The 140,564-nt window shown below is 50.2% G+C and overlaps 2 protein-coding genes and 1 long non-coding RNA gene across 10 annotated transcripts; 2 read left to right on the plus strand and 1 right to left on the minus strand.

The window, feature by feature from the left end:
• Nucleotides 1-894: 894 nt before the first annotated feature.
• Nucleotides 895-1,988, minus strand: LOC124980728 (uncharacterized). Its single transcript, XR_007107862.1, has 2 exons — nucleotides 1,759-1,988; nucleotides 895-1,619 (listed from the first exon to the last, which is right to left on the minus strand). It is a non-coding gene; the product is annotated as an uncharacterized LOC124980728 (long non-coding RNA).
• A 242-nt stretch (nucleotides 1,989-2,230) lies between these two features.
• On the plus strand, nucleotides 2,231-66,557 carry Traf3ip1 (TRAF3 interacting protein 1). 7 transcript variants are annotated; one of them, XM_047545183.1, is made up of 18 exons: nucleotides 2,231-2,459; nucleotides 5,810-5,878; nucleotides 6,289-6,450; nucleotides 8,070-8,213; nucleotides 8,306-8,716; nucleotides 11,689-11,760; nucleotides 12,903-12,978; nucleotides 16,920-17,021; nucleotides 18,360-18,455; nucleotides 22,910-22,972; nucleotides 25,390-25,410; nucleotides 26,804-26,885; nucleotides 27,243-27,326; nucleotides 28,495-28,618; nucleotides 28,826-28,862; nucleotides 38,043-38,119; nucleotides 61,912-62,135; nucleotides 64,408-66,557. In XM_047545183.1, the coding sequence occupies exons 1-18, from the start codon at nucleotides 2,337-2,339 to the stop codon at nucleotides 64,571-64,573; spliced, it is 2,133 nt and encodes a 710-aa protein (XP_047401139.1). In that variant the 5' UTR covers nucleotides 2,231-2,336; the 3' UTR covers nucleotides 64,574-66,557. The 7 variants fall into 7 exon arrangements, with proteins under 7 accessions (XP_047401139.1, XP_047401140.1, XP_047401142.1 ...); XM_047545184.1 differs by lacking the exon at nucleotides 11,689-11,760; XM_047545185.1 differs by lacking the exon at nucleotides 16,920-17,021 and having other exon boundaries at nucleotides 2,232-2,459.
• A 21,317-nt stretch (nucleotides 66,558-87,874) lies between these two features.
• On the plus strand, nucleotides 87,875-107,710 carry Asb1 (ankyrin repeat and SOCS box containing 1). 2 transcript variants are annotated; one of them, XM_047546420.1, is made up of 5 exons: nucleotides 87,878-88,035; nucleotides 91,034-91,175; nucleotides 92,969-93,271; nucleotides 100,731-101,116; nucleotides 102,274-107,710. In XM_047546420.1, the coding sequence occupies exons 1-5, from the start codon at nucleotides 87,987-87,989 to the stop codon at nucleotides 102,399-102,401; spliced, it is 1,008 nt and encodes a 335-aa protein (XP_047402376.1). In that variant the 5' UTR covers nucleotides 87,878-87,986; the 3' UTR covers nucleotides 102,402-107,710. The 2 variants fall into 2 exon arrangements, with proteins under 2 accessions (XP_047402377.1, XP_047402376.1); XM_047546421.1 differs by lacking the exon at nucleotides 92,969-93,271 and having other exon boundaries at nucleotides 87,875-88,035.
• Nucleotides 107,711-140,564: the final 32,854 nt, after the last annotated feature.

The raw sequence follows: 140,564 nt of genomic DNA on the forward strand, positions 1-140,564 counted from the left end.
GTATGGAGCAAGTGGAGATTTCATGTATTGCTGGAGGGAATGAATATAAGCAGGAAGGCTGAATCTTGTAAAGTCAAACACGTTCTTATCATACAACCCAGAAATCCCAGTCTAAGGGAAATTAAAACTTATGTTCATACAAAGATTTGTGTGTGAATGGTCACAACAGCATTGCTCGAAAATAATAAAAAACTGAAAGCAGTCCAAATGGACACTGGGCAATGGATACACAAAGGGCACCACAGGGTGCTGCTCAGTCACAAAAAGGAATGGCATCTTAAAATATGTGACAGGAAGGAATCCCAGAAACACTACGGCAAAAAGAATAAATACAGAAGACTGTACTGTGTGTCCATTTATATGAAATTCTAGAAAAGGCACAATTATAATGACAGAAACCAGATCAGTGTTGGCCTAGGGTGGGGGTGGGGAAGATGACTGCAAATGGGAGAAACGTGTGAGAGCAAGGACCTCTTCTGCAGCTGCACTGCATGGTGGTGACACGACCGTGTGTGCACAATGACGAAACGCATCAGCCTGCACACTTACAGTGTGTCAATTTCATTGTATGTAAACAATTAACAAAGACACATTTAAGGTAAAAAATGCACATACATCAGGTGCAGAGGTATGTGATCCTAGGTGATCAGTGCCCAGGCAATACGGCAAGACTCTGTCTCAAAAAAAAAAAAAAGCAAAATATAACTGTACATCTACATGTCATTGGCAAACTTCTGACAAACCAATAAAAAAAAATCTTGAAGACAGGCAGAACTGTAATGGAACAAAGCAGAACAAATGAGAATTACAGGAGACTACTTTTCAGAAACTATGTAAACTAGATGTCAATGGGGTAACATTCTCAAAGTACCAAAAGAAAAATCATCTCAATTCTACACTTGTACATTTAATAAATAATTGGGGGTAAATTTATTGGAAGTGGTTGTAGGGGGACCTGAAAGCAAACTACAAGAATGCAGTTTAGTCCAGGGTGTGGTATCGAATGCCTGTAATTCCAGGAACTTCACAATGGAGGCTCAGGGAGGAGGATCGCATATTGGAGGCCAGTCTCAGCAATTTAGTGGGACTCTTTTTCAAAATTAAAAAAAAAAAATTGTGTACAATGATTCGAAATGCAGTCTGTAAAAATAAAAAATAAAAAAGGTTGGGGATATAGCTGAGTGGTAGAGCACCCTGGGTTCAAGGCCAGTACTGAAGAAAAAAGTATGCAGTTTAGTATTCGTTGATAGGTCATCCAGCCTGACTTGAGGCTGGTTGTCTGTATAACTTTTCCCACTTGAGGATGGTGAATTGGTTCACATGTGAAGATGAAATAAAGGCTTGGGTAAAGAAAAGATGAAGCCTTAGTCGCCAGCTCCACCGTGCAACGAGAACGCTGAAGGAGTTCTCAGGACGGGGGCGCAGTCGCCAGCTCCACCGTGCAGACGTGAACACTGAAGGAGTTCTCAGGACGGGGGCGCAGTCGCCAGCTCCACCGTGCAGACGTGAACACTGAAGGAGTTCTCAGGACGGGGGCGCAGTCGCCAGCTCCACCGTGCAGACGTGAACACTGAAGCAGTTCTCAGGACGGGGGCGCAACAGCAGCCGGAAACCTGGATCTACACAAAGCAGGACGGTGGAGAACGAAGGTGACTCGAAGGCCTAGACGCCCTCACGGAGGACAAACGCGGACAGCGCTAGCGCACGGCTGGGAGCGCCGTGCGGATGGAGAGAGGCGGGACAGAGCCGCATCCTCACCTCCCGACGACGCCTCCATGTCCGTTCAGGAACGGAAACGAAGTGCCAGAGAGGACAAGCCCCTGTCCAGGGACCACATCGAGTACCAGAGGGGCTGGGCACCGCCTCCTCGTGTCTCTGGGGTGACTCCGTGCAGCCCGGCCCCCTGACCTCAGCTACCGTTCCCCTTGAACTTTGCCAGTCAGGCAGCGCAGGTCCTGGGAGCTGTGCACGCCCGACCGCCAGGAGGACGACAAAGCGGCGCCGCGGAGGGGCGGGGCGGGGCGGACGCTGCGGGCGGGGCTTCCGGCGGGCTGAGGTCGGGGCGGGGCTTGTGGGGCGGGACTTGTGGGGCGGGGCTTCCGGCGGGCTGAGGTCGGGGCGGGGCTTGTGGGGCGGGGCTTCGGGCTGGCGGGCTGGCTGACGGGCGCCTCGCGCGTCCGTTGCTAAGGCCGCGCAGCCCTGGCGACCGGGGGCGGGCCGCGCAGGCGCCCTGCGCGCTGCGGTGCACTGTGGGATGGGAGCCCGGCTCATCGCCGCGGCCGCGGGGACCCGGCGGGCGGAGGGGTGCGGGCGGGCAGCCGCGCGGCGGCGCCGCCATGAACGCGGCGGTGGTGCGGCGGACGCAGGAGGCGCTGGGCAAGGTGATCCGCAGGCCGCCGCTGACGGAGAAGCTGCTGAGCAAGCCCCCGTTCCGCTACCTGCACGACATCGTCACGGAGGTGCGCGCCGGGCGGCGGGGTGGCGTGGGGCCGGGCCGGGCGGCGTCGGCGTGGGCCCAGCCGGCGGGCGCGGGGAGATCCGGGCTGGGAGAGTCCCACCCGGGAGCGGCAGGCCGGGCCCGGCGCCCTCCGCCTCCCGCAGCTCCTGCAGGGGCTCCCGCCTCGGGGGCACCGGGTTTGGACCCGGGGCGCTGTACCACTGCGCCGCGTCCCGAGCCCGAGCCACGTCCCAGCCCTGTAGACGTTTAGTTTTGAGACAGGGCTTCGCCTAGTCGCCGAGGCTGGCCTCGAACTTGCGATCCTCCTGCCGCAGCCTCCCAGGTGACTGGGATCCCTGGTGGCCATCGCGCCCGGCTCAGGGAGCATTCCTGTTTCCTTCCCACCCATAGGCGTGTCTCTTTAGAGCCCTTCTTGGTTGGGCCTGGCAGAACTGACTCTGACTCCCCTCGCTAATCCTGTCATTCCTCCTGGCTACCCTGCAGCGTTCTCAAGTGGAAGGTGCTCCGCAAGTCCTGGGAGAGCGTTTAATTCTTTAGGTTCCCTTCCCCTCAAAGTTTCTCTCCCAACTGCTTAGTGCAGTCATCAGATTGGATGCTTAACAGATACATGTAGGAGAATAAATATGTTGGTTGTAGGGGAACCTGAAAGGAAAGTTATAAAAGTGCGGTTTGGTATTTGTTGATAAGCTGCGCAGCCTCCTTTAACTAAACTGAGGTTATTGTCACCGTGAGTTTCTCACTTAAGGTTGGTGAATTCCTCAGTGACAAGACAGTACTTATTTGTTAGTGTATCTCCAGTGAGTTGCACTGGGTACATAGAAATTGCACAACAAACATTCACTGTTGAATAGAGTCTGTCCAGGTGCTTGGTAACTCAGGAGTGTTGCCCCAGTGGGTGGCAGCACCCATTTCAGGGTGCACCAGAGGGCCCAGGGGCCTGGTGCTCTCTGGGACTTAGGAGTCAGGTTGCGGGCTTCCAGGGCTTATAGTTTCACAAGTGGGCGCTCTCAAACTTTATTTCTCACTCATTTCAACCAGTTGGTCACCAATTCGCTCACAAACTTGCTTTGTTCATTTGGGCCGTCCTACCAGCTTGTAACATGTATTACCTGGAATGCATGCCTCAGTTCAGAACCTGGCCATGCTGGAAAGCCCTCAGATCCACCCCTCATCCCTGTCTCGGCTTGTGCAGCCCTTGCAACCTGCCCTGGATGGTGTGTGGGAAAGGGACTCAGCTGTGTGGAGAGTCCCGCGGGAGCCAGGCAGTGTGCTATGTCACCACCGCTCTGTGAAGTACCAGGTGCCAGCCTCTGACCCTGAGGGAGCAAGGAAGAACTGGCCCACTTGGAGCCTGGCCTGTTAGAGCCGAGGCTGCCAAAGCTATACTTCATTTCCTGTGCTGGTCCTGGCAGCTCTTGAAATGCAGGGCCACAGGAGGGAGTCATGGGGAGTGTGCTTATCCTGTGGGTGCTTGTGGGTCGTGCTTAGTGACCATGTCGTGGTTGGCCAGTGGGTGTCTTTGTGGGATTGAGGAGGAACATTCAAGCAGGAATCAACTTTGTGGCCAGGTAGGCAGGTGTGGAATGAGGTACACGCTCCATCAGGAGCAGGCCTTCTTTTCTTCTAGATGTTTTCCAATGCTGAAATCAATTTCTTTTCTGGCGTCAAGATAAATACACTGTCACCTCCTTGATAAAATGTTGAATGGTTGATGTGCTGGATAGCATTTTCAGGTGGTGGGTGGAGAGTGTCCTGTGAAGGTCCTACTGTCCCGGAATGTCTTGTTCAAGTCAATGTCTTACTATTTAGCTGGAGCCAACTAAGGGCTTCTTTAATTAAGCATCGTTCTGTGACATTGTCTCTTGTCGCTTTCAATTATTGCTCACAACTTAAACTGCCTGCACTCTGGAAAAACCTCAACCTGGGAGAAGTGAGCAGTTGTCAGGAATATTAAGTGCAGGATGCTTTTTTTTTTTTCTTGCGGTACCGGGGATCGAACTCAGGGCCTTGTGCCTGCGAGGCAAGCACTCTACCAGCTGAGCTATCTCCCCAGACTCTGCAGGATGCTTTTAAGAGCCCACATTCGGGCCATCTTCTGAGAACAAAGCAGAACCAACCAACGAAGTAATAGACTGATGTCTACAGGCTTGTCTTTGGCCACTGTTTTTTTTTTTTTTTTTAAATATTTGTTTAGTTTCAATGGGCCTTTATTTTACTTATTTATTTATTTATTTATTTTTTGGGTGCTGGGGATCGAACCCAGGGCCTTGTGCTTACAAGGCAAGCACTCTACTGACTGAGCTATCTCCCCAGCCCCTATTTTACTTATTTATATGTGGTGCTGAGGATTGAACCCAGTGTCTCAAACATGCTAGGCAAGTGCTCTATCTCTGAGCCACAATTCCAGCCCAGCCACTGGTTTTTAAAACCTGACTTACATTGATATAGCTCACAGCTGACCTAGGACACACCTACAGGCCTCCGGAGCATACACCTGATATTTTCTGTTCTGTTTCATTTTTTAGAAAATTCGTTATATTGAGTTTTCAGTAACCCCCCACATTTTGAATAACTCTGACCTTAGGATACCCAGGATGCTGGGTGGGGTGGCAGGGAGGGACAGAGAAAGCTGCAGCTCTTTCAGGATAATCTGGGGACAGGTTACCTGAGGGGAGAGGCAGATAGGGAGAGAATGGAGGTGAGATAGGTGCATAGTACCCCACTGTCCTAAGAGGTGAGGAGAAAGACCCTTCCGGAGTTCCTGGTTTGGATACCCAGGCTGAGCTCTTCCTTGTCTTTCTGGCTCCATTTTCATCACTGTACTTAAGGGACTCCAGTGAAGCTCAGTGTGGCCAGGTGTTTCCCTGTGCTGGAACCACTTGTCTCCTTCGGCATAGTTCGTGATCCTGTGGTTGCGAAGGGCCTCTGGGTCAGGCCCTGGGGGACTCTGGAGGCCTTAGACTCCTGTTGTCCCATACTTCTCTGGATCCCTTGAATTGGACCCTCTTGGCCCTGGACTTTGTGGAGTCAATTTCTCTGGTTTGTCGCCTGCTTCCTAAATGCCCTCTTCCCTAGCTCTTCTGTTAGCTTCTGGGTCCAGTGTAGGTCTGGCCTCCCCTGGGAAGCTGTCCCTGGCACCTGAGGCCCCTCCCTTCCTGAGGGCTGCCTTGGCAGTGCCTTGGTGTTGGCACTCTGTGCCCACAGCCAGGCTTTTCTGTGAGGCCTCACAACACCCTGCGCTCGTGACATCAAACATTTGTGGAGGGAGCGGACAGCGAGAATCCTGGGTGTGGGTGGGGGTTCAGCGGACATCTCGGGAGGTGTGTGCGATGGCCCCTCTGTCTTTTGAAGGTGATCAGGACGACGGGTTTCATGAAGGGCCTCTACACTGACATGGAGATGAAGTCAGACAATGTCAAGGTAGGTGGGGCGCCCCTCTCCCTGGCCTCCCCCCATGAGCCCTGTCTTAGGCTGTCTGCCCCGCATCGGGAACATGCCGCGGTGTGGTGGGCAGACGGGGCTGTTTCCCTGCGAGGTGGCACGGACCCCTTCTCATTTCATTTTCTTGTGGCAACTACACGTTGTGCTAAATTTACCAGCTGAAAAGCAGAATTAGTATTTCAGAGATTCCTGTTAGTCCATCAGCTAACTTAAAAGCCTTCGCTAATTGTTTTTGTCGTGTCATAAGAGGTCAGTATTTCTAAATGTGTCATATTTCTAGAAGTCGCTTTCTTCAAAAGAGGAAGTACCCATGCCTGTGGAACACACTGAGGACAGTGTGAGCTCTTTGAAGTGTTTTAATATTTCTGTTTTAAATGGAAACATTTCAGGATAAAGATGCAAAAATCGGCTTCCTACAGAAGGCCATAGATGTGGTCACGATGGTTTCTGGAGAGCCCTTGTTGGCAAAACCCGCCCGGATCGTGGCCGGGCACGAACCTGAGAGAACAAACGAGCTGCTTCAGATAATCGCCAAGTGCTGCATCAACAAGGTAACACTGCTTAGGTGGTGGGAAGGGAGCCGCCGCATATCTGGGCTGTGGCCCTGGCATGTTGACCCTAGGTGCTGAGTGGCATGCAGTGGCGGGAGGTGTTTGAGGGGTGCCAGTGGTGCCCATCGACTCCTTCACTCTGAATCGGGTCCAGGTACTCTGGAGCCCGGGAGGTGCAGGAGGAGCTCCTGTGATTGTAAGCAGGGCACAGCACAGGCTGGCAGGCCTTACCTTCTAGTGGGCCTCTCTAGTGCTGGAGGCTGGTTCCTGCTTCTGGGCCTCCTCTGAGGACAGGGTTGTACCCACCCAGAGCAGGGGATGCTGTAGGAGCTGCTCTTCTTCTTCCTTGGGGCTTATGGGGACCCCTGCTCTCGTCTTGTTGTCCCAGCCTCTGGTGTCTGCTCCCCTCCTTCTGTCCCCCGTTGTTATTTGAAGAGCTCTTCCGCCTTCAGAGGAGCCCTGTTGCACTTTGCTTCCTGCACTCCTCGCTGTGGACTGGGAACTTGGGTGTCTGGGCTCACCTCTCTGGTTAGGTCCAGCATGGCTGTTTCCTGATGGGGAGTCACTCCAGGACTCTCCTTCTTTGTGAAAGCCATGTAGCTCCTGTGGAGGAGTTGAGGGGGCCCCTCGTCAAGAGCATAGTAATGCAGCCCTTTAGGTACCTGTGGCTGGCTGAGGCTAGCTGAGCTGTTGCCAGATGGAACCTGTGGAGTAGCTCACCTGGGAGCAATGCAGGCTGGGTGTGCGGTGGCAGCAGGCCAGGTCCAGGAGCCTCACGACACCTTGCCCTGTTCCAGGTCCAGCTCAGGCTGAGATTCTGCCTCCACCCCACGTCCTCTATGTTGCTCTTTTTCGTTGGTGGTACTTGGATTGAACCCTGGGGTGTTCGGCCATTGAGCTACATTCCCAGCCCTCTTTATAGTTCATTTTGAGACAGAATCTTACTAAGTTGCCCAGTTTGGCTTTGAACTTGTGATCCCCCTGCCTCAGCCTCCCGAGTTGCTGGGATTACAGGTGTGCTCCTGGCACCTGGCCATGTTGCTCCTTTATTTATAAGTTGGTATGACCCTCATTTTCCTGCTCTCTCTTTCGCTGTTTAGATTGCCTTGGGGCACAGTTAGCTCACAACCTAGCTGTGCCCGGAGACCTGCCAATGCTCCCTCCCCTTCCGCTTCCTTTCTCGCCTCCCACGCCTGCCCCACTCCAGGCCTGCACTGGGCTTTCTCCACTCTTAGCGACCTTGCCTCAGTGTGTGCTAGTTCTCAGGGCATGAAGTGGTTGGGTCACATCTGATGGCCCTTTCCGCTGGGACCCTGATCCCAGGGGAGGTAGAAGGGGTTTGTGAATTGTGAAGGTCACCTTTATTGTTCCTGAACCACACACACGTCTACCCTGGTCAGTGTGGGTAGGACTGGACCAGGATTTAATGATGAGTTGTTAGTCTTGGTTATCAAGAGACAGAGGGCTTTGTCTGTGATAATAACATTTTCTTATAATATTTTATTAAGATTTTACTCAGACAGAATCTGTCTAATGAACTGTCTTTGCTGACATTTATGTCGTTGCATGTGCCAATCACGTTTTTGCCTTCTATTTCACTTCTGGCCTGTGGAAAAAAGCTCTCCAGTGAGGACGCAGTGAAGAGGGTTCTAGCTGGAGAGAAGGTGGATGCGAGAGGAAGGTCCTCCCGGACCTCGAGGTCTCATGAGTCGGACAATAAGAATGTGAAGGAAGAAGATTCCAGAGCTCACAAAGATAGAGAGGTGAATTGCCAGTTGCACATCCTTGAGAACGAAATGATCTTGTTGTCACTTAGGGAAAAGCATTTATAATTTATCTCTACATATATTTTTAGGATAGAAGAGATTCTGAAGTAAGAGAGAGAAGTACAAGTCAAGATCAAAAACAGAAGGAAGAAGTGAAAGAGGAAAGCAAATCAAGAGACAAGGAGCGGGACAAGGAAAAGATGAAGGAGAATGACCGAGACCGGCACAAGGAGGCTGAGAGGGACAAGTACCGGGAGGGCGAGAAGGAGAGGAGCAGGAACAGGGCCCGGCCAGAACGGGAGAGGGACCGCGACCGAGGCAACAAGGACCGAGAGGCGGAGCGGGAGCGGGAGAGGAGGGGCGAGGCGGGGCGAGAGAAGGAGCGGCCCAAAGACCGTGACAAGGGCAAGGACAGGGAGCGGCGGAGAGCGCGAAATGGGGAGCACTCCAGGGACCCCGACAGGGAGAAGAGCAGAGAGCCAGACAAGCTGGAGAGGAAGGTGAGGCGCTGGGCAGCCGAGTCTGAGAGTGGCTGTCCCAAGGTTTCTTACCGCGGGCTGAGGAAGCCGCTCTCCCTTGCCAGTTTAAAATCGTGGCCGACTCGGGTGCCCCGCCGTGATGTGACCATGTTTCCCGTCAGGCCCTCCTCTGTCTTGTTTGCCGGGCATCACCAGCAGCTAGTGCTCGACGTCTGTCAGGCAGCTCCGAAAGCTCCAGCCCATCCCTCCTTCACGTCCGAGGAGTGGAGCTGGGTTTGTGACTGGTGTGGTCGCCGGGGAGCTGCTGGCCGGCCGTGGTGTCTGGCCCACAGGAGGTCTACAAGAGCTGTTTGGTGAAGGAACAAGTGGGCAGTCTGGCAAGGGCTGGTGGACTTTTCAGACCATAGAACACAGGAGGGCAGGTCAGTTGCGAGTGGTTCACGGACCTCTGTACGGAGTGCCACTCTAGGAGGAGCGGAAGATGGCCTGGAGGAGGGAGCCAGGAGAGTGCCACCAAGCGCTTGCTCTCCTCGGAGGTTTCCGAGGCCGAGCTCATTTGCCCCAGGTGCCCTTGTCACCTTGCGGGATGTGCTAAGATGTGTCGCTCTGCCCTCTGTGGCATGGTGTGTGCTCGTGTGTGGCAGCGCTTGTCCCTGGCATCAGTGGAAGTGGTGTTTACAGGTGGGGTCAGGGGCCATGTGGCCCTCAGCTCAGGCTCTGCTGAGTGTGAGGGACTGGAGACACTGAGTCTCTTGGGCATGGTGTACCAGTACGACAAGACCATCTCAGTCCACTGTGGTTCTTGTTCAATGGACTTTTCAGGTGATTTTAGGACAGGCCAGAAAGCCCTTGGTTTCAGGCTTCATTTCTTCTAAATGTGCAAGTCACTTCTGGACTTGTCCCACGTGTCAGGGTTGTCTTTTCAGACGCCCTTCCTGTGGGACATTGTCCTGCAAAATGTCCTGGGAAGACAGGGCTGTTGTCTGTCTGTGGCTGCTGGCAGGGGAGGCGGAGGTCTGACCTGGCTGCAGCTCTGCCCAGGTGATGCCGCCAGGCAGTGAGGGGCACGGTCTGTGCTGGCGTCTAGCTCCTGCCCCCACGATGGCCATCTTGTTCAGTAGCTTAGCCGCTGGGGTGTCACTTTCCCTGCATGTGGGCGCCACAGGACCAACCTTGCTGGCGTCTGTCGACTGGCTTTTCTGTGCCAGTCGGCGTAAGCCCTTGAGATCTGCCTGCTTCAGTGGGTGAGGGGCTCCTGTCCAAAAAGACGTGGTTCTGTTAGTAGTTGAAGTTGGTGTTCTACTGGGGCCTGTGGGGCTGTACTCTTCAAAGCATTGTTTTCCCTCCATGCACGTCCTGGAGTAACTAACACACCCCGAGTGGTGTCATGAAAACCTGGGAGCCCTGGAGAGTGAGCTATAGAAACCACTGGGGCAGCCTCCATCTTTACCACTTTTTAGCAGTCCGGGAAAAGGTATTTTCACTGGCCTGATGTTTGTAGGTGTTGTCATATTCTGGTGTATTCTGTGTATGAGACAACCCCTGAGTGGACAGCCTTCCTCAGCAATCAGGGTCTTCAGATTGAGCGTCCCACTTCAAGTTCACTGAAATTGCCAGTGTTGCAACTAGTCATTTAAATAGAGAGAAAGACTGTTCTAAAGAGAAATCTTTGCAGGCTGACATTTGGGATGTGAGAACGAAGTGGGAAAGATGGTTTTGTTGAGAAGGGTTGGACACTATGGCCAGGTGAAGTCAGATTTGCTTAGGTCTTTCAGGTGATTCTGTTTGCCCACCTCTTGTGAATCTGGGGTGTCTTTGTTGAACTGTGTGAATCTGGGCAAGGTCTCCTGGTCACAAGCTCCATGCAGGTACAAGCTGCTGCGAGGTACCTCCCAAAGAACCTGGTTCCAGGGACTTGTAAAATGGGCTCTGAGGTGCCAGTCCTTAGCAGAGGCAGGAAATGCAAGCGCTTGCTCTGCTCAGCCATATCACTGCCCCCTCTGGCCAAAACCTGACTGTCTGGAAGAGAGGATGACCAAGCTTGCATGCTGTTTTTCTTTTTTTGGCAGTACTAGGGGTCAGCGAGGGTCTTGCACGTGCGGGCAAGCCCCCGCCACTGAGCCATACCCAAAGCCCATCTTTATTTTTCTTTGGAGATGGAGTGTCACTAAGTTGCTGAGACTGATCTCAAACTTGCCACCCTCCTGCCTCAGCTGCCTCTGAGATGCTAGGATTATAGGTGTGCACCTGGCTCGCCCCTGAGCTTTTGTGGAGAAAGGGGAATAGAGACATGGAGGCACCCTGAGAAGTCAGGAGTGGTATGGCAGTATGGTGTGGTGGCTGGAGCCCAGGTGCCAGGCCCCAGATGTCTCGTGACATGGTAAGCTTGTGAGTGTGGCACCTGCTGGGCCCACCTACTGTCTGGTGATTACCACCAGTACCATCTGGTACGTCTGTCCGAAGAACATGTTTCATTGTTGAAACACTGAACAGGTGTCCTTTGGCGTCCTGTTGATGGTGGTCTACCCTCCTGGTGTCCAGAGGTGTAGAATGGTGTTCACAGGAGTCATGCGGCTTACCAGGGTGCCTTCCTGACTTTCTGTCTGCAGCCTTTGCTTATGAAGAATCTTTCCATTCTAGTTACTCTGTATCAGAAGATGCTCAAATATCAGAAGATGGGGCAAATTTTCTGTGGGTGCTGGAGTTAAATTCACCCCTTTCCATCTCTGCATTTCCTGGGTTTGTTATGGTGGAGGGGTGCATCTGCGGAGTTCTTTGGGAGGCAGGAGTGTTTGGTGTCCCAGCACCCCATACTGCTTGCTAGGAGGACTGAGGTTCCAGCAGCAGCGACCAGAAGGGCTGCTCAGGTCTGTGCAAAGGGTTGTCTTGTTTGCTCGTCAGTATCATGAACCAGAACTTGATTTGTTTTTAGATGTTACAGATTTGAATAATTTCAGTTCGGAGAAAAATAATTTTTTTTTTTTTTTATATAGTCAGCAAGCTCAGGGGAGATGTCTAAAAAGTTGTCAGATGGATCCTTTAAAGACTCCAAGGCGGAAACAGAGGTAAAGTTTAAAAGCAGTTTTAAGAGCTGTAAACGGGTAGTTGAGTCGCACAGTGGCCACGTGTCCTCTCCTGATCCACGGGGCTGGGAGGAGAGCGGGTTGGGGCTTATGTGCAACAGCACCGTCTCAGTGATGGTGGGAGTGGCTCACCTCCTGGCACATGTGTTGGGGTGGCTCTCTGGGCATTTCTGGTGAGTGTGATGTGTGGTGTTGAGGGGGCAGGTGGTGACAGGGGCACTCAGCATGAGTCTGGGAGGGGATTAAGTCATGGGCTGCTGGGAAGGGAGGGCCAGCTGAGGTGCTCTCTCAGCTCTGCTTGGCACCCCTTGGCCCAGGGTGCTGCCTGTGGCTGAGGTGTGGTCGTGGCCTGTCGTTCCTGTGTAGGCCATGCTGTGGAGGTCAGTAGAAGGCCATCGAGGGCTTAAGCTGACTTTCATCTCCATCTGCACGGTTGACAGTAGGGAGGTGGAGCCAGCTGCACCAGGGGCTGGGATGCCACCTGGCTGCTCCTGGGACAGGTGGTGGGAGTGGAATTGTGCCTCGGGAGGGCGGACTGCGCTGCCTCCCCAGCTTGTGTTCTCCTGAAACACGAGGTGAAGGTTTTATTTTCCGAGTTGTGCATGAATGCATCTGAGTAGTTGAATGTAGTCATGTGTCACACAGCAGCGTCTCAGTGGTGGAGTGCACGTACGGTGGTGGTCCCATAAGGTGTGCTGCCTGGCGACACCGGGCCCTCTCAGTTTGTGTAGGTGTCCTCCAGGGCACTGGACTGTGCAGCCCTCTGATGCCTGTGACCGGTGTTAAGCAGCAGGGCCTGGCTGCAGCACGGGGCCAGTCCTCAGAAGCACGTGTGCCAGGCAGTGTTTCTCCGGGGCCCTCAGCAGGTTGCCGTCTAGGGCTGTGCGGAAAGACCCACATTTATGCTGGAAGAGGCTGGGACGCCTCCTGGTTCCCGCTCCCTGGTCTTGAGTGCTCAGCTGTGTTGCGTGCTACGTGCTGCGTCCTGCGTCCCCCGTCCCCTAAAGCCCGTGGATGCTGCTGCTGTGTCATACTTGGTTTCCCTCAAGCAGAGCTTGAAAAATAACTGATGGTATTGCTGTGTGATGCATCAATTAATTTTTTTTCATTTTCTTCTCTTTAAGGCTGAGATTTCCACGGCAGCGTCCAGGTCCTTGACATCGAAAACATCAAAACGACGATCCAAAAATTCAGTGGAAGGTACTGCAAAGCTGATGCTGGCTGCGGACGTGGGTCTCGGCTCTTCTGCCCTGATCATGCGTCTGGCAGCAGACTTTTTTATTTTTTTTTTTTAGTATTTTATTTTTTAGCTGTAGAGGACATAATATCTAAAACTTATTTTCCTGTGGTGCTGAGGGTGGAACCCAGGGCCTCACACATGCCAGGTGAGCGCTACCCCTGAGCCACAGCCCAGCCCCTGGCAGCGGACCCTCTTGGCTGCAACACAGGTCTGCCGTGTCTGGGAACTGGGAAGGATGCACGAGTGCACACTCATGTGAACTCACACTACCCAGGCAGAGCCGCCACTTTTGCTGCAGATCTGTTGTTGGAACCTGAAAGGTGTGATTGAATTTTCATTTTCTGGAAGTGTCTGTCAGTCATGCAGTTTGCAGTGGCTCTTGTTTTTCACCTCGGGCATAAAGAGCATACAGGCAGACGATGTGTGTGTCAAAATAGCAGAAATCACCACTGGAATCATGCAGAAAGCTAAGCTCACAGGTCTGGCCTGGAGGCTGGCTGAGACTGGAACTTGACTGTGACACACCAGCAGCAGGACCTGAGCAGCAGGGCAGGGCTGGCCAGAGTCGCTCGTGCTGGAGGCTCCCCTCCCATCAAAGTGCGAAGCTGCTTTGAACGAGCAGTAGTTTCTGAGATGGCACTCTTCCTAAGTCCTGTGAGTCAGTGTGGCAGCAGTGCAGTAGTTGAAATTTCCAGAAGTGAACTCACATGAGTGCCCTCCCTTCCCAACGGTCAGCAATGCTCTCGGGATGTCCTCTCCCCTCTGTACTGCCCTGGCACAGGCCACGGAGCAGAGAGCACTGGCACGGGGCTCCAGGTTGGGTGCCCTCCACCCACCTGCCTCTAGTGTTTTAAAGGCTTTCTGATCTCGATTGACAAAAACTGGGAAGTTTGATTCCTAGTGAGATTGCATTTTTTCATGTGTGTCTGGAGTTTTGATTGGTGTCTCTGATTTGTCTTCTTTTTCCTGATTCCTCATGGTCTGTCTGGAGTTCTGAGGGTTCTTGTTAATCTGTGTGTACTCCCGTATGTTAAGGACATCTGCCATTTTTTAAGTAAGCGGCTTTTTGTATTTTTGCACTTCATTTCTATCAATTATGTTTGGTTTGGTTTTGGATTTGCCTGAGTGTTTAATTTTTAGGTACTTAACCTTTTGGTAATTTGTCTAAAGATTGGTGACTTGAAGATTTGTGTTGTAGGGTACATTTTAATTTGAGTCTTCTTATTCATCTCTCAGTGTAATTCCTGTGTACGACCCTGAGGCTCTGACTGACTTTTTCAGAATAATTTGCCCACCGTGCCAGGTCACCTGCTAATGGGGCCTTCTGCCCGTCTTCCTTACACCTGTGGAGGTCTGGGATCTGTTTCCTGTACACTTTCACGGTCTGTATTTTACCGCTGTTTCCTGTCAGTGTTCTCTTCAGAAAAGTTTCGAGCCGTTTTATTTGCGTATTTGTCCAGAAGAATTTTAAAATTGCCACGACTCAGGAGCCGCTCCTGTCCCATGGGCAGGCGGCTTCTCAGAGGCCGGCTGCCTCCAGCTTCGAGTTGGCAGGGTCCGTTTCTCCAAGGGGTGGCTCGATTGCTTGTTTGTTTCCGGTTTTTTGTCCAGTGATGCTTGGTTTTTCTGTTTTCTAACAGAATCAGAGCTCTCGAGCCTGGCTGCTCAGTCTGATCCGGGGTATCTTCACTGATATCTGCTGGGTTTCCCGAGCAGACAGCTGAGCCCGCTCCTTCTGCGGCCACTCAGGGGGTTTTGTCTGTGTGTACTGGCCGCCTTCTGCTGTGGGGTTCTTTCTGTGCGACCTTCGAGAGAGGTTTTACTGGAGACTGCCCACTTGATGGCAGTGAGCCTCTCAAGCTGCCAGCAGTTCGGGGACTCCGCTTTGCTGCTGGTTGGCCAGGCACTGACCTGGCACAGGTCTGCCCAGCAGAGCTGGCACTCTGCCCAAACTTTTGGCCTTGCTTCGGTGGTTGGTATCTGGGCAAATGCCCTGATATGGGGGTGCTCAGGGCATGGGACTCTGTGCCCTGTTCGGGGTGAGCCTTGCGCCTACCAGAGTGGCGCACCATGGTTACACAATGACTATAGCTCTTAAAGCCGTACTAGCCCTAAAGAACCCAGACCAACATAAGGGTACAGAACCCAGACCACTCACATAAGGATACAGAACCCAGACCACTCACATAAGGATACAGAACCCAGACCACTCACCTAAGGATACAGAACCCAGACCACTCACATAAAGATATAGAACCCAGACCACTCACCTAAGGATACAGAACCCAGACCAACATAAGGATACAGAACCCAGACCACTCACATAAGGATACAGAACCCAGACCACTCACATAAAGATACAGAACCCAGACCACTCACCTAAGGATACAGAACCCAGACCACTCACATAAAGATACAGAATCCAGACCACTCACCTAAGGATACAGAACCCAGACCACTCACATAAAGATACAGAACCCAGACCACTCACCTAAGGATACAGAACCCAGACCAACATAAGGATACAGAACCCAGACCACTCACATAAGGATACAGAACCCAGACCAACATAAGGATACAGAACCCAGACCACTCACCTAAGGATACAGAACCCAGACCACTCACATAAAGATACAGAACCCAGACCACTCACCTAAGGATACAGAACCCAGACCACTCACATAAAGATACAGAACCCAGACCACTCACCTAAGGATACAGAACCCAGACCAACATAAGGATACAGAACCCAGACCACTCACATAAGGATACAGAACCCAGACCAACATAAGGATACAGAACCCAGACCACTCACCTAAGGATACAGAACCCAGACCACTCACATAAGGATACAGAACCCAGACCACTCACATAAGGATACAGAACCCAGACCACTCACATAAGGATACAGAACCCAGACCACTCACATAAAGATACAGAATCCAGACCAACATAAGGATACAGAACCCAGACCAACATAAGGATACAGAACCCAGGCCAACATAAGGATACAGAACCCAGACCACTCACATAAGGATACAGAACCCAGACCACTCACATAAAGATACAGAATCCAGACCAACATAAGGATACAGAACCCAGACCAACATAAGGATACAGAACCCAGACCACTCACATAAGGATACAGAACCCAGACCACTCACATAAGGATACAGAACCCAGACCACTCACATAAGGATACAGAACCCAGACCAACATAAGGATACAGAACCCAGACCAACATAAGGATACAGAACCCAGACCACTCACATAAGGATACAGAACCCAGACCACTCACATAAGGATACAGAACCCAGACCACTCACATAAGGATACAGAACCCAGACCAACATAAGGATACAGAACCCAGACCACTCACATAAGGATACAGAACCCAGACCACTCACATAAGGATACAGAACCCAGACCAACATAAGGATACAGAACCCAGACCACTCACATAAGGATACAGAACCCAGACCACTCACATAAGGATACAGAACCCAGACCAACATAAGGATACAGAACCCAGACCAACATAAGGATACAGAACCCAGACCACTCACATAAGGATACAGAACCCAGACCAACATAAGGGTACAGAACCCAGACCACTCACATAAGGATACAGAACCCAGACCAACATAAGGATACAGAACCCAGACCAACATAAGGATACAGAACCCAGGCCAACATAAGGATACAGAACCCAGACCACTCACATAAGGATACAGAACCCAGACCAACATAAGGATATGAGAGTGTTTGCTCATTCATAAGGAGTACACTATAAAGGAACTCATAACTTGGAGTTAGTATATTTTGATTTCATTCATTCGATAACTATCCAGCATTGCAAATTAAGTGTAATACCTATTTTCATTGTGCAATTTCATGTCAGGAAGAAGGGACTCTAGAACCAGTGAACACAGTCTTTCCCCTGAGAAAGAACCTAACTCTTCCTACAATAAAGCTAAGAAGGAGCATGCTGGGAAACAGCTTGGTAAGACTAAGCCTTGGCGAGACTGTGAGCGAATGTTTGCCAGTTGAAATTGTTCGTTGCCTGATCTTCTGCTTCAGTGCCATCGCTGAGCAGGGGCAGCTTCACAGAGGTTCACCTGGGCCCGAGTTTGTAGTGTTGTCCTGGCCGGAGTGGAGAGGGCAGCAGGTCAGCTGGACCTGGGGCAGAGCATGTCCTACCCTAAGTCTGCCCGGGACCAAAGTTGTCCAGTTGAACCTTCCTTCCTTTATTCTGCAGACTTTTGTCATCTTGAGGAGACTATGAGGGTGCCTAATTCATGTTAGTTTGTAATGAGTCTTTTGGAAAAAAAGGAAGCCGAGAGAAGCAGGGACAAAGGCAGGGAGGGCCTCTGGGGACATCTGGACATGACTGGTTGAGGAACAGGACCTGCAGGTGTCTGGGGACCCTGAGCAGAGGCCTGAACTGGCGTGGGCTTGTGAAGTTGCAGTGGAAGCGGGGCGGTGTCAGGAGGGGCTGCCCCAGCAGGGGTCCCAGGGTGGCCTCTGCCTTAAGTCTATAGGAGGGTATCTACGACTGCTGGATGGAAGACCTGGAGGGCTTTGAGCAGGACAGACAAGTTTGGAGGACCTCCTTATAAGATTGGAGGGCAGGAGTGGAGGCCTGGGGCAGCGAGGAGCTTGTGGCCACTGGAGGAGGAGTGTGGTGGCTTGGACCAAGTGTCTGTGGTGAGGCAGCCGAGGTTCAGGGCGTGTGCGGCAGGGGAGAGGATGGTTGTGCTGTGGGCTGGATAACACTGTTTCAGTAGAGGAGTCAAAGAGAAGACCCCTTGGGGGGTTCTGGGCACTAGGCAGTGCCACTTGCTGAAACGGAAGGAGACCGGCTGTTGGGGTGGGCGGCAGGACCAGAACCCAGGTCTGACTATGAAGGTGGGGGTGTGTGTAGACTGCGCATGTGTGACCTGTGGTCAGGGAGAGTCGCAGAGGTTGAGGGAGACATCCTGAGTGTTCTGGCTGTGATGGTTTTTATAGTGGTAGCTTTGTGTCTCACCCCAAGGTGCTGCCAGTGGGTGGAGCAGGGGCGCTGACCTCTGTAGGGACTCCAGGTTGGGAGGGGTGGGGGGCGGGACAAAGGAAAGGGCAGGGGGGTGGGAGAGGCGTGTCCTGGCTGTGGGGAGGGCTGTGGGGGAGAGGAGGGGCTTCTCTCCAGTCTAGGGGGAGTGGTGTGGAGGCTGAGTTGACCACTGAGAGGACAGGGCGGTGTGTTGGTGGCCTTGGCCTAGACCCCATTAAATCCCAACTAAAGCAAGCAGACACCGAAACCCTGTACTATCTTAATCTGTTGTTAACTATTTTATGTCAGGAAGGAAGGAGGATAATATTTCAGGTAAAAGTTTAGACCCCATAACGTCTGGATTAAATGATGAACCAGATCAGGAAACGACAGCTTCAGAAATAGGTAAGAAAAGATATTCTTTAGTTTAAGTTCCTCAACACTTCGATGTAAAATACTGACATCTTGGTGTAGTTATAAGTTGTTTTTTAGTATTCTTACCACTTCATTGTTTGTCAGATTATTTTACAATGTGCTGAAGATCAAAAATGACTTGATGTTTTGTTTTCTTTAATTTTGCTCCATTGTGACATTGTGACTCAGCTTTAAGTTAATCTTCACATGTATTTTTATGTATAACTTATTTTTTCTTTTAAGTCAAAGTGCATCCTTAATCTTGCTATTGGAATTTTTTTACTCTTTAGTCTACTGTGCTGTTAGAGTAACTCATAAAGATTTTTAAAAGCATGTTTGGGACTCGATGCACTTGCCAGTTCATATCCAACCCTGACAGGGTGCCGCCGTGCGCGGACAGGCAGCCTTCAATGGAATATCAGTCAGGCCAGTCTTCTGTGACTTGAGACCAGATTCTTCAGAAATACTAGAAGTTTTGAGTTGCATTCAAAGAAAAAAACATAGTGTAAGTTTCTTCTAGGAGGAGATGAAGGTTTTTGTGTCCATTTGAATCTTGATGAGAACGAGGCTGGAATGCTGATGGCCCTTTTCTGGGCCTTGTTCTCCCTGAGGACTTCCCTTGCCTGGAGGGGTGCTGTGAGCACCTGCCACCTTGGAGTGGTGGGCATGGTGCAGCAGAGGCCTTGCTGTGAGGGAGGGTGGGTAAGGGTTGCTGGCTCTTCCTCCACTGTGGCACCTGTGTTATTACAGTTCAGCCCCATCTTGTACTGGATCTTATTATTATTATTATTTTTTTTGGTGCTGGGGATCGAACCCAGGGCCTTGTGCTTACAAGGCAAGCACTCTACCGACTGAGCTATCTCCCCAGCCCCTGGATCTTATTTTTTAGGAAACTTTTTTTTTAATCTCCGGGCTCCTGTGGGAGAACCGGCCATGTGTCCTATGATCCTGTGCTGCAGGAGAGGGTGTGAGCAGTGGCGAAAGCTTGGAGGGAGGCTACCATTTGTGGGCCGCTGGGGGACCTCTGTCAGTGTAGCTGGGGACCCCTGAGTTCACACCTGTCCCACTCACCCACCTCCTGGCCTGGAGCACATGCGTGGATGGGCTCTCTGGAGCACAGTTTGATCATTGCAAATGTGTGTAAAAATGCCTGCCTTGAGGGTGAGCGGGTGATGTCTGTCCAGCAGTGAATGACAGGCATATTGTGTGCCAGATCACTGCCACTGAACTGAAGCCCCAAGTCAGACTGAGTCAGAGCTCATGGGTTGTCCCCCATCCCGTGTTGAGCACTTTAGGAGTCTTATCTGTAAGTGTGAAAGTAGGGTAAGCAGGGCCATGGAGAGGTGCTACCTTAAACCTCGTTTCCCAGTGGGGTGTTCGGTGGGTGAGAATGAAGCCCTGTGGTCCAGCGGGCGAGCAGGGCCTGCTCCCACGTGCTCCCTGCGGCTGCTTGCTGTGGGGCAGCGGAGAGACCCTGGGCCTGCCTTCTCCCCAGCCCCTCCCTTCGGTGGTGCCTTCACATTCACCCTGCAGTTCTGCGTGTCATTGAGAACTGGAGTTCAGAAGCTGCCAGCAGTTGTTTCTGGCACTGAGCATGGTTTCCAGGTTCACTGCTCTGGGTCTGGGGAGTGAACCTTTCTTCTCCATTACTGCTCATTCCTAAGTACTTCAGAGGAACACCTGTGTTTTCAAAGAGCGTGGTTGTGCTGGCCACACCTGTAATCACAGCGACCTGGGAGGCTGAGTTAGAAGGATTGCAAGTTCAAGGCTATCCTGAGCAACTTAGAGACATCTTTCCTCAAAAACAAAACAAAACAAAACAAAACAAAACAAAAAAACGGCTGGAGAAGTAGCTCAGTGGTAGAACCCCTCTGGGTTCAATCCCCAGGACCAAAAAAAAAGTGCAAGCAGCTGTAGGTCCCGATGCAGATCAGACCCCAGGAGCTTTGTGCCCACGGCCGGGGCCTGCCAGGGCCAGCTGACCCTTCTGTCTGATTGTCAGAAGAAGGTGTGTGGGTCTTATTAGCTTTTTGCATTTTGGGCGAAGAGTTCAGAAAGGCATTTATCCATTTCTTTCTAAAGTGTGAATGTTTCTTCTTGCTCTCCATGTTGTGTTTAGAGCTGGAGGCTGTGCCTTTCCTTTGCAGTTATTTGACAGTTTCCAGTTCTTTGCTTAGTTTCTCTCATTTCCTTTTTGTTTTGTTGCTTATGCTTCTTCATCATGAAAAGCGCAGGAAGGCAGGACAGGTAGTGCAGCTTATCTCCCACTCGGCACTCTCTCCAGGCCGAAGGTGCCGACGTTAGCTTGATGTTAACTTTTTGTTCTTATGAACGATTTCAAGGCATATTGCGACATCCTCATAATTTATATCTAAATACTTCAGCATGCAGCTCAAAAGTACGAGAAACATTCTACAAAGTCACAAAATTTTTGTCTTGCTGGACAGAATTAAAAATTTCCAATAGTAGCTATTTTTGTTCCAAAATGTTTTTCATGTTTAAAAACCCCTGGTTATGTGAGGACAGCACGGCTGCAGTCTGCATCGGCCATTCCAGAATGTCATACAGCCTGCAGTGGCTCTTTCGGCAGTCCACCCAGCAACTGGCTTCAGTCATAGTAACCAAGGCGGAACACCCGCCACCAGGCGGTTCTGCTGCCCATACCTGCTTGTGGGTGCCAGCCCCGCAAGGTGGGACGGACTGCAGCTTGGGATGGGCTGGGGACCTGCTCCAGGACTGTGTTGAGTGGCATCCCAGGGTCTGAACTTGGGAAGTCTGGGGATGAGATGATGTCCTTCCCTGTGGGATCCTTGCTTACCAGATAGTTGCACACAGCAGGTTGTGCTGAGGCGGGACTGTCTCACCATGCACAGGAACTTTAATTTCTTAGTAAGTGCATTATTTTAGTTTTTCAAGAGTATTATTCAATAAACGGGTTGATCTGCCCTTTGTGAGTAAAAATTGATTTTAGTGCTTTTAGTGAGTATATAGCCTGTTTGTATATCCTTGGTGTTTGTGGGAACTTAGGGTAAAACTTATTTAAGAATTCACTAGAACTTGGGAAAGATAAAATTGTTCCAAGTATCATTGATCTCCTTGAACTCCAGACAGAAGATAGTGCATTTGCATCTACCTATTGTATGCTGGGTTTTATAGAATATGGAAAGTCTTTGCTGAACCCAGTGGTGCACACCTGTAATCACAGCAACTCGAGAAGCCGAGGCTGAAGGATCACATGTTTAAGGCCAACCTTAGCCACTTAGTGAGGGCCTATCTCAATATAAAAAAATAAAGCGTTAATGATATGAATCAGGGGTAGAGCACCCCGGGGTTGAATCCTCAGTACTGCAAATAAATAAGTAAATAAATAGAACCTCTTTTCAAATAAAATATGACAAGTTAAATTTATTAGAGTGCTGTATTCTAAAATTGATGATCTATAATTGCCAAATTTTATTTATTTTTCGATTTTAATATTTCATGTTCTTTCTTTTGCTACCCTTTAGGAAATTTCATAAATAATTAGCTGTTAGACTAAGTCGGCATCAATTTTATAGACAGAAATTTCCTTACAAAGCTGTGCTATCTATTTAATGAAATTCTATCATAAATAAAGCAGTTATTCAATAGTTAGGCAGATTCTAAGGCGAGCTTTTTCTTTGGATAGTTCTAAGACAGCAAGATCAGGTGTTGGGGATGTTTTTCCAGCTTCATCTTCTTTTAGGGAGTGGTGTGTTCCTTGCTGTGGCTGGTTTTTCAACTCTGGGAATTCTAAAATTGATGATCTGTAACTGCCAGGTTTTATTTATTTTTTGATTTCATTATCTGCTGTGATTCAAAACCTGTACCTCCAGCACCTCCCCTGCCCTTTTTGTTTTTAATAGGGAAATATTTTATTTCTCAGGTATTTGATTTTTTTTTTTTTTTACTATTTTCAAAACTTCAGAATTTCGTGATCAGTTGACACTTGTTTGGTAATTTTCAGTACATCTAGGACAGTGCACTGTGTCAAAAATGCCTTTCTCTTCCTCCTGCTTTCCTGGAGCAGTTGGCTCCCGGCTGACTGGTGGGAGCCAGCAGAGCCTGGTCAGGTCCGAGCGGTTCTGAAAGTGGCAGTGGAGGCCAGGCTGCTTTGCACAGGGAGGCCTGGGCGTCCCTCCTGGTCAGTGGACTGGGAGGGGCCTGCTCACCGTCTGCGCCCAGCCCAGAGCCATGGTGCAGGAGGAATGTGCTCCATGTATGTTTTCAGAAGCGGCCCTGTCAGGCCTTGGTCAGCCTGAGTGTGGGGAAAGGTGGGCAAGTAAGTGAGCCCTGGTTAGCCCTCACCCAGAGGGCTCAGGATGCCACTGCCCACCAGCCCTTCAGGGTACAGTCTGAGTGACCAGTTTTAAACTGTTTTATGTCAGGAACCAAAAAAACCAATACTAACTCAACTAGTATTTCAGATGATAACTCCACTAGTCTGTGGCGTGAGAACATTGAGCCAGACCCAGCAGTAAAGCAGAAAGGTAAGACGGCCCCACCCGCGCCTTGCTGGTGGGAGGAGATTGCCCCAGAGCAAGCCACTCCCTGGCATGGCACGTGTCCCCGGGGTGCAGCTGGCCCTGAGCTCAGAATACCCCCTGTGTGAGGGCAGGTGACAGCATTCAGGACTCTGGGGCTGCCACAGGTGGCCCCGACGGTTCAGGGCCCCTGCTTGGAGAGCACCGCAGGCCGGTTCATGTCCAGGGAGGACTCTGGAGCAGCCCTCTGGTTGCTGCTGATTTCCTGTCCGTCATGTTCTTCCAGCATCTCAGGTTGTAGCTCCACTCTCAGCCTGCTTTTTTGCAGTTAAAAAGAATCGTGGTAAAGTACACACTAGCCTGACTTCCTGTGGCCTGGGGCTCCTGATGAGCCTGTCCAGTGCCACGTCCATAGCTCAGCTCCTGCAGGCGGCAGCTGTGACGGGCATGGCCAGGCAAGGGCTCTTTCAGACAAGGGAGTACCTGTGGAGGGTCAGAGGCAGAGTGCCTCAGCCACCAGTTAGGCTGTCGCCCTGTCCGCACAGGGCTGAATGAGGCTGCAGAGCTGAAGTGGAGGAGCCATGGACCAGTGATGCTGGAGGAAGCTGGGGTCAGGGACTGGGTGACCTGGGCAGTGTGGGTTGCTGGGTGAGCTGTGGGCAGGAGGAAGTGCATGGTGGGAGGTGTTCAGGAGACCAGTCTGCTCCACATGGTAGGGGCTGAGAAACCTGTCAGGTCCTGCCAGCCCCAGGAGTGCCAGGGAGGCCACCAAGGTCTTTAGGGGCAGTGCACAGTCCTGCTGGGATTTGAGAAGTGCCTTGTTCATTTGGGAGGCTGAGAGTAGTCCAGAGAGGAGGAGAGAATGGTGCGGGCTGTGGCAAGGGGGACAGGTTGGGGTGCCCCAGGAGCAGGGAGAGCAGGCCTGCAGTTGGAGAGGGTGGTGTGGATGAGGGAACCAGGAGCTGCCACACCTATGTGATGGCGGAGCCCAGATTCGTGCGCTTGCCTGGGACCAGGGCCTGGCTTGAGGGCAGCACAAACCCAGAGAGTCGGCCAGTGTGGTAGGGGCAAGGGCGAGTCGGGAAGGAGGGAGTCCTCTGCGTGGAGGGTGCCTCAGGGTCCCAGGGGACTGGGATGGGCTGTGTCCATTGGGTTAGGGACTGATCTGTGTCCTCATGGTAGAATTACCCCTCACAGAAACCTTGCCGAGCTCCGGGGAGTCCAGGCCCTGTCCTCAACGCACCCACAGACTGAGTTTTAAAGAAGAGACTTGGGGGTTCCAGCTTGGAGCTGGTCCCCACTGGTGCGAGGACTCTGTGCTGGTCTCCGGTCCTGCGAAGTGCGTTGAGCTGCCCTGCCTGTCTTCCGCAGCCCTGCCCCGGTTGAGCTGAGTCCACCCGACCCTGTTGTGCACACCACCCTTCTGGGCCTGCACCTCTGCTTGCTGTCACACTGTCCCTCTGCCTGGAGTCCTGCACTCCGGCCTTCTAACTGCCGCCTCCTCGGCTGTGTCATTTTGGTGTGCGACCTCTGGAGCCTCGGCCCAATACAGATGGGGTCCCAGAGGCCTCCGACTGGCTGCTCGCTGAGCTTGTGCCCTGCCCCAGAGCTTCCCTCTAGGCTCTGGGGCTGTGGTGTGCTCGGGAATCCCTGCGGGGTGGGGACAGACCTGATGTGTCCAGGAGACGTTCACTCTGCGAGCAGGTCTGATTTCCGTGTGCCTGGGTGGGGCTGTCCCGGGCCAGAGGTTGGCTGCGGACGATTGCTGGTTGCTCTCCCTACCTGAAGTCCTTGGCTTACTCGGAAACGCCCTGGTGTTGGCCCTTCTGTAAACGAGCTCACGTATTTCAAAAGCGTGATGGAAAAGTCATTCCTTTCAGTTTAGCATCCACCCCTACCCTGCCCTGCGGCACTGCTACTCGCTCGTCTGTGACTGTGGGCCATGTGTCCCCCCAGGTGCAGCACTCGAGGAGGGACCCTGGGAGAGGGACCGCGTGGGCGGGGAGCTGTCTTGGTGAGCTGGTGGGAGGCTGCTGCTCCCTCCTTGGGTGGCTGAGCTCATTTGGTTCTGTCAGAGTCTCGGCAATTGCCTGGGAGGCCTGGAGGCCGGTTACCCTGCACAGAGCTGCCGTCCTCCCCTGGCACTTCGGTGACTTCCCTGGCGTTCTGGTGTTGTGTGTGGTTCTGTCTCATTTCTCTCTGATACACCTCTTCATATCCTTGCTACTGGTTTTCATGGGTCGCATTTTATGACAGTTGACAATAGCACAAGACGGCAGCAGGGCACTAGACAGGGGCTGTGGGGAAATGCCCTTTCCCAGTAGACACCAGAGTCATTCATGATTCTCTTTAGGTCACTTGGTACATAGAGGTCGACTCACAAAAAAAGTTAATTTTTTCTTGTGCTTTTTTTTTTTTTTTAGGTGACTCCATCAGTGATGCAGGTGAGAATGGCTTTGTGTATACTTGGTGGCATATTTGTGTACATATGTAGGTAAAAACATGCACTCTCAAATTGTTTTACAAACTGCACTAGTGAAAATAGTTTATTTTGAGGAAATGTATCTTAACTATTATCAATTGTGTTCATCACCTTTCTGTTACTGTAACAAATACTTGAGGTGATATCTTACCGAGAAAAAAAGGTTTATTTTGGATCATGGTGTCAGAGATTTCAGTCCATGATCAATTTGCCTTGTTGCTTTGGGCCTGTGGCAAGGAAGCATATCATGGCAGAAGCTTGTGGGGGACAAAGCTGTTCACCTTGTGACTGAGAATCAAAGAGAGAGGAGACCAGGGTCCTCTTGGAGGACCTGTCCCAGTGACTGGAAGTCCTCAAAGTGCCCATCAGCTCACGTGGTGCTCAGCAGGGAACACCTCTTTAGCACTTCATGGGCCTGTTGGGGACCTTCCATATCCAAACTGTAGCATCCACTTCAGATCTAATTGGTGTGTTTTAAGTTTTAATTCACGTATGTGGTCACACATGTGCTTATATGTTTTATTCTTGGAAAGATTACATTTCAGGATTTTTTCCCCCAGACCATAAAGTACATTCCCAATTTTCAAATTTTGATGTTTTTACTACTTTTTACAGTGTAAATTTCTTTTACTGTAAATAGTAGAATAAATTTGCCTTAGTAGTTTTGGCTTGTAACTTGCTGATTAAATCTTTTTTAACCAATGTGAAGAAAACTTATTCAGATTATAAAAATGCTATCTATAATATATAACCAAATGTAGAAAATTTTAAAAATGAAAAATATGAAGGTGAAAATAAAAAGCACTGGTGATTCCTCTGCTTGTAACTTGATATCTTTCTGGGACCCCGTGAGTGTATATATAATCACTAGATATATTGTTGTGCTGTTATTAATCTTATGTTAACATGAAAACGTCACTGTGCACAGAGGGCCTAGCATGTGATGGTAACTTCATTTACTTAGTCACTGAGTAATCCCATTTTCAGTGATGAGCAGTGTACATCTGGACAGATGCACATTTACACCTGTCCATTGCTTTTCCTAGTTTGTATTTCAGGTTAAATTGCTGAGTAGATCTACCGACCTTTTGAATTTTATTTCTTGAGTAGCTGAGCCAGTTTGCATTTCCAGAGTTTCAATGTACCCATTTCCCCAAGTCTTCACTAAATTTAGATCTTGTACATCTTTTTTATCTTCACCAAAATGATGGATGAGAAAATAACTCATTTGTACTTGTAATTGTTTGCTGCCTTTTCAAATATTTGTTTGAATTAATCGATTTTTATATTTGAATTAATTTTGAATGAAATTCTGTTTCTTTCTCTGAATTGCTGGTGGGATTGTACCTGTTTAGAAGGAGAAGCTGGACCTACTCAAGATAAATCTGAGGTGTCTGAGAATCCCGAAGCCCCCGGCGAGCTGCCCTCCAGCGCCAGGTGTGTGCTTTCGGCCACCAGGGTGGAACCGCGGTGCTCTTTGCGGCTCTTCAGTGCCCGAGCCGAGACAGGAGGAGCCCTGCACACAGAGGACGCCCGCACCTCCTGCACCTTCCCTGTTCCCGAGCTGTAGAACTGCCCACGGAACTCGTACTGGGTGGGGAAGTCCTGCCCGTACTCCATACTGACAAGTGCTAGCGTGTCGGGTGACGCCAGCGCTCTCACCCTCTGCAGAGCAGTCCTGACGAGCGTGTTGATGACGGCATGGGAATTAGCCTTGACCTTGGTCTGGGTTTTCTCTTGTCTGGTGTGACGTGTTCATTATCTTGTCTCCTTTTGACTGTTGTTTGGGTTTAGAAGAATACCTCGGCCCGGCAGTGCAAGACCTGCGCCTCCCCGGGTCAAACGGCAAGAGAGCGCCGAGACCCTGATGGCAGATAGGTAAGGTCTGGCTGGCGGGGTGGCCCAGTTGCACAGGCTGCCCATCACTCCACTGATGGGGGCTGCGGACCGGATGGGCCTGGGCTAGGAATGTGCTGCCCGGGAAGAGAAGTGAGACCGGCCCTGGCCTCAGGCCACAGAACAAGGGACGTGCATGTACACAGACGGTCAGTTCTGAAGATCCAGGGGACAGCACCTCTGCCCTCTAGATGGAAGACTTTATGTGGGAAAACAGGACAAAGTAGGGTCAAAGGGTCCAAGGCTTAGCTGCCAAGGGCACATGTGCCCAGAAGTTGCAAGTGCGGCAGAGACTACAGGCATGCTCCGTGGGGCGCCTGCAGGGACACGGGCGGGACTTGGAGGCAGCACGTGTAGACCTGTTTTCCAGGAGTTCCCAGTGAAGAGCAGCAGAGGAATGGTGTGTATGCATGAATCCACGTGCACACCTGCTAAAGTGGGCAAGTCAAGGACACTGTTAAAGCATGACTGTGGCAGGTCACCTAGGGAGGGCTGAGGTCAGGGGCACTGACAGACCACAGAGCGTGTGGGTGTGGGGCTTGTGGTCCAGGCCCAGGTACGTGCCATCCAGGCCTCTGCTGAGGGACGCTGATGGTGGACCCATTGGGAACACTGGTGAGAGAGCAGGTGGTCACCTGGAGGTCAAGGTGCTATGGGTGCTAACTGGCCCATAACAGTGGTAGGACTTGGGTTGAGAGGAGGTAGGTAAGGGGTGCCGGGCAGGAATACAGGCCATGGTGGGGATGTGGCCCTAGCAGGGACTGGGTGCCATGAGGGGCCTCAAGGCTGTGTGCAGGGGAGTCCTGGGGCAGCTGCGGCCTGTTGGGCTGCCCATGCCACCCTGTCCTGAGATTTGTGCCTTTGAGGTGGCGGGCAGAGGATGAAGGCCTGGGTAGGGCACACAGAGGCCAAGGGTGGTTGTGGGGCAGAGGGAGGCTGGCTGTGGCCAGGCGCTCTGGGCAGTGTGGAGAGGGGCAAGGTGGGAGGGTGGGCTCACGCGGCCCGGCCTCGAGTCCTCTCCAGGCCCTGCAGCTGGGGTGGTGGTGGGGAACTTCCTCTCGATAGGCTCGGAGAGTTGTGGATGCACAGGGTTGGTGGAAACCTGGACTGACGGGACACTTCTGATATGGCCTTGTTTCTTCTTCTTTAGGACAGGGAGTGGTAAAACCGTCTCAAATGTGATTATAGATTCACAGAATTCAGACAACGAAGAGGATGACCAGTTTGTGGTGGAGGCTGCCCCTCAGATCTCTGAAATGTCAGAAATTGAAATGGTTAGTTCACCAAAGGGGGGCGTTTTTAGTAATTATTCACAAGCCTTAGAGTAGTGCCCCAGCTTTTAGATGTACATAGAATTTTCCTATGTTTTGGTTTGTTTCCTACCTTCTTTATTACTCCTTTTTTTGAGCTCCACAAGAGTGTTACTTCTGAGAGTTCTGCGTACCTGAATCCTCTTTTTCCTTTCCTCCTTTCCTGCGTAGGTGCCAGCGATGGAGCTGGAGAACAGTGAGAAGCATGGTGAGTCCTGACACTGGTCTCGTGTGTGTTGGTGCGCCTGCATGTAGGTGTTGCTGATGTATGTGCCTCTGCCCATTGTGTTGGCATGCACCTAGATTGTCCCTCAGCTGGTCAGTGTTCCTGGGCATTTGTGTGCCTACTAAGTGTGTTGTCCTGTTCATGTGTATGTGGTATGCTCGTGTGTGGGCATTTTCATGTGTTGTAGGTGTGTTGGCATGTTTGGGTGTGCATGCATGTTCTCTGTGTGTTGGTTTTTCATGTTTAGGCCCCTCTGGTGACATGTTCATGTGCATGGGTGTGCCCAGTGTGCTGGCGTGTTACCACCTGTGTGTGTCCACCCTGATAGGATCCTGTGCATGTTCATGCACCCTGTTGTGTGTTGGTGTGTTTACTTGTTTCACATGTGCAACCCTGTGTGCTGGAATGTTTGAGTGTGTGTGCCTGTGCCCCGTATGTGTTGGTGATTGTGTGCACAGGATGGCGCTCCCTGGGTGGGCTGGCGTATGTGTGTAACCTATGTGTTGGCATGTTTATGCGTACTTGTGAGCTCACGTGTTCGACATGTTTGTGCATGTGTGCGTGTGCCCTTTTTCTGGTGTGCTCACATGCGCCTGTCCAACAGTTGAGTTGGTGCATATGTATGTGCCCTCTGTGTCCTTGTTTGTGTGCACGCCCTGTGTGTCACGTGTCGTGTGTGTGGACGCCCTGTCATGTGTCCTTGTGTGTGTGCACGCCCTGTGTGTCACGTGTCCTCATGGGTGTGTGTGCACGCCCTGTGTCATGTGTCCTCGTGTGTGCGCACATGCCCTGTTGGTCACGTGTCCTCACATGTATGTGTGCTCTGTGTGTCATGTGTCCTCATGTGTGTGTGTGCACGCCTTGTGTGCTCTGTCCTCATGCGTGCATGTGCCTTTGCTTTGGCATGTGTGTGTGCATGCCCCTTTTGTTGTGTTTTCTGGCATATGTGAGCCCCCTCTTTTGTATGCTTGTGTGTATTTATTCTCTCCGTGTGCCATGCTCATATTTACTTACTCCCTATGTGTTGGTGTGTTTGCATGTATGTTCTTGTGCCCCTGTGTATTGTGTTCCCATGTACACGTATGCTTCTGATCTGTGTGTTGGTGCATTTGCCTGCACGTGCGTGTACCCCATCTTGTTGTGTTCCTGTGTACATGCATATACCCTATCTCTGTTGGTGATGTGCGTCTGTATATGTGTGTTTCCTATTTGTTCGTGTGTTTATGTGTATCTGTTCCTCATGTGTTGGCATGTTCACGTTTGGTATGTTTGTGTGTGCATGTATGCACCCCTCTGTGTTGTGTTGGTGTACACATGTGAGCAACCTCTCTGTGTGTGCTTTGGAAGGGTCAGCCATGAGTGGCCGTTGTGTGTGGGGCTCTGGTTGGGGGTCTGCTCAGCTATTTTAGGGCACAGTTGACTGAGGGGTCCAGCCCAAGAGCTGTTGCTGGAGGAGCTGTGTGCTCCTGTGCCACTGACCTTCCCGTCCGTTCCCTCAGCTGTGGGGTTGGAGCCTCAGGTCCTTCCATGCCTGATTTGTGCTCCTCCTAAACACTTTCCTCTCATTTCAAACACACGCAGAAGTAGGAGGAACAGTTATGAAGCAGGCTCATATGTTAAGTAGTTATGAAGCAGCAGCCTCTGACTCAGCCTCTCATAGCCAACTCCAGCTGTCTGCAGATCCAGAGAACATGTTTCCTCCGTAAATGTGTTGTGCATGTATCTTGAGAAATTAAGCACGCCGCTTAACAAACAATTCCCATTATTGTATGTAAAAGAGCTTACCAACAGTCTCTGAACATCGCCAAATACCCAGCCTCCTGTATGGTGTTCTGGTTTGTTGGTTGGAATCAGGGAACCAGTCACTCCCTGCGCTGCAGTTGCCTGCTCTAACGCCACGTCTGGTGGCCTGCAGCCCTTCCTGGACACGGGTGTGGTGGTGCAGCTGGCCTGGTTGTCCTCTCGAGTTTGGCACCATTTGGTGTAGCTGGTTGGGCCACTGTGGTGTGTTTTGCTATGTTCTTCCTCTAAATGCCCTGAGACCTATCCTAGGAGACCTGCGTGGATTCAGGTTGTTTGGTAAGAGTGTGTCGTGGGTGGTCTGCCTGGTGCTCTGCTGGTCATGGCAGCCAGGTCTGTTTCCATTAAGGGTTGCAGGTAGTGTTGATGGCATTTCATCCTCTTGTCCCTGTCCTGGCTTTGCCTACCCAGAGAGACAGCCCACAGAAGAGGCGGGCCAGCCCGGAGGAGCTCCCTCCTGGGGACCTTTCTGTGTACCCCCGTGGGTTTTGCAGCTTCTTTGGCTGTGACGAGAGCTTCAGGCTTTCTGTGTGTTTCCTGCCCTCATCTGTCCCTTCTCTCTAAGGGTCTGGCTGGCTGCTTGTGGCTTCTGGCGTCATCTGTTTCTAGGTGTTGTTACTGCGCAAAGAAGCGACATACAATTTCGTATAAGAAAATACATCCCGTGTTCCTGCTGAGGCTTCCAGTTGGACTTTAGGACTAAGGGTTCTCCTTGCGATCTTGGCCTTTGTTCAGGCTCCTCTTCCGTTTCCTGCCCAAATCGTGGCTGCCGGCTGCACCAACCACGCATGTCTCCACAGTGTGTGCACAGCACGTTCAGGGTTGCTGTCCTTTTGTTCTTAGGGTATATAGGAGAAACAGATCTGTAACTCTTTTTTAAAGTGAGGGAATAGTTCATTAGCATATACTTCCTAATTTGACATTCTTATTTTCCTTTCATGTTTTTGCATTGATATTTATAATTTTGTTTTTCTGTTCACATAGAATGTTCACATAGCTTTGAGGCCAAGTGACGAAGACCAGGTGTATATATTTAAAGGTATAGGGCATGGACCCCTGTCTCTTTCACCCTATACTCTCCCTCCCTGTCTCTTTCACCCTATACTCTCCCTCCCCGTGTAGGGCACAGTAAAGTATATGACTAATCCTCTATTTTCTTTTCTTCTATTTAACCTTTTATTTGGAATCATTTTAGATTAACAGAAAAGTTGCAAAGATTATTACAGAAAATTCCTGTATGCTACTCACTTAGTTCCCTTGATATCATCGACTTTCATGATTAGCATTATTTCTTCAGTGTATATTAATTATACAGAATGGCGGATTTAGTTGTGTATATGTGAAAATGTATGTTGATCCATTTCGCTCCCCAATGCTCCCCCCACCTTCTGCCTCCCTCCTACTGATCCCCTTCCTCTCCCCCTACTGGTCTCCCTTCTAATTTCTGGGAATCCACCTTTTTTTCTTTTTTTGTGTTTTAGTTCTCACTTCTATATATAAGAGAAAACAAAATACAATAGTTTTTTCTCTGAGTGTGATTTTTTTTTTCTCAAAATTATGTTCTCTAGTTTTATCTATATTCCTGCAAATGACATAATTTCATTCTTCTTTATGGCTGAATAAAATCTCATTGTGTGTATATGTATATGCACATTGTGTGTATACATATATATATATATATACACATGCATACACATTTTCTTTGTTCATTGATCTGTTGACAGGCAACTAGGCTGATTCCGTAACTTGGTTATTGTGAATTATGCTGCGATAAACACAGGTATGCATGTATCTCGAAAACAGGCTGACTTTAATTCTGTTGGATAAACACCAGGGAGTGGAGTGTTAGAGCTGGATCATATAATAGATCTGTTTGTAACTTTTTGATTTCCTCCATGTTGATTTCTTTTTTTTTTATTTATTCTTTTTATTCATATTGATTTCCATAGTGACTGTACTAATCTGCTTCCCACCAACAGGGTATAAGAATCCCTTTTCCCCTCATTCTCATCGGCACTTATTGTTATTTGTATTATTATTTTTTTTTTTTGGTGGGGTGGTACTGGGGATTGAACTCAGGGGCACTTGACCACTGAGCCATATCCCCAGCCCTATTTTGTATTTTAGTTAGAGGCAGGGTCTCACTGAGTTGCTTAGTGCTTCACTTTTGCTGAGGCTGGCTTTGAACCTGTGGTCCTCCCGAGCCGCTCAGATCACAGGTGTGCACTGCTGCGCCTGCCTGGCTGTTATTTGTATTCTTTTACTTGCCATTCTAATTGGAGTGAGAAGGAGTCTCAGTGAAGTTTCATTTCATTTTTCTGATGGCTATAGATGTTGAACATTTTTAAAAGTTTTTTTTTTTAGTTGTCAGTGGATCTTTTTATTTTATTTATTTATTTATTTATATGCGGCACTGAGGATTGAATCCAGGGCCTCACACATGCCACTGAGCCACAACTCCAGCCCCTGAACATTTTTTATATAATTGTTGTTGGTCATTCGTACTTCTTTTGCGTAGTGTCTGTTCAGTTAATTTGCCCATTTATTGATATTCCATTTTATTTTTTCCTGTGTTTAGTCTTTGAGTTCTTTATGTATTTTGACTCTTCACCCTCTGTTGGAGGAATAACTGGCAAGAATTTTCTCCCATTCTCTAGGTTCTTTCTTCACTGTGTTAGTTGTTTCCTTTACTCAGAAACTTTTTAATTTGATGCTATCCAGTTTATTGATTCTTTCTCTTTATTTCCTGAACCATAGTTGTCTTATTCAGGAAGTCTTTGCCTGTGCTTATAATTGAAATGTTTCTTCTATTTTTTTCTCTTAATATTTGAAAAGTTTCTGATCTTATACTTAGATCTTTGACCCATTTTGAGTTTACTTTGGTACAGGGCAAGGGATGGATATCCAGCCTTCCCAGCATCATTTGTTAAAGAGGCTGTCTCCACTAAAGTATGTTTTTGGGACCTTTATCAGCATGAGATGCCTGCAGTTATGTGGGTTATTTTCTGTTCTGTCCACTGGTCTGCAGGCCTGTTTTTATGCCAGTTCTGTGCTGTTTTGGTCACTCTAACTGTAGCAGATTTCAAAATTGGGTGCTGTGGTGCTTCTAGCATTGATCTTTCTGCTCAGGATTGCTGTGACTTTTCTGGTCTTTTGATCTTCCATATGAATTTCAGGGTTGTGTTTTCGAGTTCTAGTGAGGATGTCATTGGTGGGTTTTTTTGTTTGTTCGTTTGTTTTTTAAAAAATATTTTTAGTTGTAGATGGACACGATACCTTTATTTATTTATTTATTTTTTATGTGGTGCTGGGGTTGGAACCCAGTGCCTCTAGCATGCTAGGCAAGCGCTCCTCCATTGAGCTACAACCCCAGCCCATCATTGGTGTTTGATGGGAGTGCATTGAATCTGTAGATCACTTTTGGTAATGTCTGTTTTAATAGTGTTAATCCTGCCTATCCATGAACGTGGGAGGGCCTTCCATCTTCGTGAGTCTTCTTCAATTGTTTTTTAGAGTTCTGTAACTTTCATGATAGAGATCTTTCACCTCCTGGATTAGGTTTATTTTCAAGTATTTCATTTTTTGAAAGTATTATGAATGGGAATGTTTTCCTGATTACTTTCTCAGTGGATTCATTATTTGTGTATAGAATATTGGTTTTTTGTATGTTCATTTTGTATCCTGTTACTTTACTGAGTTTTTCAGCTCTAGAAATCTTTTGGTAGAACTTTTAGGATCTTCATATAGGATCATATCATTTGCAAATAGAGAAAATTTGACTTTTTTCCTTTCCTATCTATTTCTTTTATTTCTTTCTCTTGCTCAGTTTCTCTGGCTAAAATTTCAAGTACTGTGTTGAAGGAAGTGGCGAGAGTGAACATCTTGTCTTATTCCTGACTTCAGTGGAAACCTTTGCTGTCTTCCCCATTTAGTATGATGTTATGTTTGGACTTGAGACAGAGAGATCCTGTTGATACTGAGGTAAATTCCTTCTGTCCCTATTATCTTCAGGCTTTTTATCATGAAGAGTGTTGATTTTTGCCTAAGGCCTTTTCTGCATCTTTTGGGATGACCATGTGATTTTTGTCTTCTTTCGTTTTTGTGGTTTAATACATTTATTGATTTGTGTGTGTTGAACTACCCTCGTATCCCTGGAATGAAACCAGCTTGAACATGGTAAATAACCTTTTTAGTGTGCAATTGAATTTGATTTGCTGCTAATATTTTATTGAGGATTTTTCATCTATGTTCATCAATGATACTGGTCTATAGTTTTCTTTTCTTCAAGTATCTTTATCCGTTTTTCCTATCAGGGTGGTATAGGCTTCTTGAATGAGTTTGGAAGCATTCCCTTCCTTTGAACTTTATGGAATCTTTTTTTTTTGTTTTGTTTTGATTTTTATTTTTCCCCACCTGAGGGGCCAGGGATTAGAACCTCGGCCCTTGGGCATGCTAGGCGAGGGCTCTCCAGAATGAACTATTTCTTTAGCTCTTTATGGAATCATTTGAGTAGTATTGGCATTAATTCTTTAGTGATCTGATAAAGTTCAACTGTGAATCTGTCAGGTCCTGAACTTTTCATTGTTGGGAGGCTTTTTTTTTTACTGTTCTTTTTTTTTTTTTTTTTTTTTTTTTGGGTGCTGGGGATCGAACCCAGGGCCTTGTGCTTACAAGGAAAGCACTCTACCAACTGAGCTATCTCCCCAGCCCCTTTTTTTACTGTTCTAATCTCAGTTCTTATAGTTGATATGCTTAGGTTTTCTCTCTCTTAGTTCAGTTTTGGTAGGGGCATATGTGTCTATAAATTTGTCCATTTCTTCTAGGTTTTCCAGTTTATTGGAATGTATGTTTTCAAAATATTTCCTAATGATCCTCTGAATTTCAGTTGTGTCTGTTGTAATTTTTCCATTTTCATCTAATTTGATTATTTTGTTTTCTCTCTTTTGGTTAGTTTATTAATCTTATTTATTATTTCAAAGAATCACCTCTTTATTTTATTGATCCTTTGTATTCTTTTAGTTTCTGTTTTGTTGATTTCAACTCTAATCCTTACTTCTTTCCAACAACTAGGATTGGTTTGTTTGTGTTTTTCTAAGAGCTTGGAATCCATCAGTAGGCTGTTTGGGAGTTCCCTGTTTCTTAAATGTAGGCAGTTATGGCTGTAGAATTCTCTTAGCATTACCTTTGTGCATTCCAGAGATTCTGGTCTGTTGTGTTCCTATCTTTCTTTGATCTAAATATTTAAAAATTTCCCCTCTTAATTTCTTCAATGACTCACTCACCATTCAAAAGTGTTTTGTTCAAAGTATGTACATTCTCTGAAGTTTTTCTTGTTGATTTCTAATTTCATTCCATTGTTTTTTGAAAAAATAAAAGATATTCTTTTCTTCTTTTTTTATATTTGCTAAGACTTGCTTTATTGTCTGATGTATGATCAATTTTGGAGCAACTAAAAATCAAGCATATTTAGTTGTCATTGGATAACATATTATGTAGATGTCTATTAAAGTTCAGCTTATCTGTAATAAGATTTAAATCTGATGTGTTCTTATTGATTTTCGGTGTGGATGACCTATTAGTTAGAGAGGCATTTCAAAATTCCCACTATTACTATATTGGGAACTATTAGTCCTTTTATATTTAGCATTGTTGTTTTGTGAAATTTTGTGTCCCAGCATTCAGAACATAATATTTACAATTATTATATCTTTTTGTTACATTGTTCCCTTTATGAGTATGTAAAAACCCTCTTTGTCTCTTCTAATTTTGGCTTGAGATCTGCTTTGTCTGACATGATAGTGGCTCCACCTTGCTTTCAGATTCCATTTACATGGAATATCACTTTCCATCCTTTCACTTAGAGTCTGTTAATGTCTTTGCTTGTGAGGTGTGTTTCTTGGAGATAGTGTACAGTTGGGGCAATGATCTCTACCACTTTATTAACCAGAGAGAGGACTGGGGAGTGGGGATATGCTAAAAAGTTGGGTAATAGAGAAAGTAAAATTAATAGTAAACTATATAAAAAAATAGAAGGAAAAGGACAAGAGAGAAAAAAATGAAAAAAGTGTTGGGGAATGAAGAGGAACAGAAGAGAAAGCAAAAAATAAAATACAAAGGAGAGAAGAAAAGAGGAAAAATTAAATATTAAAATTATTTTAAAATATGAAATAAAAAGCATAGCAGGAAACCAAACAAACTGACATGGAAGACAATACAGGGAAATTAGACACACATGAAAAAGACTGCAGTTCTGCCGAGGTGCTTGCAGTTGTTGAGGTCACTAACTGTCAGGCATGGCCTGTGTCCTCCCTGGCTCTGGACCTGCAGGCAGCATCCCAGTTGCTTGGTTCACCCTTGGGGTGGGGTTCTGCATTTGTTTTTTCACATGTCTTGCTATAAAAAAAACTGACGCTCAGCCACTGTAGCCTGTAATCTGGGTCCTTTCATTTTCCTTTTCTTTTTCTCTCTCTTTTTTTTTTTTGGTACCGGGTATTGAATCCAGGGGCTCTCAACCATTGAGCCACATACCCAGCCCTTTTAAATATTTTATTTTATTTAGAAACAGGGTCTTGCTGAATTGCTTGAGGCCTAATTGCTGATGCTGGCTTTGAATTCATAATCCTTCTGCTTAGCTTCCTAAGCCACTGGGATTACAAGCATGAGCCACCGTGCCTGGCGGAATCCTTGCATTTTCAAAAAAGAAAAAGTGTGTGTGTGTGTGTGTGTGTGTGTGTGTGTGTGTGTGTTTGTGTTAGTACCTGTCCTCATCTCCATTCAGTGTGATCTGAATCTATGCTGGCATTCATTCTATTGCACTATGAGGAAATAGTCCTCAGCCCCCTTTGGAGCTTCATGGTCCTTATCATATCAATGTGTGTAAGGTATTCAGTCAGTGCCATATTGATGTGGGGTTGGGTAGAACAATATTTTCAAGAAAATGATTTTCATATGATATTTACCACATCTGTAATTCTAAAAGAAATGTAGTACTCTTGCCCCAATATAAAAAAACAAAAGTATTAGTACTTAGAAATAATTTGAAATTACTATGTTTGAAATAGGTGGTCATGTTTTGGGGTGTTAATCTATACTTCTAAACTTTTGACAATAGAAAAGAAAATCTATTTTATTTCTAAAGCTTTTCCCCTTTCTAGGAGCTGATTCCCTGGAAACACTTTGAAGTTTTATAGTTGATTTCCACTACCAGCTATTGTACCTTTTGGTTATAATCTATCTTCATCAAATAGATTATTTGAAACTTTTCAGTATAGAATTTAGTATTTTTCTTACCCTCCCACCCATTTGGAATAACTCCTTGGGACAGAGAATAATCTTTAACCTAAAACCACTGATTTTCAACAGGTGGACTTGTGAAAAAAATTTTGGAGACTAAGAAAGATTATGAGAAGTTGCAGCAGTCACCCAAACCTGGAGAGAAGGTAATGGAACGCCGTCGGCAGGCGCTGGCACCTTAGCAGTCTGTCTCACGTGGTTCCTTTCAAATCAGAGGCGCTTTCAAACGTGGTGATGGTCAGTAATGCCGGTCCACGTATCAAGTACCGTTCCTCCTGTTCCCAGTTGCCACGGTGGAAGTGTGGGTTCTGAGTGGGGTGCTTTCCTGTCCTGGCATCCCGCTGGCCTTGGAGCCAGGGCCGAGGGCCTGTTCTGCTTCCAGCTGCGCCCCTCCTTCTCCAGGCCCTCCCTGTGGAGTGGGGAGGCTGACCACTTGCTCCAGCTGGTGACAGGGTGGGGCTGGGTGCCACGCTGCATTAGAGCGTCGTTCTGTTTGTCCTTGGCTTCTAGGGTCATCCTTGTAGATATGCGATAGGGTTTTGTCAGGACCTATTGTCTCTGCTGCGCCAGTGCTGTTTCCTTAGGCATGTGACCCTCAGGGTGAGCACCTGCTGCTCAGGTGGCGTCCCTCAGTGTCACAGCTGGGTTTCTCGTTCAGTCGCTATGAATAGTAAGAATAAATTTTTTTATTTTTATAAACAGAAGTTTTTTGGATAATCAACCAAAGATTCCAAAAAGTTTTATATACAGGACTGTGTACACAGACATGCGTGCAGACGCACGAGACTGAGTGCACACACGTGTTTTTCCCCACCTGAGTTAATGGTTATTTGTTTTAGAAAATTCTGCTTAAAATGTCCTGTTGTGAAGCTATGGCCTGAAATAGCCAGTGAGGACTGCGTTGTGGGACTAGCCTCAGAGGCATCCTCTGGCCACAGCCAAGGGAGAGGCTGTGCAGCCACTTGTTGCTGTCGAGTCTACACACCACTGTCCCTGGGTCATCCAAGTATGCCTGGTGATGAAACCCACTTAAGACCCTTGAGCTCGTCCCTCCAGGCTGTTCATGTAGGTGATCTTTCAGGGGCCCCTTGGTCTAGATTTCGTAGCCGCAGTTTTTGTGCAGAGCATCCTGGGAGTTTGTTTCAGAGCCTCCTCTGAAGGGTAAATTTGAAATCGGTACATCGTTTGATTCAGAAGCTAAAAGGAAAAAGTGTCTTTGTTCCATGAATACTTGTTGGTTTGAAAAAGTTCACTTAGTTTGTTACAGCTGGGTGAGAAGAATCAGCAAGTCTCTCTGGTTTTTTTAGGATATTGATAAACATCAGACTTAAGTTTAACTTGACCTTAAAACATTTTGGTTAGTTTTGTTTTAAATAAAGGAAAGTTGAAGTGCCTCCTGCTAGTCCCATTCTCTTGAGGCGCCCGCAGCCGACCTTGGCGTGCCCCCTTCTTCCCTGTGAGGTGCGTTCTGTGTGAGCGCTCGCTCTTGCTGGTACGTTGTGCAGGTGGATTTCCTCGGTAGCGTGTGCCTGTGGATCCTTGTGTTCACTAACTGAAGACTGTGCTCCTTGATTTGTGTACTGATTCCTTCTCAGTGCACATGTAGGTTTCTCAGCCATTGCTGTTCTAAACAATGTGTCCATGTCTCTGGCAGCTGCTGCACAGCCCGAGGGGTGTGAAAGCAGCCACCGTGGAGGTGAACGTTGGTGGCTGTGTTCCGTAGGACCATTGGAAAGACAGGGCTCGGCCTTGGGCAGTGGTTTGCTGACTGACACTGGCTTTAGGGGCTGAGCCCATGTGCAGACCTGCCAGGTGTCACTGCTGGGCTCTTCCAAGGGCTGCTGCAGGTTACTCTCCCAGGGGCGCCGAGTTCAGAGGAGGCGGGTGGGAATGTCCCACCTCCCACCTCACTCCTAGCCCCCTGCTTTTTGTTGCTATGCTGGTTTGCCTGTCCTTGGACTGTGTGTAAAGAGAATCATATAATGTGTTCTCTGGGGGTTCCGGCTTCTCTTAATCAGCATGACTACCCTCCCGCTTACCCCCGTCTCAGCATGGATCCACAGTTAGTTCCTGTTATTGCTGGGCAGTCAGGACTCCTCTGTAGGGGGTGCCAGCGTCTTGGTCTGTGTGTGGGTTGGTGACAATGGGCTGCTTCTAGTGTGGACACACAGAGCTGCTGTGGGCATTTCTGGGGATCAGTGCCTCTGTTCTCCCGTGTCGATGCCTTGGGGTGAGACTGTGGTGTCTAGGGTGCATGCAGGTGTGCTTTTTAAGAAACTGCCCACCTATCTTCCCAGGTGACGACCCCACTTTAGATTCCTCTGGACGTGTGTGAGTTCCAGTTTGTAAGGAATCCCACGAAAACCACGCCGGGCACAGGAAATCACATAAGGGAGTTTATTAAGCAAACAGGAATTTTGATGGCTTTAAGCCGGGGTAAGGCGAAGGGTTCCCAGGGGTGAATCTGCCAGATTGGAGGACCCAGGTCCCATGGTGGAGACTGATACAGCTGAGTCTGTGACCAGGGCGTACGTGGCCTTTTTGGATTGATTATCTAAAGTGTACTGTGGCCAAATATAAGCCGGGAGTCAGGCGAGGGGTTGAATCTGCCGGAATGGAGGACCTAGATCCCATGGTGGAGGCTGATACAGCCGAGTCTGTACCCTGGCTTCCCGAGGCCACAGAGTAGTCGACTGGAGACGAGAAGGCAGCACATCGATTGTGTCGTCACACAAACATCAATGTGGGGCCAGGCAAAAGCCGAGAAGAGTTGAGGACCTGATATCAGGGTTTTCGAGTACGAGTGTGAGATGAGCCTCAACCCTGAGAGAAAATCTCCACCACAAAATCAGGAATCCACCCAGCAGATAAGACACCCCCACCCCTCAGCCGCCTCCAGGGTCCCTAGGGGAACCGGCCTAGAGGACTCGCCAATTTGAATACCGGTGATGAATGCAGATCCGGGCAGAATGGAAGGTGGGGCTGTGTCCGGAGGCACTGGGGCTCAGATGGGGTTCCACTTGCTTAAGAGACAGTGGAAGGACCCATCCCGAGTCTCGGCACCAGTGTAAGGAATCCCACGGAAACCACGCCGGACACGGGAAATCACCTAAGGGAGTTTATTAAGCAAGCAGAGTGTCTCCCTGCAGGGTAAGAGAGAAAATGAGAGGAAAAGAAAGGGAACGAGAAAGGGCGCACGCTAGAGAGAGTGTGAAAGCCAGGAGGATAGAGAAAGTGAGCAGGAGAGAGAGAAGGATGAGGAAAGATGGCGGGGTAGCTACAATAAAGCCATTGAATCCTGCCAGGCTAACAGGGGACCAATATCGGAGAAGGACGCTTGCAAGCTGACTGATGAACCAGCAGCAGCTAGCTAGGATGTTCACAGACTGACAAGTGGTTGGGAGGCGGGGAAAAGGCTGCGTCGGAAAGGGCGGGGGAGCAGCTTCGTACCTTACACAGTTCCTCTGTGTCTTCACTTGTATGGTCAGTCTTGAATTTTTCATGGTTATAATTTGCATTTCCTTAGTGGCTTATGATGCTGCAGTCTTTTCATGTGCTTATTGCTGACTTGAATCTTCCTTGGTAAAGTGTCCAAGTTTTTCACACAGTATTAATTAGGGTGTTTGTTTCTTATTGAGCTCTGAAAGTTCTAAATTTATGTATTCTGGATATAAGTTCTTTATCAGATAAATTTTCTTCCAGTTTGTGACTTGACTTCTCCTTGACAGTGTTTTTAGAAAATGTTTTTATTAGTACATTTGCAAGTGTATGACATCACCCGCTGTCTCAACCCCTAGCACCTCCCCTTTCCTCCTCCTCCCCCTCCTCTGCCTCTCTGCTCTCTTGGCTTCCTTCTTCTTCCTGGTCGTTTCTTAGTTGGTGTTTGCAGTCACATACAGAGTGGAACTCATGGTGACGCAGTCATCCGGGCCGTGGAAAGTGAGCACCTTCCCCTGAAGTTCCTGCCCTTTCCTGTCTCTGCCCCCTCACCCTCAGTCCCCTTCTTTCCTCCATTGTTCTCACTTCTGTTTTCATGAGAGCCTCCTTTTTAAAATTCCTTATTTCTCTCACATATGAGAGAAAACATTCAACCCTGTCTTTCTGGCTCATTTTACGTTGCATGATGTTCTCCAGTTCCATCCATTTACCGCAGGTGCCGTAATTCCATTCTTCTCTGTGACTGAGCAGAACTCCCCTGTGAATGTGTACCACATTTTCTTCTTCCCGTTTTCTGTTGATGGGCAGGTTCAACGACTTGGCTGTTGTGGATCTGCTGCTGTAAACGTGCTATCCATGTATCACTATAGTATGTGTTAGGGGCAGTTGTGGCTCGTTGATAGCTCCTAGAAAAACGCTCCGCAGACATGAGATCTCACACAAGGAACTTTATTTTATGCGGACGATTCAAGTCCGCTTGGGGGAAAAGAAGGGAAGAAAAGAGAAAGATGGCTCGTGGCCTTTCCCAGATATTGGAATCTCGTGGGCTCGGAGGAACCAATAGCATGTTAGGAGGTAACGTGGGAGGCAGGAAGATGGAGACAGTGTAAGCCGGAAATTCCTGTAACGTAAGAGGCGGGCAGAATGCAGACTGACAGGTGATGGGGAAGCCGGAAATTCCTGTAACGGGAGAGGCGGGCGGAGTGCAGATTGACAGGTGGTGGCTGGATTCCTTACAGTATGCTGATCTCAGTTCTTTACCAAGGAGTGCGATATCTGGTCCTGTGGTGAGATGGGTAACTGATCATCAAAGAAAGGGAAATGGGCAGACTGCACTTCCCAAGCCTGCCGACCTGCAGCCTCTGGGGAGGGAGGATGGCACCCCCGGGAGGCTCTCGCCCTGCCTTTTGCTCGGTGGGCATGAGAAGAAAGGAAACCTGAACTCTCTAAGGGGCAAGACACCCCACTGCCTCGGGCACCAGCTCTGGACCCCTCCTCTCCAGGCACTGTCTCTTCTCTCTCTCTGTTCTGCCTCTCGAAAAAATGTCTTGTTTCCTCAGTGTTTCTCGGGTGTTCAGTCTCTGACACCAGAGGAATGAGGACAGCACCCTGATCTTCAAGACTGGCTTCAGTGCTTCCTAGTGGCTCCATTCCTAGTCTTCTGAGGGGTCGCCATACTGCTCTCTAGAGTGCTTGTACTAATTTGCAGTCCCGCCAATAATGCTCAGGGAACCTTTTCCCCACATCCTTGCCGACATTTATTATTATTTGTATTCTTGATGATTGCCATTCTGACTGGAGCAAGATGAAATCTCAGTGTAGTTTTAGTTTGCATTTCTCTGATTGCTAAGGATATTGAATATCTTTTCATGTATTCGTATTGCTTCTTTTGAGAAATGTCTCTTTTTAGTTCATTTGCCTATTTATTGGTTGGGTTGTTTTTTGGTACAAAGTTTTTAAAGTTCTTTATACATGAAGACCAATGGAACAGAAGAGACAGAGACAAACCCATGTAGATGCAGTCATCTGATCCTTGACACATTGGCCAAAAATACATGTTGGAGACAAGATAGCCTTTTTAACAAGTGGTGCTGGGGCAACTGCGTATCCAGAGATAGAATGAAACTGCTTGCCTCCTACACAAAAATCAACTCAAAGTGGACCCAAGACTAGAAGTAGACCAGAAACATTGCAGCTGCTGGAAGAAGATGCAGGGTCCACACCCCAGGACATTGGTGCAGGCTCTCGCTTCTTTCTCCAGCCAAGTTCGAGAAAGTAAATTAAAAAATCCATAAGTGGGACTGTTTCAAAGTGTGTTTCTTAAGGAGCAGCACTGTTACACTTGGATGCTGCCAGATATGTCCATTTGTCTCTTGTGTGTTTGTCTTTTGGGGTCTGACCCTCAGTCATGGGAGTTTGTCTTAACATTTTCTTCTAGAAGTTTTGTATTTTTTAAAAACATTTTAAAGTTTTATTCGTTCTAATTAGTTGTACATGGCAGTAGGATGCATTTATACATTTTGATAGATCATGCAGAAGTGGAGTGTCATCTCATTTTTCTGATGGTACATATTGCAGGATCACTTATTGCAGTCATACGAGCACAGGAGGTATTAATGTCTGTTTCACTCTACTGTCATTCCTTCCCCATACCCCTGTTTGTGTCTTTTTGTATGGAGTGTAGGGTGTGGTTCAAAGTTCATTCATTTATTGTTGTATAATATCCAAATGTTCCAGCATTGTTTGTTGGATTTTTTCACTTAATTTTTTTTTTTTGTTTTGTGCCGATTGAGGGTTGGGAGAGCAAGTCTTTGTTTCTTAGTGACACTCACGTGTTCTCTGCTGAGTTCCTGTGTCTGTTCCCTCTGTTCTGACAGTCACCCCGACATGGTCTAGAGATGATGCTTCATGCAGGGCCCCTGACTCCCAGGTGGAGCGTAGAGGTGTCACATCCTGTGGGCACCTTTTGCCGCAGCCTCAGTGAAGTCAGGGTGGCCAGGTGTGCCTGCTTCTCCTGCAGTGAGTAACTGGACGAAGTGCCGAAGTGTGTTTTGGTGCTTCACCTCTGCAAAGAGAAAACTCCCTTGGAGCCCCCGGGCTGTGGCCTGGCCCTGCGGGTGGTGTCAGAGCTCACCTGTTTGCCTTTCTTTCTGTGTTTGTCTTTTGTTCCTGGCTGTTGTGTTCTGGATGTGGGGTGGTCCAAAGCTCACCCTGAGATGGAGCACTTGAGCACTCCTGCACAAGGGCAAACCTGTCAGGTCATGAGTGCTCATCCCAGAGGGCCTAAGGGCAGGTGGGTGTGGCGGAGGAGGTGGGGACTGGGGGCTGCCTTGGGGGTTTACATCTGCTCCCTGGTGAGCGGGGCTCTCTGCTTCCTGCTGCCATGTCCTGAGCACTTCCCTCCTCCACACCCTTATGCCTTTCCCACAGGGCCCAGAGCTGTGGAGTTGGCTCACCATGGGCTGAACTTCTGAGGCCGAGAGCCAACTTGAGCTTTCCCTGTGCATTGTTCTGGTTGGTTCTCACAGTCACGTCCATGAGAAAGCTGACTGACACCAGTGTGGATGTGTTTTCTAATATCCAAGGTGTCCTCTCTGCACAAGGCCTGTGTCACGGTTATACGTATAATACATGTCATGGAATCAAATCTCTGTCTCAGGTGTCACCAGTGCCCTCCCAGGATGTCCCTGGGCTAGCGTCCCTTGGCTTCTTGTTTAAACACGTTTCTGCTTTAGTGTGGAAACCAGTCTTCCTGCCCTCCTACCCTCTCTCCTTTCCTTCCTGTCCTCTCACTCTGCTCTCCAGGCTGGCTTTGAACTTGTGATCCTCCCATTTCAGCCCCCCAGGGGGCTGAAACTGGCTGTGCCCAGCCCCGTTTTAAACACCATGCAGGTCTGCATCTGGCCTTCGGCATCTCTTGTTCTGGCTACAAAGGTAGTTTGAATGCTTTCCTTCCAGTGTTGTGTTTTGTTTTTGAATTGCTGTTTCATGCTGCAGGTAGACCTGGTCCCCAGGCTGCCTGTGACCCAGGGCTCTTCCCTGTGTCTCTGCTCTGCACTGCCTTGGTATTGGTGCTGAGGTTTTAATTCTGGAAAAGGCTCTAGCCGCCCCCCACTTCTCTCCCACCCTCCTGTCCTCGGTGTGAATGAGGAACGGCCTGGGGGGCTCAGGTGGGGACTGTGGGAACCTTCAGCTCCAGTGCTGCTGCCGCCCTTGCTCAGAGTTTCCCCGTGTGCCGCCCTTCCCCTGGCGAGGTCTCGCCTCTGCTCCTCTGTCCCCCGCCTTCCCAGGTCAGCAGACCTGCTCGGGGCTGCATCCGGTGTCCTCCTCATTCCTCATCTAACTAGGTTGTCAGAAGCTCTCGATGCCACTGGTCGCTGTCCTGACGTGCCCCCTCCGCGTGGACAGCGGCCTCCTCTGGTGCTTCTCTCTGCTGGCCCCTCCTTCCGCGTCCCTTGCTAGCCTCTCGCTTCTCATCTTTTCCTAGTACTGGAGTAGCTTTTCTGTTCTCTCGAGCTGTTCTGGTCTGTTTTTACCACATCAACTTCTTAGTGGTTATATTCCGTTTTCCTTTCTTCTCGAGTTCATTTTGGTAAGTAATATTTGACTCATTCAAGATTAGATCTACCTCAAGCGAAAGAAAGCTCTGAAACAAGGATGTCTTCAAGGACGTGGAAGGAGTGCTGTCTGGCGGGTCAGGTTCTGGGGCCATGATCCAGGTGGCAGGGCCTGGCTGCCTTCGGCCTCCCTCACATGCACAGCCTCCATCCTGTAGGGCGCCTCAGGGACAAGACGACCGGCCAGTCCAGCTGCAGCTGTCCGATGGTGTTCCAGCCAGCAGGAAAGGAAGAGGGAGGTACTGGAGCCCCTCTTCAGGATGTTTATTGAAAGTTGTGTAAACCATTTCCACTGAGACTGTTCTGCTCAGAACTTTGTCGCAGAGGAAACCCTGAGGGAGAGCTCCCTGGTTCAGGAATCCGCCGACTTTGCTAGCAATCAGGAACTCCATCGCCAGCACTAGAACGGTTGGATTTTCTTAATGTGCCACGTGCTCAGACCTGGTATTTGTGAGGCGCTCGGGTCAGTGGCCTCCTGTCTGGCCACGCCAGGGTTTCTGCAGCCCGCACATCTCTCCCGCACGGGCTGCAACCTGGCAAGAGGCTCTCAGAGAGCAGACTTGTCCACCAGCCGCGCCTTCCGAAGTGTGTCTCTGGGAACCTTTATTTCACCTGTATTTCACAGTTGTGTCATGGGACAGTGGAAGTACAACCTTCTGATCCTACCTGAAGTGGTTCTTTCCCTTTTCTTCCAAAAATATTCAGTCTTTTTATTTCTCAATGAGATTTTGAAGGGAAAATAAACGTTATCCAGCGAAGAGCGGACCTTGGTTTTGTGGATATTTGCTTTTGTTTTCATCCATTAACTTCTCTGTTTTCCTTTTCATTCTTTTGGCTGTTTACTTTTTCTAGCTGCTTGAGTCAAACAGTCGGCTCATTGAGTTTTAGTCTTTGTCCCCCTGATGTAAGTACTTTAAGACTGTGCCTCTCCTAGTGTGCTCTACCCTTGCTTTTTAAATTCCGTGAGTATTAAATTGGTGTTGAATGTCAACAATTTTGAATTTTAGTGTTGCGTACCTTGGTATCATGCCTCTGTTAGCATGTGTGTGGCTAGGAGGTCCGTTTCTGGCTTTCCAGTGTCAGCTTTTAAAACGTCTGTTGATGGTATCGATCACGTGGCATTGATAAGGCTTCTTTGTGGCCTAGTTCTTGATCAGTTTTTATAAATGTGTTGGAGCACCTTGTGACACATTTCTCTTTCTGGGCACATTTTGAGCCCTGGACTCGGCGCCGTTGATTTCACAGGCAGGCCTGTCGTGTCTATGAGGACGTGTCCTGGGGGGGCATGGCTGCATCGCACCCCTGGGGTCCAGACATGCGTCCCTCCCCGACCCTCCCCCCGTTAGTTGCTTCTGCCCCTGTGGCAGCTCAGGTCGTGGGTGGATGTGAGTCAGGGGTGCCCTTTTTCCCATGACTTTTTATTTTTTGGCGGCAACTTTTTCTAACCCTAAGGAAATACATATTTGTAATCTGGTCATGTCTCCAGCCTGTCTTTGAAGTTACTTAGGAAGAAACGCCATTTTTTATTGTGCTCATGGACTTGAGTAAAACGTAGGATGAACAGGGGGGGGGAGGCTGGGAGCGTCTTCTCCATTGTCTTGGCTTTTGTGCTCTCTTTTCAAGAGGAAGAAGTGTGAACTTTATTAATAGTGAGATATTGGGGTTCTGACAGCATTTCCCCCTGTTCAGTTTTATGAAGAAGTTTTTGAAAAACAACCAAGAGCAGTTATACTGTGGTGTTTCTTATGCTGTAAAAGTTCTTGTTCTGAAGTTTTGCAAAAAGGTGCCTGGAGTTGTGGCTGGTGTCACAGAGGCTGGCAGTGTGCTGTCCCTGGAGTGGTGGCTGGTGTCACAGAGGCTGGCAGTGTGCTGTCTCTGGAGTGGTGGCTGGTGTGGTCACAGAGGCTGGCAGCGTGCTGTCCCTGGAGTGGTGGCTGGTGATGTCACAGAGGCTGGCAGCGTGCTGTCCCTGGAGTGCTGGCTGGTGTGGTCACAGAGGCTGGCAGTGTGCTGTCCCTGGAGTGGTGGCTGGTGATGTCACAGAGGCTGGCAGTGTGCTGTCCCTGGAGTGGTGGCTGGTGTGGTCACAGAGGCTGGCAGCGTGCTGTCCCTGGAGTGGTGGCTGGTGTGGTCACAGAAGCTGGCAGCGTGCTGTCCCTGGAGTGGTGGCTGGTGATGTCACAGAGGCTGGCAGCGTGCTGTCCCTGGAGTGGTGGCTGGTGATGTCACAGAGGCTGGCAGCGTGCTGTCCCTGGAGTGGTGGCTGGTGTGGTCACAGAGGCTGGCAGCGTGCTTTGACGTCTCAGGGCTCCTCACTCCGGGTTCCTCAGCCTCCTGACTTGGGTTTCTCGCTCCGTTCAGTCTGTTCCTGTGGAAGGTGAATGCCAGGTGCTCTTCCTTCCCCTTTGGAGGCTTCGTTTTGAAGCCTCCCTTGGGCTGCTTCTCTCCCAGGCCCCCTCCTGTCGCGGGTGTAGCTCCTGGACTGCACTCTCCTCTGCCTTCCTCTCCTCTGCCCACCGGGCTGTGTGAGCCGCGCCCTGTTCTGGGCGTGCTGGAGGTCACACAGGCCACTTCCCAGTGAAAAGGGCGCAAGGCTTTGGAGCTGTGCGGATGCGTCTCGCTGCCCTTCTGAAGGACAGTCCCCGCAAGGTGTGCTGGAATACAGGGTGCGGCAGATGCTGGTGGAGGGTTGAGGAGCTGTCATGAAGCAGCACTGGGTGAAGGCCTCTGGTGGCTAAAGTGACCCCGCAGATGGTTGGGTCGTTTGAAGACCCCATGGCAGAGGCCTGAGCCGGTGCCTCCATGGGATTCTACTCTGGCTACTTGGTCATCTATTTTAGATGGTCAGGTATTTCTTACTCTGGCCGCTAGGTGGTGGGATTTCACCGTAGAAGTGGTAGCCCCCTGGCCAGAAGCCCTTCAGGATCTCCCCTCCACCAGAGCCCTGCACCTCACAAGGGGGTTCCCGTTGGGCTTGGTTTATGTGTGGTCTTCGTATTACTGGAATTTTTTGTCGGCAAGGAATGTTGTTTCCACTGAAATTTCTGCGAAGGAAATAAAAGGGGCCTTATGCTGTGGTCCTTCTCCACTGGGAAGAGGCTCACCGCGGCTGGGGAACGAGGACATGGGTTTTAATTGTGATGGCGTAGGGAAGGTCTGTTAGTTTTTTGGGGAATAAGGTGATAGTTTTATGTTCCCAGGTCAGATCTCTGGGGATTTTCAATTTGGCTCTAAAATTAAATTGCCACCAGAACCTTGTCTTGTAGAAATTAGACCCCAGAACTATCACTAAAAGAATTCTAGGCACGTCCATGGGCACACTGTAGACAAGAAGGGGCCTCTGGAGGCTCAGTGCCTCACCTGGAGAGACAGCACCGGGGAGCGACCCCTGGCCAGATGTCTCTTGCCTGGACACGCGGAGCGCTGTGGCTCATCAGTGTCCTCTGTTTATGACGGCTGCTCAGTGAGTGCTCTCGTGATGCACAGATTGTTTTACTCAAAGCCAGTGTGAAATTCCCATCTGGATTTAGGCCTTTGTGGCCAGAGGTCATTCCTGGCCTTAAGTCCCTCAGTACCCTGCTCTGTTCTGCACGGAACCTTGGGTCCGATGGCTGTGGCAGCCGTTGAAGCGCCATGTGGTGTGGACTTCTGCTGAAAGGGCATGGGGGCCATGCTGGCCCCAGGGAGGAACGCAGCTGGCATGGGTCAGAACTCACCCGAGTTAGGCAAACGGGTCCTGGACAGCAGGCGAAGCCAGTGCGGGATGTGGGAGGGTTCTGGAGGGCAGCCAGGAAGCCGAGGCCCTGGGCTCAGGGGTGGTCCCCAGGAAGGATGGGGTGGGGCCGCCCTGGCTGAGATCTTTGGTCTGCAGAGTAGGAAGACTGCAGAAGGCACCCAGTGAGGATCATGCTGTTGCTAAAACATTAGAAAGGAGAGTATAGAAGGCGGCTCAGAGATGCAGACACCCCGAGGGTGCGTCTCCCTTGCTCAGACTTGGCACCTCTTGTGACTTTGATGGTGACTGTGGCCACACGCTTTGATGATATAGTACAGTGGGATTCTCTGTGAGGCGTGGGACCTGCAGGTATTAGCATTCTGTCACCTCACTCCCCAGGGCCCCCCCTGCCTGCCCTCCCCCGCACCCTTCCTCAGCTCTGCGGGCCTCCCTTCTAGTTTCTTGAGGTCTCTTTAAAAAGGTATGTTTCTTTAGAGGTGATTTGGCACTTGTCATGAAGAGTGAGTCTGCCCTTGAAAGGGACTTTCACGCTCCAGGTGGAAAGGGAGCGCACAGTATAGGCCATGTTGTTGTTTTAAAAACAAACAGAACAGTAGTCCTATGACTGTCCCACATGGCAGAGGACCCCCAAAGCCAGGCTTCTTCAAAATCACCCAGGCAGACTTGCCTGGAGTGCGACCCAGGATTCTCATCCTCGCAGCTGGTGACCTCCTGTCCACATGGTGGAGGGCACAACCAGGTCCTGAGAGGTCTCTAAACACTGTGGTCTTGGATGCTTATTAGGAAAGTTCCTTGGAAGACATAGTGCATCTCTAGCTCGGAGAGCCAAAAGGATCAAAGAGGAGCCCCAGATCTTGCCTCGGGAGAGACACACAGCAGACCTGTCCCCTCACGGCTGTCAGCCATGGCACGGGACCCTCAAGTGACTGGTCCACATGATGGGTACCGGAGTGTGAGTACCCAGCACACTCAAGAGACCTGGGAAAAGAAGAGTACAAAAGGGCTCGCCAGGCATTTTATCTTGATTATACATTAAAACAATATTTTGGATAAACTGGAATAAACAAAGTTACTATTTTAGGGAAATTATGTTAAAGTATATAAATATATAAATCAAATAAATGTGGTATCTCATTCATTTCTTTTGGGCAGCATTGGTACAGATGAAGTGAATTAAAATTGAGCATTAAGACTGATTAAACATAGAATTGAATTCTTGAAAAGTTGCTTACGTGGTTATCTAGGTTATCGTGGTTATCTACGTCTACTAGGGATGGTAGGAAGGAAAGCCACGTGAGAGCTTTTGTTTCAAAGATTTTTCTTCACTCTGGAATCTTTTGATGGCTGAGTTCTTAAAGTTAATCAGTCAAACTTCCCAGTCTCTGCTGGCTGATGTGCTTTGCACCTTAGTCAAGAAATCTTCCTGCAGACCCTCTGTTCCCAGGTCAGGAGGACGTGCGTTCTCTGAAAATGGGAGGCCTGGTGTGGTGCTGCGCGCTCCTGCCCTGGAGCCGCCGGTCCTGCTGTAGGTGAGGTCAGGTGCGGCTGCGGCTGCAGCCCGTCTGTGCTTCTCTCCGCGCCGAGGGGCAGTGTGGCCTCCGCCATGTAAGGAAGCTCCAGAGGCACGGGGTCTTCCTGCTTCTGCACCAGAGGCTGTCACTCTTCTTTGACGGGTCGGGCAGTGACTTTCCGTGGCGAGAGCGCTCGCTCGCTGTCTGCCGCCCCTACACAGCTGCCTTGTGGCATGTTGACAGGGTCACAGGTGGGTACAGCAGAAGGAAAGAGGTTTGCTTGGTCCTGAGCCTCACCCAAGGCTGAGGCGCTGCATCTGTGCTGGCTGCTCGCTGGCAGGGCGGTGAGGAGGTGCAGGGCAGCACTTGGCCAGAGCTCTCCCTCCCTCCTTCCAGAGCCCCTGGGAGTCTGTCCCTGGGGCTCTGCTCCAGGGGCCTGTCCAGCCCTCATCACTCCTGAGCTCTGTGGTGGGGCGGAGTTTCCTGCCTTCTGATAGCGCACAGTGGGAACTACGTGTCAACACACGCAGCCTCGGGGGACGCTCCAGCCCTGTCCACGCTGTGGCATCGGGCAGAGCAGCTAGATGTAAATGAGTGTGTGCTGGCTGCCAGTAAAGCACTGTTGACTTATGGACACGGAAACAGGGATTTTATATGCTTTTCTGTGTCACAAAGTATCACTCTAAAGTACTCTTTGGACTGTTTGTAAGCATGAAAGCCACTCTTCACTCATGGGTTCTACGAACAGCAGCGGGCCCCGCCTGCAGACCAGTGCCCACTGCCCAGGGACTCCTGGCACAGCCTGCTTTCAGTGCTGTGGCTCCGAGCGGGGCCTGGCACCTGGCAGCGTGCCCGTTTCTTGCTCCTTGTGGCGTCCTACGGCATGTTCGGGGGAATGCTGTGACCGCTTGCGCAGTGCCCTGAGGGCCTTCTGGGATTTTTGGTGGCTTGTTCCTGATCATGATGCCTTCCAGTAGACGCTGAACAGTCTTTTCTAGAGCTTGGTTATGTCTTGGGTCAGGTGTACGTCTGGGGACTCAATTGTTTTTGTGCTGTTGTTGATACTGCATGTTTTAAAATTGCTTTCTAAGGGTTTGTCGCTGGGGGTTGAAATGCTGTTTGTACCCAGCTGAGTCCTTGGTAAGCGGATTGAAGTGAGTGGGTTCTTTGGTGCTTTCTGAGCTGTGAGAGCAGCAAGGCACTTGGAGTGCTGCGTGCCAGGCTCTGCTCTGCTCTGCGAGCCCCCGGGCAGCAGTGCAGGCAATAGTGAGTCTGGGAGCCGAACTTAGCCAGTTTCAAAATTGGGGCCTTAGAGGTAGGGACCTTGCCTGAGGCGCCAGGAGTGGTGAGTGGCATGGCCAGGTTTGGAACCCAGGCTGTTGGGCCTCCAGAGTCCCCCTGACCTGCGCCCTTTCCAGGCTCAGACCTGTGGTCCATCGCTTGTTGTCTCACTGCTGACAGCAGGCAGGTGACAGCGACGGTTCTTAACGAGAACGCTTCTGGAATTCACCCTTCTGGTATTTTTGTTGTAGCCTTGGGGAACTGGACAGAGTGAGGAAGTTCTCTGTTCCCCGTTGTGGGCTGTGTTGTGAATGGGTGTGGAACACTTTTCCTGCCTGGGTTGAGGCCAGCCTGCTGCATTTCTTCTTGACTCACTGAGTGGTATTCATGGCTTTCGTGACTCTGACTGCCCCTGCATCCTTGGTGTGGACCAGCTGCGCTGTCTTTTGACCCACTGTGAGACACTTGTTGCAGGTGGGTCCTTTCGCAAGGTGAGCCCGCGGCTTCCTCTTCTTGGAGGACCTCGCTTCCTCTTCCTTGGAGGACCTTGGTAAAGGAGTGGCAGCCTCCCTCTGCCTGGGGCGCTCAGAGCGCTGCCCTTCTGCTCCTGTGGACTCACCTGCCCGCGCTCGGCCCTGGCTGTTGCCTGCTGCGTGCTCAACACAGCTCCCCACGGACGTCTGCTCAGCACCACCCGCACGGGGGTTGGTCTGCCCCATCAGTAGCAGCATTGCCCCCTCTGCTTTCTCAGATCTCTTTTTCCAGGAGTTTGTTACTCTGTCTTTCTGGGCTGACTTCCGGCTTTGCGCAGCTCTGTTTTCTTGTCGCTGAGGTCCCCGCTGTTTCACGTGTCAGCTCCTCTTGCTGAGTTGCTCTCCCAGCCCTAGTGCGTCTTTGCTTTGTCGCCTGTTGTTATGCCATTGAACGTGTGTTTTATCTGCTAACTTAGAATTCTGATTCCATCATTTATAATTGTACATATGTATGAGGCACAGTGATGTTGTGATTCATGAACGTGATGTGGAATGATTATACCCCTCACTTCACATACTTACGTTTTGCTGTGAGAACATTTGAAGTTTACTTTTGGCAATTTTGAGATTATTAACACAATTATGAACCGCCGTTTGCTCCCCTTGCCGGCCTCTCCCCACGGCCCGGCCTCTGTAGCCTCACCGGCTCTCTGCCTCTGAGTCTCGCTGCTCAGTCCCACAGTGGGAAGGCTGCTGCTTGTCTCTGGTGGCCTGGTCCTTTCACTCAGCTTCATGTCGTCCAGTTGTATCCATAGTGGTAAAACTTGCTCACACAGACTTTAAACTAGAGCATGGTATCTGCATTCAGTGGAATTGACCTAGAGTTTTCAGGCTGTTTTGTGTGTGTGTTAAGAGATCTTAGAATCAAGGTGATATTTGTAAATTCATTTGGGACCCTTCATTTTTTCCTGAGCAAGAGCTGTTGAAGTCTGAGAAGCGACCTGGTGCTGCAAGGTTTGGTGGCACCTGAGGCTGGGTACACTGGCCTCCCTTGGCCACTGCCTCAGGTGCTTCTCAGTTACAGCTTGCAGGCCTGACCCTGGGAGCTCAGCGTGTGTGGGCACCAGTGCCGACTCGTACTTGCCCTTAGGGCTTGGTCTGGAGTAGAGTGCGCTGCCCTGTCTCAGGGCTCTTGCTGGGCGTGAGACTCCTTTCCCCAGTGTCCCCCGTGGTGTCACGTGATCGATCCCGCGGGATGCAGGTGAGCAGAGTGCTGATCAGGACTAGGAGAGAAGCACACAGAGCTTTCACACGCCGGGGTGCCCCATAGGGACAGGAGGACTGCAGGAAGCAGGTACGCTGACACCCACACCTGGCCACACAGGTGGAGGCCGAGCCTGGGCACAGGAGGAAGATTGCTGCTGTTGGAACCGGGTTGGCCCACACAGACCCCTTGGCCTGGACACTTGCCTTTCCGGTGACAAGATTGCTTCTTCCTTCTGGAACAGGGAGGGCCTTCTGTGTGGGGGTTTATCTCCCTCCTGGAAAGAAATGGGGTGGTCAGCGTGCCTGGCCTGCACCTGTGCCTTTTGTTTTGGGGTTGGGCGTTGAACCCAGGTGTGCTTTGTCACTGAGCACACCCCAGCCCTTGTTTTTCTATTTCGAGGCAGAGCCTTGCTAAGTTGCTGAGCACCTGCTGCATTGCCCAGGCTGGCCTTGAACTCCTGGTCCTCCTGCTTCAGCCTCGTTACAGGAGTGTGCCCCCTCTTTGCCCGTACCTGCTGTTAGGTGCCTTTGGCTCGGGGTAATCCTGCCGAAGTGCTACATTTCAGACTAGCCTATTCTGCCACCCTTCATCTAGAAGATGATTCTTAAAAGTATCTCAGTTTCACAGGCCCATCAGAAGGGCTGATCTGAAGCTGTCTTGTGCTCTGACCTTGTGCTTGCTCACTGCTCTTCTCACACAGTTACAAGAGGTCACTCGCTCACTTCTGAAGGATGACATGTTTGTAGAGGTAGCTCATGTTTAACCCTTTACTCTGTGTGCGTTGTTCTTCTGGGGAGGTTTACTGTTGGTTCTTTACAGCTGTAGAGGACATAATGGATGACAGTAATACTGACAACTGCAGAGTGCTTAGCAACCAAGGAATAGCACACATCACTCCATTTAATGCTTACGGTAATCCCTAAGCGAGTCAGGAAGTGAGGCCCAAAGTCATCTTGTCCATGTTGTATGGACGTAAGTTCTAGAGATAGGGTGGGATGCTGCTCCGCCTGGGTTCGGCCCCAGTCTGGCAGTACACTCATTCTGTCCGTCTTCTGCAACGTCCATATTAACAGCATGTTCTGGACACCAAATGGCAGTGTCCTGCCGACTGCCCTTGAAATAGTTCAGTGGTTGCGACCCATAGTTGTCAGGTTGCAGAGGTGATGTAGGATGGAGGCCGAGGCTCCTTAATACATGCAGAAGCGAGGTGTTGGCTCAGTGATGCTGGAGGTGGATTCCAAAGCCATCTTGGAGAGTCGTGTGGCACTGTCGCGAGCAGCGCCTGCCTTTGACCGGCAGTGCTGCTTCCCCTTGCGACCAGAGCGAGTCGTGTGCTCGTGTTGGGACTCACGCAAGATCATTCAGAGGCGTGTTTGTTTAATAACCCTAGATGAAAAGTAACCCAGATGTCCATCAGCAGGAGACTGGGTGAATAACTCATGGCATTTCATTCCCATAATGGAGGACTGTTCTGCAGTACAATGAACAAAATCCGCCAAGCATGGTTGATTCAGAAACAAAATGTTGAAGAAAAGAGGTGGAGGCAGGAGCTCTGCTCATGACTCCACGTGCAGCAGGTGCAGGGTCTGTACCAGGGCCCCTGAGCAGACCCTGTGCTCATGCTGTGGGATGGGGCAGGGGTCCACGTGGGGTTTCAGGAAGAGCTCGTGGTGTGCGTCCTTAGCTCAGGGGAAGGCTGCAGCCACCACTTCATTGTTGTGTTAAACTGAACGTATGTGTTTGATGTGCTTTTCTGTATGTGCTTTGAAAGGTGGAAGTGTTTGTTTAGGGACCATTTTGTTCCTGTGTTGGAGGGTCCCTCGTGACCTGTGTCAGAGGTAAATGTCTGGTTTACAAAGGCATTTGATGGCGGGGCACTTTTGGATGAACAGGACACAGGATGATTGTTCTGTTGGCCCCAACTTTTCTTTTGTAACTTGAATGAAGGTTTTCCTGTTTATGAAGTGTGTGAACTCTTGACAGGCTGCGTATAAATCAGTTCCTGGGGTCAAGGGTGAGTGTGCTGTTTAAAGCCAGTGCTCTCTGATTTATTACCCTCTGCCCCCAGTTAATCGTGCTTTTGTTTACTGGCTTTGCGTAATGTAAGGTAGAGCTCTGGTTGCCTACTGGTCAAATGCAGTGGAGGAGTGGGGGCAGTGCAGAGGCCCGGCCTCCTTTGTGACCACCTCCTGCTTGTGAGAAAGACTTCCGGCAATACTAAGGGCCAGCTCATAAGACATCGTTCTTAAGTTAGTACTTTTCTTCTCTTGAAGCACTGCAGTTGAAACAGATCTCTTAAGTTGGATCATTTTTCTTTGTAAGACTTATACATGATTGTAAATTTAAAATTCTTAAAACAATGGTCCACATTTCTGGGGACAAGTGTGGGTGTGAAAAATGGAAATAGTATTAAGTTTTATAAGTACATAATTGATCACCAGAAGAAAATCTTGAAATCATTTTCTAAAGATAATTCATGGATGTGCGTGCAGTGTGTGCATGGTGGTGTGTGCAGTGTGTGTGCATGTTGGTGTGTGCAGTGTATGTGCGCGCTGGTGTGTGCGTGATGGTATGTGCACGTGTGTGCATGGTGTCGCGTGCAGTGGCCAGCACGGTGGTGCGTGCAGTATGTGCATGGTGGTACGTGCAGTGTATGTGCGTGCCGGTGTGTGCATGGTGATGTGTGCAGGGTGTGGCGTGCAGTGGCCAGCATGGTGGTGTGTGCAGTGTGTGCATGGTGATGTATGCAGTGCTCAGCTGATTGCTTGGTACCCTTGCTAGAGTCCTTCCTGCCAGAGGTGGCTGAGAAAGTAGCCTCCAGTCTGCACAAAAAGGATGCAGGAGCCAGGAGGGTGGGTCCGTGTCCCTGTGAAACATACATGGATTGTGGGTGGTTCTGAATGGTTCATGGCAGATTTTCTCAGAGCTCAGGATCACAAACCTTTCGGTAAGGAAAAGGGTTTAGGTGTTCATAGCTGGGTTATGTATTGTTTTAAAATGGAGAAAGGGAAGGGAATATGTCACTAAGAAAGGTCAATTATTTTTTGTAATAGTAGGGATTAAATGCAGGGGTTTTACACTGGACTCCATCCCCACCCCTACCTCCCACCCACTTCATTACAGGTTTTTTTTTTTTTTTTTTTTTTTTTTTTTTTTTTTTTTTAATTTATTTTGAAACAGAGCTTCACTAAGTTGCTGAGGCTGTCCTCAAACTTGGGATCCTCCTGCCTCAGCCTCCTGAGTGGGTGACTGGGTGAGTTGCCTACTTGCCCAGTGAAAAATTGTGTTTTAATGAAAGAACTTGTCCACCTGGACCTGGACATACAGCTTGTTGGTTGAGGTTGGTGGTATATCTAATTTTTTTTTTCAACATGTACCGTATTACTCCGGACATGCCTGATGAGGCCTGTGTAGCTGGCGGGCTTGTGAGAGTTGAGAAAGCTGCCCAGACTTCCACTGCGGCCTGCAGCTTCCTCCTGGGGATAAGCTGATGGTAATAGTAACGTCTGTGGATGGTTTTCTGTGTGTGAGACACTGAATTGTTGTTGTAGTTGTTTTTTTCTGTGTTGCTGGGGATCGAACCCAGGGTCTTATGCTTGCTAGGCAAGCACTCTACCAACTAAGCCATCTCCCCAGCCCATGATCTGCTTATTTTATATCACCCCACTTAACCTTACTTGTGGGATATCATTTCCATTTTATCAAGAGGCAGTTGAAGCATGGAGATTGAGTCAGGCTCCCAAGACCATAAAGTTGGGAGGTGTTGTGGCTGGGTTGGCCCCAGGCCCCAGACTGCAGGACCTGACTTCTCATCCTGTGCCCACAAACCTGCTGCGTTCCAGGTTGGTGTAGGTTGTATTTTGTGTAATGATAGATTTTCAGTATTTTTGCTGTTTCCAAAAATTAATATTTCCTATGACTTAATTACTGTGTGGTGAGTATGGTTGTAGATTCTCAAATTTTACTGTACATATTAAAAATCCTTTAAAACAGGTCAGTTTATGTAGAAAGTTGCTGATAGACCTATGTGAGCTACACAAGAACCAGTCTGTCCTTGGGGGGCTGTGTGTGTGTGAACGCAAGTAGTCACTGCTTAATTTGTCCCCCTCCATCCTACCACGCTCATCCATATGAAAGCTTAGAAGTTTCCAGAATTTTAACGTTCTGTAGCAATGCAATCCAGTGCCTTTAGGATAATAAAAAAAGTCTCACCACCTGTCATAATCCCAACCCACGTATATCTTGTTTTAAAATTCTTACATCTTAAAATAAAGATTATTAACTTCAATGTCCCTGAATTGTGCTTGGTTCTGTGACACAGAAATGTGAAGGCTTTGACAGGGTGACCAGTAGTTGGGGGAGCTTGCCCAGATCAGCTGTCTTTCTGTGTCGTAGGGTGTGGCTCTGCAAGACGGTCATGCAGGTCCCGAGGGCGGCCCTGAGGGCCTGCAGGTGTGCCGACAGTGTCCAAGGCATCGTCATGGCGAGCGGTCTTAATAGACTTTTTAGTTTGTCCGTGGAGTCCGGGAGTGCGCCTCCTCAGGAGGTGTGTGTCATGGTAGTGAAGGCCTTGATGCCAGCTGGCATTTTAACTGAAAGGTGCCTGTATGACTGGCCTCTGTTTTAAAGTGAGCATTTTGTTTTGAGGGTGCAACAGAGTCCTCCGCAGCTGGAAGGCGAAGAGGGCGGCGCCCTGTGGTAACACACAGCAAGACTGCAGAGTCCCTCGCAGCCAGGAGAGAGCCTGCCACCTCCCCCTGCCCTCAGCCCGGGCCCTGCCAGGCTGTTGAGAGTCTGTGGTCTGGTCCGTGCAGCTGCTCGCTCGCGTGAGCCTTCAAGGGTCCCGCTGACAGTTGTCTGCATTCCTTCCTCTTGTGGTCGTCCATGGTGTGAGTGCCCCACACTTCACTTGACCCCCTGTGGGGCCTGCGCTGAGTGGAGGGCCTGTAAGCGTCGTGTGCAGAAGGTCTCGCGGTGCTGGGAGACACCTGGAGGACGGCTGCTGGAGCGCTCGGCAGCTGCATCCCTCTGCTCTCCAGAGGGGGTGTGTTGTTTCACATTCCCAGCAGCACGTGTGAGTGTCCGGCTCTCCCGACCAGCATCTGGTGGTGTCCCTTCTTGACCTTAGCCATTGAGGAGGTGGTGTGGTCTCACTTGCCTGAACTTGCATTTGCTCAGCGGCTGGTGATTCTGAAGGTGCTCAGGGTGTTGGCGCTGTCTGCACGTGCTCTTCAGTGGAACACCTGGCATTGCCCATCTGCTAGCTGGTTTGTTTGCCTTCTTGCTGTTGAGTTTTGAGAGTTCTTTGCGTATTCCAGGTATCAGACACATCCTTTTAGGACTGTGATTTGCAATTATTTTGCAACATTTTTTTAGAGATAATATTTTAAATTGACAAAGTATTTTTTATCTATTTTCCCTAAACAGGTCATACTTATGGTATTGAATTTTAGGAACTTTCTGCCCTCTATCCCCAAGGCATTCTCTTAGGTTTTTTCTTAAAAGTTGGTTTAGTGTTTTAAGTGCATGATCTGTTTTGAGGTAAGTTTTGTTAAGGTTTGGGATGGGGTTGATTTGGTTTGTCTGGTGTTGCCTGTGGATGTCTGATTGCTTCTGCACCATGTGGAGAGAACCTACCTTTCTTCCATGCAATCACGTGGCACCTTTGTTAAAGATCTCTTGGGCATATTTGTGTGGATCTATCTACTTTTGGATTTTCTGTTCCATTGAATACATTCTATCCCTCTGTCAATTAGAGTAGCTATCTAAAAAGTCTTAAAAGTGAATATACTGATTCTCTATCTTCATTCTTTTTCAGAATGTTTTAGCTATTTTAGTTCTGTTGCCTTTTGTGTAAATTTTTGGGTGATCTTGTCTATTAAAAGTCTTTGGCTGAAGTTTTGATAGGATTTGCATTAACCTTGTGTCCATTTGGGAAGAATTGACGTTTTACTGTATTGACTCTTAGAATCCATGCACATGGTCTCTGCACTTATTCGAATCTCCTTTGGTTCCTTGTATCTGCATTGTTTAGTTTTAGGTATTCAAGTTCCATATGTGACTTGCTAGACTTACACCCAAACATTTCTCTTATTGAGCAACTGTAAATGGCATATTTTAAATTTCACTGGCCATGTGTTCATTGCCAGTAGAGAGAAAAGTCGTTGATGTTTGTGTGTTTATCTTGTATCTTGCAACCTTGCAGAACTTGCAGCTTAGTTCCACGAGTTCTACCTGTTGTTTTATTTAGCGTTTTCTGTGTGTCAGGAGTATGTTCAGGCTGGGTGCGGTAGCACACACCTGCAATCCCAGCAACTCGGGAGGCTAAGGCAGAAGGCTAGGGAGTTCAAAGCCAGCCTCAGCAAAAGCGAGGTGCTAAGCAACTCAGTGAGACCCTGTCTCAAAATCAAATACAAAATAGGGCTGGGGATGTGGTCAGTGGTCAAGGGCCCCTGAGTTCAATCCTTGGTACTCCCCCACCTCCGCAAAATAAAAAGAGTCTGCTGGGGCCTTCCTTGCACTCGCCACGCCTGTGGGTGGAGGGCTGGGTCCCGATCGGCAGATCCTTTGCTCACCTCATGTGCTGAGGGCATGAACTCTGAAAAGGTCAGGTAGCATTGGCTCACTGAGTACAAGTCAGTGATGAGGCTTCCCAGAGAAACAGCGTGCGTTTTCCAGGAGAGACTCCTGAGCCAAAGTGGTTATCAGTCTTACATCTTATCAATGTACCTCAGGCCAGAATGTTGCTCTACGGCAAAGCACTTGCCTCTCATTCACAAAGCCCTGGGTTTGATCCCTAGTTCCAAAAAAGACAATAAAAAGGACCCCCTCCCCCCCAATAAGAGAAAAAGAAACAACAATCCTTATCAACATGGATCAGTTGATATCTGTAATAAAAACTGTATGAGGAGAATCTAAACATTGCTTGTCAAAGTCTTAAGAAGCCCTGGCATTGATTGAATGAAGTTCTCCGCTCATCGCTGTGTACCCACCTTCTTTGCCTGCTGCTGTCCAAGCCCTGCCCTTGCCCAGCAGCACCCACCAGGGCCCCGGGACTGTGACTCAGAGCAGCCAGCCATCAGCCTGAATAAGACTGACCCTCTGCCTGCACGGTGCTGCTGACCATGCGCTCCCTGACCCTCCATCTTTGCTACTGTGTCACCTGTTTCTCTTTCTTCTTCCTCTTGGAGAGCTGGATTTTGGAGTCATTTGGGATGGTTCGTGGGGTATTGCAAAGTTGCATCTCCTCTCTGTCAGTCCTTTGGGGAAATCATCCTTGTCACTAAGCTCTTGCAACAGTACCTTCAGTAATGTTCTAGTCACTTAGGAACTAAAGTCAGTGGTGTAGAAATGTGTCCCTCACACAGATTGACAGGTGCAGACAGACCCGTGTTCCTTTGAGAAGGGAAGGTGTGGGTGCTCCCATGGAGCCTGATGCCTCACATCTACCCTGTCAGGCTCTGTTGCTCCCCATGTTCTAGGAGTGCCACCATGTCCCCAGCCAGTGTGGTCGCCACGCTGTGCCTTTCTGTCCAGCCCTGTGGTGTTGTGCCTAGCAGACCCTCCTTTCTATGACTTAGGATGCTTCTTTCTCTTCCTGGCTTCCCTACCTGTAGGAGAAATCCTTTGTCTTTGAGTCATCATGGAAGAAGGAGAAGGATATTGTTTCCAAGGAGATTGAGAAGCTCCGAGTGTCCATTCAGACCTTGTGTAAGAGTGCACTTCCTCTGGGGAAGATTATGGACTACATCCAGGAAGATGTGGACGCCATGCAGAATGAGCTGCAGCTGTGGCACATGGAGAACAAGCAGCATGCAGAGGCCTTGCAGAAGGAGCAGAGGTGGGGCGGGGTCTGCAGAAGAGCAGAGGAGAGGCGGGGCCTGCAGAAGGAGCAGAGGTGGGGCGGGGTCTGCAGAAGAGCAGAGGAGAGGCGGGGCCTGCAGAAGGAGCAGAGGTGGGGTGGGGTCTGCAGAAGAGCAGAGGAGAGGTGGGGCCTGCAGAAGGAGCAGAGGAGGGGCGGGGCCTGCAGAAGGAGCAGAGGTGGGGGGACCTGCAGAAGGAGCAGGGGTGGGGCAGGGCCTGCAGAAGAGCAGAGGTGGGGAGACCTGCAGAAGGAGCAGGGGTGGAGAAGAGCCTGCAGAAGGAGCAGAGGAGGGGAGGGGCCTGCAGAAGGAGCAGAGGTGGGGCGGGGTCTGTAGAAGAGCAGAGGAGAGGCGGGGCCTGCAGAAAAGCAGAGGAGGGGCTGGACCTGCAGAAGAGCAGAGGAGGGGTGGGACCTGCAGAAGGAACAGAGGTGGGAGGGACCTGCAGAAGGAGCAGAGGAGGGGAGGGGCCTGCAGAAGGAACAGAGGTGGGAAGCAGTATGGAAAAGGAGCAGAGGCCTGATGACAAAGGGGTAGAGTGGGCATTGATGAGGGACTGTAGTGTGCGCAGGCCCTGGAGAAATTTCCCCAAACCACTGCCTCTCAATTATCTTTTTAAACCCTCTACCCCAAGGGAAAACTGGTATTTCTTATTCATTCACCACAGCACACATTTCTTTTAACAATTAGAAAAGACAGGGAGTTCATGATCACACACGAGATAGATTCGCACGTTAAAAACTATAAGGAACTTGGCAGTTGGATCCCTTTTGCCTCATGTGTCTTATCAAAGTAGTGTAACTGCTTACAGTGTCAAAGTATTTTAATGCTTTACTCTAAAAGAAATGCTGAAGAGCCCATGTAAAGTAGTGACTTTAAAAGAAGTATAATAGCCAGGTGCACGCCTGTAATCCCAGCAGCTCTGGAGGCTGAGACAGGAGGATTGAGAGTTCAAAGCCAGCCTCAGCAAAAGTGAGGTGCTAAGCAACTCAGTGAGACCCTGTCTCTAAATAAAATGCAAAATAGGCTGGGGATGTGGCTCAGTGGTTGAGTGCCCCTGAGTTCAGTCCCCCTGAGGTTCAGTACCTGCCCACCCCCCAAAAAAGAAACCCATTTTAGGGAAGTGTTTGATGTCCTATGTTCATGTCCTTGCATGAACATCTTGGTACCTGTTCCAGCATGGCTGCTGGTCAGCACTTACATTTTGATTTAAGGGATTGAAAATACCAGTCTTGACAGTTCTTCCTTACAAAACCTGATTTTGCTTTATGGTGAAAAAAAAAACAAAAAACAAAAAAACAACGACTATCGCTCTTCTTTGTTGTATATTTTAGTTTGTAATTTATGTTTTAAAAACCTAAGGGGCTGGGTGTGTTGGTGCACACCTATAAACCCAGCAGCTCAGGAGGCTGAGGCAGGAGTGATGCAAGTTCAAAGCTAGGCCAAGCAACTTAGTGGAGACCCTGTCTCAAAAAAATAAAAAAATAAAAAATAAAACGCGCTGGGGATGTGGCTCATTGGTAAGGGGCCCTGGGTTCAATCCCGGGTACAGGGAGGGGAAAAAAAAAAAAAAAACAGGGGCTAAGGCTGTAGCTCAGTGGTAGCGCACTTGCCTTGGTCTGGATTCAATCCTCAGCACCACATAAAAATAAAATAAAGATATCCTGTCCATTTACAATTTAAAAATATTTTTAAAAAACCCAAAAAACCCCAACAACAGGCTATAAAGGGAAGGTTAGTTTTGACTTCAACTTTCCCAAGTATATTTTGGATCCCATACACCATTATTTAGCCCAGCAGCTGAGAGGTCTCCTGTCACTGTGTCAGGAAAGTTGCAAAGACTCCCACTGGTGCCAGGAGGCCCTGCTGGCCTGTGGCAAGACCTCCTGTCCTCTGGCAGAAGGGGCTGGTCTAGGTGGTGGTCCTTAATGTCCACGGGGACATTGCTGTGCACCTCTTGGCTGACCCTGGGACCCTGTCGTATATATAATTTGAGGATTTCAATCCCTCTTGAAAGATTGGCCTCCTAATAATCTCCTGTTTGCCTTCACTTTCGGTGTGCAGGGGTTGTGGGAATGAGAAATAGCTTTGCCCAGACTTGAGTGGCTCGCCTTCCTGTCATCAGTGTCTGAGATCTAGGTTTCGCCCTTCCTCTTTGGATGTGGTAGACTCGTGCCGTCTCTGGCGGTTTAATTATGAAGCAGATTTAAAACGAGGGGGGCCTGATGTGCACTGGTCGTGTTCCCTCAGTGTCACCGACTGTGCTGTGGAGCCCCTGAAGGTCGAGCTGGCCGAGCTGGAGCAGATGATTAAGGACCAGCAAGACAAGATCTGTGCCGTGAAGGCCAACATCCTAAAGAATGAAGAGAAAATCCAGAAGATGGTGTACAGTATCAACTTGACATCGCGAAGGTGAACGCGGAGAATTTCAGTGACGAAAAGTCACCTTTGGTGTGAAAATGGAAAGAAAGCTAGGAAATCCTTGCCCCCGAGTTGCAGCTGGCTGAGAAGGTGGACTGTGCGCAGCATCGTCTTCAGCCCGCGCATCTGAGCCCTGAAAGGCCAGCATGTTGAGGGTGGGCGGCCATGTGTCCCTCCTCCCGGCTGGACCCCTTGTTGGTTATAAATGCTCTTCAGAACACCTTTGTGAGAGGTTTTTTTGCAAACCTGATCTCTCTTTCTCTGTAGCTGTCTAGTCCTGTACCAGAATTCTCATGCAGGTAAGTGATGTCGGCACCCAGGAAATGTCCTTTATTTTCGTTTTTGAGTCAGGACTTACTGCATCGGCCCCAAATGAAGGGTCACCTTGAACTTTCTGATGGGCACTTTATACATAGACTGAGGTCTGAAAATCATCAAATTATATTTTAAATTTCCAGCTGAAAAGGGTGGATCAGAGCCTGTATCCTTAGGTACGTGTCGACGACTGGGTTATTTTTCTTCCTCTTCGTGATTGCATAGACTTCTTTATGAGGTGATTTTATTGGCCTTGTTAACTTCTGCTTGTGTTTCTGGCCCTTGAAGTTTACAAACGGACACGGGAGATTTCAGTGTGGCCGTTGAGGTCCTCGTCTGATGTGGATTGCCACAGGGACACTTTGCTTTCCTCACGCTTCACCCTGTGCTTGCCCTGTGGTCAGCACGAGCAGACCCCACCCCATAGGAAGAGGCCTTCTGTGGGAGGCAGTGGCGTCCTCCTTTTCCTGCGCATAGGCCTGTGCACCGTGTACCAGAAGCAGGGGCCTCGGGAGAAGCCACATCCAGGAGACTTAGAGGATATGCCAATACCAAACGTTTTTTGATGTTATCACTTTTTTTGGAAATTGTTTTTTAAACGAAAGTTACGAATTTTTTTAAACCTGGTTTGTGTTTTGTTGTCCACTTAATGCAATGTTGCGTGTGCTTCCCGAGTCTTCAGTTACTGCGCAGAGGGTCGTGTGTGGAGTTGTACTGGGCGGTCCTGAGGGCTGGCTCCTGGCCCTCCTCCCTCAGGTGTCTTGTTAGTGTGTGAACGGGTCTGCGTCCGCAAGAGCGTTGCCAAGGAGGTCAGCCCGGGCGGCACAGCTTGTTCCAGTTGTGGCACAAGCCCTCTGAGGTGGCCGTGTGGCTCCCGTGCTGTGTGCCAGGAGCAGCGTGTGGAGACCTACAGCCACCTCCTGTGGGCGTCCTGCAGCCCCTTTGACCTCGTTGACCTTGTTGGTGAAGAGTCCTCCATGAATTTACAGTCTCTTTCCTACTGATTGAGTGGCTCAGTCGTGACCCTGAGTGGTTCCTGTTCTGCTTCAGGTGAAGCCACAGGCCTCTCGTGACTTTGTACACACGAGGAGGATTTGTGTGTTGCAGAAATTGCATAATTGTATGTGAACAAACTTTTGTATGAAGTAGTCTATCAAATTGTATCATAAAGTTTATTTTTCTTTTATATGTGAATCATAAAAATGATCACCTATTTTTTCTATAAGTGTATGAATTGTACAATTCAGTTCACCCATGGAAAAAACCATCAGCATTTGAATTTTTAGTTTTCCAAGGTGTGTAGGAAAATATATCTTTTACTTCCTGTTGTAACACCCTTTTCTAAATTAACTGAAGTTTTATAAGACAGTGAAGTATTTACCAGAAATTTTAATATCACTCATAAAGTTTGTGAGGGTCTCTGCATGTGGCTGTTACTGTATCTTATGATCTACAAATTAAATCCTAATCTTATTTAACATTTTGAGGGACTGTACCAATGGAATTCTTAAGTATTTTCCTCTACTATGGCTTATAAGTGCTGGAGTTACTCTTTGGGAGTTTGATTTTACAAATTCAGTGATACAAATTTATGTTCAAAGGAGATGTGTAAATCTTTTTTTGGAAAAAATAGTTCAAGACTAAAATCTAAAATTTGAACTTTCCACTTTGATATTCACACTTGTTTTTCTTTAAAATAATCAACCTTGGCTGGAGTTGTGGCTCAGTGATAGAGCACTTGCCTACCATGTGTGAGGCTTTAGGTTCAATTCTCAGCACCGCATATAAATAAATAAAAATAAAGGTCCATCAACAACAACTGAAGAAAACAACTTTAAAAAAAACCAGTAACTGAGACCAGAGAAGACCTAAGACAGCCTCCAGGGTGCGAGTGCACCTGGAGACTGGGCTGTGAGGCTCCGGGCGGTGTTGTGACACACAAGGGAAAGGACAGCCAGAGCCTTTCTCTGACTCACGAACAAAGGGCAGAAGGCCCGCACAAAAATCTGCTTTAAAACGAAGCCACGGGCAAACAGGGTCATCTGTCGCCATGACAGAGCTGGATGTGGCTCCCAGTCTGGGAACTTCTGCCCAGGGGCACAGAGAGCTGGTCACCTCATCCAGGAGGCCTTCAGAGGAGACTGGAGTTGATACCGCCCTTTACTGGAGACGGGTTCTGCTTCCTCAGATGTTGAAGTTTGAACACTAGAAAAGCACGCCAAGGCAAGCAGATTAAGCAGGCTTTATTTAAAGGTGATAATACAGACTTCTCCCGGCAGGAAGAAGGGGGCCATGGCTGATGTTCTGAAGTCCCAAGAAGTGAGCGCACCTACATCTTTTATAGGTTAAGGTCTCTTTTGTCCTACAGTTCTTTTCCCCCCTTATCTCTCCTTCCTGCCTACGTGACTAGGCCTGGTTTTACAGGTGAGATGTAAAAAGTGAGAAGCGGATGGGGCAGGGGGCGGGCCAAGTGATTCAGCCAGGTAAGGGCCCAGGGGACATTGATTAGCAGCTCCCTGCCTGCAGTCCTTGACAAGGGCAGGTAGCTTTGGTAATCAATGGGCTCCGGAGATCCCTACCTTCCATTCTCCCAGGGGCAGTCTCCAGCTTCTGGAGGCAGATGCTCTCATGGCCTCCATTTCCTCGATTTGACCTGAACCCCTATTTCTACACTAACTGCCTGTCCCCAGTTCTGGCTTCAGTGTGACTGCCCTTGGGGTCCTCAGGGTTTAGTGTGGCAAAGCAGAACTCGGGAATGGCAGAGGAAGGCAAGCGGGTCCTCGGAGGGGAAGCATCGCTGCCCCAGGTGCCTGGGAGCTGCCCCTGGATCCGGCGAGGACACTCTGGCCCTGAGCTTGTTTTTCCAGGAGACACTTGGTCAGCATAGTTTATGCAAGCCTTATCCTGGCGGAAGTGAAGCCCTGGTCAGGATCCCTCCCGCTTGTCCTGTGCTGTCATTGCGGGGCTGGGGGGACTCTGTGTGTGTGTGTGTGTGTGTGTGTGTGTGTGTGTGTGTGTGTGTTACTGGGACATTTTGGTCAGCTTTTCGTCACTGTGTGACCAAGACCCACAGGAACAACTTGGAGGGTGTAAGCACCCAGAAACCACTCTGGACTCGGAACTCACGCCAGAGAGTTTATTAAGTGGACAGAGTGTCTCCCTGCAGGTGAGAGAGAGTGTGCGCACGAGAGAGAGCGTGCAAGCCAGCAGGAGAGGGAGAACGGTGGGGGAGCTGTTCTGAGGTAGTGGAATTCCATGGGCTAACGCCAGTGGACCAGTGGTTGGCGAGGAGGATTGTGGGCTGACGATCTGGACCAGTTCTGGCTGGGAAGATCGGGAGCTAACGACTTGGGTTGTAAGGTGGTGTGGGGGAGCGGAATAATGGCGGTGGCAAACGAGCAGGCCTGACGCCAACAGAGGGAAAGTCTCAGGTTCCGGCCACAGCCAGCCCACTCCACAGCTCTGGCCCCAGTGAGGCAGAAGAGCACGGTGAGGAAGGGTGTGTGGAGGGTAGTCGCTTGGTTCCTGGCAGCCAAGAAGCAGAGCTCTGCTCAAAGGCACCCCCAACCCTGCAGCCTCACCCTGCCTGAATGCGGCCACCACCCAGTCCATCCCTGTCAGGATGGGTCCAGTGATTAGGTCGCAGCCTTCATAACCTGACCATTTCCCCTGGACAGGTGAGCCATAACCTGGGGGTTGGACCCAGGACCTAGCACGTGTGAGGCAAGCACCATACCAAATAAGTCCATATTTTTTTCTTTATTCAGCAGGAGAAAATAAATTTTAAATGGCTTTTCAACCATGAAACTTATTTTTAAGACTATTTACAGCTGCATTTCAAATTTATCAGTTTCTTAGACCAAGCGAATTGGTTTTTCTGGTAAGAAAAGGGTTCAGACAGTGAGTGCGGCAGCCTGCAGGGCCAGCTCTGCTGCGGGTTCCGAGGGCCCAAGCCTGGCGCTGGCCTAGTGGATGGAGTTCCCCTTCCGCTCTCAGCAAAACCCCCCAGTGCCCGCCAGTGCCCGCCAGTACCCACCCGTACCTGCCAGTGCCCGCCAGTGCCCGCCAGTGCCGTGACATGAATCACAGCCCACCTCAGTCTGTCTTTCAGAAACTCGGTCAGCGCCACTGCTGCCGCACCCAGTGCAGGTCTTGCTGCTCGCCTGGCCTGCTGTGGGTTCGCGGTGGACTGCTGCTGTCCCCGTGGCATTGGGGCAGGTCTAGGGTGGGCACGGTCATGGCGGAGTGGTGATGGATTGCCTCCCTCCCCACTGATTTGGGCGAGGCTGGTGTGGCCCTCGGGCAGTGGCTAGTGGTGAAGGGACGGGCTCTGAGCACAGGGTGCCCTGGGTGTCACTGTGGGTACTGTGGCCACAGTGGCTCTGCCGGCTCCCTTGCTTTCCCCGGAGGTCACTGGGCCTGATATGGCAGTGTGCAGGAGCCCTAGGCCTCGGGCACTGGGCAGGGTGTCCTGTGCTTTGGGACAGGGTGCAGAATGGGCCCTGGCTTCCTCCTTAGCTACTGACTGGCGTTTCGAGCTGGTGTTGTCCTGAGAGGAGTTTTCAGGTGGGCCTGTCCCTTGGCAGAGGGCCGTGAATCTAGGGCTTCCTTCCGATTCCCCTCCCCAGCCAACCCCTACCCTGGAAGAGTGGTGTGGAAGGAGCACAGGATTTGGAGTTGGGGACCAGTTTGTCATGTGACTTCCTTCCTCTGTCACTGAGCCTCCGTTGTCCATTGGTGGTCCCTAGAGAACATTCAGGCTGGCTGCACAGAGGGCTGAAGCCCATGGGGTGGGTGGGCCCTCTGTGGGGTGGGGTGAGGGGGAGTGGGAAGTTTGTGGTCCCAGCCAGGCATGTGAACTGCAGAGCTGACGGGGTAATCGTTCCAGGAAAGATGTTTTCCTGAAGGACGTGAAATCCTGGGTCTTGAGCAGTGAGAAACCAGCTAAGCTGTTGCAGGTGCTCCTGGGGAAAGCAATGGCCTGCCACCTGAGGGGGCAGACAGGGCCAGGTGAGCACAGAGAGGGCCCCCTGGGGGAGGGAGGTGCAGCACTTGCCAGGCGAGTAGGAGACCCTTGGGAGACCTGGGTGAGTGGTACAGGACACCCCAACAGGAGGCCGAACTCCTGAGGGGTCTGTAGTCCCTGTGTCCAGTTCTGGTGTGGGCACTCTGGTGGGCACTAGTGAGGATGAAGCTACCCAGAACCCCCTAGGTCCCCCTGCCCTCCTGCAGCCTAGCCCAAGACAAAACAGGAGAAGTCCACTGCTGGGACCCTACAGCCAAGGTCCTGGGGTGTCCCCAGAGCCCTGGGGGCCTTTGCTGACATCCCTGCAGGACTAGGGAGAAGACTGGGTGGGGTTGTGCTGGGGCCTCTGGGGCCATGGGGTTTGTAGATGGACATCCTTTCTCACCATCTTAATCTGAAAATTGAACCCAGTTATTAAAACAGCAACAACAACCAAATGAGATTATTAAAATCTAAGCCAATTTTATAGTTTGCCTAGAAAAAATTGAAAAAAAAAGATTAATTTGTCCCCTGCATATAAAGATAGACCATAAAGCTATACTCGCTGAAGCAGACGGGCACTGCACGGGTATAGGTGACCCAGGGAACAGGACAGGAGCCCAACCAGACGATGAGTTGGAGATCTTAGCTTCTGATAAATGTGGCAGTGTCCCGAGGCAGAAGGATTTCATATTGTCCCAGTAAGTGGTGTCTGGACACATGGTCATCAGCCTGGCACGCAGGCCATCGCCTTCTCGCCTCACGTCACAGGACAGGCTTCAGAGCTGAGCGCTTCCGGAAGCCTGGGAGCGCCGGAAGTGCCTGGGGCGCTCCTTCCATGTGTTTCCGTTTATCATGTTTCTGGGCACATTTGCCACCGTCTGCTTCACGCGAGGTGGCTGGGGCAGACGTGTGGCCCTGCGCAGAGAGCCTGGTGAGCACCGTACACGTCTGGGGCCAGGAGGAACTTCCTGAGGACAAAGAGATGATGTTGGTCTGTCCACGAGAAAATTGACTCCTGACTCCATTAAAAAGTCCACATTTGCAAATAGCCAAGCAAAAGTAAAAACAAAAAAATTTGCAACATGTCTAACAAAGAGTTAATGTTCATAGTAGACTTTTTAATTAGTAAAAACAACAGCCCAGTTAAACAGTGGAAGGAGGACATAAATGACAGTCAAATGATGGAGAAGGATGGGAGCCAATCAGCATTCAGCCTCTGAGAGCCTGGGGACCCCAACAGGAAGAGGAGTCTCCCGGGCTCCAGTTCAGCCATACAAAGTCCCTCGGCCTATTTGACTTTGGGCAGTTATCTGAATTTTTAAATTACCTAGATTTTTTTGCTTCACCAGCACTCTGGGCTGATCCACATGTCCCCACATCTGTGGCTTGCTGTCAGGGTCCGTGGTGACCAGTTACAGATGATGAGAGGAGCGCTCAGCAGGCATGGGCTCTCTTGGGGGTGTAGACTGGTCACCTCTGGAAATTGGGCTCAGAGCACAGTGGCACACACTCTTCAAAGATCGTCAGTGGTAACCCGCTCGCCTAGCATGTGTGAGGCCCTGGGTTTGATCCTCAGCACCACATGAAAATACACCTACAACTTAAAAATATATATATTTAAAAAAAAATGGTTAAAGCAGTTGAGACTTTGTGGCGGGTTGAGGATGTGGTGGTGTAAGCTGTTCAGTACTTTTGGGGGGTATTTTGAATGCTTCTCAAGATTCAAAACAGGACTCTTGGGGCTGGCATTGTGGCTCAGTGGTAGAGCACTTGCCTAGCATGTGTGAGGCACTGGGTTCCATCTTCAGCACCGCATATAAATAAGTGAATTAAAATAAAGGTCTGTCAACATCTTAAAAAAATTAAAAACAAAACAAAACAAAACAGGACTATTTTGCTAACAGAAGAACAAGTGACCGTCTCACTGGAAGTGGGCTGAACCCATTCTCATGGACCCAGGCCATGGGTGAGACACAGAACCAGGCTCACTCTGGGGAATGTGGTGTGGATGCCCAGGTAGATGGTGAGCACCCAGTTGAAACTGGTTTGAAAATCAGGATTGGATCCTCGATTCCCCGATGTTGAAGATTAAACACCTGAGAAATGCCGAGGCAAGAAAATAAGTTGTATTTAAGGGCTAGAACTGAGAGAGAGAGGCAGGGAGACTTAGAGAAAGAGAGATTCCTCCAGAGAGAAGGGAGCCCAGAGCTGGTGCCTGCGGGAGTGGGGGTGCCTTGTCCCTTTGTAGATTTCAGGTTTCCTTCTCATGCCCCTTCCTCCCATACTGCCTATTTGGTGCCCAAAAGGCAGGAAGAGAGCCACAGGGCGTGATTGCTTGTGTTGGAAGGTGATGGCTGGTGTGGTCCCCCTGATGGGTAGGTCACGTGGCCTAGAGTTTCAAAGAGAAGTCCCCTTGTTCCCTGGGGTTGAGCTGACCTCAGAGGGCAAGAGCCAAATATTGGGTATTTTCTTTCTTAACCCTTTTACTTCCTGATCTTTAATCTCCACATTTTGGTCTTAAACATCCAGCAAGCCAGTTTTACCAGTCTTAAAGTAGGAGTACTAGGTTTTAACTTTAATGTTATAACTTTACAGTTATTTACCCCTTATATTTACTTGGGGTCAGTGTTAGTACTGGAAGTTAGCCTTACATCTTGTCTGTCCATAGATGATGGCCTATTATCTCAAATTAATGCAGGTTGTTATATTTAAAGTTGTACTTTTGTAAGTCATTAACAGATAATAGTTATAAAGTTTACAAGTAAAATATAAAATGAAATTACTAGTAAAGATGCATTGAGTTTGTATAATAGCTATGAACCAAGAAACATAATTTTTATAATCCCAGACCTTTAAAGTTTAGCTTGAAGAACACCAGCTTGGTAAAATACTTTTCTAAATTTATGTTTTGAAGAGTTACATACTTGGAAGATACGAGTACATCTAGCATAAAAAGAAGCCAGTAACAGTAGCACAATTACATTGATGTTCTTAAGTTTAGCTTTAAAAAAATTCAGAATCTGTAATGTAGTATAATACTCTAAAATAACAGTCATTTAACCTGAGTTGTACAAACCCTAATTCCTTTAAGACTAGTTGCTCTAAATAGAGAAAAACTTGACACAAGAAATTATCTTGATAAATAAAAGCAGATTGATGTTTTTAGAAATATTTATTACTTTAACACAGAGGATTAAACTAGTTTATATTCGTATATTAGTATTTGACCTTAGAGAAAAACCTTAAATAACTTTAACTGATTGTGCTAATTATATACAAACATTTTAGTTACACAACATTTTGATATTTACCTCCCACAAACCTGCAACTTCCTTAGACAGTCTACAACTTTTTTGCTTTACCACACAAAGACTTTGTCATCTAGAAACGTTTTTTCCTTCTACTTTCCATTCTAAAATATGTTTCCATACCTAGAACCTTCTTATATCTCTTTTCTAGCTGTCGAGCCCTTTTTATTTTTTATTTTTTATTTTTATTTATTTATTTTTTTGTGGTGCTCAGGATTTGAACCCAAGGCCTTGTGCTTGTGAGGCAAACACTCTACCAACTGAGCTATATCCCCAGCCCCTGTTGACCCCTTTTTAAATTAACATTCTGAAACAATTCTTACGAAATTTCTGAATTTAGACAAATTACTCCACTCTAATAAGATGAAATACTTTGTTTTCATAGTACTTTAATTGAAACCCAACTGAAACCTTTGGACTCTTTGTATATAAAATTACACCTGATAGAATCTTAACTCTTAGTCACCTTGTTTTTAGTGAAAACACAGAAACAAAGCAACCATAAACCTTTTTATTTTATTTCCCAATTTATGAAAACATTTAATGTTTAAATATATTACCTTATGAAATTTAAGAAGTCAAGAGTATTTGATTTTATATTTAGCAGTTGATGTTTTAGCACTTTAACTTTGTGAATTAATCAGATGTCTCCTCTAATACATTTATGATTATTAATCCCATTTATTTAATCTAATTTACTCAATTTACCTGTAAAAAAACAAGATATCAGACAAGTGTAGTTAACAGTATTAGCCATCTCTTCCCTGTTAAAGAAAAATCCTAGAAACAATGGATATTGCATTATAGACTTTTTATAGGAACCAACACTCTTGTTTATTTTCTGACCACCTAGAAAAACTTATGAGTTAGTAATTTTAAAGACATCTTTACTCTCATCTGTTTACCTAATTTAAATTGAACCGTTTTTTTTAAAGTCATGTGAACCCAAAGGTATTTGGATCCATTTCTCATTTAAACTTTGATTTATGAGTGCTCACTTATCTATATGCCAATTTTGATACCATGTACATGATATATGGACACAAGCACATGTGTAGACAACAATACAATACACAGGAAACAAAGATCTTGTAGCTTTTTGTAGATAGATCTCCACAGGTAGGAGACAACACCACAGAGGTTTACTAAAGCCTCTATTAGAGTTAACCTGTTAGAAATTAAAATAGAGCCTATCAGACTTTTACAGTATGACTTAAACTTAGGGTAGGCCTGTATAGCTGGAAATCCTCGGCGTAAAGTCTAACCAAAGTTTCAGGTGGCCGCTTGTCCTTGATGGCTGTCAAATTTATTCCCAACATCACCGTGTCTGTCCTTAGGGTTTTGTAAAAGGAGATTTTCCAATGTATTTGAGAGCCAACCCTTGAAAAATTGGCCTCTGAACAAAGAGTGTAAAACCCTCTATAGTTAGATAAAATAAGACTTATCAGAAAACTACATTAATTTAGGCACACAGGATCAAATGTGAATTCACCATAAACCATCAACTGAAAAATAGAGAAGTTTGAAAAACAGGAGTTCTTAAAAAAAAAAAAAAAAAAAAAAGACACAGCTGTAATTACCCTAGTAAAGGAGCATGCAGAATCCCTTCATCAGATCAGAGTGCACTTTTGGGTCAGATTAGAGTCAGTCCAGATAGTTAAAGCATTCGAGAGTCCTGAGGTCCTCAGGTAGATTCTCAAGTAAAGAAGACTTGTATTGATGAGATCAGTCCATTCTTCTCCTTGTGCTGTAGTGTTCAGGGAGGAACTTGTTAAGAATGTAGGTGGTAGAGCGCAAGAGCAGATAGGACAGCCATTTAGGTCCCACAGTGGCTTCATTTAAAAGTGACACCTTTTTCCCCCCTTTGGTCTCAGACCAGTTTGGATGATATCCTCTGCATTTCAGGTGCAAGCCTTGGAGAGAGAGAGATCTGGCAGAAGCTCAGAAGTAGGGGAAGCGACTATTCTGGGCTTGAGAGGAAAAACCTCATACTTACTGCATTTAGCCATTGTTTCTTTTGTAAAATCAGTCTCTTTAGGAGTGGTGCTATAGTTTGTTTCCTCTGGAGACCCTTTTCATTCCCCAGTTGGTAATCAGGCCAGGTTTGGTTGCTGGAAATTATAAGACATCTCCTTTTCCAACTGTGACTGGGTTATTTCCCAGGGTTGGCAGCAGACTACGAGGCACTTTTTGAGCATGTGTGGGTCACACTTACCCGTTTTCCAGCACGCCAGCTAGTGGTGGACCTGGCATAACTGTGGAGAAGGAAGCTCCCATCTGAGTGCGTTTCCTTGGGGACATCTCCCCAGTTGATCTTCTGACGGTCAGCAAAACCCTTCTCACCACGTGGTCCTGCCAGATCTATTGCTGTGCAGTCAACAGAATGCAGGAGCCTTTGCTTGCCACATGCCAAAGACCCTGCAGAGTTCAGACTTAGCGGCAAGACTCGTCCTCTCTTGCCACTATAAACTGCCAGAGTGATCACCCGGGGGAGAGAACGACCTCAGGCGGGGTATACGCTCTGCTCTGTGGCCTGGAGGCCTCTCCGGAGGGTGAGGAGGAGTGGTTGGTAGACACCTAACACCCTTTCCTCTGAGGAGTTTGTGGAAGGGATGAATTGAAAAGCCTCCCCAAAATAGCCAGAGAAACTCGTGGAACCCAGAAATAACAGTGGGGAAAATCCCTGCAGGCTTCCAGTGGCTTAATGTGTGGGCAGCGGGAACCTAGGCACTTCCTTGGGAATCGTCCTCCATGGCTGGAGTCTGGCTGGCGATGGGAGGGAGTGCTCGGGAGGAGCGAGCGCAGGGAAGGGCAGCACGGCTCATCAGGAGGCGCATGTCCCGGGGCTTCCACTCAGCACCACTTAACGACCATCCCCACAGGGTACCCTAAGGGCTGTCTGAAAGCTTTAAGAGTCACCAGGGAGTGGCCCAGCCAGAATCTCGCAGTTGTTCCAACCCTTCGTTCCTCGCTCCGAGCCTGGGCAGGACAGTGAGATGGCTTTGGCAGAACCCAACATGCCTGAGCTGCAGGCCGGAGCCTAGGCGCCCTCTAGGCCGTGAATCCTGTCTCCCGAGTCTTGTAGAGTGGCGGCTCGCGCTAGCTGCATTTAACTAGCCGATGTGTGCCCATCATGTCCTCCAGAAAGGAAGAAAGAGACTGAAAGGCGCCTCAGGAAGATGTGGGGTGTGGAGGACTTGCCTTGGTGCTGATCCTGGCCGAGCCCCCAGCTGAAGCCAGCCTTGAAAATCAGTTGAAGTTATGGAATAGAGAGAGAGAGAGAGAGACAGACAGACAGACAGACTCACTCCGGTAGAGAGGATGGAGCCAGAGCGGGTGCCCCAAGGAGTGGGGTGTCTTGCCCCTTTAAGATTTTAGGTTTCCTTTCTTCTCAGGCCCCCTCCTCCCGAAGGCAGGAAGAGAGCCGCAGGGGGTGATTGCTTCTGGGGAAGGTGTGACCCTTCCCCTCCCTGCGGGGCTGTTGGCACCCAGGCCAGGGAAGTGCTGAGGCCCCCTTCCCTTCCCTTTCTTGAATAACCCGCTACCTGTCTGTCCTTTGCCCATTCACCACTCGCTAAGCACGCAAGCAGACGGGGCTCCGCCACTCCGCCCAGCTCCCCTACCAGCTCCACTGCTGGCTCCTCACCCGGGAGGCCCTGTGTTCCAGGCCTCAGCAGGTGTGCCTGCAGGAGCCCCAGGCTGCCCGCTGAAGGACTGAAGGATGGGGAGCCTGGAGGCCCGTCCGCCCTCACCTCGCCCTCCTCCCAGCCCAGGGCGAACATGGCCTTTCTCTCCAGAATAGAAACCATCCCCCTGGGGTTTGCCTTGCGCACCTTGCTCAGACCCCGGGAGAGTGGCCCTGCCACTGTGCCTGCTCCTTTTCCAGAAAGCCTGGTGGGCGGTTTCCACAGTTAGCATTCAGACCCCCTGTGACCACATGCTGGTTGGTGTTCAGGGCCTGTCTGGCCCCTGGGACGGGGCCGGCGTGCGCTCTGTTGGGGAAGCTCTTGGCTGACTTGGGAGCTACAGGGGAAGAGAGGAGGACCCCGGTGCACTCTTGCTGCCTCCTGTGGGCCTCCGTGGTTGGGGGTCAGTCTTGCCTCACCATTCCATGGACGAGGAGACCAAGGCCCTGGGAGCAAGTTACAGCTTATCCCTTTCAGGCAGATGGGCCTGGTGAGTAGACAGAGGAGGGGCTGCCCAGCACCAAGGCAGGCCTGAGAGGGTGGCCTGTGTGGCCTACTTCCTGCCTGCTCACCTGTCATGGATGAGTCCAGCTGAGAAGGTGCACCAGGAGTCCCAGCACAGTGGCCCTTGTTCTGGCTGGTGCCAAGACAGTACCAACCCCAAGGTCTTAACCTGAGTTGGGCAGGGTGGGCTGGCCTGGCAGGCCCAGCGGGCCCACCGCCAGCCTCCACAGTGCTTTTAGGAGCCAGGGGTGGTTTAACATATTTTATAATCGGAAAGAATAATGAACCTTTAGGTTGAAGTAAATGTACTATATACTATTAATATATTTGTCTTTATATCAGTGCAGTCATAAAGTAGAATTTTTAATATTTTTTTATGGAGGAAGGGCCCACGAACCTCTCGCACAGCCCTGAGCAGCCCTGCTAGCTTGGACTCTGCCCCGTCCCATCCCCCACGTAGCTCAGACCACCTCGAAGTTGACCTCACGTGACTGCACCCCAGGACGTGGGAGAGGAACAAGCTCAGCTTCCTCTGGTGGCTTTTTCACTTTAAGGGATTATGGCTGTAAGGGTAGGTGTGTTTGGGGCAACTTCAAGGCAAACATCAGGATGCTTTTAAAACAGACCTTCCAAATAAAAGCTCTTAAAGCATGGATCTTAGGCATTAAACTGGTGCAGAGAGTTTCAAAATCAAACCCTTCCATGGGCTCGGCTCTGTGGCCGGGGTGCTGCGGCTGTGGTCAGGCTCCTGAAGCTCCGTTCTTCCTTGGAAGCCTGTAAAACTGCATACGTCCTCTCGGCCTTTCCCACCCACCTGTGGCGTTAAGGTAGTTGGACTCCTTAGCAGGGGAATGGAAAAGGTTGCAGCTTACCCATGCAAGGAAGACTCTGGTGAACTGGACAGTGAGCCGGGCCTGTGGGCAGCTGGGCAGCTGTGTGGCTACCTCCAGGCCCTGCTTGCTCCTCTCTTCTCCATCCTCCAAAGCCCTCTGCCCCAGACACTACCTGGCACTCGGGGTGGGCGGGGGATCACGTCACAGGTGAGGGATGGACAGGAGCTGGCCTGTACTGGCAAGCATTAACACACCTAGGAGTTTCGTGGGCCGTTATGTTAAAAACCAAAGGTGATTCATATTGAAAAACCCTGTTATTTTGCTACATTGTACTTTTCCATGTGTCTGACTGGCCTTGTGTCTGTGAGGAGGACCCCTGGCCCTAGTGGGCATGTTCACACGGTGGGCATGTTCACACGGTGGGCATTGGCAGCTGCTACAAGTCAGGATTTGATTTGTTGTTTGGCTTATTGTTTTTGTTGTTGTTGATTTTGAAGAGTATTACGCCTCCAAAATGAAGGTTAGTTGTTTTTTAAAAAAATAAATTGTGGTAAAATACAGGTAACAGAGCTTCCCATCTTGACCATTGTTAACTACATGCTTCGCTGGCCTTGAGTGTCACTGTGCGGCCGTCTCCAGGGCTTCCTCATGGGAAACTGAAGCTCTATTCCCACGGCCACCCTGGCCGCCCCTGGCCACCATCATTCTGCTGTCTCTAGGGAGCTCACGTAAGTGCAGTCCTACTGTGACTTGCTTATTCTCTTAGCATAATGTCCTCAAGGCTCAGCCACATTGCAGCAGCGACAGAATTTCCTCTTGTAAGGCTGAATACTATTCCATTATATAGATGTGCCACTTTTGTATCCATTCACCTGACAGACACCAGGGTTGCTTCCCTCTTTTGGCTGTTGTGAATGATGCCGCCGTGGATGTGGGTCGAGTCCTTACTTCCATTTCCTTTGACTATGCCCAGCAGTGGAATTGCCAGTAATCTCAGTCTTAGTTGTTTTGGGAACTGCCACATTGTTGGCACAGCGACTGCACCAGTTTTCGTCCCCACCAGCAGTGCCCAGGGGTTCTGGCCCCTCTAACCTGAATTGTCAATGCGATTGGATTAAGGGGTGCCCATGATTAAGAGGCCTCTGGGTGTGTCCATGAGGGCGTGTCTAGGAATGATTGGCACATGGGATCGAGAACTGAAGTGGATCCCCTCCCTAAGCATGGGCAGTACCACCCAATAGGATGGAGTAACAGCTAGAAGAACAAGAAGCAGATGCAGATGCAGCTCGGCTCTTCTTGAACAGGTTCTTGATTGCTGCTTCAATCCTCTGAGGATATTGGACTCTTGCTTCTTCATTCTTCCACAGTGGACTCTGCCGCGGATTCTCCAGGGAGTTTCCAGAAGCCTTGGTCTCAGACTAGGGTAGCACTGCTGATCCTTCTTGTTCTGGGGCTTCTGCATCTTAGACTGTGCGGCTGCTGGTTCTTCCCCGTCTGCTTCTAAATATAAAAAAGGGCTGGGGATGTGACTCAGTGGTTAAGCACCCCTGGGTTCAATCCCTGGTACCAAAAAAAAAAAAACAAAAAACAAAAAAACCAACCAAACAAACAAAAAACCCAGCAGTTGTATGTGTGGGGCAGATAAATTGGCAAACAAATTGTTTGAGTTGACAACAAGAATCACAGAAAAAACATGAAGTTATGACTTCCCTTGAACCATGAAAAGAGAATTTCATGATTCCATTTCCAACAGGGTCCTTTTCCCAGTGTAGACAAAGGCCAGGTAAGAAGATCCCAGCAGAGGGTACCTGACAGAGGGCTCCAGTGTCTCAGGGCAGAACGGGCCAGCCTGCCAGGCTCTGCTAGCGGTCCGCTGGGGAGAAGCTGGGGAGGCGGAGGTCAGAGCGGCCTGGGGACTTCCTCTCCACCGGTCACCACCAGTACTGGGGCTGTCATCAAGTTCTTTGAACCCGTCTTTATAACATGCCGTGTGCAAGGCTGGGACCTAAACTGAACAGGTTCCTACAGGAAGCACACCCTCTGCTGAGGTTGTTCCTACAACATTTCCCCCAGAAACGTGTCTCTCTGGAAAAATAAATTCACAGAATGTGAGTAAACCCGTTATGTGTGTATGTTGGCCCCGGCCGTCTCCGCATTTCACCAGAGGGGCCCCTTGGTGTAAGGAGATGAAGGCAGCTTCGCTCCTGTCCGTTAACAATGGTGCTGCTTAACTCTGGCTCGGGGTGTCTGTTGCTTTATGGTTTCAGAAATAGCCTTTCACAGCTCCCTACCCAGGACAGCAGCGGAGGGTCAGCCGTGGGGCTTGCATGTGCCCAGGAGGGAAATCAGTTCCGTTCCCTGGGACTGACTGCTCCCGGCTTGTGGTTCCATGGCTTGTGGTCACAGGGGGGCTGTGTGCACAGGCAGCAAGTCTGAAGGTGGGTGGGACCAAGGCTAGGGGAGTCTGAGCTCCTGTGCCTCAACACTGTCCTCTCCTGTACATCCCAGATCTGTGGATGTCCTAGGTGTGGCAGGTTTTCTGCATCACCTTGGCTAGAGCATGGCGCCTAGTTGTTTGGTCAAACATTAGTCTGGATGTTGTAGTGAAGACATTTTGTAAATGGGATTAACATTTATAATCAATTGACTTTTAGATTACCTTTGATATTCTGGGTGGGTCTCATCCCAAAGCCAAGGTTTTCTTGAGAAAGAACTCTGCTTCCAGAGTGCAGAAACCCTGTCTGGGTTCATCCTACCAGCCTGCCCTGCAGAGTTTGGACTCTAGAGAACATCGCCTCTTGTCCTGAGTTTCCAGCCTGCAGACCTCGGTATTAGGCTCACCAGTCCCTGTAATGCACCAGCCAGTTACTTAAGTGTCTTCTAGGACACCCCACCTCCCCGTGGGTTCTCCTTCTCTGGAGGGCCCTGGCTGAGCCGGTTCCCGGAGCCGACCCTCAGAGGAGGTTCCTGTTCAGGTGGCGCCTCGAGGCTCTGCTCCCTGCGTTCAGGGCAGGCTGTGGTTGCAGGTACAATTTCAGGCATCAGTCGCTCGGTGGCTCCCGGGTGTAAACTGTACCTCCAAGTCTGTCCTCAGGGCAGAGGGCTCGCCTGCACCCCGCCAGTGCCCAGGGGGCTATGATCCCAGGGTACTCTCTCTCTCTTCCCTCCAGGCACAGTGACTCTGGAGCTGCAGGTTACAGCAACTGCTGTCCAGGCCTGTGGAGGCTTGCTGGCCATGGGTGCTGACGAGCCACCCCTCCTTACCCTAGACTGACGGAGCTCAGAGGCTGGCGGGCAGCAGCAGGGCTCCTGACCAGAGGGTGGCCATGGATGTGAACTGAGGGACCCAGGAGGTGGATGTCTGAGTTGAGGGGCACAAAGGGTCAGGCTGGTGGTTCTGACTCAGTGCAGGGGAGGGGCAAAGCTCAGAGAGGGCCAAGGACATCCATCTGCAGAGAGGGGACGGGGCACATGCACAGGCAGAGGAGAGGAGAGGAACGGGCCAGCCGAGGCAGACTGCCAAGGAGACAGAGGGATGGGGGAGAGACCTGGGCACAGGGAGAGACCAGGAGATGGCCAGCGGGGCAGATAGCGGGGGAGAGAGATTGTATTAGTAAAGAAATAGCTACAGCTATATTTTACATTACTAAAAGTTGTTGGATCATTTAAAAATCGTGTCTCCATTGTTAAGCAACACAGAGTATGCAGTCATGTCTCTCTTAACAAGGGGCACACTGTAAGAACTGTGCCATCAACTAATTTTGAGCAGGCATCACAGGGTGCACTTGCAGAAATTGAGATGTCGCGTTAGCTTTGTTATTATCACAAATATCTGAGGTATCAGCTTACAGAGAAAAAAGCTGTTTTGGCTCCCAGCTTTGGAGTTCTCAGTCCATGGCCGATTGGAGTGGTGGGTTGGTCCATGGTGAGGCAGCACCCCATGGTGGCAGCATGTGGCAGAGCCAAGCCTTTACCTCGTGGCCCAGAAGGGAAAGAGAAGAACGAGGAAGGGCCAGGGACCCCTCTGAGGGCTTGCCCCAGTGACCTCAGGCCCTCCCTCCGGGCCTCACCTCTGAGAGGTCCCCCCACCTCCTGGCAGCACCGGAGGACCAAGCCTTGGACACATGGGTTGCTGAGAGCACTTAAGATCCAAGCTAGCGATGGCTTAGTCAGTGAGCACGGTGACCACTGCACGGTGCTGGGATGGGACTCAGGCTCCATGCGGTGCATGCTAGGTAAGTGTCCTACCACTGAGCTGCCCCACAGCCCCCGGGGCCTTCTGGTGCAGCTGAAGGATGTGGTAAAAGGGAGGTGTTCGTATCATGGTTGCTTATCAAGCGTGAGGTAGTGGTGTGTGCTGTGCTTCGATAGGGCTGGCAGCGTGGCCGACGCCAGCATCGCCAGGCGCGAGTGACATGTTGCCCATGGTGTTGTGATGGCTGTCATGAGGCGATGTGACTCAGCCCCAGCCGAGGGCACCACCTTCAGGTGTCCACGTTGACTGAAGAGCCCTGACACAGCGTGCGTGGTGCACCCCATCCCACAGGTCGTAGGTGGTGTTGGCATTCCTCCACGGAGAGGTGGCTGGGGTCCTCGCTCGCTCTGGAGCCTGGGCAGACCTTCCTAACTGCGGTGCTCTTGGAATCCAGGGGGAGCATTGCTGCGTGCCCGCCAGGGCTGCATAGAATACTTCTGCCTGGACTCTCTCTGGAGGTGGGAATGTAGCCCCCAGATCACGAGGAAGCCCCAGCCTCAGGAGAGGGTCCTCCCTGCCTCTTTCTGCCTCTGGTGGCCTGGGGCATCCCTTGCTGTGGCCACATGACTGACTGTGTCTTCATGCAATCAACTTCTCTCAAATCTCCCTTTGTCTTTCTCTTGCAGACACTTGTCATTGCACTGGGGCTGTTACCTTTCCATTGCTGTGACAAAGTACCTGAGGTGCACCCTTACAAGGAGGAAAGGTTCATTCAGCTCATGGTTGGCCGGCCCTTTGTCCTTGGGCTGTGACAAGGCAGCACATCATGTGTGAGTGTGTGGCAGAGCAGAGCTGCTCACCTCCTGGTGTCGGGGAAGCAGAGACCTGACTTCCTCCCACTGGCCCTACCTCCTGCAGGTTCTGCCACCTCCCAATAGCAGCACAGACTGGCAACCAAGCCTTCAACTCATGACTCTTGGGGGACTTTTAAGATCCTAAATCCAGGTGATCTCATCTTGAGATCCTTAACTTAATAACGCCTGCAAAGACCCTTTTCCCTAGTAAGTCTGCACTCACAGGTTCCGGAGGTCAGACCGTGGACTCACCTCTTTTGAGAATCTACTGTTCAATTCACTACACGTCTGTAGGTTCGGAGGGACAGCGAGTGTCCTGTTTTGCTTGTGCCTGGGACACCAGTGCCTGATGTGGAGTTGGTCCATCCTGGAGATGAATGCTCAGTAACAAAGCCCAGGCCAGCTCCTGGGAGAGACGCCAGGTGCCTCTCCCACCGAGGCCCCGTTCCAGGAAGGCATCTGCCAGGAGAGAGAGGCTCCTCTGGTGTCCATGAGCCCAGGGGAGAGATGAGTCGGGGAGTGTGTGGACGTGGCTGGGGTAGGGTCCAGGGACGACTGGCAAGCTGCAGGAAGAGGGCCTGTGAGGTGGCACGTGGAGGGAGGGCAGCTGTGGTGTGGGGTGTGCCCAGGGGCAAGCGTGCTGCTCGGGAGCACCAGGTTCTGGAAGGGCAGCGTGGCAACTGGAAGAGGGGTGGGTGGTGGGCTCCCGCTCAGATGTCCAGGCCTTCAGAAGATCATTGAGGGATTCGTGGTAGGAAGACGTCACCCACTGGCGAGGAGGGCCAGGTGGGAGAGCGCAGACTCTTGCACTGTGGAGGGAGGGGGCAGGCTGCAGAGGGGACAGGAGAGGAGGGGGTGTCCTCGGGTGGGCAGGGATCCCCACTCACCCTGGAAAAAGTGACACGCTGGGCCTGCTGGACCCCGCTTCCTCGGGGTGGGAGTCACTGCTCCTGGGGCCTCCCCCATCTTGGGCCGAGATATCTTGAGCTCTGACAGCACGCCCCACCCTGCTGCCCAGTGAGAGTGCACAGTAGGTGCCTTAGGCAGGTGCTGGATGGCCTCATGGAGCGCTGTGGCTTCCTGACACCAGGGAGTTCTCTGTCACTCGGGGGACAGTGGCACACCCGTGGGGACAGTTAGAGAGGGTTGCCCCAGGAGGGTGATAGGCCCAGGGTCTTCTGGGTCCCTGGTCCTCCTCCAGCTGAGCCACATGTGGGCAGGAGCAGGCCTGCCTGGAGGAGGGACGCCCGAGGCAGAAGGAGGCGGGGAGCTCCCCTGCCCTCTGTTCCTTCCTGCCCCGCTGGGACACTGAGCTGCCCAGGGAAGGAAGGTGGGCTTGGCTCAGGGCTAGGTAAGAAGGGTGACTGGGCCTTGCCAGCATAGCCCTGCTGTCCTCAGCATGAGCAGCCGTGGTGGCTGCTTCAGACAGCATGGTGCTTGTGCCGAGTGCTGAGTCTGCCAGACCTGCCAGGCGGTGCTTGGTACCTGCCCCATCGACAGAGAGGGAACTGGTGCTTGGGGAAGCCCCCTTTCTAGGACCTGCAGGCAGGATGTGGACACAGCCTTGTGCGTGCAGAGGCTGCTCCCTCCCTGGGGTGGACTCCAGGGCTCAGGCTGGCAGGGTCTGTGGGCAGGGACTGGGGAACATGGGAGTCCAGAGTCTCAGGGCCTCACTAGGTAACCCTGGAAGTCAAGGGGTGGAGGATGGCAACGGAGGCCCCACAGGCAGGAAAGAGGACCGTGGCCTGCTGGGCGGAGCTGCCCTGAACTCAGGGCCTGGGCTCAGGGCAGAAGAGGTGACTGTCTCAGGACCCTGCCGGGGATGACCTGCCACTGGATTCCCAAGATGGGCTCCACCAAGGCAGCACACCCTGGCCTGAGGCCACGTCCTCCCCGCAGCCCTGTGGTGGGGCCTGCCCTGTTTCCATAGGGGCCCCTGGCTCCCTGCAGCGGGCAGCGGGCAGCGGGCAGGAGGCAGGGACCCCTTTCCAGACCACCGGAACCAGAAAGCCTGCGGTGGACATTTTGTGTATATATACATATATGTATACGTGTTTTCATATATATGTTGATTTGTTTTTATATATGTATGTATATAAAGGTATGTGTTCATATATATGTATGTATACACTTTTTTTTGATGTACAGGGGATTGAACCCAGGGCATCTAGCATGCTAGGCAAGTGCTCCACCACTGAGCTTCATCTCCAGTCCTGTTATAAAAAATTATGCCTAAGGAGCCGCCCCATGGCTAAGTCCCTCCCACAACCAAGGACTCTTCTGACCCCAAGCACTGGAGAGGTCTTCTGATTAAGGACTTAACTCATGCTGTAGGTGGATTGCCAGACAATGTCCCCAAAGTTGGGCTAGACTCCAAGAAGGGGCCATGTGGGGACCTTGACTGTTTTCTTCTGGGGCTGTGATGTAACGTGAGAAGGCAACAGGGATTTCATGGTGGGAGATGGTGCCGGGGTGGGGAAGTGGGAGGATGCAGCTGGGACTCAGAGGGGGCAGAGACAGCCCCCACTTCACCTGCGGTGGTGCTGGCCCTGTATCGTTGGGCAGGGACAGCTGGGGCGGATTCCTGTGTGTGGATGACATGACCTGAGTCACCTCTCCAGCACTCACTGAATGGCCCTTTGTGGGTGGATCTTCTGGGCTCAGAGGACCTGGAGGAAGTGGACCCTGGAGAAGAGAGACAGGCTGAGGGGCTGGACAGTCTTGGGTGTGAGTCCTGACTCGACCTCCTGTGGGCTGTGAGGTCATGGGTGTGGCACAGACCAGGCTGCTGACCTTGGGGTCCTGAAGATTTATTTATTTGGTAAAGTGGGAAAGTGGACTTTCCACTTGTAGCACTCTGGCTGGACACTGCCATGAGCAGAGCAGGATGGGATGCGAGACCACTTCCCCACCATGGAAGAAGTGGCACCACAGGTCTTCACAGGAAGAGACAGGCTCCCAAGGGCAGCAGCAGAGGTCGTGGGGCGAGCTGAAGGCACGGAGTGAGGCTCTGCTCAGGCCACTTGGTGCCTTCCTGTGAGGGCTGCTGACAAATAGGGCCAGTTACTTTGGACCCCCTGGGACCAGAGAAAGCAGTGCAGCTGAGCTGGATGGAGACGGGCCCTCGAGACTGGCTGCACAGGAGAGTCACCAGGAGCTCTGAAATACCTAAAGCCCAGCCACATCCCAGACCAACTTCATCAGGATTTTTTAAAGTTCTATGTAAAATTGTGGTGAAACATACATAAAATTTACCATTTTAACTTTTCTAAAGTGTACAGTTAATTCAGTGTTAATTCACAATTCACATCACTGTGCAACCAGTCTCCAAAACTTTTTCTTCCTAAACCGTTCCCATTAAAACACTAACTCCCATTCCTCCCTCCCCCAGCAACCTGGCCCCCACCACTGCACTCCCTCTATGACTCTGACTCCTCTGGGGACCTCAGAGGAGTGGGATCATGCAGTATTTGTCCTGTGTGGGCTTATCCCCTGAGCACCCATGTAGCTTGCCTCAGAGTGCCTTCCTTTTAAGCAGAATGCTGTATCGATTCCCCCCCCCCTCCGGTTCTGTTTATCTATTTGCCCAATTCATGCACATTCAGGTCATTTTCAGCCTTCGGTGTTTTTGACGCTCCCAGGAGCTCCAAATGTGCAGCTGTGGGGCAGAGCCAGAGAGCTGGGCACACCACCCCTGGCTTCCTGCCAGGCACTATCACAGGGTGTCGCCCTCAGTGGTTATCAAGCTGACACCACTGTCGCCAGAACACCCACAGTATCTGCCAGGCCTGTACCCAGGTGGTCCCATCCTTTGCATCTGCGCCAACAGGACTGTGCCTCTGAGCCAGCCTGGGCTGGCCCTTGGGGGTGCCTGTGGATTATAGCTCCCACCCAGGGGCTCCCTCACTCCAGTCTGGCTAGCCAGTAACGGCCACCTCTTGGGGTGGAGTGTGTGGGAGTGTCTGGCCTCTGGTCTCAACCTGCTGCTGGCTCTGTACTACTCTGCTTCTAGAACCTGATGATGCTCTTCCCTCTTCTTCAAGCGCTGCCTGCTTCTCCACTGCAGTCCTCCTCATGCGCGAAGAGTGGGACAATGAAAGGAGCTGGGGGTAGTCATGCTTACAAACCCAAATGCAACACACATAACTGACAATGGTGCAGTATCTGAAACTGCGAGTGTGCAGGGAAAGTTTGTTCCCGAATGGGTTCATGCATTTGATGCAATCTGTCAGGTACCACCTGTAATTAGATAAAGACAGGACTCCTGGTTTCATGGGAGGAGTTTTGGGGAGTGTTTACCCATCATATTTACACATTCCCTTCCTTGACCTTGCTGCAAGGGACGCGTGGCGCGACCCCACACCTGCGACGCCCTCCAGGGCTTGCTCCTTGCCGCCGCAGGGCGGGTTAGGGCACTGAGCACGCAGACCCTCAGCTCGCGCGCGGCCACCCGACATGCAAATAGGACTCCGCCCCCAGAGGGCGCGTTTCCAGGCTCCTCTGCTTCCTACGAGTACGCGTCGGCGCAGTAGGCGCCCCCTCAACGCTGGAGTCGGGCAGCGAGACCGGAAGCGGAGACCAGACCTGCGCCGGAACCGGAAGTGGTCGTGGCCGCGCTGCTTCCGGCGGGCGGGGTGCTCAGCCCGGGTCTCCCGGAGCGCTGACGGGCCGCCGGCTTCGGGGCCAAGGCGCGGCCAGAGCACCCATGGCGGAGGGTGGCGGCCCCGACGGGCGGGCAGGGCCGGGGCCCGCAGGTAGCGTGGGCGCGGGGTCGCGGGGCGCCAGGCCGCCGCCCCCAGGACCCGGCCGGGTAACTGCGACCCGCCGGCCGTGCGGGCTTGCCTGACCCGCCGCGGGAGGGGCGTGGGTCCGAAGGCTGTGTCGCGCCGATGTGAAATCGCAGGAGAGGGTCCCTCTTTCCGGGGGAGGGACTCCGTCCTCGGCGCTGTCCGAGCTCCCAGCGGCGCCAGGTGCCCACAGGTCCATCTGTTGTTTTCTGGGAGGCTCCCGCCCCGAGAGTTAGTTGCTCACCCTTCCACTCAAGTGTGCAGAGATCTCAGGAGCAGTCGTGAAGTTGTCCTGGAGACTGCGAGTGGCCGTTTTCTCCCTCCCTCCTTCCTTCCCTCCATGCGTTCTGCAAACTCAGCTAGCGGGGCTGCAGTGAACCGAACGAGCTCGCTTTGGTTGGCATTGACTTCTACCCCAGGGACGGCCAGGACCTTAGGTCTGGAATGCCTCTCATGTGGAGATGAGAGGTGTTCTGGAAAAAGGAGGCAGGCAACAAATTTCCAAGATAGAGAGGGGTCCTATCTGGCTTTGCCCTTCACACAGGGGTGCTTTTGTATCATGTACTGTACTGTTTCGTTAGTACGTTTCTGCCTTGAGGGGAGGGGCAAGGGTTAAATGTTATTCTGGGGTAATTATGTTGTCATTGGAGTAGCTGATTAGAAGAATGTGAACATGAAGTTGTCTTTGACCCTGGAGCTTATGCAGATTCTGAAGCTGCAGTGAGCTGGGCCAGGGAGTGATGGAGAGAGGCCTGTTTACTGTGAGTGGTTGCCTTTCATCTGACTCTTCCCCACTCCTGCTTTGAGCCTTTCCACTCTATGTTAATTTCGTCTGTGGGATAATTATGGTGGAGGAGACCACTGAATGAGGATGAGGTGGTGGCTTAAAGGCTGTTCCAGCTTGATGCCTGCCTGTTGTTCTACTGCAGGTCTGCTTATGGGCTCAGAGTGGGAGAACTATGTGTTTTTGAACCTTGTAAAGATAACTACATCCCCATTGTACCTATGGCTGAGTCTTGAATACAGAAGGCACTCAAAGGAGGTTTGATTTGAATACAAAAGGCAGCTTTGACATCTGGGAAAAGCCCACTTCTTCAGGGAAGTGCTTGGTCACACACTAGGGTAATATGGCAGGGCAGGGACTTGAATACAGGCAGTCTTGAGTTTATGCTGTCTACTTACACACCTGTCTGTGCAGTTGTTCCTGCCAAACTCTTGAGGATTCTGGAATTTCTTTTGGGCAGTGGTGTGTTTGGGCTAAGATGTGAATGAAGACTCAGTTAGATCCAAATAGGTATCTGATTGTGCAGATACCTTTTGTTTAATACTCTTTTCCTCCTCTCTGATTTTGATGCCCCTTTATCACAAATTGAATTTTTCATACTAAGGTCTTTCTGGACAGTTGATTCTGTTTGATTTACCTTTTTATTCTGATGAGAGGTCTGTTTCTAGTAGGACAAGTCTCTTGTTTCATTATTCTTACTGGAAAGGTATTCTCCCTTATTTATATTTTCAAATAAATTTTAGAATATCTGATATCAAAACCCCAAAGAGGGCTGGGGAGATAGCTCAGTCAGTAGAGTGCTTGCCTTGCAAGCACAAGGCCCTGGGTTCGATCCCCAGCCCCACAAAAAAAAAAAAAAAAAAAAAAAAAAAAAAAAAAAAAAAAAAAAAAAAAAAAAAAAAAAAACCAAAGAGATTGGTTAAGCTTCATTTATTGGTAACATTTAAAATTTTGCTATTATTGAACATGGTATGATTCTTCTACTCAACCTAGTTTTCTTCATTGTCTTTTATTATATACAGTTGTGTTTCTATTTATATACATATGATTTATTTCTCCTTTTCATTGAGGTATAGCTCTGTAAGCAAAGTGCAGTCATTTTAGGTTTACTCTCTGAATAGTTCATTTTCATTGGTGTAATGGAATACCTGAAGCAGTCTAAATTCATAAAGAAAAGAGGTTTAGCTGGGCATGGTGGTGCATACTTGTAATCCCAGATACTTGGGAGACCTAGGCAGGAGGATTACAAGATCAAAGCCAATCCCTCCAAGTTATAAGACTGTCTAAAAATAAAAAAGGGCTGGGGTTGTAGCTCAGTGGTAAAATGCCCCTGGGTTCAGTTATCAGTACTGCCAAATACACACACACACAGATTATTTGTCTGATGGTGTTGGAGGCCGAACAGCTGGTACAGGCTCTGATGAATGTGCCCTGCCTCATGGCAAGTAATGACAAACAGTAATGGTGGAAATGTGTGATCACATCACTGTACCAGAAGCCAGCCACTGGGTGGGGCTGGGCTTAGGTTTTACAGCTCTCTAGTGAGAACTAACCAGTGTCCCTTGAGAAATACCCCAGTCCCTTCAAAAGGTACTTTCCAGCTGACCTTGTGACCTCCCATGAGCCACACCTTTTCCAGCACAGGAACCTCCGAGGGGACAGTAGCACATCTTATGAGTCATTTTTATATAGACAGCAACATGGAGTAGCATCACCCAGGATGCAAGTAGCAGCTCTGGTTTAGTCCTAGGATTTTACCACATAAGTCTCTCTCAGTGATGGAGATGACTGGTTCTCCTTCATAGTTCCCTAACTTTTATTTTAAGATATTCTTACATACTTGGGGTAAATTAGAGTAATTGCATGCTAGATTTTTGATATAGTAGTTTTGGTTTAAATTTGCTGATACTTTTATTTAGGCTCTTATTTCTGTATTCTGTAGTAGGTTTGGCCTATTGTTCATTGGTTCTGTCATCTTAAAGTTGTTTTAAAAATCAGGGTTGGTGTCAGGAATGTGATAGTTTGGTAAGGGAAGATCTCTAGTTTTTTCTGTGATTTATTTACTGAGAGTTCGAAAGCACCTGTGTAGCTAGAAGAGGTAGCGCTTAGTGCAGATGGTGCGTCTTTGTGGTTGGCCTCTCAAGGTTTCCAGTGCTAACAGGGGCCCTCTCTTCAGTGCAGGTCCTGATCTGAAGGCGTGGCTGAGGGAGCAGTTCTGTGACCACCCACTGGAGCACTGTGAGGACACCAGGCTCCACGATGCGGCCTACGTGGGAGACCTTCAGACCCTCAGGGACCTCTTGCAGGAGGAGAACTACCGCAGGTGAGCATCACTGCCAGGCCGCGCTGGGCTCCAGGCCCCTTGTGTCTGCATGACTCTGTGGTTCATGGTTTGCTGTGCAGAACAAGCCCCTGGTGCTTGGAGGAACGCATTCCAGCTTCAGAGGATGGAAGGAGACTCAGGGTGCAGCAGCAGAGTTGTCAGAGGTGGCCGGGTAGTGCGGCAGGGGTCTGAGTTCAGGTGCAGCTCCATTATGGACCTTTGTGTTTTCTGGCAGCTCCTGGTCCTCCTTGGACATCAGCTTTCTCAGTGCTGTTCCTGGTGGTGCACCCTCGCCCTTTCCAGTAGACCCTGCCCTCCTGATGTCCTGTGCACCCATAGCCACCTTCCTCAGTGGCTCTCCTTTGGTGCTCTCTGGCCTGCAGCTGTCGTGGCAGGCCGCTGTCCTCACTCCACCAACTTGCAGATAGTCACCAAAGTCCTGCTTTATCTCCTTGTGCAGGACACTGGGAGGGCACCCAGCCTGCCTTCTCTCTGGAGTGTTCCCTGGTTGCTTTGTGTGTAGCTGGAGTCCCAACTACATTTAAAACTCAACTGCAACTCAGAACTCCTCTGTATTTCTGTGTTTTAGCGTCCACTTTAGAACTAGGTGACCATGACTCGATGGAAGTGCCCATATGCTGGGACTAATGTACTGCTTTTCTGTAGATGGTTCCTGAGAAAAGGGTTGCTAGCAGCCCAGGAGGATGTTCTTTCTTTTTGTCCTTCCGGTGTTTTAGTGTTATTTCATCAGAGCAGATATCAGTATTAAAACAAACAAACCATTTTTTAACTTAATTAATGTGAATGACTCAGACTTCCTGCCCACCTCCCATCTGGGTGAAGCTTGCAGATGTGACAGTAGAGTGAAGGAGGTCCTTGCCCAGATGTTTCCATGTTGCTTTTCTGTGTATTTTCCTCTCTTATATTTAGTGACTCTCCTGAGATATTTTTATTTTTATTTTCATTTCTTTGGCGATGAGTTCTGGACTTAATTGGCCCATCCAAACTGGTACACAGCTGAAGGAGGATCCCTGAGGGCTGGTTTGGGGATATGCTGCCCACCACATATTCCTGGTTCAGTGTTCTAGGTTCCCGAGATTTGTTCTGAATTCTCTTGGGAGCTAAAGGTGGATTGCACCTCTGTTGCTGACCTGGAGACTCAGTGGATGACTTTGGCAGCGTCGTCTGTTGATACCACTTCCTGAGACCTAAGTCTGGGCAGTTTCTTGGTGTTGGCCAGGACTGCATTTCCTGTGCCATCTTAGTGACTCCTCAGGCTCTTCCAGGGAACATAATGGTCATGTAGCCCTGGTATCAATGGCAAGGCCCAGAGAGAGCCCTAGCCCCAGCCTCGGCCTTCACAGGCCGTGACTGGAGAGAGGAGCTTCAGGTCCCTGACATGGATTCCCACTCAAGGGTGCTGTCTGTACTGTGCTGTCTGGCACCTTCTCCTCTCCTTTGTAGAGGAATGTGCTTTGAAACTTGGATCAGGAAATCTAAGAACCAGAAGTCTCAGTTCTAGTGCTGATCATTCTGCCTGAGCCTTGAGTTTTCTCATCTCCAGAATGGGATCTCAGGGTCTGCCCTGCCCTGCCCTGCCCTGCCCTGCCCAGGTCTCAAAGGGTCAGGGCTCACGAGCAAGGCAAGTAGAGGCATTGTTAAACCTGAGGGATTTAACAGTAAGTGGGTGGTCCTCTCGGGCAGCCTCTGCGTCACATTTCCATCGTGAGAGGGCAGAACAGCCAGTCTATTCCTGGGGGTGCCTCTCACAAGCTCCCTGTGTTCCCCTGTAGCCGCATCAACGAGAAGTCTGTCTGGTGCTGTGGCTGGCTCCCCTGTACGCCATTGCGAATTGCTGCCACTGCAGGCCACGGGAACTGTGTGGACTTCCTTATCCGGAAGGGGGCCGAGGTGGACCTGGTGGACGTAAAGGGGCAGACGGCCTTGTATGTGGCTGTGGTGAATGGGCACCTGGAGAGTGCCCAGATCCTTCTGGAAGCTGGTGCCGATCCCAACGGAAGCCGGCACCACCGCAGCACCCCTGTCTACCACGCCTCTCGAGTGGGCAGGGCTGACATACTGAAGGCTCTTATCAGGTCAGTACTGCAGGTGCCTCGGCCCCCTGTGGGGCGCGGCCACTTCCCTGCGGGCCCCTGCAGCCACCTTCGCACTCCTTGGTGTTTGGTTTTCCCTTTCTTTAAAATTAGACTTGCTGCTCTTGTATTTGGTTAGTATTTTAATAAATAGCTTTATCAGTTTTCTTATGTTTCTGCCTAATGATTCATTTTTATGTACTTTTTAATCTTTATTTTTCCCTTAACTTTTTGAGCTGAGAGCACTTTTTCATTTTTTCCTCGATTAATAATGTAAACATTCAAGGTTATTTATTTACCTTTCATTAGAGCTTTGACCACATTCTCTAAACTTCCTTTTTGTTGTTGTTAAATAGTTGAAGTTATTATTTTTTAAATAATTGAAGTTGGTCTAGGGTTATAGAGGAGAAAGTGTAATATCACTTTCTAAATTTATTGTATCATGCTCAAATAATATGGCCCATGTAGTTTCCATTTTGGAGGTTCTCCAAATTTATTATAATTTTTTAAAGTCAAACTACATTGTTGTGGATGCTTGAGCAAAGCACATGACCATGGGTGTTTTATTTGCATAGTGCAATTTGTTAGCCTCAATTATTCTGTTCAGAATCCCTCCTTTTTAAAATTGTTAATTTTTTTTTTTTTTTAATCATTGAACCTGCCAGATATGTAGAGAAGGCTTGTTAGTTTCTAATCACTGTTTGGACTTTTATCAGTTTCCCCTTGTGTTTCAGGTAGCTTTTGCTTTGAATAATTTTGATGCTTTCTGAACTCATAAAATTGTTATTTATGGATTGTGCCTGTTATCCAAATGAACACTACTGGTTTCGTTTAAGACTCATCTACATAGCATTATGTAGTATTTAATCCTGGTGAGTTGAAGTAGCTCTGTGTGTTCATATAGAATTTTTTGTCTGGTATTCTGTTTTTTAATATGGTTAAAAATATTGTCATAGCTGATGTGAGAGTCTATTCTGTTATCTGTTCCTTAACTATTTCCTTTATTTGATATCTCTTGTTTGTTTTTTGCTTTGTTTTGTGACAGGGTCATGCTAAGTTGCTGAGGCTGGCCTTGAACTCACCATCCTCCCACCTCAGCCTCCCAAGTAACTGGGATCAGAGACGTGTGTCAGTGTCTTTTGTTCTGTGATAGTGTTTTATCTACTTTCCCCTCCACTATTTTAGGAGGTCTGTAGTCTTACCTTAATTGTATGAGTAGTTTCCTTTTATTTTTGTTTGTTTGCACCATATTATGTTTCTTTTTTTGTGTTTCCAGTCATGATTTTGTACCACATGTGCTTTTTCCTGCCCTAACTCTGGCCAGCTCATTCTGTGATGGGACAGGTACACTTTAGATAAGCTGTTACTGAGAAGGATTAGGTCAGGGTTCTGTCGTGAGAAGCCACAGTCAGGAAGGTGGAGCGGGCAGTGGCCTGGCCTTCCCTTACCTGGTGAGGAATGTGGGTGTTCCATCTAAAGGTTTTGTACTAAATGACTGTAGAGTTGGTTTTTGCCAAGAGAGCTAAGGTTGATTGAGGTTTGTATGAGAGGATGATACAGCTGTGAGGCTTTTCGTTCTTTTTAAGGATTTCTAGCCTGACCGTCTGAGCTGCCTCAGTTCTGATCTTGTTTCTTGGAGAATGTAGGTCCTTAATTTGGGAATTTTCTTAAGTAGGGTCAGTCAGTGAAACATGTCTTGGTTCCTGGAACACCGTTGGGCCTTTCAGTCTACTTGTGATGCCTGGCTGCTTTGAGTTGCCTGCTTGCTTGGCTGAGAAGTGCATGTACAGAGGCCCTTCTTGAGAAAACTCACCAAGATGTCCTGTCCCCCGCCAGCATAGGGCACATAATGGGGGTGATATGGTTAAGTTACTGAACAGGTGATATTACCAGAATATCATCAATATAAACTTAGTTCCTGCCTGCCCTGTGTATTTCTGCCTTGGGCAGGGCTCTCATCTTTGACTTTTGTCTTATTCCATAGGAACCACCATTTTCTTATTTGTAAGTTTCTTTGATGTACTTTATTGCTGATGTTTTGGAATGAAGGTAAGGAGTGGTATTTCTGTATGAGCTGAAGTTTTGTTGATTTATTGAGTCATCCCAGTGGTTGCTTACCTGAGATATTAAAAGCAATAGGGGAATTTGTAAAATATTCAGGATTACAGTTAACCGGATTCCATCTAATAAGTGGACAAATTAGCTCAGCTAGTACCAGATTGTCATATTTCCCAAATTATAAGCATTTTGGAAGACGTGTCCTTGAGGATATCCAGGGGAAATCCCTCTGGAGTCGTGCAGTGGAACATTGGTCTGGTGGGTTTCATCTGTGTTCTCCTGTTCTCCTGTCACACCCAGAGGGTCTTAGGGGTGGGTGGTGTTTTCATTTCAGTGGACACATCATCATGGTGTGGGCATGTTGGTCTGGGTGCTTGTCCTCAGGCCCGTGTTGCCTGGAAGCATCACTTTTACTTCCAGGGGAAAGTTCTTGTGGACACTGCAGTGGTGCTGACGAGACAGACTCTGAACCATGCTTGCTGGCTGGACTGCTGGCCAGCTGTACTTATTTAGGAAATGTCACTCTTCACCTTCTTCCATATTGCCATTTCCTGTTTCAGATGAAGTTCTCAGGTGCATGGCTTTTGAAACATCACAGAACTGTCTGGGGCCAGTGAAAGCTCAAGAAAACTGGTGCTGGCTGATGCTGCCTATGTTAAAGAGTCCAGAGTCAGGTATCAAATCTTGGGCAGGAGTCTTGCAGAAGTGAGGTTGTGTTCCCAATACCTCTGATCAGATGGCAGATGATTTCAGTTTGTCCATTACTGCTGCTGTTCACTTTGATCTTTTGGTTAAAGTGGTGTCTGTCAGATTTCCTATCAAAAATACTTCTTTGTAATTAGTGTTTATAGAGGCACCTGGCAGCCAGCCAGCTCCCTCTCTCTCTCCCTCCCTCCCTCTCTTTCTCTCTCCATCTCCTGTGCCTCATCTCAGAATTTTGTTTACTTATCATGTAGACTCATGGTTTCTGAGATTGTCCAGTGAACTACAATCTATTGTCATCGTTATTTATTTTGATGCTCAAATTGTCCCAGATTTGGCACTTTAGCTGCCCTCGCTTCTCTTCCCTCCTTCTCCTTCTCTTCCCTTCTTTTCATCTCCCTTCTTTGATCCCTTTCCTTCACCCCTTCCTTCCTCCCTCCCTCACTGAACCCAGGAGAGCTTTACCACTGAGCTACACACCTAACCCTTTAAAAACATTTTTTTTTTTTTTTTTTTTTTTTTTTTTTTTTTTTTTTTGCGGTGCTGGGGATCTAACCCAGGTGTTTTGTTTTTGAGATAGGGTCTCTTTAAGTTGTGGAGGCTGCCCTCAAACTTGTGATCCTTCTGCCTCAACCTTGTGAGTTGCTGGTATTACAGGCGTGTGCTGTGCACAGCCCATGCTTTATTGATTCTGTCTGTATGCTGATAAGAGTTCATCTTGATACATCTGATATAGTCTGATACTGCAGAGTTCATCCTAGTTTTCTCCTTTTCCTGATTTTGTTCTCCCTTTTAGCAGTGAGAAACCTGGTTCCCCTTATTCCTAGTATGTTTACTTATGTTACCAGCCCCCGTTGCTTTCCTCCCACATGCCTCCTTGTCCCACTTGAGATCTAGTACCACATGCCAGGCAGCCATCCTCAGCAGGTGCCCTGCTCACTTTGCCAGGACTCTGGCCTCTTGTCACACTGCCTTCCCTACTACTGTAGTTTGCTGACCTATGTAGAGTAAAAGTTAACTGTACATTTGGTTTGGGAGAATTTTAACTGACTGAGAGCCACTTACTTAGGCTTCTTTGAGTGCAGTGACAAGGGCAGGTATAGCTTTGCCTGTGGCGTCTTTTAGAGATGGCCTGGTGAATCCTGTGCTTGCCCTTGTGAAACTGGTGTTCTTACCTTTGGGCTCTCCTTGGGGATGAGGAGGGGGATGGCCCTGGGTTCCCTTCCTTACTGCTGTGCACATGCCTCTGATGTAGGGCTGTGTCATGCTGCCCGGCTGGCTCCGTGTCTTAGGGTCTTGCAAGTGAAGCGGACACTGGATGAGCGAATATTTAGTGTATCGGAACAGAAGAGCCATGGTGTTGGGAAGGCCGTGACAGCGCCAGCTAGATGTGTGCTTGGGCTCGCTGGTTCCTTCCTGCTTTCAATTTTTAGGGATGGCTTTTAGTTAATTTTTTTTTCACTGTGCAAAATATTTACATGGTTCCAGATCAAATCTTTAAAACAGGTATATTTTTAAAAGTCTGACTTCTAATCTTGTCTTCTTTGTTCTGTTTTCTCCTTCCCTTGTAGGTAGCCACTTACAAGTCTATGGTTTCTCCTTTCATTGTGACCGATAAGCAGCTGTATGTAAGTGTGTGTGCTGTAGACATAGCACACGCTGTCACCACCTGCCTTCCCCGTACTTGTGCTCTGGAGGACTTCCCGGAGCAGAGCAGTGGTGCTCCTTACTTTTCACAGCACAGGGCTGCTGCTGTCAGATGAACCACGGTCCAGCCAGTCCCTGCTGATGGACGTGTGGATGCTTTCCTGTCCTCAGCTGTGAAAGGTGGTGTGTCAGTGAACTGCTTTGTTCAAGTATCTTCATAGTTTTGCAAATGTGTCTTCTGGATTTAGATCTCAAGAAGTGTAATTGATGAGTTAAAGGGTAAATGACTGTCATTTTGGTAGCAATTTCGTTTCCCTTCTGTAGGGATTGTTTCACTTTACATTGCACCAGCAGTGGGTGAGACTTCCTCTTTCCTTAAAACCTGGTCAATAAATTTTTGGATTTTTTTCCCCATTTGATAGGTGAGAAGTGGTATTGTAGTATAGTTTTTTTTTTTTTTTTGGTAGCAGGGATTGAACTCAAGGGCACTAGACCACTGAACCACATCCCCAGCCATATTCTGTATTTTACTTAGAGACAGGGTCTCACCGAGTTGCTTAGCGCCTTGCTTTTGTTGAATCTGGCTTTGAACGTGCCTCCTCCTCAGCCTCCCAAGTGGCTGGGATTACAGCCGTGTGCTACTGTGCCTGGCTGTAGCGTAGTTTTTAATGAGCATTTCTGATGTTCTGATTGAGGGTGAGCATCTTTTCATGGGACTAAGAGCCATGTATAACTGTCCATATCTCTAGCTTGTTTTTTTCATAATGCTGTCGATTTTTGCCATTTATAAGATTTGTATGTGTTAATGGTATTAACCCTTTATTGCATTTTCCCAGTTTTTAATTTTATTGTTTTACTTATCTTGTGCTATTTTTTTTCTATGCAAAAGTTTTTTGTTCTTTAATTTTGTGTAACCATCAGGCAGATTTTACCCAGAGATTTTTTTTCCTGACTTTGCATGGTTTCATATTTTACATTTTTTGTTCTGATAGAGTTGAATTTATGCTGGTGTGAGCCCATTTGTCCCCTGCTTATTTGAGATAACACCTTACCATAGCCTGCATTTCTGTATGCAGTTTGGTCCATTTCTGGATTTTCTGTGAAGTTCTTTGGTTCTGTTGGCTTGTCCATATGCCTGTATTTTATGAGCCTTTGTAACAGGCTTTGCTTGAGATAGGGCTGCCTCCCCAGCAGTAACTTGTTTATCTTGTTTGATTTTCCAATTGTGTAATCAATTTTTATAACTCCAAGGATGCTATTTGTATTAATTTATACTTGTCATCAACTTGGTTCAGGAGTGGTGCTTTCACTTATAAAATAAAGGTAGGGAAAATAGATGTCCTGATGTCAAGTATGTGGCATGTCTTTCTGTTTTCTTAGTTCTGCTTAGTTAATCCGTGATTTATCATTTTCCTTATGCAAACCTGGAACATTTACTAAGTTCGTGCTTACGTTTGTCGTTCTAACATTTATTCTGCTAGCACAAAGGGCATCTTCTCCCTTGTGTCTTTAGCTTGTTTGTGTGTGTGACTGAGGCAGTCTGCTTACGGCCTGCTGCTGTCTTGATCTCTGGTTGCTTGCTCTGGCCTTTCTAGAGACTGGTCACACCCTGAGTGTGGGAGGCGTTTGCTTCTTCCTTCACGTCTCACGCCTCTGGTTGCTTTCCTTGCCCAAGTGTTGTCCATCCTTTAGCTCCAGTGCACAAAGGCGGCCACAATCTGGGAGTCTGTGCACAGCTTCTGCTGACTCATGGGTGGAGGAAATAGGTTTTTTCACCTTAAGGACATCCTCAGTGTTGAGTTTTGTCACATGCCCTTCCTTGCCTTTGCATCTGTGCATAGACACCCCCCTTAGTTCCACTAATGGGGTGTACTGCGTTATGTTAATGGAGTTTCTGATGTTGGGACTGGCTTTGCATTCTTGGGATAATCCCCATGAGGTCATAGTATATTCCTGTATTAATTCTTTTCTTTGCTAATATCTTTTTGAAAAGTTGTCACTTGATACTTGTAAATGAAGCTAGTTGGTAGTTTTTTTTTTGGTATATGTCCTTTGTCATGTTTTGGGATTATTGTGCTAGTGTCATAAGATGAATTTGGAAGTTTTCTCTTTCTTCACTCTGAAATAGTTTAAATAGTCTTGGAATTACTGCATCTTTAAAGGTCTGAAAGACTTCCCTTCAGAGTGTTTTGGGTGAGTGGTTTCCACCTTTTTTTTTTTTTTTTTGGTACTGGGGATTAAACTCAGGGGCACTTGACCACTGAGCCACATCCCCAGCCCTATTTTGTATTTTATTTTGAGATGGGTCTCACAGATTTGCTTAGGACTTCACTAAGTTGCTGAGGCTGTCTTTGAACTTGCTATCCTCTCCCAAGCCGCTGGGATTATAGGCGTGCGCCACCACGCCTGGCCACATTTTTTTTTTAACATATATTTTTTAGCTGTTGATGGACCTTTATTTTATTTATTTATTTATATGTGGTGCTGAGATTTGAACCCATTGCCTCATACATGTTAGGCAAGTGCTCTACCACTGAGCCACAACCCCAGCCCTGGTTTCCACATTTTTACCTGTTGCCTTACCTTGCTGGAACGAATAAACTTTAGTTGCCCCTTGGGGTCTGTGGAGATTGGTTCCAGGACATTCCAGGACCCTGGTGGACAGTCATCTGAGCATACTGAGTCCTTCTTAGAGAAGGGTATTTGCACAGAACCTACGCACAACCTCCTCTAGACTGTCAGTCATCTCTAGATTACTTGAGGTACATAATATAATGTAAATGCTGTGTAAATAGTTATGCTGTATTGTTTAGGGAATAATGAAACTAAAATGACTCTTCATGTTCAGTACAATTTTTTTTCAAATGTTTTTGATCAACAGTTGGTTGAATCCTCAAATGCAGAACCTGCTCAAGTGGAGACGTGGCCACACTTGTGATCTCTGGAGTCTCCATGGCCCCCATGTCACTTTGTTAAAGCCTCCTGCCTAGGGTGGTGGGGCAGTCTTTGTGGACTGGTTAGTTCATGGTAAGCCTGACTTTCCTCTCCCCTGTAGGTATGGGGCTGACGTCGATGTCAACCACCACCTGACTCCTGACACCCAGCCCCCTTTCTCCAGGCGGCTCACCTCCCTGGTAGTCTGCCCCCTGTACATCAGTGCAGCCTACCACAACCTGCAGTGCTTCAGGCTGCTCCTGCAGGCTGGGGCAAACCCTGACTTCAACTGCAATGGTCCTGTCAACACACAGGAGTTCTACAGGGGCTCCCCTGGGTGTGTCATGGATGCTGTCCTGCGTCATGGCTGTGAGGCAGCCTTCGTGAGTCTGCTGGTGGAATTTGGAGCTGACCTGAACCTGGTGAAGTGGGACTCATTAGGCCCAGAGTCAAGGGGCAGAAGGAAAGTGGACCCTGAGGCCTTGCAGATCTTTAAAGAGGCCAGAAGTAAGTGACCTGAGCTTGGTTCTGATGAATAGTTTGGTGGGATTGATTGAATAAGCAAGAGATAGTAATTAAAAATAAAACAAAACAGACCCAACTAAGCATTTGGCCCAAGTCCTCAGTTGTAGTTTTCCAGAATGGCTGTTTAGATTGATTCCTAAACACCAGGAGCAGATAACAGAATTTCTAGAATTATATTCTCTTTACCTCTTTGCTCTGTTTTGTGTTAGTCATTGATTTCTTTTTCACATGGTTTTAAAAAGAGCAAAACTGTAAACCCATTTTCTAGGGTTCCTTACTTTCCTTTCTTTAGCTCCACTCAAATACTGTTAGTTTGGATTGTGTGATAAGTATTTTTGTTAGAATAAAGTCTGTAGTTTGCTCATTTATGAGGGAAAAGTTGATGACAGAGTTTGGAATCGATCAGTGCCTTGGCCTTGAGAGCTCTTTGTGGGCCTCAGAAGTTGACCTTGTCCTTTGACCTCTGGGCTGCGTATCCCTCCCTGCTTCCTGCCTGGGTGCTGAGTGTCAGAGTCAGTGGCTTTTTCAGCACTTCACCTCTTGCACAGAATGTTAACCTTGAAGCCCTTTGTTGTTAAATTCACATAAGTTGGTTCAGCTGTCCCCAAATTAGTTGGCTGGTGATTTGGGAACCGTGCTGATAGAATAAAGATGCATGTCCATGGGTGTCACTTGTCACCCTCTTCACTAACCCAGGCAGGAACTTGGCTATGCCTTTTTGACCCAGAGCAGATGCTCAGCCTGGTCCCCTCATGAACTCACGGACTGAGTACTGCTCAGTTCATGGTCCCCCATTTCCTTGGGAGTCCCAGACTCACAGAGCTTTTAAGGATCCCTTGGGAGTCAGTTGCTTGCACCTGCTGGGCCTTCAGTGGGCAGCTTTTATTTTGTCTAGGGCTTTAAACAGAGTGGAGAGAGGAGATGCTGTCACAGTGAGCAGATGCCCCTGGTTAACAAGGCTGTGAAGAGGGAAGGAGTAGAGAAGACCCTGCTCACAGGGCCTGCCCACCTGACTCAGGAGGAAGCTGGCATGGCCGTTAGTGTGGTGCTTTCAGTCAGTCACAGCCAGCCTTTGGCCTTCAGAGTTGGAACAGTAATTTACCTTCCTTCCTTGGTCTCTGTTTCTTCCTACTCTCCAGGTGTTCCCAGGACCTTGCTGAGTTTGTGCCGGGTGGCCGTGAGAAGAGCTCTTGGCAAACACCGGCTTCATCTAATTCCCTCGCTGCCTCTGCCGGACCCCATTAAAAAGTTCCTGCTTTATGAGTAGAAGATGCAGGTGATCTGAGTGAAAGCCGCCATCGGTTCTTGCATCTTGTGCACCCTCCTGTGCTGCCGACGTTGGTGAAGACGGCCTGTTCTCATGAATTGTAATTCCATCTCAGGTGCTGGGGCCACCGAACAGTCCTTGGGTCATTGTCAACCGAGAGGCTCATACAAAACTTAATTTTGTTCTTCCTGAATATTTCTGTTTTGGATTTTTGCAGTTGTATATTAATGAAATGGGCCATGAAGTGTGTGCAGGTGTGGGTGAGACTGGAGGCCTGCCGATTTCCCCAGTAGGGAAGACTCCTAGCACTTTCCAGAACTGTGCTTCTATTTATTTTTCTACTTTGCAATTTGATTATTCTAGTAAAACCTAATGAAAATGGAGTTTTGGTTAAAAAAAAAAAAAAAAAAAAAAAAAAAAGAAGTAGGAAGCAGAAACGCAGTTCATGAACTTGCTTGTGTGTTTTCCCTGCTGCTGGGGTTGGTGTGTGCGATCGACACCCGCCACTTCCTGTCACCCTCATGCTCTTTTTGGAGTTGTCTCCATTCACGGATGGTTTCCTGGCTGTGCGGCTGTCCGGATCACCTGGGTGTGGCGGGCACGTGCACGACTTGTTTGCATACATCCCGGACCTCGCCTTGTGCCAGTGGTGTCAGGAGTTTTCTGTCTTTCACTTCAGGAAGCTTCCAGACTGAGATTGACTTACGGAGGCCCACAGAGAACCAGCCAGGAAATGATTGCCTACATTTAGATGAGGACCATCCCTACAGCATTCACTGCCAGTTACAATAAGAAACATCTGAGGCGCGCTCTTCAGTCCCTGCACGTACCAGGAGGTCCGCTGAGTGGTTCCAGGCTTTCAGTTGCAGGTGTCCAGTGCATAGCTCATCTGGTGTTGGTTGACTGTCCTTCTCTTTTTGGGCCTGACTGCCTTGGTAGCTGTGTCTAGAGTCTAAGGAAGGGGAGAGCAGTGAGGCCGAAGTTGGCAGTAGTGGAGAAAGGACCTGTCATTGCGGGTGTCTGGCTGTGTGGGTGGGGCTTGCTCCCTCACTCAAGACTCTTTAGCCAGGAATAAAGGTCACTGGCAGGTAGTGAAATGTCATTTAGCTAGTTGAAGACTCTGAGGACTATTGTTTGGATTTGTGGTGATTCTAAACTTCAGAAGTGTTTAGAATTTCTGCCATATGAAAATCTAACTTGTAAAAATTAAACTGATGATTTTAATAATTCTTAGCATCATCATGTGTTTTAGCCAACCAGGCAGGTGAAATATGACCTTCATGTTCTACAGCTTAAAGATGGAATTGCACCTCTTTGGGAGTCCTAGGTGGGCTCCCTGCCAGAGCATTGTGCCCACCCATGTGTGGATGCGTGTAGCTGTGAGGGAGAGAAGCCAGCAGGTGATTCAGAGGGCAAAACCAGTTACAGGGCATTTACCCGGCTGTAGGGATGTGGTTATGAGCTGGCTGGGTTCCTGAGGCCTGAGATGGGTCTCTGTGCTGCTCCTGTGTGGGACTTGGGCGCAGGTCAGACTGAGTTGGAGAGAGCTTTCCTAGGAGAGGAGAGGAATGGTAGGAGTTAGATGAGGACCGTGACAGCTGGAGCCATGTGCCCATGTTCTCCAGTCCTGGAGAGGGACTAGGTGTGTTCCTTGAGGCAGTCAATGTGGGACTAGGACCAGAGTTGCACTATGGCTGGGGCAGGAGCTTTATTGAATTCGGGAAGGTTCATGTGAATGTTTGAGCCACCTGAATATAGACGATTTACCCTGGAGGGCCCTCTTTCACTGGAGATGGGTTGGCCATGGCTTTTCACCTTGGTAAGGTTGAGAGTGCTTTCAGGAGTGGGCAGTTCACTGACCCCACTTGGAGCCATTTCGTGGTTTCCTGGTGAGGTTTCCTGGTTCTGCCTTTTTGCTCAGGAGAGAACCCGCAGCCGAGCCCATCCCACACTGAGGTGGCTGTGTTCTCAGGCTGCAGAGCCCCGGGAGTTCTGCCGTGCAGGAGTGCCTTCATGCCCGCACCCTGCGCTCAGGGCTCGCTTCTGGTTATTGAACCCTTCCCGTGATCTCTAGACTAAACTGATCATCCTCCTTGGGACAAGGAGGTCATGCGTCTCTGGGGGAAAGTGAGCCAGGGTAAGTGACCCACTCCTGGTCTTCCCCTGGCATGGGTTGTAATCCCAGCTGGTCTGCAGGTGGCCAGCGTCATGGCCCTTATTTATTTATTTATTTTTGGTACTGGGGATTGAACCTAGGGGTACATTACCACTGAGCTGCATCCCTGGCCCTTTTTATTTTTTGAGACAGGGTCTAAGTTGCTTAGGGGCTTGCCAAATGACTGAGGCTGGCCTCCCAACTTGCAGTCTTTTGCCTCAGCCTCCTGGTTGCTGTGATTACATGGAGGCTGCCCTGCCTGGCTAGGTCCCAGTTCTTCATCTGCAGAGGACATGTTCAGCTTCCCCTTTGCCAGTGTTTTTTTTTTTTTTAATCTCAACAAATTTGAGGTTTAGCCTTTTGTATGAGGCTTCATAGCTGCCAAACCTGGATCTGAAAACAGTGTTGGTAACTAACGAAGGTCATCTTCCTGTTTTAGTGACACTCACTTTACTAAAACTTCTTTTCTCTTGTGTTGTCAAGGCTAGGATACAGGGTAAGAAAAAACAGCTCTCTCCACCTGAGCGCTTTATGAAGTCATGCTTCTAAGTGCTGGGGCACCTGTGTCCCACATATCAAGGAACTGTGGAGCCAGCGAGGCTGCTGCCTCCTGGCCCAGTGCAGGAGAGGGGCTCAGTGGACTGCTGGGTGTTGTCTCCAGCCTGCTTGGGGCAGCTGCTGGCCACTAGACTCCCCCCCACACCCCCCACCGCCCCAGCTGTGTGCTGTGAGCATGGGTGGTGGGTGGCATCAATGCTTCTGAGAATTCAGCTTTGGAGTCCTGGTGAGGGGTTTTAGATGTATTTCCAGAAACCCATCAGTGGGTGTTATTTATATAGCTGTTTATTTATATTCTGCCTTGTTCCAGAAAAGGGTTCACAGCAGCAGTGCCTGTTCTGTGGTGTTCTGTTTTGGTGTTGGTAATAGTCAAAGTGTCTTAATAGTCATCTGTCACTAGCAGTTTCTAACATTGACTGTTTCTGTCATCAGGCTTAAGTACCATAAATTTAAGTTTTTCTTCTTCTTCTGTCAATTGATTCTTTAAATAAAAAATTTGTGAAAGAGAAATTTATAGCACTCATGGGCCTGCATGGAGGAGGGGCCTGCCCAAGAGCTGCTGCGGCCTCTGCTCCACTGCTGTCCTTGTGGCGGCAGGCAGGCCTGGGAGCAGTGGGGCTCCGGTGGTGGAAGGGCGGCGGCGCCTCTCCCAGGCTGCATGCGCCATGCCGGAGCCGCCTGCCGCTGTGAGTCGCTGTTGTCAGGACTGCTGTCCCTCTTCCTAGTGGACCTGCCTTTGAGGCAGTGACAGTACTGGGAGAGCTGGTGACTTGGAGGCCCAAGCTTGACCTAGAGCTGTCACAGGGCGACTGGATTCATGTGGCCCACAGTGTGGCACTGGGCGGTGAGGCTCTGTGCAGGTGAGAAGGATGAGGACACATTTATTCAACCAACAGGATTGTCTTTGATTCTGAAATCATGTCCTTTCTCTTAGGAGGATAAAATGTCCTTTTATAAAATGAGTGGCAGAGGGCAGTGTTTTGACTTTTTAAGATGTTCTTGGTCATGGAACAGAGTGTCAGCTGTCCTTCGTCAGCCCAGCTTCCCTGAGCCTGCCCACCTTTAAGCTCGAAACGCAGGGCCTGCCGAGCTGCAGTGAGCACGTGTCTGCACCAGAGTTCTGGGTCTGCAGTTGCCTGCCCATGGGGACAGAGTGTTGCAGTGTTCCTGCTGCCTGTGCCCAAGGACGAGACCTGAGATCCCTTTGAACTTGAGGAAGTGCAGACTCCCTGTGCTGAACCTCTGGCCTTCTCAGGGTGGACTGCCCCTTCCGTCAGGCCCTGGGAGACCAGCACCCCTGGATGCTGGTGATGGTGCCAAGCGTGGCTCAGTCAACTGCTGGCACCGGGGCTACAGGCTCTAGCTTCTGCCTCCTTTCCTGCCTGCTCACCCACCAGGCCCTCAGCAACCAGTGCTGCTTCCAGGAGTTTAGATTCTGTGCCAGCACAGGTCGTACTCCTGGAAGTACCTGTTCCCACAGGCCCTCCTTTCTCTCCCTGCTCACTTAGGTCTCACTGCCTCCTCCTGCTCTAAATCCGACAACCTAGGTGTGCAATAAAGTAATTGATACGCATGCATGAATAGTGGGACTCAGGTCCTGCTGCAGAATTCCAACCATTCTAGGCTGTCAATGGGAGAAGCGAGTGTGGCGGGAGGGACTTCCATTGCCTTACTGTGTGTTGCTCAGGGTCTTTTCCTTCCTTAAGTTGCTTTGATTTTGAGGTCTCTGAGATGTACTAGATAACCTCAAAAGGGCATCAGTCTTGTTTGAATGTGATGTGTGTGAACACAGCATTCCACATACAGGGTGACATTTTGCAGCTGCAGTTTAGCCAGCAGCACCCTGCTTTGCCCTGTGGTATCTGCACAGCTCCTACCACCTGTGTTGGTTGTGACAGGCACTGGGGCCTCTGCCTGGGACATGCTGAGAGATGCTCCCACCAACCCTGTTTCACTTTCTGCCTTGACGATGAGCATGAGTTTATCTGCAGTGGCTAGAACCATGGCCGTTTTTGCTTCTGTGCCTAGTTAAAGCTTTCAAATGTACGATGAAGGGCTGGGGATGTGGTCAGTGGTACACTGCTTGCCTGGCAGGCATGAGGCCCTGGGTTCCATCCCCAGATTCCCCCCAAAAAAGTATGATGGACGTTTTTGATATGTTATTATAACTTTAATAAATGCTTTTCCCCCTTCTAGTTCCCCCCAAATGCCTTAATTTTCTAGACTGCCTCACTGGGTGGAAGCACTGGCCTTGTGAAATGTTGGTGTGCACGTCTCACGAAGGTGGCTCTGGACAACCTGCCATGCCTGGGGGTCGGGCTCTGGAAGGTGCGCCAGGGGCCCAGGGAGGCACCCAGATGTCGTGTACAGGTTTGACCTGCTGACAGCAAGGTGTTCACAGCCCACCGCTTTCCAGCCAGTGAGGCAGTGCAGTGTTGTGTGGGTGGGGGCGAGGGAGACCTGGAGAGAATGTTGTTGCTGGCCCTTGTTCTCTGAGACCGGTTTTGTCCATGTGTTGGGGCTCTTGGAGGTGTGGAGATTTGGGATGAACTCCAGAGTGAATTAACTAAATAAAGAAAGCTGTCTATTCATCTTGCTGGTGGCTCCATGGCGTGTCTTCTGTTTTTGTCACTTTTGGTGTTTTCGTCATTCCTCATGCTGAGCCTTCCCACCCTCCCAGCAGGACTTCTGTCACGCCCGGCCCCAGTCCCTCTCCGCCTCACCAGGTTTGGGCCCCAGTCCCTCTCCGCCTCACCAGGTTTGGGCCCCAATCCCTCTCCGCCTCACCAGGTTTGCGGTAGAGGTTGCCACTTGGCATCACCATTGATTCTCTCCCCCTGTAACACCAGAACTCTTTGTTTTGGGATGGACACTTGGATTCCTAGAGTTCAGGCAGCATTTTCCAGCCACCTGTGTGGCTAAACGTGGCCATTTTCCATGGCTCTTTCTTGAAATTCCATTGGAATGACTGGATTTTTTTAAAAAAAGCATATATTCACTAGGATGACTTAAACTAGCAGCTAAATCAGGACCTCTTCAAGAAACTCAATGAATGGCGACTGACTTAGAAACATCTAAGAAAATGGCGTTGTTAAAAGGAAATGGGTACACGTGAGAATCTGAGATCCCAAGAACTTGAATTGGTAGTTCCAGGCACCTTGGGGAGGGGTTGGAGAAAGGATTGAGTGGCAGCCTTTTGAGAAGCAGGCAACCTCATGCTCCTTCAGCTGTGCCCCCTCCAGCCTGGGGGACAGAAAGTGTGCAGCCCAACAGTCTTGAGCATGTGAAGTCCTTGGGGAGGGCGGGAAGCAGAGGGACCTCCTGTAAGGACTCTCAGCAGCCTTAGAGGAGAGACCAGAAAATAATGCTGCTGCTGTGGCCCAGGTAATGGCCACACACATCTTACGGTGGACTGCAGCAAATGCCACGAGAGAATGGAGGTGTCAGTGTGCACATTGCCAGGGTGAGCCGGGGCTGGCTGGCAGAAGGGGAGCACTTCTCAGCACGTCGTTGCGGAGTTCTAGAATACTGGGGAGCTTCTGGAGAGAAGGCATAGCACCCCGAACTAGAGCCAGGATTCAGAATAGCTGAGGCATTCTAGAAAGCCTCACAGAAACTGGAGAAGTGTGGACCTTGAGCTCCAAATCTCTGAAGGGACATCATTTCCAGGTAGATTAAGTCATGCCGAGAGACTCATGGGTCCTTTGAAAGTTTGCATTCCACACACCCTTTCCTAGGAAGTTATTAGAGGATACACTTCACAAAAATGAGAGTAAACCAAGAAAGGAGAAGGCACGGACGAGGAGAGGCAAGGCCCAGCGTGACAGTGTGGCTGGGTCAGTCCTTACTCCGGAGAGTTGGTTTAGAGCATACCTGCTGCCTTTGCACACTGAGGGAAGATCAGATGGTGGGGGTTGCAATGGTGACCAGGTCCTGGGAAACCAAGGGACACAGGGAGAACAAGTTGGGCAAGCAAGAGTCAGCCTAACGAACCTCCGACCAGCTGCCGTGAGTGCACGTGGTTCTCTCAGCGCGGGTTGGGCATTGGTACAGATGCCCGGCTGGATGTTAGGGGGACAGAGGTGCCAATGGAAGGTGCCTGAGCGGAAGGAGGCAGGCCGAAAACTAGTGAGCCAGAAAGTGGCAGCTGAAGGGGCCTGTGGGGCAGGAGGGCACAGCATGCAGGAGCAGAGATTGATTTTTAAAGTCCCAAATGGACAACAGAGGGCAGCAAAAGAGCCTGAAGTTGCTTCTCTCTAAAGAGAAGTTTGGGAGAGACTCATCAAGGAGAAGAGGTGCCAGGCGTGGACAGCTTGTGAGGATGCATGCGGGAGTCTAGAAGAATTGGGAGAGCTCTAGGGTGTAACTTACCAAAACTACCGTTCAGGTGGCATGTGGTCTGTGACCATGGCGGCCACTGCTCCAGAGGGGAGGCACTTAGTCCTCACCACAGGAAGCTGGCGTGTCACCTGTAAGGGAGCTGAAGCTCTGGCCCCACGTGGAGCAGTGTGACTGCCGTGGTTTTAGGTGGCCCGTGTCCCCGAGGCCTAGTGGGAGTTCTGGGCTGGGGCTGGACTCTCCCTTGTGATTGGACTCACAGTCTCCTGGGACTGAGTGAGTGGGTCGCACCGGCCACCAGGAGAGCAGGTCATACCATCAGGCTGCCCTCGTGCCCTGCTTCTCTAACATGGCCTGCTTGCCATGAGTGCAGGCAGCATGTCGCCCAGCCTCGAACTTCCTAGCCTCCAGAACCAAGAGCCACATGAACTGCACAACACCCGGCTCAGGCGCACTGCACTGTTGGAGCCATAGGGACTGTCCTGTGAGACGACACGCAGGCCGTGTCTCCACGGCTTCGCTCACGGTCAGAGCAAGCATCTACAGGCTCTATACAGCTTGCAGCCTACCCAGCGTGGGAACTTATTGGGTTGCTTTGGGTCAGTGCTTCATATTTGGGGGTCCAAAACTGGTGAGCAGGAAACTCTTTCTGGGGTTGGGGGTAAAGAAATTTCTTGGGTGGCTGCCTGCAGGGGACGGTGTTGAACTTCCCGGGCCCTGGCTGCACCCGGCCGGCCTCCCCGGGAATGCTGAGCAGCTGCCTGCGGGTCGTGGTGGGGGAGCTGCATCTGGGAAGGTGAGCGATGCTGGGTGTCCCACATCCTGGCCGGGAGCCAAGGTGGTGAGAGGAAGGAGGGTCCAGTGGGGCCAGGAGGACAAACCGTCCTCTTCCCAGGGTATTTCCAGCACCTTCTACTGGCAAGCTCTGCAGCAGGGCCCGCTGGCCAGGAACCTGGGTCCCAGCATCACGGGCCCTGGAGAATGGGGCTGGGGGCTGGAGAGGGCTCCTGCCATGCGCTCACTGGAGGCAGTATTGCAGGACGCCTCCTCCCTTAGTCACAGGGTCTCAGCCTGGGCCTGGAGTTAGGTCCAGGGACCGGGGGAGAGGCCCTCACCGTCCACATTGTGACAACTCAGGCTTTTGACTCTCAGAAAGAAAGTTGTTTTACTTTCTCTTTGGTCAGTTAGTAATCGTGTATTCCCAGGGATACTACGATCAGTTACCATCACCAAAGATCCCTGAGCACCAAGTGCTTTGGTAACCGGCACGTGTCCACTCCTCTCCCTTGGCAGATGTAGTTCCCTTGCCTTGGGTGGTCACGTTGGTCCGTGGGATCCTGCTCCTCCAGAGTCCCTTGATGCCTGTTGAAGTCAGAGAGCCCACCTGAGTGGCAGCATCTCCACCTCACCTGTGTCCCAGGAAAGCAGCCCCAAGTGCTCCTTTTATGCCACGTCAGGGCCTTGGGGAGAGGAGTGCCGCTGGGCTCTGCACTGTTGGAGCGGGTGTGCATCACACTTGTCAGCATTCGCGCACACGTGCCTCCTTTCTCCCCGTGCCTTCGCGGTCTCTCCTCAGGCCAGGGAAACCCATGAAGTCATTTTTCAGTTCAAGTGTCACTGAGGCAGTCAGGTGAGCTGCTCAAGCCGCGCTGGCTGCCCACGTGGGAGTTCCGCCTAGGCGCTCTAGGGCGGCGCCGCACGGAGAGGCGTGGCCTGCTCTGGTGTGCGGTCTACCCACCTTGGCCTCACATCCTGGGAATCCATGTCCTCGCGTTTCCCACCTACCTACTGATTCATATTAGAAAGACTCGCTCGTTGTCTGTTTTTATAAGCTGCTCTTGGGCATCCTCATCCCTCTGGAGCCTGCTGTAATTTGGCCCTAGTCACAGATCTGGTGGCAACAAGGGTGATCATGGGTATGGAGAATGAGCGTCCCTCTCCAGGCCTCCACCCCTGGTGAGGTTGTCCCCGGATTTTCAAAGGGAGCATAGTCTTCTGTGGCAGTATGGGTCGGACTGGTTCTAGCACGGAGGCTCAGAGTGACAAGAACTATTAGACGTAGTTTCTTCTGAGTTTCGTCTGGGTCCCACCCAGTGTTCCCTCTGGCTTCCACGATTCTGTCCCGGTCGATGCCTGGCTTCCCTGTGAGGTGCCGCTGGGACCATGACTCTGCGGTGTTCACAGCCAATGTGTTTAGGTTTGTTTTTGGGAACACAGCCTGTGACGGGGACGGGCTGGCTGCAGCGCTGCCCTGTGCTGCTCGCCCGGCTCTGGCGTGTGTTGACGGTCAGTCGACAGACATGAGCTTGTCGCTTTCTCTCCTGCAGCAAGGAGTGCTCAGGAGACACCCCATGCACCGCAGTCCCCGTGTCCTCGTTGCTGCTCACAAGCCTCGTCGAGCCCCTGCTGTGGCTCCCACAGCACTTGCCCTGGTTGGCACTGCATGGCCCACTGAAGGAGGCCGCTCCGTTAATTCTGATGCTGCTACTGAGTACTTAGACCTGAGTACCAACATCCCATGTTCCCCTAGCAGTGAACTGAGCCCTGCATGAACCCAAGAACACAACAGGTCTGTTGAAGCCTCGTCTCTGGGCAAGCAGGTGAGGGCTGTCACCCTGGAGAAGAGACTATCGTGGCCTCTCCTCCCCTCACACCACAGGCCTAAGTGTTGAGTGGAAGCCAGCACAGCTAAGATCAGGCTCTGACACACCCTTGGGAGAGTCAAGGATCACTGGACTTCAGTTTTCCATCTGTAAAGTGGAGCTGCCAAGGTGCTGTACAGCCCTCCCTCAGGAATTAGTTCCAGGAACACCTGCGGATACCAAACTCCATAGGTATTCAAGTCACTGATAAAAAGGGCTGTGTTTACACATAACTATGTATATATATCCTCCTGTAATCTTTCAGTCACCTCTGGATTACTAACAACATCTAATGCAATGCTGTGCAAACGGCGTTGCACTGTATTGTTCAGGGAGTAATGATTAAAAAAAGTCCCATTTTGATCTATGGTTGGTTGAACCGGTGTATATGGAGCCCATGCCTGTGGGTGGCTGATGCGCTTCGTGGGCTATGGTGAAGGATAAAGGACCAAGTGCAGGGCAGATGCTTAGCAGAACATATGGCCCATGTTTCCTGCACCCAGGATTCCTGTGCTGATTGGAGGCCTCGCTGAAAATGCCTGCTGCAGATTGACACCACCATTAACTCGCGGTGCTCCCTGCAATGGAGGTGGTGGCATGTGGGTGAAGAAGTCTCCTGCATTAAAAAGCATTTCATCACTCAGTTGCCACTTCCTCTCAGTAAAGGCCGGTAGAGCTTGAGGCTTCTTTCATGGAGCCCTTTGAAGATCAGGAGAGAAGCACCATGTGATTTTGAAGTGCTGCACCTTAGCTGCTGAGTCAGCTGGGGTCATAGTCCTGGGAGAATCAGACCTTGGGTCTTCAAGCTGCTCTTGGTTCTGTTATTTCCCACATGAAACTGTACACACACAAGGTAGGCCTCCTGCACCCTGCATAGAAACAGAGACCTGGGGATCTCCTCTATGTAGTTTGAGCTCTTGTGAATTCTGTGCTATTGATAGAGTCCTGCTCCCCATATTCTGATGTTAGGTCTGAGGTTCCTGTCATTCACCATAACTTGTGGAGGTGTGGGCTGAATATCCTTAATTTAAAAATCCAACATTAAATGTTCCATAATTTGAAGCTTTCTGAGCATCAACATGATGCCCCAAGTGGAAAATTCTATACCAGTAAACTTTGTTTCATGCACTAAGTCATTAAAACATTGCCAAGAATTACCATCAGGCTATGTGGTATGGAGTGTATATGAAACTAAGTGAGTTTCATGTTTAAACTTGGGTCCCATCCCCTAGATATCTCTATATATGCAAATATCCTGAAATCTGAAAATAATTCAAAAACACTTCTGGTCCCAAACACTTTGGGTAAGGATATTAAACCTCTAAAAGGTGGGAAACCTCAACTCCCTGCTTCTGGAAGAATGGAGGTATTATGGTTTGGATCTGGAACATTCCCCAGAAGCTCGTGTGTTGAAGACTTGGTCCCCAGTGCAGCAGTGTTCAGAGGTGGGGCTCTTGGGAATGACTGAATCATGAGGGCTCTGGTCTCATCAGTGGATTAATTTATCCCATGGTTTAATAATTTGAGTGGACTACTGGGATGAGGTGGAACTGTATGTAGGTGAGGCGTGTTTGGAGGAAGTAGCACTGGGAGCATATGCCGTTGGGGACTATAGGTTGTCCCTGGTCCCTCTCCCTCCCTCTCTGCCTCCCGCTGCCAGGAACTCAGCAGTTCCCTCCATCACACACTTCCGCCATGATTTCAGCCTCAGAGCCAGCTGATCATGGGCTGAAATTCTGAAAACTGAGCCAAAATGAATCTTTCCTCCTTTAAATTGTTCTTGTCAAGTATTTTGGTCACAGTGACAAAAGGTTGATTAACACAGGAGGTGACTGTCACCTTTCCTCACTTGGCACTTCCAGTCTGCTCTCTATAGGCTGGTTCCACATATCAAACCTGACTGGGGAATTGCCTGCAGAGCCCCGATGTGCCACCATCCTACCCTGGGCTGCCTGTGACTCCCAGAGGTCCCTTCCTCCCTTTCCAGCTCTTGGGTTTGGGGTGTCTGGCTTCACATCCAGCAGCCCTGGGAAGGGGTTCTTGAAAATTGTGCATTTATGGTTTTGAAATCCCAAGTGGGCTGTCCATGCTGTTTTTAAAGGAGTAGTGGTGGCCCTGAGCCAAGATGTGATGAACTCTGGGCTCCAGGGCTGCTCTGGGGACCATGGGGCTGGGCCAGGAGGGGTCCTGTTCCACTGCAGAGCTCACATTTCATGACTTGTAAAACCCAATCGGAATTCCAGGTGTGTGAGAAAAAAACTACAGTCAACATGTAAGACCTCGAAAAGCTTCACGGATGAGTGCTGCCGAGTTCATTTGCTCCCACTTCCTGATCCATGGCTGTGTTAACTGTAACTGGCAGATGGTAGATGTCCCCTCTGTCTACCCAGCCACATGCTGTCTCTAGGGGCTGCCCGTTTCAGGTGCCTGTGTGGTTGCCAGACTTCACTTCCCTCTGGCTGAATGGTATCTTCCCATGTCCCCAAGGCCTGTGATCTAGGGCATGCCCCAGCTAAGCATTTGTTATAAGGGTCAGAGTGCAGGATTTTCCTGCCTTGAGGAGCTGGAGTGGGTGCCCAGTGAATACATGAAGATCAGTGGGCACTGCAGAGGTGCACTGGGTTCTACCTTGTTGACACCCCTGGCTGCCTCTGCTTGACAGTAGCTTTCCTCTGAGTCCACTAGGACCAGTTAAGTTTGACCCAACTTCACCCAATGACATCCTTATTCACGTGTCTTAATCTATCCTTGTCACTATGACAAAATACCTGAGATTGAGTAATTTAAAAAGAAGAGAAATTTATTTTCTGCAGTTCTGGAGGAAGTCCAAGATCAAAGTACCAGCAAGTTTGGTTTCTGGTGAGGACCAAGTCTCTGCTTCTATGTTGGGTTCTTGAATGTTGTGTCCTCACAGGTAGAAGGGACAGAAAAGATAAAGGTCCTGGCTATTTCCCTCAAGTCCTTTTATAAGATATAAAGGTTTTGATGAGGATGGAGCCTTTGTGACTTAATCACCTCCTAAAGACCCACCTCTTAATCCTATCACATGAGGGCTTAGGTTCCAGCATACAACATGGTGGGACATTCACATTCCAATCAGTGCACCAAGGAAATGGGTCACTTCTGGGGAAGGAATTCTATTTATTGTGCAGGACTGTGAGATGGAAGGGTCCCTTGGCAGCCTCTTGGATGATGAGGATCTGGAAGAGTTGTGTGTTCTGGTTGGGAAGAGTCCCTGTTCCACAGATGCTGGTGATGTGAACCCAGAGGGTTACCCGCCTACACAGGGTACCCACTTAAATTTGAATTTTAGATAAACTGAATAATTTTATTCTTATTCAATACTTAAGTTTGAGCCTCCTATATTTTCATTTGTTTAATGTGGCAGCTCTATTTGGAATAAACTTGAAATTAGAGTTTTTATGAATATGTAATGTTCTCTGTGGGAAATTTGACTTATAAAGATGTTGACTATTTTAAAAAGGAAACAAAATGACCAGGGAGATATCGATTTTTCTCTTTATGAAACCCGAATGAACCTCTTTTAAATTGACTTTTTCAAACAATCTAAAGAGAATTAGTAATTTCCCTGGTGCTCACCCTTCTTGTATCTGCCACTAGAAACTTTGCAGTGGCCTGAAAAACAAGAGTCTTTAGTAAAATATGCCCTAAAGCCTGGTTAATTGTATTTGTATATTGATATTTTTATCCTTTCTGCAGTTCTTTTTCCTTCCTGACATTCCAGGATTTCTCCTTTTTTCTCATTTCCTTTCCATTTCTTTTCCTTCCTCTAGCCATTTTTTCAGGATAGGTTAGTTGGTGACAAATTTGTGGTTTTTCTTCCTCTGTGAGTGCCCTGATTTCCTTTTCATCTTTGAAGAATGTCTTCACTGAGAGTTCTCTCCTTTTAGCACTTGAAAAATATTGTACCACTTCCTCTGGCCTCCATGGTTTCTGATGAGAAATCTGCTGTCATTCAGTTTTCTTACAGGTAAAGTGACATTTCTATTATGATACTTTCAAGATATTTTTCTTTGTCCTTAGTTCTAAGGAGTTTCATTATGATCTGCCCTGGTGCAGTTTTTTTGGTGTCAGGGCATTTACTCAGCTTCTTGAATCTATAGTTCCCTCCATACCCCAATTGGGGAAATTCCAGCCATTTTTTCTTTGTGTACTTTTTTAGTCCCTCCCTCTTTCTATTCTCTTCCAGAACTCAGAGGACGTGAATGTCATATCTTTTGTTATAGTCTCACAGGTCCCTGAGTCTCTGTCCATTTTCCCAGACTGTTTTTTCTGCTGTTCAGACTGGGTAATTTGTGTTGTTCAGTCTTCTAGTTCATTGATTCTTTCCCTCTGCCTTCCCCATCCTGTTGTGGAGCCTGTCCAGTAAGTTTTCATCTTTATTTTGATTATTGTATTTTTCAGTTGTAATGTTTCCATTTGTTTCTTTTTTGTGTCTTTGGTTCTTTGCTGAGACTTTCTGTTTTTTAATTTATTTCCAATGTGTTTTCAATTCCTTTATGAAGCATTTTGATGATGGCTGCCTTAAAATCCTCATCATATAATTCCAGTGTGTGTCATCTTGATATGGGTATCAATTTACTGTATTTTCTCATTCAAACTGAGATGTTCTTATTTCTTGGTGTGATGAGTGATGTTCAGTTGTTGCCTGAACATTTGGATCTTCCCCGATTCTTTCTGTTTTAGCAGGCTTCCTCTGATGCCTGATTATTTGAGCAGGAGAGGTCAGGAGAGGTGGAAGTCCAGGTTCCCCTCTCAGTCTCTGTTGACACCAGGGGATGGATGTGGGTTGCAGTGGGGGAGTTCAGTCCTACATGGACTTCTTTGACACCACCCTGGTTGTTGGGTGGAGGGACCGTTTTCTTTACCTGAACTCAGAAGAAGCTATCTCACAGGAAGCTATACTCCCACTGTTGCCTTAGATTTCAAGCACTGTGGAGAGTGGTGACAGAGGGTGGGAGAGCAGTGACTGGGATTGGGGGTCTCTGGTGACCTCACGACTGTGGTATGCCTGGTACCTGGGAATGTTTCTGTGCAAGGGCTCAGGATGCTTAGCTGCCATGGCAATGCCCTGCATGAGGAGGCTGTGCAAGATTCCTATGAGCTCTGACCTTGATCTTAGGCACACAGCTCCAGGAAGGAAGGAACCGTTAGGCTAGACAACCAGTGTTTCACCAGCTACGCTTCTCCGGTTCCTGCTGGCTTTACAGTAACTTTAAACAGTGGACTTTCTTGAAAGCTACACAAAGCTTCCAACATAGCACTTTGCAACCATGGATTGCAACTGTGGAAAAGCTACATAGATGTCCTAGTTTCTATAACTTTCTTGAATACAAAGAATAATGGTTGCATAGTCTTCAACCTGATAATGAAACATATATAAATAAAGATTGCTAGGCTGGGGAGATAGCTTAGCTGGTAGAGTGCTCGCCTCGCAAGTACAAGGCCCTGGGTTCAATCCCGAGCACCGCGGATGGAAAAAAAAAAAAATAGCAAATAAAGATTGCTGGTGTAACTCTTTAGATCTGCATCTCCATCAGAGCAGAGCTCTACCTGATCCCAGCTTAATCTTCAAAATCTGGTTGTGAATCTTTATTTTCCAGTCCCCTTTCGCCTCTTGGCGGACCTGAGAGTTTGGTCGCACTGGTTGCGGCAAAGCATTATCTTGAATCTCCACAGAAAATAGGATGAAAAACGGTAGTAGGTTTACAGAACTGGATGGGCAAGGTCAGGGAGTAGAGGCTACTGGCCTGGTTACAGAGGTTGAGCCCTGTAGGCTCTTGATGAAGGAGATGACTGCAACATCCTAAAGAGTATTCCTGTGAGCAGAGAACCTGCTGGGAGGGCTTTAGGGCTTTGAGTCTGTTGCTGGCAGGATCTTTATCCTTGGGTAGGTCATCTCTGCTCTGGGTCCTGTTTTCCTCCTTGGCAAATCAAGGAGGAGACACTGATAATCTCCAGAGAATAACTAATCATCTTTGACATTCCTTATTCTTGTCTGATGGGGAAATCAGGGCGGGAAGGGAGGCATCCAGGATTAGGGAAGCTACATTTGCTCAGGCCACTAGGGGGAGTTTGGATCCAGTAGTCAGGATGGAAAGAGCAGGCTATTTAGGGATTAGCAATCCATGGAACATCCCTGTCAGGGTCAACCCTAGGAATGTGTGGTTCCCCCCAAGTCCCTTGAGATTGAAATCGGCTCTGCTGCCGCCCAGCTCTATAGGAATCTGAGAGACTACCTGACACTGGCCTGTTATGGGGTGTCTTGGGGATAGTTGGCTCCAGCCTGTCAGCCTCTGGGGCTGAATTGTCCTGGGTTGGACCAGGGAGGATGCTGTGCCTCTATGGGTTTCCTGGATCCTGAGCGGACTCCATGTGGTCAGAGGCTCTGAGGAACTGCCCACTGTCTCCTCGCATAGGAAAGGCCCTGGAGAAAGGTGTGCTGCTCATCAGCAGAAAAACAAAGTGCAGCTTGGTGCTGGGACAGAGGGAAGACCTGGGTGAGGACTGGCCTATGTGCCCTTTAGGAGAGGGGCAGGGCCCTAGGACTCTGTCCTCTGGTAGGTGCACCCAGGACAGGCTCAGGAAGTTCTGGCCTTGTCAGTAATCGACCTCAGAGAGAGTTCGCCACTACCTCTCCAGGCCTGCATGGGCTCTGGAGGCAGCAGGGAGCCAGGGCCAGCCCCGGAGGAGGTGGGAGGAGGCCAAGTGGATTTGTGCCGCGTGTCTGGAAAGCCCTGGAGAACGACAACTCTCACTCCAGTCCCGAGCCTTTAATCCCAGCCTTAAGCAGGGTTCCAGCACGCTGAAGGTGACCCTAATTCTGAGTTCTATTGTTCAGATGCTGGCCCTTTAATAGGTAATCTGGCCTGAGGTAGAGCTGAGAAAATGCATCGTCTTATTTCACCCTTGACATTTTTACTGCAAGGAATTTTCAGAACTGTGGGAAAGACCGTTCAGGCTGCTTCCTGGGGAAGTATTTAAAGAGCTGCACATGAGCTACTGCATGCAGGCACAGAGGAGAAGACTGAGGAGGGAAGAGTAGAAGCAAGGCTCCTGCCAGCCCTAGCACTTCATTTCTCCACTGGGCCTCGTTTCATGGTTTTGGAGTTCGGTGTTTTCTTCTCTCCATTAATCAGATGTGAATTGAGCTTCCTCTTCCTTTTCAGTGAGAGACCTGCCCCCAGCTCTGTGGCCTTGGCCATTCGTCTTTGCTTCTCTGGGCCTCCCTCTTGGAGGGAGACTGAGAACGTGCACGCTCATGCTTATTTCGTTGGCTCACTCAGCAAGTATTTATTGAGTGCCTGTGTGAGGAGCTGGCTCCTGCTCTCACCAAGTGAGGCCCAGGCAAAGCACCGTTCAGCAGGCTGCATCCGAGTGGGGTGAGAGGGCTCTCCGTGGGGGGCTGCGCTTGGCTGACAGCTGACATTTGCGAGGAGTTTGCTTGAAGAGGCCGGTCTGAGGGCAGCCTATGCAGAGGGTGATAGGGAAGGGGCACCCTCACCTTGAGGGTTCAGTGGAGAAGATCAGTGAGGCTGGATGCAGAGGATCAAGGGAGGCCATGGAGCATCCACTGGGCCAGGTGGGCACCGTGAGGAGTTTAAGTAGTGGTCACAGTGGGAACTGCACTTTGGGAAGAGCACTCTGACGCTAGGAGCTGACCTTGCCGTCGGGGCCGACAGTTTTGTTATTGCTGGAATCCAGTTTTGACAGTGGCAGTTTGGAGTATGGTTCTGAACTTGGGGACTGACCAGATAGAAAATGGTAGTAAGGAAGCAGATGGTGGTGGGACAAGGCTTGGACTTCTGCTCTTGTTATTCACTGAGTGATTTGTATTCCAGATTGGCCTGGTCTTGGAAATGCTTGATTTCAAGGACCTTTGAAACGTCTAGCAAAGGATGTGGAGTAGGTCAGCTAAACCTGGCGATTTGGAGTCAGAGGTGGGCTCTGGGCCCACTTTTCTTTTTCCTATTTATTTTTGGTTCTGGGGATTGAACCCGGGGGTGCTTTACCCCTGAGCCACATCCTCAGTTCTTTTTATCCTTTATTTTTAGACAGGAGCTCACTGAATTGCCGAGACTGGCCTCCAGCTTGTGACCCTGCCGTCTCGGTCTTCCTAGTTACCGGGATCACAGGTGTGCACCTCTGTGCCTGCCCTTTCCCTGACCCACACCCACAGCTGTGTAGCTTTCTCCTTCATCTTGAGAGGCATAGTAGATTCTCCTGACCTATACTGGAGTCTCGAATGGTTAGCAGACCCAAGTCCTTGAACTCACTGCACAGAAGCCAGTATTTGGGAGATAAGTTGGTTAAGAAGGAAATCTAATTTATTTGAAGACTGGAACCCTGAGAAGTGGGGGGAGCTGTTGTCCCCCGAAAGAGACCGCTGTAGGGAACTCAGGTACACAAACGGGCTTTTATAGGAAGGGGAGGGAGGTGCAGGGGCAGTGGGCACGACCTTCATGCTGGGCACAATCTTCCTCATCCAGGATGCATGTCTCTTGCTAGAACACTGCAATAGACCTTGACCTCTTGGAACTAGTTCCTGTAATTGTAGATGGACATACCATTTTCCTACCCATTAAACCCTGCTGCAGTTCGCATGCTTTATGTTAGTGATGTGCAGGATTAAAGAATAAGTGGGGGTATTGCCTTTTCAAATGTTATATGAAGGTCACCAAATGTTCTGGGTTCCATCAATCTAAAGAAAGGCTATGTAGCAGTTAATTTCTTAATCATTTGGGTTTTCATTTTCCTTAGGATTTAGAATGCTTGGCAAAGTGAGGGGAAGTCAAGAGATGACTTGTGAAGGGTGGGTGACCATTGTTACAAACTCACCTCCATAACAAATTCGTAAAACCTTGACCCCACACCCACTTGGGACAGTTTGAATGTTGTTGTAGTCTGTTTGTATCAACCCCAAATTCACATGTTGAAATTTAGCCCCCAAAGTGATGATACTAAGAGGTAGGGCTCTGGGAAGTGGTTAGGTCTTGAGGGTAGAGCCCTGCTGACGTCGTGTCCTTGTAAAAGAGGCTTTAGGACAGCTCATTTCTTCTGCCTTGTGAGGACACATCAAGAAGGCAGTGTCAGGCTGGGCGAGGTACGCAGGCCGTGATCATTTCATCCAGTGCTCTCTCTCTTCCTTTCAGCTTAAGTTAGCAGTGTTGATGCTCATATAGAATTCTCAAATATGACAGGGGGTGTGTCTCATTAGACAGAAGGTACCTTTGCAGATGACTTCTAGAGAAGTCCTTAAGCTTTGATTTTTCCTTCTTTGGGTTTGGTTTGCTGTTCTCTTTTTAGTTCTTGAGATGGAGACTTTCATCATTGGTTTTTTGGTCTTCTTTTCTCTTATATGCATTTAAATTTATAAAACTTCTCTCTGAATATGGTTGATTGGTTTATTAACCTTTTGACATGTGACTGACTGGCTATGACTCATTGTTTCCCATCATCAGAAGGGATATTGTGCCTCAATTGCTAGTCCAGGAAAAATCAAATTTCAAAGTATAGTTTTCACATCTTTGTAAAGTTGGAAAAAAGTCACAAGTTGAATAGTTGTAATTCAGGGACTGTCTATATAAGATGAATATAAATTTGAAATTGTCATGTCTTCATCCTATACTGATTCTTTTATTTTTATGAAATATCCTACTTTATCTTCACTAATGCTTCTTGCTTTTGAGTTTAATTCAATATTATAGCTTTACCTGGACTTTCCTTTGATTAGTGTCTGCTTGGAATATTATTTTCTGTCCTTTTACTTTTATATTCTCTGTGTCTTTATATTTAAGGTATTTATCTCTCTTGTAAGCATCACAGAGTTGAACTTTGTATTCTTATTGTATCTTTGAGAATTTGTCTTTTGATATATTTAATAAACTTACATTTAGTTACTTACATGTAGTTAGTGATATTTTTGAGTTTCAATCTACCTATCACTTTATTTTTTCTTTGTTTATATATCAAATATTCCTTGTCACAAGTTTCTCTTAAAATGATCTTCTGTATTTTTCTTTTGTATTTTTCTTTCTGTATAATTTCCTACTGACTTGTTTTCCAGTTCTCTAATTCTTTATGTTTAATCTTCTTTGAAACAGTCATTTATTGAGTTCTATTTATTTACAATAGTTCTTTTTTCTTTTTTCAATGAGGTATAACTTATGTATAATGAAGTAGACAATCCCAAGTGTTTTTTAGGCCTGATGAATTGTTATACACACACATATCTCTATCTCTATATGCAAATAATTATCACCTAGATCAAGATATTTTGTTACTATCATCCAAAAGTCTCCCTCATGTCCCTTGCATTTGATATTTACCTTAAAGATAACCAATTTTTGAGAATCTTTATTATTATGGATTTGTTTAATCTGTATTTGAATTTGCTATAAATATGCACTTTTGTATCTGTTTGCTCAAAATTATGTCTAACATTCATTCATGTGTTCTCCATAGTAGTTTTTTTTGTAGTTATGTAACATTATATTAATATATCACTTTTTATGTATTGATTCTACAGTTGCTGGACATTCAGATTGTTTTCACAATAGTATTCTCTTGTGACTTTTCCCTCTTGGTGTTATATCCAGTGTGTCTGGTAATTTTTGATGGAATGCTGAACATTGTGATTATGAATTGTTGCAGCTCTGAATGATGTTATCTTCCTCTAGAGAAAGTTTACTTTTGCCTATGACAGCTGTTAGAGTAGAAGCAGATCATTGTAGTCAAAGCACTTAGTGAGCTGAGTGAAGTCCCTTTCAGTCTTGTAAGGCCACATCTGTCTCTGGATCATCCCTATTCATAACTGCTGCTCTTTGGTGCCACTGAGCTCTGCTTTCCCCACAGCAGGTGAGAGTGCCCACAGCACTGCTTGGTCTTTCAGACCCTTGACCTTTGCTTTCTCCAGGGCTTATCAGCCTCTGGGCTACTATTGCAAACCCGCCATCACCTTGGGAGAGAAGTGGTGCAGAGTGTGGGTTCAGTTCCCTGCGTTTCTCTTGTTCCTGAAGGTTCTCGGCTCTTGGCTGGGTAGATAGCCTTGGATTGCACATCTTTTCAGCCCCTGAGGTTGATGAAAGTCTGTTCTGCTTCTCTCATCCACAGTAGCTGCTTTCTGCTTGGTTTCTCATTCTCTCAAATATAGTCTCCAATGCCTGTGGGGTGAGAGCAGCGCGGAACGTCAGGCTCACCTCAGTGCGGTTCCGTCTCCCTGTGATCTCTGTGTTTTGTCCAGTGTTTCCTGTTGTTTTTGGCAGGGAGTCTGGTCTGATACAACCTGTTCTGCAATGCCAGAAGCAGATTCGTTTAATGATTCCTGACCACTTGTTTCAGCCATGGTTTGCGTTTCACAGAGCATTGTTAAGCGGTTTCAGTTTTGATTATATTAATAGCCTGTGAGGTAATTAGCAGAGTTATTGTCTCCATTTCACAGATGGGAATGCTGAGGCTCAGAGGAGTTACATGGCTGACAGTTGGCAGAACTACGTATCATAGACCATCTTCTAACCCTTACTCAACCCTGAAATCCCCTTCACTGTACCTAACCCCAGCTAATGAAATCCAAGCTGTGCATAGGGAACAGGAAACAGCAGTAACTGCAGAGGAACTTGGTGGGTGGTGGTCCAGTCACTCAGTTAAAAGGAAGCCCTCAGTGAAACGTGAGTGAAGTTCTATTTAAACAATGCCATGTGGATGCAATCATTTTAGCTCTAAGCGAGGGGAGTTCCAGCAGCAAACAAACGTGCCGCACTTGAGGCGAACTGTGCCGTGGCTGTGTCCTTTGAGCTTAGGACTGCGAAGCGGAGCTGTGGCCACCAGCCTTGTCGAGAGGCTCAGGAACCCGGGAGAGCCTGCTTCTGATCCTCTTCAAATGCAGAGGGCCACGGGGTGCATCGTGGACCTTTCCTGGCTGGTGAGAGCAGTTTATGAACTGATTTCATAAGCAGAACACAGTTGGGGTCACCTTTGCTGGCAGAGGCTCTGAGGATGAGAGGTTGAGGCCCTGTGGCGATGTGTTGCCCTGAGATGGTTCTCCAGCCTTGCTGGGGCTGAGCCCTGATGGGAGGCCAGAAAGGGAGGTCCCACGCCAGCCCTGTGAGGGGCGGTGTCCTCCTCAGGGGCTCCCTCAGGGTCCTCTGTATGTTCAGTGTGCTGTGAGGAACGAGCCCCAGAGGAGCTGCGGCTGCCCCAGCACTGCCCCCAGGGAGTCTGAGGAAGGAACGAGAGGGGAACGGTCGATGGCACCCTGGGGCTGCTTTGCTGCATCTGTGCATCCTCATCCCAGGACAGGTGCCATGAGGTCCCTTGGCCCCTGGGCCTCTCCTGGAGCTCTCTCAGCTCCAGGCGGCCTTGTCTGTGTCTGACCTCTTGGGAAGCCACCTTCGCCCTCAGTGCCCGCGTCCACAACAGGGATTCCGCGAGGGAGACCGGCGGTGCGTTCCTCGTGGGCGTGCTCTCCACACCCTCGTGGCACGCTGGGCCCTGGCGGGGCAGAGGAGCTCCTCTCTGCTTCCTGTTGGCGCTGGCCCGGGCCACCACTTGCACCGTGGCTTCTCAGGCCGGGGGACACATCCCGCCTTCCTTCCTGCACCTCAGACATCCCTTTTCCTCCGAGCTTCATGGCCTGTTGGGTGGGGACACTGGGCTTGGTGCCCGTTTCCCCAGGCACTCGTCATGGGCTGATGGGCTGCTCAGATCCACACGTGGCAGCCCTGCTGAAGGGGCCAGGAGTGTGATCGCGGCTTCGTGCAGTCACCAGGGTGGCCCTCACGGGGACAGCAACTAAAGAAGAGGAAGCCGCAGCAGCGCCGTCTCTGTCACAGAGAGGAGGGGTGGCCGGCAGGCACAGTGAGGAGATGGCCACCTGGAAGCCTGGAGGGCGCCCTCAGAAGCCAGCCCTGAGGCCTGCTGCTCCTGCCTCCGCAGCCCAGAACGGAGAGAGCGGCGCACTGCGCCACCAGCACCTGCACCGCTCCCTGCAGGCAGCCTGCGGCCAGTTCACACCGCCAGCTCCCACCGGCCCCCTGCCCCACCCGCTGGGAATCAGCGCCTCTCTCCTGGTTGGTTAACGGGGCCTCGTCTCCAAGCACCGGCGCCCCGCCTGCGGAGTCTGCTCCGGGACAGCACGAGGAGGGCTTCCTGTCACACGGCACCTGCACCCCCACAGCACACACCACCCTGCACACCTCCCACCCCGCACCAGGCACCACACAGCACACACCACACACCACACAGCACGTGCCACGCAGCACACACCACACACCACACACCACACAGCACCCGACACCCTGCACACCTCCCACCCCGCACCAGGCACCACACAGCACACGACACACAGCTCACGCCACCCTGCACACCACCAACCATGCACTGTGCACCACACAGTACACACCACACACCATGTGACACCCTGCACACCACCAACTATGCACCAGGCACCACACACCACACGCCATGCAGCACACACCACATGACACCCTGCATGCCACCCACCCGCCACACAGCATGCACCATGCAGGACACAATCACACTACTCACACCCACCCCACATACACACCCCACGCCCCATCTCCCCTCCACCACACCCCAGGCAGCTGTCATGCCGCACCACCCAGGCCACCCACTAACACTACCCACGGTTTCCACCCACACCCAGGGAGCCACCCCTATGCCCACAGGCAGGCCAACCCCATGTGTGTGTTCCCACCACAGTGGCTTGTCCTGTGTCCTGGATAGGTCATGACGGAGTCCAGGTGGGGTACTGGTGACTCAGGGAGGCCCTGCCTGCCCTCAGATGGCCTCTGCTCTCCTGACTCACACCTCCCACTCAGAAGTGCTTGCCACCAAGGCCTCGGCTGAGCCCAGGGAGAAGAGTGCTTGAGAAGGCTCGTTAGGCATTCCTGGGGTAGACCGAGTGGTGTCCTCCAGAAGCAGGTGCTGAGCTACTGGCCTGGCTTTCCTGTGAGTGTGACCTCTGGGACAGGCTCCTCGAAGATAAAAATAAGTTCAGGTGAGGGCAGCAGGACAGGGTGGGTGTCACGAGCTAGCTGTGCCAGCGTAGACAGACTGCAGTCCGCAGCGTCGGAATTTATTGAGGAACAGGAAATTCACAAGCTACGCCACTTTCATCAACTTTAATTCCCAAAAAGTGCTCACGGTCCACGTGGTGTGGTGACCGAGGGAGGCAGCAAGGCCTTCTATTCCGTCCTGACTCGATGACGGGCGTCCGCAGCGCTCAGGCCTCCCGTCCTACTTCACGCAGTTACACGTCGTGGCTGGACGGGTCTGTGTTTCTCCGTGGCTAAGGAAGGGTTCAGGGGCCACAGGGCTTCGAGGTGCCTACGGGAGCCAGGCAGAGAGCAGATACAAAGAGCCGCCGCCCGCGGTCAGGTGAGACTAAGGACCAGCCAGAGGACTGAAGCTCTTCAGGGCGCAGAGCTGTCCAGGGTGTGGGACCTGTTCTAGGCAGCTTCCCCAGGGGCCTCCTCAGGCAGGGGCACGGCTGGGCTGCAGCCCCAGGGACGGTCAGGAGTTCCCCACCGTGGTGATTCTCATGGGAGGCTCATGACAAGTGACCAGGTGACAGGGTCAGGGGCCGCCATGCCCAGTCTTGGGAGGTTCCTCCTTTCACCTGCCTCGGGCGAGGGCGCTACATCTTCAGGTGGTCTGCTGTGTCTGATGAGCTCAGGGCCCGGTGTCTCTGATGTGGAGTGGAGACACCCGTGTGTCCGTGTGCCTTGGTTTAGTTCTGTGAGCTCACAGGCGGTCCTGTTTTGTTAGTGTGACCACTTTGTCCGTCAGTATGTGCCTGGTGATTGTGCTGTGCTGTGGGGTTTGTTTATTTGGTTGGTTGGTTAGTTGGTTTGGTTTATTGTTTGGTTTGGTCTTTTATTTGGTTTGGTACTAGGGATTGAACCCAAGCACACTTAACCACTGAGTCACAGTGTTTTTTTAATTTTAATTTTAATTTTATTTTGAGACCGTGTCTTGCTAAGTTACTTAGGGCCTCACTAAGTTTTCTGAGGCTGGCCTCAAACTTGCAATCTTCCTGCCTCAGACTCCTGAGTCCCTGGGATTATAGGCATGTACCACCGCATCAAGCTTGCCCTCTAGTTTTATTGGAGGTCCCAGAGAGTCCTTCCCAGGTTCGGGTCCTGACTTTTCACTGACAGCAGGATGACATCAGACTTTCAAGTCCCTGAAGCCATGACCACTTGGTCACTTTGGCCCACGCTGACCAGTTCTAACTGGAACCTACTCTCACAGAGTTCATGGTCAAGGGAGTCACCTCGTCTCCCTGGGTTCTGGGTCTGGTCTGTGAAGGGCACATGTGTCCCCCTGATACCGCTGTTTACCGGTGACGAGTCCTGCTTCCTCGGGTGTTGAAGTATAACGCCGGAGAAGCACGCCGAGGCAAATGTAGAGTGGAAAATGCAGCTTTATTAAAGAAAAGGAAAAGCAGACTTCTCCCCGGTGGAAGAAGGGGACCCAAAGGCGGAATCCATGGGATGAGCAAATCTTGTCCTTTTTATGGGTTTCATTCTCCCATCTCTTTACCCCCTTATCTCCTCCCTTCCTGCCCACCGGATTAGGCCTGGTTTTGAAATGTAAAAAGCGAAAAGCGGATGGGGCAGAGGGAGGGTCAAGGTGTCTCAGACAGGCAAGGGCCCAGGGGGCATTGATTAGCACCTTCTTGCCTGCAGTCTCTGGCAAGGGCAGGTAAATCTGGTTATCAATGGGTTCTGCAGGTCCTTGACATTCCATTCTCCCATGGCAGTCTCCAACTTCCAGAGGCGGATGGCTTGATGGCCTCTATTTTCTCGATCTGACCCGATTTCCTATTTCTACACTAACTGCCTGTCCCCAATTCTGGCTTCACCCCTTATGGAAGTTCTCTCAGGCCTGCGTTTCTCCTGCAGGTAACAGGCAGTTCGCTGAGCAGTGCAGCATGTTCTGTCCAGGGAGGCCATGCAGGGTGCGGGCAAACTGCTTTTTGAAAATTAAAGCATGTGGTGGCCAGCACAGCGGACCATTTTACAGAATCAGTTCCCACCACTCGTGTGTTTGTCCCCTATCAGAATTAGATCAGAAGCACCTGGATGCATGGGTGTATCAATCCCATATCAGACCCATGAGCTTATTATTATTATTACTATTACTATGAGTATTTTGGTACCTGGGATTGAACCCAGGGGCGCTTTACCATGGAGCCACTTTCTCAGCCTATTTTCTTTTTGGAGATAGGGTCTTGCTAACTTGCCTGGAGTCTCACTAAGTTGCTGAGGCAGCCTCAAACTTGCAATACTCCTGCCTCAGCCTCTCAAGTCACTGGGATTACAGGCATGCACCAATGCAACCAGCCCTGTGAGCCTATTGAACACACACACACCACCAAATGAAAATCCCCCTCACCTGAGACCCATGAAAAGAGGGACATCGGAGATGGACCAGCAACCTGGCTCCTCCCCTGGCACTCGTCAGCCAGCCTTGTTCAGGAAATGCACCACACAGTGAAGCTGATTCTGTCTCTGGACTTGAGCCCAGCTGGGTTTCTCCTGCCTGTGACAACCACGCATGGCCCATTGCAGGCTGACACTGAACAGCCATCCCTCCAGACCCTGGCCTAGAATAAGCTCCACCTCTGACAGCTCTGGGCCCGAGCAGGTTCTTAGGTTCCTACCTGACCACCTCCAGTGACTCCGCATTTGTGTCTGTTCTCCCGGGCTCTCAGTTTGGTCTCCTGAACCTGTGGCCACCTTAATCCTTCTTTAGCCTTTGTGAAACTACGATGTGACTCGAGGTTATAGACCTAATGGTTTAGGTGCCCACCCCCCACCAAGTCTCATGTGTGACACAATGTAAGGATTTTCCCAGGTGAAATGATTCCATTAGGAGAGCTGTAATCAGATTGGTGCATCGATCCCCTTGAATGGACTAACTGCACGGGGCCTGAGGCAGGTGGGTGTGGCGGAGGAGGTGGAGGCTGGGAGCTGCTGGGGACTGGGGGCTGCCTTGGGGGTTTACATCTGCTCCCTGGTGAGCGGGGCTCTCTGCTCCCTGCTGCCATGTCCTGAGCGCTTCCCTCCTACACACCCTTCTGCCCTGATGCGCTGCCCCTTCCCACAGGGCCCAGAACTGTGGAGTCGCCCACCATGGGCTGAACCTCCGAGACCGAGAGCCAACACGAGCTTTCCCTCCTCTACACTCTTATCAGGTCTTGTGGTGGCAGTGACAAAAAGCTAACCAAAATACAGATACTAGTAATTAAACTGGAACAAAAGAACCTGGGACCACCCAGCTTATGGCTCTCAGGTGGCCTGCGAGTATTCATTGCAGTTGCTGAAAGTGATGCAGCTTGTGAATTTACTGCTTTTCAATAAGTTCTGACATTGTGGAAAGACACAAGTGTGTTTGTTTGGGCTGTGTTAACGACACAGCTCGATCATGACCGGTGTCCTTAAAAGAGAAAGGAGAGGGAGTCCTGGACAGAGAGGAGGCCGCGAAGGCTGCGCAGAGACTGCGGGAGGCAGCCAGGAGGGCACCAAGGGCTGCTGGCCGCTCCAGGAGCTGCAGAGAGGCCCTGGGACCAGCTCTCCCTCAGAGCCTCCAGTCGGCCCAACACTCCCTATGGGCTCGTGGCTTCCAGAACTCTGACAATAAGTTTCTGTTGCTTTAAGCCACCTAGTGAGAGGTAATTTGCTGTGGGAACCACAGGAAGCCAGCCCAAGTCCTGAGCATTTCCTGAGCACCAGCCACTGCCCCAGGTGCTGGGTGAAAGGGACAGTGCTGTCCCGCCCTCCTGGACTTTCAGCTCAGTGACCAACAGAAAGATAATGGAAGTGTCTCACCAGGCTGGGCCACATGCCTGTGGGTTCCAGCTCCTGCAGGGATGTCAGTGTTGGGGCCGGCAGCCCTTGTGAGGTCCTGAGCCTCATAATGGGGGTGACCTTTGGATGCTAAGATTTTTTCCAGGAAAAGCTACAAGATTGGGATTGGGCAGGGTGGACAGATGGCTGCCTGTACAGAGGCTCTCGGTCCATGTTTCGAGCTGAATGATATCATCCTGGAGGATTCTAACCAGCCTCCCGCTCCTCAGGGCTCTGCACCACAGCCCACACACTCCAGTGCCTTTCCAAAAGTTGCTTCTAATTAGCTTCACCTTTGGCCTACATGGCCAGAGGCTGGAGGTGGAGTCCACATTCTTACGAAGTGTTTAGAATTATTCAAAAGTGGGAGAGGCCGCCCTTTGATCACGTCTGAGCGGTTGTGAAGTTCTGGCAACCATTAGTCTTGACCAACTTCTCCTCCCCTCCAGACACCCACCTCCACTGCCCAGCAGACCACTCCCCTCCGAAAGGCCTGGAGCAAAGGCCAGAGTGACCTGGGATGCTGGTCCTCTGGTGCCCTCAGCCCACATGGCTCCTGTCACAGGCCACGCTCAAGCGGGCCTCACCAGGGCCTCAGAGACCATGAAGGCTACTAACTGCGTTGAAGAGCCTGTCGATCTCCGCTTGTGCTGGCTCCCCACTGGCTGGGCCTATCCCCAGCGGTGACCTTTTGAACTGCCCTGGCTCCTCTCAAAGGAAAAATACACAAATTGCTAGCAGCATCTTGTAGAGGGATTCCTCTGCCCCAGGGCTGGTGCCCCCTCCAGTGTCTGATCCAGCCCCGGGAGCTGTGCAGATGCTGGAGACCTGGAATCATCCCCTTCCAGGGACTAGTGTGCATCCCTGTGGGCCAGTGGGGGCGTGGATAAATGAAAGACTGAAGAACCACGTGTGTGTGAAGAAAGAGACTTTGACCACACTGCTTTGGGGGACCGCAGGCTTGGGCTGCTGGGCATCCAAAGTCCCCTCTCCTGCACTTCACAGCCTGGAGCAAGCTGCTTGCTCTAACAAATTCTCCAAGTGTCTCAAACACCTTCAAGGGCGCAGGGAGATGTGTGGGACAAAAAGGAAGCCATCAGAGTTGTCGTCGCTCAGTGCCGTGCTGCGGGCAGAGACCTGCGAGGCACCTGCAGCCCAGAAACAGGAACCACAGCCAGGGCAGCTGGCTAGGCCTGACCCCGCACCCAGTGCCCTCTCCTGTTCCCACCCAGGTTCCTTGGCTTATGTGGCGATCGCTCCAGGCTGTGCACAGCAGTGTGCCCAGCCCTGAGCTACCCAGCTCTGTACAGAGGCAGCGTGCCCTGAGCTACCCGCTTCCCAGTACCAGTGCTGAGGCCTAACAGCTCGGTGCCTTGTCTGGGCACGTGGTTGACCACAGACGCTGGGCCTGCAGGACTGGCCAGGAGGAGTGACCCACGCACAGCACAATCACCAGGCACATACTGACGGACAAAGTGGTCACACTAACAAAACAGGACCGCCTGTGAGCTCACAGAACTAAACCAAGGCACACGGACACACGGGTGTCTCCACTCCACATCAGAGACACCGGCTCTGAGCTCATCAGACACAGCAGACCACCTGAAGATGCAGCGCCCTCGCCCGAGGCAGGTGAAAGGAGGAACCTCCCAAGACTGGGCATGGCGGCCCCTGACCCTGTCACCTGGTCACTTGTCATGAGCCTCCCATGAGAATCACCACAGTGGGGAACTCCTGACCGTCCCTGGGGCTGCAGCCCAGTCGTGCCCCTGCCTGAGGAGGCCCCTGGGGAAGCTGCCTAGAACGGGTCCCACACCCTGGACAGCTCTGCGCCCTGAAGAGCTTCAGTCCTCTGGCTGGTCCTTAGTCTCACCTGACCGCGGGCGGCGGCTCTTTGTATCTGCTCTCTGCCTGGCTCCCGTAGGCACCTCGAAGCCCTGTGGCCCCTGAACCCTTCCTTAGCCACGGAGAAACACAGACCCGTCCAGCCACGACGTGTAACTGCGTGAAGTAGGACGGGAGGCCTGAGCGCTGCGGACGCCCGTCATCGAGTCAGGACGGAATAGAAGGCCTTGCTGCCTCCCTCGGTCACCACACCACGTGGACCGTGAGCACTTTTTGGGAATTAAAGTTGATGAAAGTGGCGTAGCTTGTGAATTTCCTGTTCCTCAATAAATTCCGACGCTGCGGAAAGACTGACAGGTCTGGTCTATGTCAGTGGCTAGCTGGCTCATGACACCCTGGCTCTGCTACTCCTGTCTGACCTTCAGGATACTTGAACCCTCTTTATTTCCTGTGCCTCCTTGTCCTTTTACAGTCACTGACCCTGACCATAGGTGGTCCCATGGCCTGGTATGTGCCAGCACTGGGGATCTGGCCAGGTCCTCAGGAAGCCCCCGACTGGTGGCGACCCACATCTGCTATGTGTGATGAGAAGCACTCTTCTGTGGAGTGGCATTTGGAGCAGATGAAGGCCTGTGCCTGCCAACCTGCAGGCTGCCCTGAGCTTGTACCAGGGTCCAGCTGGAGCCTCGTCTTATGTCTGTCAGGGGAAAGAAGGTGGCTCCCACCCCGGGAGCTCTCCAGGGGTTCCATGAGAGACCCTTCGGTTGTCCTGGGTCCTCTCCAAGGAATCAACAGGTAATACTTGAAGAACACCTCCGCCCCAGCAGCGAGCCTGCCAGAGTGGAAGGCCCCAGCCCACCTGTCCTGCAGACCTCCACGTTGTGCCAAAGGCAGACCTGCCCAGTTAAAGCTCCTTAGCCACATCCCAGGATGATCACTCATTTCTGCTTCTTAGAAGCTGGCTTTTGTGGTGTGGATGTCTGGACATCACTCTATCTGATAAAGCAGAAATGGAAACGGAAGTGTGGAACACAGCAAGCTGAAGCCGGGAGTCTCGAGCTCTCAGCAGCCTATCTGCTTACAGGGCCCAGGTCTCCCTTCCGCTGGTGGTGGTAAGGGGAGGCATGCCTCGTGCCAGTGCGGAGGGTGGAACTTGGGGCTCCCTGCTTGGCTCCTGCTGTGGTGTGAGTGTGGACCTCGCCTTCCTGGTGGGCCTCAGAGCTGTTGCTGTCCCCAAGCCTACTATCCTGTGAAGCTGCCCTCTTCTGACTTCTGGTGAGAGAGGGCAGGCTTTTACTGGGTCTTCTTTGGTGCCTACTGTTTGCAGGCTTCTCTGTCTCTAAGTCTAAAAAAGAAAAGCCATGGAACCTGCCATGAGCCTCCCCTGGGCCCTGAGGTCCCTGGCTGGTCTTCCTTCTTCTCTCCAATTTGATGGGTCCTTGCGTGTGTTTTAGTTTTACCTAACAGGAGAAATCCCTGTTTCTGCTTTGTTTACTTCCTCTTTCCGGAGTCCACGTTCACCTAAGTCCCTTTAGGTCATAATTCAGCAGCATGTCCTCAAGTGTCGCCCAGTTTTTGTGTTGAGGAAATCAGTGAGGAACAGAAGGCATGTCAGGGCAGAACTAGATCTTCCGAGGAAGATCTCCAGGGCTGCCGGGACAGAACCCAACAGTAAAATAACTCTTTTGCTCATAACGTCTGTTTAGATATTGGATCCCAAATTTCCTGTGAAGTTTTGTATGTTCACCTCCTCCAGGAAAGTGGTTGCAAAGGAAGGAACCACCACAACCCGCGCGCTTCATGGAGTCAGCACCAGGAAGCTACCAGTTTCCCCCTTGTTCCGCTCTAGTTGTCAGTGCCCAGCGGTCAGCTGTTGAGTCAGAAGCCCCTGCCTGGCCCGGAAGGCTGGGAGCAGGGACTCTGCAGCGCGGCTCCCTGGGCCTCCCTTCTCTGTGATGCAGGCAGGGCCGCAGGCTGAGGAGAGGTTCTCTCCGGCTCTCTCCTCAGGGCTGTCACAAGGACAGCCCCGCCACCCACAGTCATTTCTCCCCGAAGCGCAGACAGACGCCGTCTCTTGGACACACCGTGTGCCTGGCCTGTTTCCCAGATTCCCTCTCATCACCTGCCTCTGGTGATCGTCTTGGGAAACACGATTTCTTGGTTGTCCACACAGGAGGGGTTTCTGTGGTCTGGTGGTCACAGGGAGGTGGCCACATGTGATGGCCAGGCCAGGCCAGGTGGGCACTTCTGTGGCCGGGGCTGCTCCAGGGAAAGCGGGCTTCCTCTGAGGCAGGGCACAGAGCGCATTTCCTGGGTCTTGTGACGCCTCCTTTCCAGGTGCGAGGGACCCCGAGTCCATAAACCAAAGAACCAGGTTGTGTTTACACTGAAGCACGTTCTCTGCCACTTCCTTTCCCTTCTCCGCTTCTTTTCTTTTCAAGCTGAACAAAAGCAGATTTGTATTATATTCCAGCTACTTCCATTTTGCCCCCACACCTGTTACTAAAAAACTACAGGCCGAGGGGAAAGGACAACCACCGCAGCCCTCGTGGTCCCACTCTGCGCGATGTCCCCCGGAGTCCTGGCAGTTCTGGACTTCGGTGCCGTGCGCCTTGGGGAGGAGCTGGGTCTTCATGCTGGGGCATCCGAGGCTCGCGCTGCCGGCAGCCAGTTTTCCTTCTTCACCAGGACTTGACAGGGAGGCTGGAGGTGCCTTTTCTTGTGCACAGAATGTCTTTGGATCGCCAGTATCCCCCCGGACCGGGTTTGAGACCACTTTCTGCTGCTCCACGGGGAGGTGGCGGGGGGCATCCGGCTGGTCCAGAGCTTACAGGGAGGCTGTGCGAACCCCTCACTGACAGTGGATTCCTGCCTAGGGAAACGGAGTCCCAGCATTGGGCCTGGGGACGAAGGGGACTGCTAAGGACCCACACTCCCTGGTCCCTTGCCGTCTGCACCCGTGTCTGAGGACACGAGGGGAGGGGCTGCTGCAGGCCCAGGGAGGGATGGCGGGAGGCCGCGGGGTCCCGGGAACATTGCGGAGTTAGCGAGGAGGACTTGGCCTGGCCGAGAAGCTGAGGTCGGAACTCCCTGTGGGTGGCAGCTGGGAGGACAGGGGCTGCTGGGTGGCCGGCTCTGCTGAGGGCACCAGGATGTCGGTGCAGCCGCCCTGCAGAGCATCAGGCGCAACCCCGTGGTAGGGCAGCAGCACTGGGGCGCGTTGCTGACCACTGGTACCCTGGGGCAGGTGACTTGGATTCTCCATGCCAGCCTGAAGAGGGAGGTCCTCCCTGTGTCCCTTCCTGGTTGATGACCCGCACCCCTGGCAGGGTCGGGGGAAGCAGTGAGCCTGGCCCACTCCCCTCTGCCCCACATGCTGCTCCCTGGCCTCTCCCATGGTCGTCTTCTGGGTGGGCTCCTGGCTTCTTTAAAGGTCAGCAGCAACCCCACACCCTCGGTGACATGCAGGGCCCTTGCCGTTAGGCTCTGGGTTCCTGGATGAGGGTTCTGGCCATTCCGGATGGCTCCAGGCTGCATGTCTCAGGAAGAAAATGGATCTCTCCTTGACCCTTCAAGGAGGAGAGACGGAGCTGTTGGAGTTAGTGATGGAGGTGGGGAGGGAGGGCCTGGCAGCATCAGGCATGTGCTGGACACTGCACGGGTCCCCAAGGCCCCAGCCACACTGACTCCTGCTGTGTGGGCAGATGTCCGAATGTTTGTTTTGACCATTAACAAGTGGTAACCATGTCTGAAACTGCTGTTTCCTACCTAAGGCCGGGAGCACCCACCGCGAACTCCATGTTCTTGGCAGTCTGTGTTCTGACTTTCATATACTTTTTGGTGAGCTGTCCCTCTAAAGCCTGGCTCCCTGCAGACCTTACCAGGAAGAAAACCTCTTTTCTTGATGCTGTGCCTGGGCTGGGTCTGACCCCGGTGCAGTCGGCATAGCTGGGACACACCGTAGGGACAGGGGAGCTGGCCACCTGGAATGGGGATGGTCTCACTCTCCTGGAGGAGTGAGGGTCCTGCAGGGCCGGCCTGGAGGTGTTCTGTGACTTGGTCTGGATGCAGAGGGCACCCCAGCTCTGGCCCACTGCAGACCCCTGGGCCAGCTCACCTAGGGCGAGGGCGGTGGCTGGGCTGGGAGGGGAGCCGCAGGCCTCCAGAGGCCCCCAGGGCATGGTGAATGGGGCGTTTGTGCTTTATGCAGAGCCCAGCGTGGCAGGAACGCAGCCAGCCCACCACAGGCCGGAAGGAGCTGGAGCTGGGAATCCTAACAGCCCTCCCGGGCAGCAGTGGCATGAATCAGGGGCGAAGGCGATAATGACCCTTGGCCGGTGTGCTCTCTCCTCCCGAAGCTGCAGTGTGTGCAGCCACACAAAGGGCCCTGTGATGGCCAGCACTGCCTGCCAAGTGGACGCTCTCGAGGTCCTTCAGTTCAATTCTTCCTGCAGGCTGGCTCCGACCAGGAATTTAAAGGACTCTGATGCTTAATGAAATGTTCTGGGACTGTCTTTATTTAACAGATATTTATTGGAGTCCCAGTCAGAACAAAGTGAACTTTTAAAAAATATCTTTATATTGATCTCATTTGTAGTTTCATAGTAAGCCACTTCATTTATTTTTTTTGGACCAAGACAATTGAAATGCTGTGAAGAACGCTGTGCTGGCAGCCTGTGTGTGTTGAGGGTATTAGAAGCGCCCTCCCTCTCAGTCGTTGCTTCATGCACACCACCGTGGGTCCTGCTTTCTGGCCTGCTCAGGGTGGAAGGGGTGTAACTTTGACCTTGGGCTTCAGCCTCAGGCTGCTATTCTGTTAGAGTGCTGTAAGAGACCATGGTGCCTGTGTGGTTTCAGATTAGTACAGGATGCAATCACAGCGCAAGACATATAACCTAGGGCCCCCTGGGGATTTACCGAAGGAGCAAAAGAAGCCTGGGAAGGGTTATCCCAGGAATAACTGGGATCAGCAGCAACCCCACACCTTCGGTGACATGCAGGGCCCTTGCCATTAGGCTCTGGGTTCCTGGATGAGGGTTCTGGCCATTCCGGATGGCTCCAGGCTGCATGTCTCAGGAAGAAAATGGATCTCTCCTTGACCCTTATCTGATGCCTATCGCTTTCCTGCTTATGGTGGGTAAGGCCACTGTCTGGGCTTTGTAAGAAAAGCCAGTGGATCTGGTGTGCGCGTGCAGGTGGAGGAGGAGCGGGCTGGGCTGTGCGCGGCCAGGTCTTCATGTGCAGCAGCTCCTGGGAGGCTGGGAGTCTCTCGTCTCTTTCTGGGTGCAGACGCCACGGCAGAGGGTGAGGACACTCCCTGTGAATGTGGTGCAGGGCCTGGCACCAGCCCACTCTCGCCTCTCACGCCACCCGTGACCACCTGTGCCTCGTTCCGTCCTATCAGTGCCACTGACGTGAGACTCACTGGAGGCTCAGCCATGGAGCAGGTCTGGCGGTCTGGGGTGGGCCTTCGGGCTTCCCAGGGGGTCTTCTCACTCCCTGGGGGAGGCCGTAGGAGCAGAGGCTGGCCAGGCTGGGTAGACCATGCCCTGGAGGTGGGGCCTGCTGGGTGTCTGCGAGCTGTTTCTAGGCTCAGGGGCTCTAGGCGGGGTGACAGACCATTCCCCTCCCACAGCCGCGCTGGCCTTGCAGACAGGAGGTCTGTGGCTTGGGTGCCGGGTGCCAGGGGCCAGTGGGGGCAATCGCAGACAGTGTTGCTCAGAGGACTCGGTGTCTTCCCACAGACCCCCCAGGGCTGTGCCAGAGCCCCAGGGTCTCCCATGATGCTCGGAGACAGGGCCTCCTGTCACAGCAGTCGACTTGCTTCTCTCGTGCTGATTTTCTTCACAGCCCTCGTTCTGAACGCTGCCTGTCGCTGCTTGACGAGGCACATAGGGGCCTGATGACCTGCTGCCACGTGAGCCCCTGTGTCTCTATCCACCCGCCCGCGTGGTGGGAGGGCCCCACGCCAGCCCTGGAGCATGCGGCTGAGGTGTCCTGCTGTCCCCACGCACGTGTAGAAGTCAGTGTTCCTGCTGGCCACGCGGTGCCTGTCCATTGTAGAGGATTTGGTACACGTAGAACATACCAAGAGGGACCCGCAAGCCCGTTCCCACATCCCGGAAGCGCTGGATATCTGTGCATTCTCTTCCCAAGTTTTCTGGCACGTGGCTCACACAACCATGTCCTCAGGGCTCATCCAGGTGCCGTGCTTCTTCCTCCCTTGGGGTGCAGTGGTCCTCAGGATGATGGGGTGCTCCCTGGGAGGAGCTACGAACCCCATTGGCAAGGAGAGCCATGCTCAGCCTCCGCACAGCCCGCCCTGGCCCTTTGCACCAGCCTCTTGTCTGGCTCCTCTACACTCCCTCTCTGTCTCAAAGTACTGACTGCAGGAGATCATGGTCCCTGGTCCCTGCCCCAACAGAGGTGCACTTTGAGGCATCCAGGATGGACCCAGGGTTGTTTAACTCAGCTGGCTCTGTAATTTGCGAGGTTCAATGAAAAAAGAAGTCACAGTGTTCCTGGATCAAAGTAGAAATGAAGCGTTTCCTGTGGTTTCTCTCTGGTCTGTCACTGTCCTGGTGTTTTTTTTTTTTTCTTTTCATTTCATATCATTCAAGTGACCCTCCCAGCATCTGGGGCCTACCCCGGGACTTGGCACGAGTGGTGGGCTGGGGTATGCACCTGGCCTGCTCTCTCACACAGTGTGGGAGCAGGCTGAGCATCCTTGGGGGTGGAAGGCTGCTGGAGGGGGTGGCTGCCTTGTCCCACGGGACTCTGTAGAGTCTCAAGGTGGTGACACAAGGTGTGACCACCAAGTGCAGGGCACCTTCTGAGCCCTGTGACCAGTGGCTCAGTTCTGCAGCCCTGGAGAGAAGACCCCTTCCCCTCGAGGCAAACTTCATGACCTGAAGCAGCCCACCTCCTCTGCCATCAGGCCAGAGTGCAGGTTTGCCTGGGGACCGATTTCTTTTGTGCTCTGTCCTTTCATTCAGGTGCAGGTGTAGTTATCACCCCTCTTCTGCAGACGGTCCCCTTGTCATCTGCCATGGGAGCTGAGAAGGCTTGATGGTGGCAGGCTTGTACCTCAGGGGAGGTTCAGACCTGTCACAGAAGAACTTTCTGCTAAATCTACATTTGAAAGAGACAAGAAGGAGCTGTCCCAAGGGGTGGGCAAGTAGACTCAAGGACCTGCAGGTATCACCAAGCTGTTGGAAAGAACAGGCCTCCAGGAGCAGCTCACTGGTGATAGGAGGGGGACAATGGCCTGGAGTGGGGAGCAATGCGGAGGGAAGTGCAGATGGGAAACACCTGTGCTCCACGGCCCAGGGCCAGGCCTTGTTAGAGGTTGGTGTGTTTTCCTTTCAGTTCATTCAAACTCAATATGGTTGTGAAATTAAGTACATCATCAGCTGAGAGCTACCAGACCCAGAGCAGGAATGGCAGGATTTGAAAAGTATGTGCGTGCTGGGCGAGGCTGCTCCTGGCCAGCCATGGGCCACACAATGGGGGCAGTGTGTCCACTGGACCCTGTACAGGCCCAGACCAGGCCCGAGGTGCCTCTGCCCTGGGTGACCTGCACGTCCAGTCCAGCCTGAGGAAGGCTCTGTGGGGCCCTGGGAGTGGGAGGCTGTGGGACTCTAACCTGAAGTCATGAGCCCCTGATGCCTGCTGTCCTCAGGCAGGCCACAGGGGAGCCTGCAGCGTGGGAAGCAGGGTGGCCAGGATCGGGGGAGGTGTGGAAATCTGACACAAACGCGAATGTTGTACTTTCTAAATCACCTTGGTCTTTGCAGCTGAAATCCACCCTGAACTTCCCACTGCAGTGTCTCCTGGCGGGGGGAGGCTGGGCTGCTTCTCGCTTTCCAGAGTCACAAGTCGTAATTCTTTCTCCCACTGCAGCAACTCGACTTGACTCGCAGGCTGCGTTCTGAGAGTGCTGCTGAGATGGTGTGACAATCTCCCGGCATGCCCTGGGGTGTCCAGCTCCACCTCGCAGACCTGTGGAGGCTCGGCTGGCACGCTCTCCACAGTGGTGCGGCTCAGGCCTGCTTCCCTAAGGAACACTTGTCAGCTCCGCTGCGACTCAGCGGCCTTCACCCCAAATGGCTAGAGCGGCCCAGGTAGCAAGTTGGCCAAGGCTGTGCCCAGAGCAGCCCACCTCCAGCTTCTGCGGGCAGCACCAACCACACCGACACTCTGACTTGCAGAGCTGGCCTCCAGCATGTTGTAGATGTCCGCGAGGCCTGGACCCCTGGAGCACCCGGGTACTAGGACAAGTGCACAGACCTTGTTCTCTGCCAGAGGAACCAGTGGTCCCTGAATTCAGGAACAGAGCCGCCCTGGCCCACAGGTGCCTGCCCAGCCTCTCTCCTGGGCTTTTGTTCTCAGTCCCTTTCTTCCTGTCCTATGGCTATATCCCCAGAGTTGCCTGAGTTTCCTGTGGCTGATTCCAAGTTACCCAAACCTAGTGGCTCACAACAGTGCCTCTTTATTCCCTTTGTTCGGGGTCAGAAGCCACAGTGGAGCCTTCTAGGGCTCTGCGGGGAAGTACTTCTCCTTGCCTAATCCAGCTCCTAGCAGCTGCCTGCAGCCCTTTGCTCGTGGCCCCTTCTGGTGTCACTCTGTCTTCTTGCTCCCAGTGGCACTGCTCCTACTACCGGACTGTGGTGGGCTCAGTAATGGTCTCAACGATGCTCACGTCCTGATCTTCAGAACCCGAGTGTTACTT

This window comes from Sciurus carolinensis, chromosome 3, assembly GCF_902686445.1.
Source record: "Sciurus carolinensis chromosome 3, mSciCar1.2, whole genome shotgun sequence".
In the NCBI taxonomy this organism is placed as follows: Eukaryota; Metazoa; Chordata; class Mammalia; order Rodentia; family Sciuridae; genus Sciurus; species Sciurus carolinensis.

Bases quoted from the DNA above. Each gene is read 5' to 3' on its own strand.
- Asb1 (XM_047546420.1), top strand. From the start codon at position 87,987: ATGGCGGAGGGTGGCGGCCCCGACGGGCGGGCAGGGCCGGGGCCCGCA. The intron at 88,036-91,033 runs GTAGCGTGGGCG...TCTTCAGTGCAG, and splicing joins GGCAGGGCCGGGGCCCGCAG to GTCCTGATCTGAAGGCGTGG. The intron at 93,272-100,730 runs GTCAGTACTGCA...TCTCCCCTGTAG, and splicing joins ATACTGAAGGCTCTTATCAG to GTATGGGGCTGACGTCGATG.
- Traf3ip1 (XM_047545183.1), top strand. From the start codon at position 2,337: ATGAACGCGGCGGTGGTGCGGCGGACGCAGGAGGCGCTGGGCAAGGTG. The intron at 12,979-16,919 runs GTACTGCAAAGC...ATTTCATGTCAG, and splicing joins ATCCAAAAATTCAGTGGAAG to GAAGAAGGGACTCTAGAACC. The intron at 17,022-18,359 runs GTAAGACTAAGC...ATTTTATGTCAG, and splicing joins GCATGCTGGGAAACAGCTTG to GAAGGAAGGAGGATAATATT.